The sequence below is a fragment of the Xenopus laevis genome, chromosome 4L, assembly GCF_017654675.1.
Source record: "Xenopus laevis strain J_2021 chromosome 4L, Xenopus_laevis_v10.1, whole genome shotgun sequence".
NCBI lineage: Eukaryota > Metazoa > Chordata > Amphibia > Anura > Pipidae > Xenopus > Xenopus laevis.
The window spans coordinates 85,822,685-85,932,248 of NC_054377.1; the positions used below are offsets into that span (position 1 = coordinate 85,822,685).

At 39.0% G+C, this 109,564-nt stretch overlaps 2 protein-coding genes and 1 long non-coding RNA gene across 4 annotated transcripts; 1 reads left to right on the forward strand and 2 right to left on the reverse strand.

Moving 5' to 3' along the window:
* Positions 1–20,237: 20,237 nt before the first annotated feature.
* plk3.L (polo-like kinase 3 L homeolog) lies at positions 20,238–33,572 on the reverse strand. The gene is made up of 15 exons (XM_018258343.2): positions 33,215–33,572; positions 29,191–29,298; positions 28,518–28,634; positions 27,437–27,566; positions 27,246–27,333; positions 26,961–27,056; positions 25,590–25,788; positions 25,371–25,497; positions 25,010–25,119; positions 24,642–24,762; positions 24,294–24,377; positions 24,042–24,204; positions 22,665–22,794; positions 22,388–22,498; positions 20,238–21,765 (listed from the first exon to the last, which is right to left on the reverse strand). The coding sequence occupies exons 1-15, from the start codon at positions 33,425–33,427 to the stop codon at positions 21,571–21,573; spliced, it is 1,992 nt and encodes a 663-aa protein (XP_018113832.1). The 5' UTR covers positions 33,428–33,572; the 3' UTR covers positions 20,238–21,570.
* On the reverse strand, positions 31,557–32,979 carry LOC121403048. Its single transcript, XR_005967006.1, has 2 exons — positions 32,533–32,979; positions 31,557–32,396 (listed from the first exon to the last, which is right to left on the reverse strand). It is a non-coding gene; the product is annotated as an uncharacterized LOC121403048 (long non-coding RNA).
* A 22-nt stretch (positions 33,573–33,594) lies between the features above and the next one.
* On the forward strand, positions 33,595–95,724 carry LOC108714274 (leucine-rich repeat, immunoglobulin-like domain and transmembrane domain-containing protein 1). Of its 2 annotated transcripts, none has more exons than XM_018258346.2 (3): positions 33,595–33,678; positions 88,876–88,996; positions 93,371–95,724. In XM_018258346.2, the coding sequence occupies exons 2-3, from the start codon at positions 88,990–88,992 to the stop codon at positions 94,618–94,620; spliced, it is 1,257 nt and encodes a 418-aa protein (XP_018113835.1). In that variant the 5' UTR covers positions 33,595–33,678; positions 88,876–88,989; the 3' UTR covers positions 94,621–95,724. The 2 variants fall into 2 exon arrangements, with proteins under 2 accessions (XP_018113835.1, XP_018113834.1); XM_018258345.2 differs by lacking the exon at positions 33,595–33,678 and adding an exon at positions 82,642–82,810.
* The last annotated feature ends 13,840 nt before the right edge of the window (positions 95,725–109,564 follow it).

The following is a 109,564-nucleotide window of genomic DNA, read 5'->3' on the forward strand; positions in this document are numbered from 1 at the left end:
TTTAGTTTTTAGGATTTATCAGTTTGTTAACTGAACACACCTAAATATCCATGCTGTCTAGTCAAAACATTTTGTGACCTTCAGGGACTTAAATGGTTAATAGCATATGCTTTCTTTCGCTGTTACTAGGAGAAGGCTGCAATAAATACAGAAACGATTGCAACAGAACAAATAGCAGACATATATAACCTCTTTTCAAAGTGGCTGCCAGTGATTCAATTCTTTTTTTCTGCCTGACTGCACCCTTCAGACTGCCTGTTTATCCCACATAGTACACATACGTAGGTAAGGCCTGCCACATTACAAGGAAAAGTATATACTCACATCTCTACAGTACTATACTTTCAATGTCACATTACAAGGTGATATCCAACGAACAGTGAGCCTAAGACCTAAGTCCTGGTTTTGTTTGACATGCACACACTGTTCTGCACTGATAAACATTCTTGCCCGCTTGTATCCAGGAACTTCATGATTCCCATAGCCTTTATGAGATTTTTATTGTGGAGAGAAAATTAAGGAATCAGTGATAATGCATCCCATCTTCATCTCCTTTATTGTCATATCTTCAGTAAAAGTTAAAAGTGGGTTCATAAATGAAAATCTTCCCAGCCTTGCTGTGCATAAGCAGAGGGACCCCGGTGGACCCCGGCCCTCATAGGCCCAGTCCCAGTCCTTGCTCGGAAGCTTGCCCCCGGCACGGTGAAAAAGGTAAGTGTGGGGGGCTGGGGGGATGTTGTGGCTCAGGGAGGGAGGCCAGAGGGCGCTTTGCATCTTGGGTGAGGGCTTGGGGGCCCCAAGTCCAAAGCTGTCCAGGTGCAGACACTTAACTTTTACCATTTGCATCTAACAGTATCTATGGAATATTGACAACTATTGTAGCAATTATAACAGCTGGTTATTCATCTATGAGTTAACTTTTTGTCTGAGACAATTTGTAATTGATATACATTTTTTTTTATAGTTTTTGAGTTATTTAGCTATTTATTCAGCAGCTCTCCAGTCTGGCCTTTCAGCAATCTGGTTGCTAGTGCCCATAGCAACCGTGTATTGATTTGAATATGAGACTGGACTATAAATAGTAGAGGTCCTGTATAGAAAGATGATTGTTATCTACAAAGACCCCTAGATCCTTCTCATTTAAGGAAACTCCCAACACACTGCCATTTAGGGGTCCGTTTACTAAAGTGCGTTAAAAATATTCGCACAATATATAGACAGAATTTTCGCCAAATATGTTATCGCCAGTTTACTAACCTGCGGTAAATATAAATTTGCGAATTTTCTTGCGCAAGAATAATTGTTCGCCAGTTATCGCATTTGCTGAAAATAACGCTACGTACACATTAACGCATGGTTTACTAAACAGCGAAATGTGCTAAAGACAAAATTAACGCCAGAATATTCGCAAACTTTTACCGCCACATATGAAGTGGCGTAAAAGTATTTTTTCCGCCAGAAAATTCTCAAGGGGCAGGAAATATCCCATAATAATGTTTTTTTTTTACCCATCATTCTTTGCTGACAGGAGGGAGATCTGTAGCTATTGCTGACAGGATGTTTTGGCTTCTGCTTCTATCTGGTACAACAGCAGCAGTTTCAGCTCAGAGGCGTATTATTGGCAGTGGCATCACAGTCCAAGGATTCGTCAGCCTCTACACTTTGGTTTCATTGGGATTGGCTACATTAAACTGTGCATTTCTATGAAGCAAAGAGATTGACTGGTATCATTTCCTATGATTCTATTGGCAGAAGAGTTTATATGATGCATAAATGTTTGATTGGTGTTACTCTGGTGATGTTGTTGGATGGTATAATCATCAGTCAATAAAGTTTATAAGTTTTGAAGATGCATTTCTGGCCATAAATGTCACAGTAAAAATTGCCATAATAACCGCCATAAAACAAGACTATTTTATAGCATAAATATTCGCAAAAACGTAATTTTTCGCCAGAAAATTCGCAACTCGCTAAAATTACCGCTAACGTAAGCTGGTTCCTTAACGTAGTTACCGCAAGTGATCACAATGACTTCTGAGCGCATCGCTGTTTAGTAAACTTAGTCGCTGCGAATATTCTGGCGTAAAAATATTCTCAGCGATAACATGCGGAAACTTAAAGTCAGATTTACCGCACTTTAGTAAACGGACCCCTCAGTGTTTAACTTGCATTTATATTATTTTTCCCAAAGTGCATAACTTTGCATTTATCAACATTGAACCTCATTTTCCAGTTTGCTGCCCAGTTTTCCAGTTTAGACAAATCACTCTGCAAAGTGGCAGCATCCTGCATGGAACCTATAGTTCTGCACAATTTAGTATCATCTGCAAAAATAGAAACAGTACTTTCAATGCCCACCTCCAGGTCATTAATAATCAAGTTGAAAAGCAAGGGACCTAGTACAGAGCCCTGCGGTACTCCACTAACAACATTGGTCCAATTAGAAAATGTTCCATTTACCACCACTCTTTGTAGTCTATCTTTTAGCCAGTTCTCTATCCAGGTACAAATACTATGTTCCAGGCCAACATTCCTTAATTTAACCGGTAAACCTTTTGTGTGGCACGGTATCAAATGCTTTAGTCTAAGTAAATCACATCCACTGCCATCCCAGAATCGAGGTCTCTACTTACCTTCTCATAAAAAGAAATTAAGTTAGTCTGGCAAGATCTATTACCCATAAAACCATGCTGGCACAAACTCATAGTATTATGATTTGCTATGAAGTCCAGTATCTTATCCTTTATTCACTTTCGAAAATGTAACTTAAAGGTGAACCACCCCTTTAATGAAACTCAGGGATTCTGCTCAGCAGGGACAAAGATAAGAAATGTATCAACTAAATGTATCAATTTAGAATAATTAAAGGATCAGTGACCCCCTCTCAGAATGCCTTTAGAAAGACACAAGACGGTGAAAAATATTATGCTTCAATGTTAGAAAAACAGACACAAATAGAAAGTAACTGGAAAAAGTCTTTATTTCTGGTGAAATATCTGAAAACAGCTGAACTGAAAAAACGTGTTGGAAGGTGAACAACTCCTTTAAGAAATCAAAGATCATAGATTCATACCTTTAAGAACACTCATATTTAACCTATAGATCTACTGCAATTCATGTTGTTTATGCACCAATTCCATATTACCACCTCTCCTAGTGTGATATTACTCTTTCTATCCATATAAATCTTAGTTGGTTAGCCTGATGTAGTTTGCCCCTAATTAATAAGCAATTTCACTATATTGCATTAGGAAAAAGTTAACTTTTCAATATTTTGGGGCCCTTAATTGAATTATCAAAAAAGCTGGAACATTATGATTCATAATTACACCACCTAAAACCCGCTGATGTGTCATATACATCAATGGAACGAGTATCCTCAGCACAACTTCTCCATTTGCTTGAAAATTACTTGTGACTTAACATGTTCATGATTAACCCATTTGAGATTTTTATAAATATGCACACAAGATATTTTGTTTTATCATAAAATATAAGAAGCCCTTTAACCTCAATTATAATTTTCGTAATGATTTTCAAATACGATAGGGTTGAGTGCTGTCTAAATAAAGAAAATAAGGGCTTTTCTTGAAAATAATAGCAGTAAGACACTCTTTTTACCCCACCACCTTAAAAACACACAAGTTTCAAAATAGCTATGCATTACAAGTTTTTGAATGTTTTATGTAATTTTTGCCTTGTATTATATACCTATAAAAACAAAAATAATGTGCCTCTAAAATTTACCCTTTTTGCTTTGATTTAACATTTCCCCAAACCTTACTAATACCACTTATTTAAATCACATGCCTAAAAAGGGAGATGTGGAAACCACTGGGGATGCACAATTTTAGTGGTCAGATGAGTTAATGACAATAAATGGACCTTTGAGACCTAGTTTAGAAGAAGGCATCCATAATATTGAATATTCTTTGTGGGTAGCCAAAATCCAATAAAACTTTGAGGTGAACCTCTGCACCTTCCACCAAAAAAGTATTGTGAGGAAGGGAGGAGTTCACCAAATTGTACTTAGTAGCTATTTGTATGTCAGACATATGGGCACGGTTATAAATAGTAGCAGGAACATCAGAAGAAAGGATGTCTTAGGGAAATGAAATAGAAGATGTCCATAGACAAAGAAAGTGAGACTTTTCCATGGAAGGATGGGAAAATTATTATGGCAAAGTTCTTATAAAGGAAGACGGTCAGACCAAACATCTTGCGAGACAGAAATGTGACACTTGATTCTCAAGTATTTGAAGAGAGGTCTCCAAAGTGGGAACTTCTGTCAGAGATCATTTCCAAAGACAACTCATAGGTGGAAAATGTGAGAGAAGTTAGTAGGAGAAGGAAGTCTGCATAGAGTGATAAACTGAGTTATCTCGCTGACAGTGTGGCCCTTTGCAGAAAAAGGTGGTAGGAATAATAGGACTCTTCTGCTCCACTGGGTGATCTTCATGGGTAAGGTTTCTTGAGAAAGCGTCTGCCTTATTAATATTAGGACATAAGAAAAATAATTGAATAAAACATTGAGCCATAAAAAGGAGAGTGTCAAAGGTGTCTGTGTCTATACTTTTTAAAGCACACGTGTATTCCAGATTCTTACTATCTATATAAATCATAATAGTTTGGCATGACCTTTCCAACAAGTGATGCTACGACATCAAGACCACCTTAATAGTGAGCTAGTCATGGTTGACAATGCCATAGTTCTGCTTTGATAAAGTTCTGCTCTGGAGAAGTAACCCCAAGGGTGCAATTTTGCATCATTCCCTTACCTATTGTAGTAGTCAGCTTCAGTGAAGAAGGGTAAAAGAGAGGATGAGAAGGGTAAAAGAGTGGAGGATAAGCAAAATAATTTTAAAGTGATTAAGAAGTCCTCTAAGGCTGGAGGAGAGCAACAGCAGACAGGCTCAGATTTGGTGGTGACTAAGATGTGATCAGCTGAAGGGGCATTGGCAGTAAGTGGCAGGTAAGTGAGATCTGGGTAGGGTGATGTAATGTGCAATTGAGTGACCTATGAGGGCTAGGATAGTGGCTATAAGTAAGATAAAGCCAAAAAATCATTGGATGATTCTAATGCAGATAGGGAGAGTATGACAGATATCTGGAAGCATCAATTCCAAACCATTGTTCATATTATATACAGGTTATATGGGGAATGGAAAATGGAGGAATTCTGCATTGCATGGTAAAAGATTCAAGAAAAGCTGGGAGCAGGAGACAATTTATGATTTGTTGGGATTGGTATAATACTGGCAAGATGTGTTCTCCATAACCAGTAATATAACCACGGCCACACAGGCACAGGTGCAAGATTTGTACTGGGACCCACAAAATGTTGTTTACCCTCATAATGTAGGCAAAGTCCTAAAGTTCTTCCTCTGCACTGACATGTATATGATTTGTATGGGTTTCACAGCAAGAGAATGAAGCAGAGCAGAAATTGTACCACAGACCTCTGCAATATCAAGGCACTTAAACAAGTGGAAAATTCTCACTACAATCCTTCTTGACTTTGTGTTCTGAAAAGCAGGAATAAACACTGATACAAATAGCTATTACGTCCTCTAAATGAATGGACACATCTCTCATCACAAGGTCATCGTCTATTAGACAGTCCTACCAGAAGGCTGTCACCAAAAAGGCATTGGTACTGTATAAGAGGAATGTTGCTTTTCACATGGTCCATTCCAATATTAAGCTCAAATTAGTCATGATGAACCATAGTATATCACTTGCTTCAAGAGGAACACAATCCAAATATAATATACTTGACTATCTGCATTAAACTTCTGTAAGATAGAAATATATTATTTAGGTGATGTTTTCTACATAACAAGGGGAATTATTGTATTTACAGATTCAACAGGAAATTTAATAACTAATCTAAGGTAAATTATTTGGGTGGCTACCTATTAAAATATACAGCCATTTAAATAATTTCTGTCAGGTTCAATTGCGTTATTGGTTCACATAGACTAGGTTTTGACTAGGCAATTTTGCTTATATTGAATAGCTAGCAACTAAAACAAAAAGAAAACTTGAACAGTCTGATGCCACTAAGTTGTCACTTTCATTCTGCCAATGATTTACATATTCCTGTGGAATCATTAAGCAATGCAATGTGGTGGGAAATTTAGAGACAAGTCTGATAATGGTAGAGAATTTCAGATACAGTATTAACAGGCAGAGAGAGCCACTGCCAGACAATTAAGCTACGCTGCAAGGTAAGGCAAATCTTTGCTTTATCCTTTTTGCCAGAAGACAGTCAAGTTACTGGTAATGGAAATGCAGAGTTAATTAGGAATACTAGTTAATTGGGAATACTTCAAAATTATTTTTATTTTTTTAGTAAGCATGCAGTCCAGCTCTTTGCTAGCTGCAAATTGGATAGAACAGTCTATTAAAGGAGAATTAAAGCTCAACAAAGAAACAGGGTATAAATGCTGCACATTATGCTCTGGAGTTCTGTACCAGCCCATGGCAACCACAGCCCTTTAGCAGTGAAAATATGTGACCCTCAAGATGCCCCCTCATCTTCTTTGTTTGTTGCTTCACACACATTCTCTGGGTTGCGGTCAGTTATCTGAACTTGGGAACTGACAATAAAAAACTGAGGAAATGACAATATATACAGAATAAAAAAGTTACAGAATAAGGCTGATTAGTAATTCATATAAGGGCAAATTCACTAACCGGCGAAAATTTGCCAGTGCTGGCTTGACGCACATCGCAACACTTCGCCAGGAGTAAAATTGCCTGGACAACGCTAATTCCCGAATGTAATAATCAGCCCTGTACCATAAGCTTATACAGGGTTGGACCGGTTGAGAAAAAACCCGGTGGGCTCCCGGCTCTTATGGGCCCCGCCAGCCTAGATCCGCACCCAGATCTGCCATTTTCAGACTCCTTCCTGCCGCACTAGCCCAAAAGAACAAGTAGTGCACCTCGCGCATGCACATGCATGTGCTGGTGTGGCACGGCGACAGTGCAGCAGGAGGGTCCAGAGGGGGGCCTTACATGACCATAGAACCTTATTTTCTGCTTGATGATTTGCAACAACCCCTAAGCTTAGCTTCTCAACAGCTGCTCAGAGCCCACTGAGAATGTGCGAGTCACTGGCAAAATCCAGGATGGTTAGTGCCTGTGACAACTTTGAAGCTCTGGATCATTACTGGTATAGAGATGCTGAAACTTTAGACTAGTGCATTAAGCACAGTATATAATAATATGGCACTTCTAGCCAAATTTGTTTCTAGGGTTTAGTTCTCCTTTGCGGAACAAGTATATTAAATATGCATGAAAGAAGAAATACAAAGTGGAAAAACATAGATGAACAACCTGTTATCCTCCACTTGCAGTTGAAGTAAAACTTCTCTGGAATCTCGAATTGAGTTTTTTAATTTCAATTGAGTTTTTATAATTCAAATCAAATTTGATTTGAGTTTTTGGGTCGTTTAAATTAGTTTGAGTTTACAAAATTCTATTTCATTAACGTTCAACTAGTCGAATTTCGAATTTATGGGAGTTTAAGGAAGTTTGAAGAATTCGAAATTCGACCCTTGATAAATGTGCCTCTATGTGTGCCACAGGCCTTATATTCAGCAGTAGGAAATACATTCTTCCTAAAAAGTGTGTATGGTTATAATTTGGTTATAATTGGTGATGAATGCAAAATTCAGTTCCTGAATTAATATTATAAATATGAATGTTGTTACAAAAATGAATTATTTATGTATATATTTCATATGCTGCTTCAGGAAAGCCTGCATATGCATGCTGCTTTGGCCACTAATATGCACTGAATTCATGAGTTTCTTTGTTTAGTTAGCTCATATAATGAAACGTCTGTAGTATCTGTGATTGTTTAAATGGTTATGTGTACCAAACCAGAATAGTTTTATGCTACATATGCTGATATTAAGTACAATTACATCTAATTAATTATTTTCATTTTCTTCTGTAACCCAGGCAGGCTATTCATCATTCACATAGTGCTTAACCTTCGAAACAAATGGTTGGTGTATGGTAGTTTAGCAGCGTTTAATATAAATTGACTTGCATTTTCAGCTCTTTTTCAGTAAAGTCTCTCAGGGACTTTCAGTAATTACAAGACATACAGCTTAGATGTTTAGAATCAAAGTCAATTATGAATATAGTATTTAGACTGAAAAGTAATTCCAGCCGCACTTAGTGTGACTTATTGTAGTTAACTAGCTTATTAATATCTTTCTATGACTAACACTCAGGAGTCTGAGAATACACTTCAATAAATTAAGTTTAGTAATAATGAACAATTTAACTACTTTGAGTGAGGATTAAAATACATTTCAGCAAACTAATGATTTGATTCTGTAAGAGGGAAATTCTGGATGACCATTAACCATTAACATGGTAGAGGAAAACCATGGATAAATGTAATGAACATTTTTCCAAAATCTACAGGTATAGCATTCGTTATCCAGAAACCCTTTATCCAGAATGCTCCAAATTATGGAAAGGCCATCCAAATAATCCAAATTTTTAAAAATGACTTCCTTTTTCTCTGTAATAATAAAACAGTGCCTTGTACTAAGATATCATTTTATCCTTATTGGAAGCAAAACCAGCGTATTGGGATTATTTAATGTTTACATGATTTTCTAGAAGAATAAGGTATGAAGATCCAAATTAAGGAAAGATTCGTTATCCAGAAAACCCCAGCCAGGTCCCAAGCATTCTGGATAACAGGTCCCATACCTGTACTGACATCTTAATTAACGTTTCAGTATATATCTAAAACAATTATTCACCCTTCTCTAATTATAAGCACATGTTTTGTCTATTTTCATTCAACCTGCTGGTGTTGATCACTGGCTGTGCTATTCAGTAGGACTTGGGCCAGCAAACAATTGGGAGCAGAGCAGGTAGGTATGAATGTTTACATTTTACACACACCTCTCTACAGTTCCAAATGTATGGGGCCGATTCACTAAGGGTCGAATTTCGAAGTTAAAAATACTTCGAAATTCGACCCTCGGATTGAAAACCTTCGACTTCGAATATCGAAGTCGAAGGATTTAGCGCTAATCCTGCGATCGATCGATCGAAGGATTTTCCGTTCGATCGAACGATTAAATCCTTCGAATCGAACGATTCGAAGGATTTTAATCCAACGATCGAAGGAAAATCCTTCGATCAAAAAATCACAGGCAAGCCTATGGGGACCTTCCCCATAGGCTAACATTGACTTCGGTAGCTTTTAGCTGCCGAAGTAGGGGGTCGAAGTTTTTTTTAAAGGGGAAGTACTTCGACTATCGAATGGTCGAATAGTCGAACGATTTTTCGTTCGATTCGTTCGATTTCGTTCGAATTCGAACGAATTTAACCAATTCGATGGTCGAAGTACCCAAAAAATACTTCGAAATTCGAAGTATTTTTCATTCGAATCCTTCACTCGAGCTTAGTGAATCAGCCCCTAAATGTACACCTGCTACGTTTCCAAGCCCTTTTGAGCAGCAGAAGACAAGGAAATTGTCAGCTAGAGGCTGAGCAAAAACAATGACTTTTTTGGTGCATTTAATGGCGGAGACAACTAAGGTGTCACAGATGCAGAAGACTAAGAACAATCCATCTTGTACTCACACTGAATTTACCATATCTAGATTATAAAGAGGGTAAAGACACTGGGGGTGATTTGTAAGGAAAAAAATACATATTTTCCCCCTGCCATATTTTTCACCATTCAGAGGTCAGCCTCAATTTTAATGGCAGTTGGACAATTGGGAGCACATAAAGCAACATCTGAATAGCATGCTTGTCAGTATTAACAAAAATACTGGTGCTGCTCTTTGCTCACTGCTGAACGGACTTCACAGATTGAGTCTTGTGATCCTCTGTCCTTATACATAAGAACTACGCCACAGCAGTCATTCAAAGCCTTGTTATTAACACATATGTCAACATGAGCTACCAGCATCAATTTGTTCTCTGCCTTGTTTTACTATTATTTGGCTTATTTCTAGAGCAATTATTTCTCAAATTCTTTTAAAGTTGATTTTTTTTGCCTTCTTATTGCATAGCAAAATGCATACAAAACCCCTTTCTTATTTACAAGACTATTACTTCTTAACACCCAGCATAAATCTCATCACCGGTTACTAGTGTGTCCCCTTGCATGTATTTCTGCTACAACAAAGTTCCTTAGCTTGACTTCTATTGGTGCCTGATGCAATTGCAGTCAAAGTGTCAAAATAATTGCAATAATGCTCTCACTTCAAGCAAATAAAATAAGTAATGCTAACTTTAATTAACCAGTCAAGTCCACACCAAAGACACATTAAGATCACACTTATCAACCTTCACCAAATCCACTGTGTGCATGTCCCCAACAATTGCCAGTAAATTTGTGTCCTGAACGTTCCCTTCCTCCCTGCCGAGTTTTGCCCTCCAACCTGCCCATATATGTCCTGTCCCCAGTCTCCGCTCCCACCTAGGGTTGCCAGTAAAAATGCTGGATGTCAATAGGACAGAAAGATAAACATTTAGTAAGCCCAGTATTTTGGCAGCCCTGCTCCCACCATATCCTTCACCACTAAATCGCCCCCAGTGCACTCTTGCATTGCATCAACGTTTCAGGGGGTTTTCATCCTCAATTCATCAGGATGTTCTGATGAAGGGAGTGTGAAAATCCTTCCAAAACATTGATGCGATGCATGGGTGGTAAAAAATAAACGGGGTAAGTACCCCACCTGCAAAAGAACTAGACCAGGAGGTAGGAACTATAACATAGCCAATCAAAATGAATGGACTGATGCATTTTTTTTTAGGAAAGAAGAGCATCAGCCCAAGCTACACAAAAGAGGGTGTCTGACAAATTGCGTGTAAATAACCATAAACTAATGGTGGCCATACACGGGCCGATAAAAGCTGCCGACAGACCAAGTCGGCAGCTTATTGGCCCGTGTATGGGGGCCCCCGACGGGCTTCCCCGATCGAGATCTGGCCGAAAGTCGGCCAGATCTCGATCGGATGGGGTTAAAAATCCCGTCGGATCGCGGCCGCATCTGTTCGTTGATGCGGTCCCGCGATCCGACCGCCCGTTTGGCGAACGCTAGGATCCGATCGTTGGGCCCTAGGGCCCACGATCGGATCAGCCCGATATTGCCCACCTCAAGGTGGGCATATCGGAGGGAGATCCGCTCGTTTGGCGACATCGCCAAACGAGCGGATCTATCCGTGTATGGCCACCTTAAGGGTATTATTTCCACACAATTACTCCGGCAAAATTGTATGCCTTTGATGCTTAATTAATGTAATAACATGCCATGTATAATACAGATGTGAAAATTATGTAAATTGTATTATATTGGCTATAAGTGATTATTAATTAAATAATATTGCTAACCACCATCATTTTACTTCACATAACCCAAACTATCTTTAATTTTTTTCTCTGTAATGATCTGTGACAGAAGATTCATCTCACAAGAGGACCACAGTAACTAAGTACAGGAACCTGCTATGGGGGCATTCCAGGGACTGCCAACCTACTGTTCATTACCTGACTCCCCACCCCCACCCCCTTAGAGGCACTGTATTCAGAGCATAGCACAGGCAAACTTTTCACAAAGTGCAAAAAATTGGGCTCTCTGTTCACAGACTTGTAAATGAGGCTTCGTGCCTCTAATTTCACTTGCCCCAACTGGTTGAGTGTGTCATTATAGGCCGCATTTACAAAGGGCAGGTCAGGGTGCAAAGTGTGAGAAACCTGCCCCCGGAGTTGTAATATAAAGTAGGGCCCAGAGTGAAAGTGTACCTTGAAGGTAACTAGTGTGTATTTGGGAAGATCTAGGGCCTCAATGCCTACTTCAGCTTGGTTTAGCATTACAACTGGTGGACCCATAGAATCAGTTATTGCCCAGAATGCATTGAGAATGTCACTTACCTTCATATTATAAAATCCATTTCTTCTATTCCTATGTGAGTACAGATGGGCAGTATTGCCTCCCCCAGACCAGGAAGTAGGAACGATAACATAGCCAATTAAAATTAATCATGACCTATAAGATCATCTGACTTCCTCCTCACCACTGTAATACATTTGCCATATCAGTACAGGAACCAAAATGAATAACATGGGAAGGGAAACCCTGCACTGAAACTAAAAGAAATGGAATTTAATATGAAGGTTCTTCTGCTTTTCTTCTATGTCGGTACAGATAGGATCTACCTAAGCCAACAAAAAGGGTGGGAATAAAATAACATATAATAATAATGCTAAAAAGGCCATTAATAACTGCCAGCATCACAGCCATAAAACAGGGAAGCTGACATTGGTATAGCCCCTAATAATGAGAGACAAATGCACAACAAGCCATAAGTACAGGAATCATGCGTCAGGACATGGTAAGCGAATGATTTCATCACAGACTTGAGGAACTACAACAAAATGGTTGCCAAACATAAAACCCCATCTGGGAAGAATGTTCTGCCAAGAACTAGACTCAGATGCCTTCTAGAAATCAAACAGAACCCTGCCACTGGCAAGCTCACTAGTGTAACTAACATAGCAACCAACAGAAGGCAAGATTATCCACACCGGAATCTGGCAACTGCTACCACTAATGCTGGAGCTACGTATCCAACCCTAAGCACTAGTCTGTGGCAACCTAGAATATAAAGCTTGGCAGTCACCAGGATCTAGTCCCACAGCTCCCACCAGTGTTGACAGCAGTCAAACCTCAACACCAACCGGAGAATAAGATTATCCAAACACAGTGCTGATGCGGCACAAAATGAAGAGATAAAAACGAAATGCACTGGAACCAGTATCCTAACCAGTGTAGGCCTGGTGCTGGAACAGCCAAAAAAAAAAAAAAGAAATGTGTTTACAGCACAAGGGACAGCTACTGTACCAATCAACAGTAACTTAAAAAGCAAATGAGCCAGAGTCAACAACTGCACACAACTAGATAGGAATGGACTCACACAGAGAGAACTTAGATCTCATAGAATGAACCACAGAACAGGAAACCTGCCTAAGGGCTCTTACTCACGCGCGTTTTTACCTGCGCTCCCCTACGTTCCGTTTTTCGGCGTTCAGCCGCAGGGGACGTACTCAGGGGCGCGTAGGCGCCGAACGCAGGAAAAATGCAGCATGTTGCGTCTCAACCTGCGTTCGGCGCCTACATGCGCCTGTTTGAGTACAGCCCCATTTGAAATAATGAAATGCGTCTATTCCTGCGCTCCCCTGCGGCTGAACACCGAAAAACTGAACGCAGGGGAGCGCAGGTAAAAACGCGCGTGAGTAAGAGCCCTAAGAAAGGAAGGAGGTACACTAGTTCTTGAGGCTTGAGCAGTGCAAACCCCCAGCCAATTCTGGAAGCATCTCGTGCAATTAATAGCACACATATCATTGTCTGCACAGACTCATAAAAAGGAAACTTCATAGATCAAATCACAATGCAAAGGGGACCAGAGGAGCACACACACCTTACCAGATAGCAGTGACTAGTCAGTGCTATGGAAATTCCAGCAAAAGCCCTGATAGCTTTCAGCTGAGGAACATAATTAGCCTGCAGACTTACCAGTGCACTGAACATTTCAAACACACAGTGGATACTGAGGAATCAGATTCCAGCTTTTGTATAACTAGCGAGGGTTGTCATCTCACCCCTTAAATACAAGCCACATATTGAATCCAAATCCTGCATGGTTAATTGGAAATTCAATTAGATGCATGCTGCAGACTGAATGGATTTATATGTCCGTGTCGGACTTGGGTGCCTGGGGCCCACCAGGAAACCTGATCTCAAAGGCCCGCATCCCCATGGTACCAAAGTTTTTGGTGAAATGAAACAGGTCAGATTCACTCATCACTACAGTTAAACTTGGTTTTAGGAGGTAAAAAAACATGTTCTTTTCTGCTTATCCCAACACCAGTAACAGATTGCACATTGAAACTGGTTTTTTAAGTAACATTTTTTATTTTTTGAATATAAAAGATGACCCAATTTCATGTATAAATAACCCCAGAACTCATAAAAAGATGGTACAGTGGCAAGTTCATGTATAAATACCCCCAGAACACATAGCAGAATGGCACAGATATTTTACATGATTTACTGTCTGCACTGCTTGCAGGTGAAAATTCGCCAGCGTCAAAAATAAAATGTCGCCGGCGTCCAAAAAACAGGCGCTGACGTCAAAAACGTATGCCTGCGTCAAAAACGGACGCTGGCATCAAAATTGAGACGCCAGCGCAGTTTCGCTAATTTTTCGGCGAAGCGAAACGGCGCAAATTTGCCCATCACTAGAGGCAACCCTACTTGCTTCCCTTTCTCCTGCGCTGAAATCAGGGAACTGAAGGAGGCAGGTAGATTCAGAGGGTCCCCTTATAGCTAGTAATATCTAGGGTATGAATATATATCTGTTTCCTTATAGCTAGTACCCTATGGGGTATATACCTGTCCACTTACAGCTGGTACATTCTGTTGTATATTTATCTGTCCCCTTATACCTGATAACCTCTGGGGTATGTATATGTCCCCTTTATAGCTGGTAACCTCTGGGGTATATACCAGTTCCTTCTATAGTTGCTAAATGTTGGGGTATATATCAGTCTCCTCCTAGTGGTGTCTACACCATACCTCCCAACAGTCCTGTTTTTAGAGGGACAGTCCCTCTTTTGACAGCTCAACCCACAGTCCCTCATTTGTACTGGAAAGTCCCGATTTTCTCTGCACTGAACAGGCAGAAAAAGAAACAATGACTCTAACTTAATTGACTTTTGGCAGAGAGCCCAGAACATCCATAGCTGGAGATTAGATACTTTTGTAACAATTTTGAGATAAGCAAATAAGTAATTGTAACAATATAAGATAACAGGTCACTTGGGAGAAGTTAGACTCGAGACTAGAGGAGCTGCTCTCTTTTTCCTAGCGCCTGGGGCCGAGGTTCTCACCTTTTGAGTCACCCGGGGGAAGCCGGTGGGCTTCAGGGCCTTATATTGCCTCTGGCGAAATTACCCGCCATGCTGCCATTCGCAATAAGACACCGAGCGCCCATCTTCAACATGTCGCGATGGATCACTGCGATTGTGCACATGTGCTCTTGCACGTTGGTTAAAATATCAAAAGGAGGGTGAGTAATTATACCAATTTTTTCAGAAGTCCTCCCCTAAGAAAGGAATCACAAAGGACGAAGAGGCTATGTGAGAGGTGCCTCCATGAAGCAGCAGGCCCCTCCCCCGAACTACTCAGCCTAAAGGATTGGATGCAAACTACGATCAAACGAGTGACATGGTCAATCAAGTTACCTTCTTCTACTGCGGACACCAGCTACAGGCCCCACAGGAAAAGGCAGCCCTCACATTACTCCAGTGTATCTGAAGGGGAACTTTCAATCAGAAAAGGAAGAATAAGACACATGCTCCTTTAATCTCGATATCTTAGACCCTCTAATAAAAGCAATGAGAATCTCCCTGAAACTGGATACATCCGAGACACCCCGAAACATGATGGAATTTTGCAACTTTTTTCGTCACTGATTTAAACACAGGGTAATTAAAGACACCATCTTAGAATAATGGAAAATTCCCGATAAAAAAAATAGGGTTTTACAGAAGAATCAAAAAAATGTATCCATTTGATGAAGATGACTTCAAATTCTGGCAGACTGCCCCCAAAGTGGATGCAGGGGACAAGGGACTTTAAATCCGAAAAGAAATTAGCATGAGGGTGTGCAAGCCCCTCTGTCTTGCCTTGGAGGAAGGTTAAAGGAATTCAAGACAGTGTGGGCTCAACACATCGGACACATGGGTACTGTAGATTCTAAGTGAAGGCTACACACTAGACCTTCAGACTTACCCGACAAGTTTCTTCATGTCTTCAGAAAAACCAAGGTCACTTGTGGCTAGGGTTGCCACCTGACCAGTATTTCACTGGCCTGGCCAGTAAAAATGATGGTTGATCCCAACGTTATTAATAGGGAAAAATTATAAATATATAGGCTGGTATTTTTTTTTGGAAAAGGTGGCAACCCTTCATGTGGCAGTGGCAATATTAAAGAAAATCCTAGCAGACCTTCTAAAAAGAAGGATCATCTTAGACGTTTCCCAAAAAGAACACTTCAGAGTCATACTAAACCTCAGACATCTAAACAAGTTTCTCAGAACAAAGAACTTCAAGATGAAAACTCTGAGATTCATAAGTCAATTCATAAGCCCTGGAGGGTGCCTATACTAATGAAGGCACCCTCAAGAAAACTCCTCCTACAACACCTAACAATTGTCCTGAACACCCTGGAGGAATGGGGATGGCTGATCAACTGGGAGAAATCCAAACAAGAGCCTGCTCAAGAAATACTTGGCTAAAAAAATGGCTAAAGAGACAAAACCTGAAAGTCCCAGTATCCATAGCTTCTCCAAACTGGGAGACTTTAACAACAATATGGGGAGCCCACTTCAAACACCTTCAGATACAGGGGAAGTGGACATACTCAGAAAGCAGAAAATCCTCCAATTAGAGGGAACTGAAAGCTATCCTTCAGGCAATACTTCACTTTCAAAGGCCTCTCGAGAACAAGTACATCCTGATGAAGTCAGACAACCTCACTGCAGTAACCTAGATAAACAATCAGTGAGGAACCAGATCAAGACCTTGGTCAACCTTGACCACAACTATTTTCAAATGTGCTCAGAAGTAGTGAAAAACATCATAGCTTCTTACATTCCAGGCCCCTCAAACTCTCTAGCAGACCACCTCAGCATGAAATTTCCAGCAATGGGGGAATGGGCGTTTAACCAAGAGGTTTATAACCAAATCTGTGAAAGATGGGGTCACATGTCAATAGACTTGATAGCGATATTCCAGAACAAGAAAAGTCAAGTATTCTGTTCCTGGAAGAAGGATCTCAGAGCAACTTTCTGGGATGCTTTCACCTTCCAATGGAATTTTCATCAAGCATACATATTCCCTCTAATATCCATAGCAAGAACCATTAAGAAAATCAAAGAGGACAAAGCTCATGTAATCCTTGGTGGCCATGGAGACCGTGGTTCCCCCTCCTCTTCCAGATTTCTCAGAAAGAACCGTTCAGACTCCCTGTAACTCCAAACCTGTTACACCAGGAATCCTTCCTACACCCAGACCCAGGAAGTTGGGCCCTGACTGCCTGGAACCTGAAAGGCTAAAACTGCAGGAAAAAATGTCTCTCTGACGGAGCAATAAAGACCTTAATAGAATACAGAAAAATGTCCACCTCTACCAAATACAGTAAGATCTGGAAGAAATTCTCTCACTGGGGCCATGAAAACTTTGGAACCGATTTTACCATTTCTGAAGTAAATATAGTGGAATTTCTTCAATGAGGACTAGAGATAAACCAGTACCTCCACCCTAAAAGGTCAGGTGTCGGCAATCTCCGCTTACATGGATAAACAGTGTTCATCCTCCCCTCTGTTGGATGCTCTGACTAAAGCACACTTAGAACCTATAGAGGACATCCCTCTCAAGACTCAAGATAAAAACCACATTCCTCCAGCCATACCTTCAGCAACAAGAGTGGGAGAACTACATGCACTCTTAGCTAGGGAAAACAAAGATTTTTTTCATTCATGATGAGGTCATCCTAAAAACCCAGGACAATTTTATTACAAAATTTCATGTCCCAGGACATTGTGCTCCCGACCGAAAAAGAAAATAGGCACTTTACTACATCAAGGTGATGGAGTCTTAACTACTTAAACTGGCCATAGACTCAAAGATCCACTCGTTTGACGACATTGCCAAATGAGCTCATCTTTCCCAGATATGCCGCCAACGGCATGGCTATATCAGGGCAATCCGAATGTTCGAATGATCGGATTACAATACGCCAAGGGGCTCAGATGGGTCGGTCGGGTTAAAAATCAAACCTTCCCGATCGATATCGTGGCCAGATATCCATTGGGAAGACCCGTCGGAAGCCCTCATACACGGGCAGATAAGCTGTCAAATTGGTTTACACGACAGATATCGGCAAGTGTATGGCCACCTTTATCTACAAAGAGTGACAAGCTTCAGACAATCTGACAGCCTCCTCCTGCTACACGGAAGCCCAAGAAGAGGCAGTGGGCCTCCAAACAAGTAATTTCTCAATGGATCAGAGAGTGCATACAAATGGCTCAAGGTGCCCATACACAGAGATCCGCTCATTTGGCAATGTTGTCAAATGAGCAGATCTCTCCCCGATATGCCCACCTTGAGGTGGGCAATATCGGGCTGATCCGATCGTGGGCCCTAGGGCCCAACGATTGTATCCTAATGAATACCAGTGGGCGGTCGGATCGCGGGCCGCATCAACGAATAGATGCAGCCGCGATCCGACGGGATTTTTTCGTCCCATCCGAACGAGATCTGGCCCCCCCGTCGGGGGGCCCCATACACAGGCCAATAAGCTGCCGACACGGTCTGTCAGCAGCTTTTATCGGCCCGTGTATGGCCACCTTTACTCCTCTCAGACAGTACCTGGACAGTCTTCTCTTAAAGCACACTCCACCAGAGGTATAGTGGCATCTTGGGCCCTCCATGCCTAAGTATTAGCAGACATATGTGGAGTAGCTATCTGGGGGAAATAGCTTTAATTCTAATCATGTGCCTTCTTACTTCAGGGGGTTTAACCCTTTAATTGCACACTGCTATGTTCCAGTCAGGAAACTAAAGTCACAGTATGTACAAGATTCTCTTTTCTTCCCAATAAGAGTCCATTTACATAAAGTGCATCTTGTGATATTAGGTAAATTTTTCTCCATTACCTGGGAATCATCCTAGTGTGCCCACACAGAAGTAAAAAATAAAAGGACAAAAAAAACATGCAGTTTCTAAAGAAAAAGTCAGTAGGAACAGTTTGCAGAAACAATTTGAGAAAAAAAAAAAAAAATTAGCTGTTAAAGCTTTTTTCCCCCAGCAATTGTTTAATTGTTCAGCCTTTAACACGTGAGAAGAGGTGATCTTGTCAACATACTGTAGTTATATTAAAAAACAAAAACAAAGCAAAGGCACACAACCTATACTTGTTGCACATGTATTTAGCACATTAAAAGTTTATTAGATTATCTGGCAAGCTTTACCGAAACATTATCAGTAAAATAAAGGGTGAATGTAACTGTTCAGGAACACCTAAAGAATTGATTAGGTATAGGTACTTGTCTTGGCATTTCAGTTAAGCTCAATTATGGTCATATGGACATTTTGTAAATATGGAGCACAGTCATGCCTACATCAGTATGGAAATGAAGCTGTTTAGCAGAACCTTATTTTTTTTTTAAGTTACTGGAGCTTTAAAGTTAAAAAAAAAACAAAAAAAAAAACCCTTAGTACTATGTAGACAGTAGCATTTGGATACAGACAGAAAGTTGTTCTTAATTGGCAGCTCTATAGTTTGTACTCATGAATTCAGATAACCACTGAAATTCTAATTTACCATAGCAACCAGGCAGTGGTTTAATTATTGAAATAGCTGTTTAGGGATAATTAATTAAAATGTTGCCAATTTCATTAAGTCTTGCTTTACTAGGCTCTTGAGCACATTATTTGTAAGATGACTTGAAGAAAGTAAGGAAACAGAAAATTATCAATGTTGTGCCGTTTCAGTTTATTTCCAATACTTTATATATAAAAAAAACAAAAAAAAAACAAAAAAAAACAAAAAAAACAATTTAATTCACTTCCAGGTTCACATAATTGACAAAAATAAATAGCTTTATAAATAAAAATAGAATATAAATAAATCATAATAAAGAACAAACAAGCTTAACACCCTGCATATTATTTACAGGGACAAAAGCACAGAATTCCAAGACAGGAATTTTCAAGTAAAAGCCTTAATTAGCAGGCTTTCAAGGGGGTGAGGGGGAAGACTTCAGCATTCCATTGCTTTAATTTGAATCTTCTTAGAAACCTGCAAATCTGGAAACAGACCCAGTTATGCAGCATTTACGAGGAATAAAATGGAAAGTTTAAAGTGCTTAAAAAAAAGGAACTCAGCACCATAATATATAAAAAAAAAAAAAACCCACAAAGCACAGTGACATTCAGAGAACCCATATGCATTACAGGGTCTTTGGTAGGAATGTGGGAGGAAAAAAAAAAATGTCACCCAGCTATGCAACCTACTTTCCTTCAGTTACAATTTAGCGAGGACCCATTTTAATACAAAAAACCCAAAAAACTGTTGCTTAATATATAGGTAATGTGAAAATAAATAAAAACACCTTTGGTATTTAGTGTGATTGTTGAGTTAATAGGGGAGGTGGAAAAGTGTTAAATGTGAATTTAACGCTTGCTTCCTCGGCGCTGCAACATTCTAGGCCTGGTACATATGGCAGGATAAATGCTCAGAACCAGGGTAAGGAATTCATCTTTGATGACAAATGCAAGCAAGGTGTAGCATATCCTTACTGTGCATGCAATAGTAAAAGGTGTTGCTCATCATCATTATAGAAAATGCCAACATGCCAGTTGTCATGACTAATGAGAAGAAATGATTAGCAGAAGATACACCAGCCTTCATATGGGCAAAACATATTTGCCTCTAAAGTATATGGAGAAGTGCCAGACTAAAATGACCTAATATTACATAAGAATTGGGTAGGTCTGCTGATTGAAGTGATCCACAACTGTAGTGTTTTCTCTACTCTTACACAAAGTGTTGCATATTGCTGGTCTGCTTTGTGTTCCGTCAAAAACAGTCAATAATTTGATCAATATATTGCAAATATGATGTAATATCGTGCACAAAGTAGGTATTATGGTCATGTCAACATCTAAGATTTTTTTTGAAACAGCTGGTGGCTAAAGAAACTGTGTTGCGCTCTAAATTTTGGAATTCAAGGCAGCAGCTGGTTCTTTTGTATGGACAAAGCAATTGAAGTGGGGGAGGGACACAATAAAGCCACATTATACCAGTGTTAACAACATGGTTTGAGACATTTAAATACCCTGTTCTGGAGATCCACACTTTGGCCATTCAAAAATATATTTAGCTGCCTCCCCCCCACCCCTTTTTAAGCTTGAGAATCCTTGAAGATGTTCATCAAATAAGGTGTGAACCACTGGATGCTGCCATTCAAAAAAATACCCATCTGTACATTAAGATAACTAGCACTTTAGCTTGGCAGGATATACCCAAAGTTCACTATGACAAAGCAAAAACTCATCATACTATCTTATAATTTCACAGGCCAATATGAGGGGAAATAGTCATGCTGGACTATAGAAATTTAGATACAGCCGAAATATAGCTTTAGGACCCTCTGCAGTGAGAAGAGCCTGTATTAGAAGAAACTGAATTCCTCACGATCACATTAGACAACTTCAGTCATTTTAAGTTTCTTAGAAGGCTCCATCAAGACTCTTAAGTTGACATTGGACTTTGAATAAGTCTGAAAACTCCTGCAGGAAATGGTATTTGCAGAGTCACATGGTCAGGCAATAAGAAGAAAACTGACGGGCCAAGCACAAAGCCTCCACCCATGTCCATTAGGATAAACTCATCACATTGCACTTTAAACAGGTATAAGTACAAGTAATGCAACAGTTCTCCAATCTAGGACTCTGCCTTTTGCTGGAGCAGTTTCACAGTGTATTTTAAGCGATGGTACATCTCAGAATTACAGCCAGTTTGTGCTAGGGTACTCAGGAGGAATGTCTGAGAATTCCGATCTCTGTTGATGTATGTAAGCAGGTAAGCATCTTGAGGCTTGCAGAGGATAATTTTAGTGTGGTCGTTGTAAAAGTTCACCTGCAAGAGAAAGGGGAGGAAAAAAAAATGTAAAGTTAAAACAAGTGCCAATATAAACTGTGGCCATTAGGATCACTAAAATATGAACTGCAGCAATTTCTCATGCCAAATTAAATTTTGGTGGTAAGAAACTATTTTCTCCTTAAAAAGGAGTCATACAATTTGTTTTGTTTTTTTAGGGAAATGGATGAGCTCATTAATCGTTTAATAAAAAGTACTCAATAGTGTTAGTTACTGCTCTGAACAATGCAGAACTGTTTACACTGAATTGGATTTCATTTTCCCAGTTCTTTAGAGCAACTTTGGGAAGAGAAAAGTTATTACTGAAATTGCCCTTCACAGCAAAGTCCCTTGTATAATGAAGTCATGTCAATATAGGTAGAGTCCTGACACTCTGCCCTCCTGCATTCACATTATATTCGAAGAGGCAATGGGGAGCTAGTGTGCATACTAGAACCTCTGTCAAAATGGCTACATTGCAACATTTAAAAAAACCTGAAGTGCAACAGGTCAGAGGCTGCCTTACAAAGCAGTACTAGAAACATTTCCCCCCCCCTCTTCACACTTTGTCCTTATAATTAACTTCTTTGGATAAGAAACTTATTGTAGACCGTTACCTTACCTGTAGTGTACCATTGCTGAAAAGCATTAGCAGCGCATGTTCTGTTTTCACCCATTGCAGAAGTAATAATGGGGCCTGGCTTCCTTCTTCATGGCATGGAAGGTCCCCTCCCTACAAATAGTTATCATTAGCGCCAAAACATAGGACAACTTGGCCCAAACAAGCAAGACAGCACGATTTAAATGAAGCATCAAAGTATAGTTTGCATTCAAAAATGTGGTCGTTACAAAGAGTTTAGTTGTATTAGGAGCTGCATCTCTTGATAGTTCATGCTCACCTTCATTAGATTTTTTTCCATGTATGTGGCAAAGTACTGTAAAATGCTCATCTGACCCTGTAACTGCTCTGGAACTGCAGATGTTGGGAATACAAAATGGCGGCTGTTTGTGAGGTTGTAGTGCACATGTCTATTGTAGGGTGGAAAAAAAATAAATAAACACATTAAGTAATAGGAGTGCTAAATGAAACCAAACAACATTAGGTTAAAATATTAAAGTGATATACAATATAAATTGAGCATCAAAGGCTGCAGCTTTTCACAGCAATATAAAACAGATTTTAAATATTTCAGAACTATGAATTTCAGTTGAATAACAAATGCAAAGCACTAAAATGGACACACAATTGGTTCTTACAAAAGTATGATTGTCTATACATGCTCCTAACCACTTACAATGGGTTGTTTTACACTACTCTGATGAACAGTGTACATGTACAACAGAACCTTGAAAATATCACCATCTGGCTGCCTTGTGTACCATTCATGCACAAGATATATACCAGTTCCATACATCAGACATTACTTCATGCATGCCCCAGATTGCTACCAAATACAATGGTAATTACTATATTTTCACAAAATTAAACATATATCCAGCCATACTGAACCTCAAGATGGCTCCCCCTACTCATGTGACCATTTCCTTTCACTATAGGAAATCTGATCTTCTAATACAAAATATGAACAAATCAAACATAAAAGTTATAATGCAGGTTAAAGGGCTAGTCAACCCCAAAATAAAAATTTGCCTAATAAAAGAAAATCTTGTAAGCAACTTTGCAATATAAATTCATTACAAATGTTATGTGGTTTTTAAGTTATTTGTACTATGTAATGCTATTGAAAGCAGTGTGTTTCTGTCCCTTTCTATTCTCTGCCATGATGTCTTAGACTATGGATACTACACAAGACAAGGCAGCTGATTAACAGATCTGTCTTTGCTGGGGAACCAAGACATTTGCAACATTGTTTAAAAAGTAACAACTGGGAGTAAAGCAAATGCTGCTTTCAATATTGTTTTTACAAATGAAAGTTTGTAATGAATGTATATTGTAAAGTTGCTTAGAATTGTGGGGTTTTTTTTAGGCAAGTTTTTATTTTGGGGTTGACTTACCCTTTTAGATAATAATTAACTACATAGATCAAAATCAGTGTAAAGTTGTTGCTTAAATGATTTAATTCAAAACAGATTTTCCATGCTACATACTTGGACCCAGAAACAAGATACCAAACAATCTCAGACAAGTGTTCTCAATAAATACAACTGGCATACCATTCATGTATCAAAGAGTAATCTGAACAGATCTTAAAACTGTAGCAAAGCAAAAAATATCTTTGCTGCTACCATCAGCAAGATAAAAAGCAATATCATACCTGCGATGAGTGGGAAGCACCATGTGGGTTCCACTGTTAAAGAGAACTCCTATACTGCGGTTGGACAGTTGATAGCCAAAGCCATATTTGTTAGAGTAATCAACCCATTTGCTAACCCAGACAAAATGCTCAGGTTTTGCCAGGCTGGAAGGATTCCCCTCCACTGGAAGAAAAAAAAAAAATCTGATTATAATTGCTCATGTAAAGTTATAGAAAGATTGGTTTGTATTGCAATATAACTGAACTTTTTACCTGCTGGCATAGAGGACAGACAATCCTTTAAAACTGCAAGGGCAGTCTCCATCACCCCAGAAGCAGTCATGCAGTCTTCAAATGCTGTAAAGAGCAAAAAACAGTATTTGAATACTTTATCCATATAGACAATTTCTTGTCCGCAAGATAAACCCTTATAGCACATAGCAATGACAATTAGGAGGACCTTAGATAGTCGTGAGCCAAATGTGTTTGTCAGAGTAGCTGGAGAAAGATTTTTGAAGGAACAGTAACAAAAAAAAAAAAAAAAAAAAAAAAAGTGTTTTAAAGAAATGATATTTTCATTACTTTAAGACACTTTCATTTTTTGAAGTTACATTTGCTTACCATCACTACTGCTGACCAAGCTGCCACGAATAGAACGAGATATAGATTTCCCAGAAGCTTCTTCTGTCAAAGTGTCCACAGGACTGGAGTTTGCAGTTACAGCATTAGTTACTGGGGCAACCTAAGTACAAATGCAGAAACACTTGTAAGGGTGGGACTTTCCATACTATTTATCATAAACAGGACAAACCATACTTTTGATGCTTACAGTAAAGATCTTATAATTTTGAGAGTCAGGAGAGCCACGGCCATCTCCCTTCCAGATTCGGAATTAGAGTGGATATATAAACAGGTAGGAAATTCTGCAAATTGTTAAGCCTTTCCCCAACCTAGAACCAAGGGACTTTATTACCCCATACATAGCATACCTCATTTCCATCCACAGTCTTGTAACTCAGCTGCCTGCAAATGGACGTTTTTACCAGTCCTGTGACCAGCTTAGAGATATCATCTTTCTCCTCAGTAGGACTTTTCTTTGCTGCAAAAATAAAGAAACACAGAATAAAAGTTATAGCCCACCGCTAACACTATATAATCATAGAACTAAAATCTAGAAATTTGAAACAGGATGACAATTTTTTTCTAGAAGTAATCCGGCCTTTCATCTCAATGTTATAAGTGCAAGCATGCCCTAGTTTACCGAAAACAAATACACCATAAAAGGACAAAGCCAGTTCAGACTGCGAAACACGGTCTAGTTTTTTTTAAATGGGGTGGGGTAATACATACTTTTTGATTTGTTTTTGCCAAACAAGCTTTTGGCAACTTTAGTGAAGAGGCTCTTTGCAGGATTGGGTGGATGAAGGTCAGGGACCATCACACAGCTGCTTGGGGGAAGCTTATCTGGAGTGTAACCCTATAGAAAAAATTAAATATTACAACTTGTCAATTAAGGCTACTAGCTTTATAACTGTAACATTTAACCAAGCCACGGCTATGAGATAATACCTTTGTAAAGAATTCATGCTCTAGAATCTGGTCAAGTGTAAGACGCTCTGCAGGGGTGCGCTTTAGGATTCCCATGAGAAGGTTCTTTGCAGCAGAAGACAGACCGGCTGGTAAGGTGTATTTCACCTGTTTGATACAGCGGTAGGTCTCCTTTAGATCAGAGGTCTCAAATGGTGGCGTTCCGCAGAGCAACGTATACCTAATAATAAAAGTACAGTAGTCATGAAACATTCGGCACATTTGGGTTATTGTTTTAAATACCACACGTTTGTTTAAAATCAAAACTGGAAGCTTTGCAATCTCAATTCCTGGTCCAAAATAAGTCTGTTCCTGAACATCTGCAGGTCAGCTTTGGTACCTGCACTGCAACTAAAGGAAGCATAATACATGCCACTAAATATGCAATAGTTGTACAAGACTCCACCTACAAAGGCATGCATTGCTAAGCAAAATAAAGCATACTGCTGCAGGTTTCCTGTGTGACAGTTAGTTTTCCATAACTTGCTTGTCATGTAAAATGTTCAAGCTTTCAAATGGTTCACATGACAAGCAACCATAAAACAAAGATAACACTGCTTATCCCGAGGCTAGGTACCATTTTTAAGTGGATACAAATTGTGGGGACAAAAAGCTAAAACTAACAATTAACATACACTGAAAGCAGCATATGCAGTTTCCGGCATGAGATGGTTTCAAGGATTTGTATTCCCCCCGAGGTAGATCTCTATGCAGCAGAGTGAAACGCCTGTGTGCCAGAGCCCTAACAGCCGAGTGTGGCTTTTGAGTAATAATCGCCTGTATCTAGCATTTTGATAATTCAAGCTAATGAATGGATAATTTAGTACATTTTCTCTCCCATCCCTATATGCCACTAAATCCCAAATTCTGAGGAGGTATAGGCAATTGGTAGATTTGTGGAGTTTGGCTATCCATTTGTGCGGCCGGTATAATTTGCCATTAGACCACATGCGAGCCACTTAATTGGTTGCACAATCACTTGGGAGATTTTCACCAGAGAAGCATAGGTGATAGCCCTTTTTTTTTTTTTAATTTATTTTTAATAAGGGTCAACAGTGGGTCATTTAAGCATTTGGGCCCAGGTGTTTCTGGCCCTATCACAAAACATCACATGTGTTGTTCTCCTTAGGTCACAGTTATAGAAAACTACTACTTTTTCCTATCAAGTCCTACTTAACAGATGTGCATCAAAATGAAAATTAAAGCCCAATATGGGGAATGCAAGGCTGCAGTTGGGGGGGGGGCTTATGCTGGTGCCAGAAGCATATTAAACCTAATAAGTCCATTACTCTGCTAAATGCCTACAGTAAGCTTATTATAAAAAGGGAACAGTGAAGGATTGTAATAACTTACATGACGCATCCTAGAGACCATATGTCAGATTCAGGTCCATGCCCCTGCCTGTAGAGCACTTCAGGTGCCAAGTAGTTTGGTGTTCCACATATAGTCCTAAATATGATGCATTATAATAAAAAAAAAAAAAAAAAAAAAAAAAAAAAAGGTATGGGTTAGATATAAACTCTTATGTACCTAGACAGTTTGTTCTCTACACACTTTTACATTGTCTGCATAGCATGCATTCTTCATTCAAAAACACTGGCAAAGTTCACAAGCTGACTTATCGTTCACAGTACTCACTTCTTTCTCTGGTCAGGGGGCTCCAAACGGGCAGCTAATCCAAAGTCTCCAACTTTTAGTTCCATGCTTTCATTGATGAAGAAATTACCTGTATGAAAACAGTACTTTTAGTCAGGTATTTCAACGATCACAAAATATGCATATCATATCTATCTCTTGGCACGCATGGCATTTTAAAAAGGTTTGCATACCTAGTTTCAAGTCTCTGTGCAGGATGCCTTTAAGGTGCAAATACTTCAATCCAGAAATGATCTGCTTCAAAAAATACCGCACTTCTGGTTCTAGTAGTGTGTGTCGGGCTTTCCAGATGTGAGCGAGAGACTAAACCGGAGGAAGTCATTTTGGAAAAAAAATATAATAAATATTAATAATTAAAAGTATGAACTGATGTTAAACACAAAAACAATAAGCATAACATAGAATAGGCAGTACCATATCAAAATCAGCATGACCTATAGGTAACAATGTACATTCATATTTTAAAGTGATTTTTTTAGTGTCAGTATCACTAACTGGAAGACAAATTGTATTACATATTTTGTGCATGAAGGTCACACATGACACTTTTCAGCAAAAGTTCTGCCCCACTGTCAACCCATATGATTGAAGCATATACAAAGAACAAGATATGCATCAAAATGCGTAGAAGGAATCTGGTTTATTTTGCACAGGAATGCTACATATTCAAAGCTTTTGTAGGCAATATTGCTTATTTTGCTTCAACACCATTTGTATACACTGAAGAATGTTAAAGAGCACAAAGATTCAGACACTCTCAGAATTACTACAAGAGTCTGAGGACAGTTCAAAAATGTCTTATTGGCGCCATTAGATTGCTGAAAAACTCACTAATATACAAGGTGATAACAGAAGCATTTTGCAAAATGAAGTTCCCATAGCACTAGAATTTTGTTGCATGGGGGAGACCAAACCTTATCCCTACAACACCACTAAAAACAGTGGAGTCATAATGAAAGTCGGCAGGAAATGACAGAGAGGCTAAAGAGCATTTGACTAAAGCAAATTTAGCAACGTCAAGCAGCAGTTCTTGATTACTGGATGACTACAGACTTTCTCCATCCACCAGAGGAAAGGGAAATAAATTAAACTTATGTAGTCACAAAATGAACTGCACCTTTGTCAGGAAGTTGCTGCCTAACCCAACCAGATACTGCTAATTATAGAGCATGAAAGACCAGGAAAAAAAAAATCCTTCCAATTTTGCATTACACAATTCAGAACACACCAAAACTGAAGAGCTTACACACTCACTTTTCGGCTGCAAACTTCAAGGAAAATGTAGATATTCTCGGAATCTTCAAAGTGATGTGAGAATTTGACTATATGTTTGTGGTGTAGCTCTCTGTGAAGGTCTATTTCATTTACAATCTGAAAAAAAATAAATAAAAATACACTTCTCAGTATGAAAATAAAGGCTATTTTGAGCATGCGAGTTTATAAATCTAAAGGGGTTTATTTTCACTGAAGAAAACCCTTCCTTCTCAGAGGGTGTAGTTATTTCACTTTATTAAATCTCAAGTTCTGCCATTTCTGCAAGATATTTTATACAACAATTAAACCAATGAGCCGATAGCCCCCCCAAGATGCAGTACCACATTTCACCTGACCCTTTAACCAAAATAGAGTCCTGCAGCGGGCTGGGTACCCTGCAGAATGTGGGTAGGATTTTCAGGTGCGGGTATCATCCAAGTATCTTATATTGTCTATATTTTATTCCTTTAAAATTTTACAAAACTTTCTGTCCCAGCCCACTTTTGATGTCACTTTCGGGTTTGCAGCAACATCACTTCCTGTTTGCAGGTTGGGTTGCGGAAAAGGCAGTTACGGGTCCAGGCCGTGTAGCGGATCATAGTGGGTAAATATGCGGGGTGCAGTTCGGGAAATTTGTTCCATGCAGGACTAACCCAAAACTCTTTTTACTCACCTTCTCTCTCTGGTGAGGTTTTGCAACACGGCTGTGTGGAATGACTTTGACTGCATATGTTTTGCTAGTTGAAACCTCTATCATTTCATAACAGCGTGCAAACCCACCCTGGAAAACAAAATCAATGCAGTTTAGAAAAAAAAAAAAAAAAACAGCCCAGGCAGGCTGCTGCAGAAAGCATCCTCTCTAAACAGTGCTAGTATAGCCATTTACCCCTTTCACTTTCAGAGCAGAAAGCAGTCGCTGCAACTCCCCCATAACATCAGTGTCAAGTTGCCACATTCAGACTAAACCAAAAGGAATATCATGCTCTTGAATAGTTTGCAACAGTTGCCATTTTCAGTTGGATAGATTGCATCTGCCACATTATCAGTATGATGTCCTTTTCTAAACAGGGGCCACATACTCTAGGAAGAGGCTGTTACTTTGGAGTGACCTACTATAGTGCCTAAAGACTGATGAGACAGCTAGATTCTGCCAAGACACAGACAGGAAAAAAAAAAAAAAAAAAAAAAAAAAAGGATTTAACATTTTTTTTGCCTTTTTAACCAATGATATGGACTTTGTGTGCTTTGCATATGCCAATTAGTGATAATATGAACTCCCCATTATTTTAAAGTGCATGTATTGTTGTCTAATTACTTGTATTTTTATTAGTCATTTCAATAGCCTGGCCAGCCACTTAATTGTTTTGAATATTTGGTTATATAATAAAGCAGAGAACTCAACAGTATACGTTTTTATCGTAAGACACATGTTTATTTCCACTGGAACTGCTGACTGTGGGGAGAGAAAAAAAAAAAAAAAACTCTGGCAAGGGGCCCATGGCCATAGCAATGGTCAAGCAATAAGATCTCACTGCCTGTATCTAAACATCCATACTGTGCCAACTCCTAATAGCATTTTGATGCAACAATTTTAAATGCCTGTGCAAGTCACTAACTCCCACACGGGGAGATAGCCACGCGTTTGCGGTCGCGGCGACAAAGCGCCGCGCCAGTCGCCGCGACCGGCGCAGGCGACAGTTTTGTATGGGCGCCTATGTAAAAACGCCTGTGCTAACCACACGAGGCGATGCGCTTTTCAACAGTCGCCTGAAAAAGCCTGGCGAGGCATTTTCAGGCGACTGTTGAAAAGCGCATCGCCTCGTGTGGTTAGCACAGGCGTTTTTACATAGGCGCCCATACAAAACTGTCGCCTGCGCCGGTCGCGGCGCTTTGTCGCCGCGACCGCAAACGCGTGGCTATCTCCCCGTGTGGACTAGCCCTAAGAGCACATGCAGCTGAAATGACCAGCCGAATATTCTTGACTGCAGGAACTAAATCATCATTCTATCACTCATTAAAAGGGGCTGTTCACCTTCAAATTAACTGTAAGGTTAATGTAGAGTGATATTGTGATAAAATCTGCAATTAGGTTTATTTATTTTTACCATTCGTGGTTTGTGTCATTTAGCTTTTTATTCAACCAATCTGCTTGCTAGGGTCCAAATTACGCTAGCAACCATGTACCGATTTGAAAAAGAGACTAATATGAATATGAGAGGGAATGAATAGAAAGATGAATACTAAAAAGTAGCAATAACAAATGTGTAGCCTTACAGAGCATTTGTTTTTTAGATGGGTCAGTGACCCCCATTTGAAAGCTGGAAAAAGTCAAATAGAGGTATAGAATTAGCCATTCTAGAACATACTAAAAGTTAAATTAAGGGTGAATAGCCCTTTTAAACACATCTTGACTGGATAAGGGAGTATTCAGTATATAAAAAGAAACTTGTTTATAGAAACGAGTTACACATACAAAAGCTTCAAGACTAAGTATAGTCACACCTGTAAGTTTGTACGGCTATAACCAAATGGTCATTAACACCGCTGAATCATTTTGTTTAGTGTATCCAAGAGACAAGGCCAGATTACACAGCATTTGATAATTACATTATAAAACACATACACACCCGCCCAAACTATTGTAATCCATATATTGGGCCAGTCAGTCAGCAATGATACAGGGGGGGTAGGATGGCAAAGTCGTGAAAACAAAGATGAAAATTTCAAGTCCATAAAAACCAAGGCTTACTCAGTGTCTGTTTTGCAGTTTTTTTTTCCTTTTATAAATAAATTTAGACAGACTAAGTCTGTAGTGAGACTGTAGATTTCATTCATTAGTAAACTACAACACTGAGAGGCAGAGAGAAATGACTTTTCCTAGCACCAAGACATATTGGGCTGCTGCAGGGTAAAGCATGGTGTATAAAATATAAATATGAAGTTCATTCTGATCTGATGTTAATTGGTGATCAAGCTCTCCCAAAATAGATTGGCCTGTAAACAGCTGAATGCATCTGTAGCATGAAACCCTCTCTTACAATTTAATACAGATGCCAATACATTATTTTGTATTTGCAGACTTCTGAACGACAGACTTCCACATAAGCATAATTCTGTTAACCCTTGTGCTATACAATGTAATAGTGCGCCATCACAAATTAACTCTTACATTCCCTAGTGTACTTTGAACAAGCACTATGGGCTGGATAAAATCTAATCCGAACACTAGCATATTTTGCATACCTTTCTAGAAGTACACAGTTGGTAATATAGACCGTAAGCTTTCATGTACAGATCCAAGTATGAAATCTTGAAAACTAGTTCACTGCTACTGGTTAGTCCCTATATACATTCAATATGGCACAATTGAATCACAAATTACAGACTAGCCGAGAATTGTGGTTTTGTGAATACACCTCTACACATTGGAATTCAACGTTCACCTGAAAATCAGGGTGAGTCTATAGCTTCACAGTGAGGAAGCAAGAGAAAAAAAACATGACTCAGGAGTCTCGATTGGCACTTAGACAAATAAAGGGATACCAAGGCCAGGCCTGCCTCAGCTTGCAGCATAGAGACAACATACTGCATCTACACACTAACCCACAAATCTGGGCACACAACTCCACTGCTGAAATGACAACGCAGAAGCTGCCCCCATTATCAAGGGCTCTATGTATAAGTTACTTTCTCCTAATTAAACAGATTTGTTCAGCTGACTTAGAGGCGAGCCATACAAACAACTGCCCATTCACTGTACACAAGGCTGGGCTGACCTGTGGCCCTCCTGAAGTTGGTAAACTACAACCCTGAGAATCTTGTAAAGTTTCCGAACAGGCCACACAAGCGCTCTTCTACTTGCAATCTGTCTGAGTGTACCTGCAAATCAAACAGAAATTTTCTTGCAACAGAACCAGAATTTTCTGGTTTAAACACATTTTTATGGTGTTTTACATAAACAAACAAGATTATAGCAGTCCAGCAATGGACGGATATAAAATTAAATAATTCTTACTTTTATAGAGTAAGGGACAAAAACGGAGGGGAAATTGTGGATCCTTTGGGGGGAATGGTGTAACTTTCAAGATTGTGTAAAATCAGCAAATAAAAATGTTCCAATTTCCACAGAATCCTGTAAGAGGTTGGTAAAATGACTTTTGTGGGTATTATAGTAAATAAAAGAGCAGAATTACAGGGAAATCTGACGGAGAAAGATATGGCCAGAGGGTTTTGCAAACACAAATTTGAATTCCGGTGTTTAAGAGACTGTTTATCTATGCGAATAGCAGAACATGTGGAGCCGGGTACATAAACCCTATTTAAAGCCAATAAAAAAAACAGAAACACCGAATAGAATTTGGCACTAAAGGGATACATGGGGCAACTGATGTGCGATGAAAGCTAAAAAGGTGAAGAAAACAAAGACAGCTTGTGTGTATTCCCATCACGTCTCCTACACACACACACACAACATGGGAAACTGCAGCCGCCGACCCCCTTGAGCACAAGCGAACAGGCAAACTGCCCCCTCGAGATTTCAACAGCTGGAAGCGATAGTCCTACGGAGGCTAAAAGTGGACAATCCTTTGGGTCATATAAATCCCCTGTACTGACTTGCGAGTCTTTCTAGTAAAAGTAGCCGCCCCAGGCTTTCCAGACACAGACGCCCAATAGAAAGAACTGAATGGCCGGGTTACCTTTCCAAGGAGCCTGCCCTTAGCGTACGCCTTGCCGGTCAGCGGGTCTGTAATGAGCTTACACGGCTGCTGCTGCTGCGGAGAGCGCTGAGGATCAGGCTTGGGTGAGCGGGGAACAGCGGGTCCGTGCTGGTGAGTAGTCCGGTAGAGATCGGCGCCCGGCGCCGCGTTGCATTGGTGAGGGTGGGACTGAATGTAACAAGCGGATTCCATGGCTGGCAAACAGGGATACCGTAAAGGGAATAAAGCTAATGCTGAGTTGAGTTGAGTTGAACCATTCAGTGCGTCAGGGTGCTCGCCTGATTCACTGCCAATCCCCCTCTCACATCCAGTTCTAGAAGAAATGTCCGTGCCTTCACAGCAGCCCGGCGTTTTTATGAATGGGGACGTATGACGTCACGCGCATGCGCTCTAACCGAGTATCTGCCAGAATGGATCGATGCACCTCGGAGCAGGAGAGAATGGTAAGAGCCACGTGTGTATTTACACAGCAGGGGGTTGTGATTTATGTGGCGTTTCCCATATGTTTCTTTCAAGCGTAATCTGAGCTGTCGAAGTGCCAACTGTCTCTGCAGGGGAGGAATGTAATGACCCGAGAGTCCGGCTGTCCAAAACCCCCTGGGACAATGGCTAACAGGGCATTTTGTCTGCTTCTACCATTAAGTGTAGACAAATGGAACATCCGAGTGGGGTACCCAGGGCCTACAAGAAAGCCCAGCCACAAGGGTCTGACACCCATAAAACGATCAACCCAGCCATACATATCACTACTCAGCTCGCCATACTTGCCACCACGGCACAAGGCATTAGCACCCCTAAATGGATTCTATAGTAAAGTTTAATCTCCAGGTCGCCACTCCCAGTGAATGGACTTGCTAAGATTTTTCCCACCCAAGGGAATCGCTAAAGCAGCACCTTCACCAATTTACATATATTTCCAGGAATAAATAGGAGTGGACTTTAAATGAAAGTTAAGCAATAAAAAGTAATAATAACAATACAACTGTATCCTCGCAGAGCAATACTTTTTAGCTGCCAGGAACAAAGTCCTCCTTTTGAAAAGGCAATTGAAAGGCAAATAATGAAAAACTAGAAAAAGAAGACCAATGTAAAAGCTTCTAAAAAAAGGGACATTTATATATCATAAGAAATTTATAAGGCATGATGTGTAAGTAAAGGTGGCCATACACGGGCCGATAAAAGCTGCCGACAGACCGACGGGCTTCCCCGATCGAGATCTGTCCAAAAGTCGGCCAGATCTCGATCGGATGGGACTAAAAATCCAGTCGGAATGCGGGCCCATCTGTTCGTTGATGCGGTCCCGCGATCCGACCACACGTTTGGTTCGCTAGGATCCGATCGTTGGGCCCTAGGGCCCACGATCGGATCAGCCCGATATTGCCCACCTCAAGGTGGGCATATCGGAGGGAGATCCGCACGTTTGGCGACATCGCCAAACGAGCGGATCTCTCCATGTATGGCCACCTTAACACTTTTAGAAATGTCCAATGGGCAGCCTCCAGCTGTTATTTAATTAACTACAACTTCCAGCCTCACCCAGTATCTGTCAGGGGTTGCTCATAGTAGTTTCTAGATTGAAAGTAGAAGTAGACTGCAACTCCAGGGCCTCCATTCCCCAAAGAAAACTGTAACTTCCATAAGGGAAGTAAAACTTGTATTTTACAAAGGGTCTTACAAAAATTGAATGAATGCAGTCAGAGAAGAATAAATCTACAATTTAATGGAATTTTTTTGTAGCCAGTTGACGGTAATTCTCTGTGATTTACTCTAACTTACATACAAGTCATAGACAACTGACTAAAATGGTTGTTTAATTTGATTCACCATTGGAATGAAAATGCATGCTATTCTGATATTTATATTTGCACAATTTATCACCCTAATAAATTCCATCAAATAATTTAAAAGACCCAATGGAATAAGAATATTTTTAACACAAACAATACCAAGAGAGCTGCTAGTTCCAATATCATTGGAAACATTAGGCTTGTTTAATACATATATCTTTATTTTACTATAAGCTTTGTGCTGCATTCTTTTGATGATTTCCTTTGTCCTATTCTACTAGTTATGGACTGCACCCATACTCTGGAAATTGCCATATGTGAGTGCCAACAGACTGTATATATGTCTAAAACCACTTTGATATCTAGGAGATATATGGGAAGTATTTATAGGAATTAATATAAAAAGTTGTCCAAATACAGTGGGGTATATTTATCAAAAAGTGAAGTTAGAGACTGCCACAGTCCTCTAGAGTGAAATTCCGCCACAATCCATTCATTTCTATGGGAATTTGAAAGGCGTATTTATCAAAGGATGAACTTTCAATTTCACCCATTGATAAATACTCTTAAAAATCCCATAGAAATTAACGGAGAGTGGCGGAATTTCACTCTAGAGGACTGTGGCGATCTCTAACTTCACTTTTTAAAAAATAAATCCCAGTGTCCCAATAAGGCTATCCAAGTCCCACAGGAGAAAATCATTACATAAATATCTTCCCTTCCTTCCTATGGACCTCACAATAAGGTTCTTCTTGTTTGAAGCATCCACATTATATAATAAATAGGGTCCTCTGTTTATAGGTTATACAAAAACATTCTCTCTCAGATGTTATATTTGTTTCTTGTATCAGTAACATTAATAAATAATTAATCTCTTAAAATTATATTGGAAGATGCTATACCTGGACCTCCTACATAATATACAGGTATGGGACCTGTTATCCAGAATACTCGGGACCTGGGGTTTTCTGGATAATGGATCTTTTTGTAATTTGGATCTTCATACCTTAAGTCTACTAGAATAATGTATACATTAAATAAACCCAGTAGGCTGGTTTTGCATCCAAAAAGGATTCATTATACCTTAGTTTGGATCAAGCACAAGCTACTGTTTTATTTGATGATAATGGTGTTTATGGGAGACAGCTTTTTCGTAAGTCAGAACTTTCTGGATAATGGGTTTCCAGATAAAGGATCCCCTACCTGTACTCTATATACCAGGGGTCCCCAACCTTTTTTCACCCATGAGCCACATTCAAATGTAAATAGAGTTGGGGAGCAACACAAGCATGAAAAAAGTTCCTGAGTGTATATGATTGGCTATTCAGTTGCCCTATGTCGACTGGCAGCCTACAGGAGGCAGTACATGTTTTTATGCAACTAAAACTTGCCACCAAGCCAGGAATTGAAAATTAAACACCAGCTTAGAGGCAACTGGTAGCAACATTCAAGGGGTTGGAGAGCAACATGTTGCTCACAAGCCACTGGTTGGGGACCACTGCTATATACCATGCTCTTTAGAAATTGCTTTACATGCTTCATAGTTCCTACTCTTGGATAGCAAAACAAATTGGACTATCCAGAGCTCAAAGGAATCCACAAGGGCCAAAACTTGGGCCCATGGAGATATGTAAATTTTAAATTCTACAAATATAATTTTTACTTTTTCTTGTGGATTCCCTTGAGTGCCGGATAGCCCCATTAGCTACCCTTGTTTCAGATTGCCCCTCCCTGAAGCTGAGGGTCTAGGGCTGGAGCACCTGGACCACTTATTACACTCGTTAAGTTATCAACATTGGCACTGTAGCACCATTTCTCCTCTTTTCCTACTCTTGTATACCATGTTCAACCTTCACCATTCAGGGTATTATCAGACAGTTACAGTGAACCTCTACAGCCAAAATGTATGAGGTCCTTTCCATAGCAGCTTTACTTTCATACTGTTAAGTTCTATATTTCACTGAAGAGCGTTGTTGCTTTTACTAAAAGTATTATGCACAGTGGTAGTGGTGTTTCATTTATATCTTATATGTATGTCATTTCTATCTCCTACAATCAATATACTTTAGAAACTCAGCATATTTTTTTACTAATAATATTTTATATTATAAATACATTTTCCTGCCGGCTCCCCTGCTCCCCCATGCCCCACCACGGCCAGTTAGTCTGTGCCCTCTGCAGTTACACTACCAGCCTCTTTATACAAGAAATTACATTTTTATTTACCATAACATGTCTTTCTAACACACCACTTTTGTCATGTTACAGGAAGTTCCAAAAGGAATGTTCCTTGTTTATTCCCCTAGGACACATTCAAATTGCACATCAAATGACTTTATAATCCAATGTACTATAACCTAACAGGAAAAAAAATAAAATCTTGGCAACAGAACAAGAATCTGATTGTATAACTGACCTAAAGGGGAAATGTTGTCCAGGTGGACAGATAGAGAACAAACGTGCCGAGAGAAATAAAGATAAATGGGGGGGAAACCCATGCAAACATTTTCCTTTGTGGTAAGGGTGATGGCATATGGGACATTTAGTTGCCCACACTAATCTCTTCTAGCACGGGTGATAAAACATTCCAAAAATACTTTTGCATTAGTGTCAGTGTAAATCTCCACAAAAAAGCCTTTAAAACATTTGAGATTTAGACTAACAATGCAAAGATATTTTTGTACATTTAGTCACCAGCACTGGAGGAGATTTAGTGAGGGCAACAAATCTTACCATCATACTAACAGTGTTTCCCTTTGATATAGGTTTTGTTTACCTATCTGATATAGGTTTTGCAAAGTGGCAGAAGTATTTTGAGACCCATCTGCTAGTGGAAGAAGATTTTATAGTTTGCCATAGAGAATACTGTATGTAATGCAACTTTATGCGGAAAAAGTAACTATATTTATGTTAAAGGCACATTAGTCATTTTAAACACACCATGAACTGCCAACAGCCCACACTCTATATAAATAACAGATAATAATAATTTTAGTCACTTAAGAAAGAAAAGTCTGACTTTTTAACTACAGGTATGGGATGCGTTCCAGAAAACTCCAAATTACAGGAAGGCCATCTCCTTTTAGACTTAATTTGAATCAATAATTCATATTGAAAATTATTTCCTTTTTTGCTGTATTAATAAAACGGCACCACCTGAGGTGGCTTTCACAATGCTGCTCCCCCCCTCGCGCCTGCACTTACATATACATCTCTAGAGGGGGTGCGATTCACTTCATTTTGCGCCCAGGGAATTTCCTTCTCCTTTAAAAAACACCATTTATTATTATTTGTATTTACATAATGGGGTTTTATTAATTACCACAAAGTTCTATAATTTGAATGGTATCAGAGGCCTTATAACAAGTGTCATTATGTAACATATAAACTATAGCAGCTGTTCCAGTTTTTCTATTATATTGTTTATTTGCTTCTGGGCATTAGCAAACTTTGTAACAGGTGAGTTTATTTGGTCAACATTTTATTTTAAGAAATCTATCATAGAATAAGGGACTACTGTGCAATACGAGCATTTTTTAATACATCTTCTAGGCAAAAGTAGCTCCCCTATACAATATATTGGATCTAATTGTCAATGAATATCTGACACCCATCTCCTGCATGAAGAGAGAATGAAAAGAAACAGATGCTGAGAGAGGGATAGTGAAGATAAACTTGATTATTTCAGGAACGGTATAATTAATTGATTATATTTAGAAATCTTTCTGTTTCAGTATGATGAAGCTTATATTCCATTTTAATTTTTCTATAGTTCCCCTTTAATGATTGTAATGATCTTCCAAGGAAAATTCCCGCAAAATTGAATAAATCTTAAAACAATATTCCCGTATGATATAGTGGTTATCTCCAGCTCCAACCATGCACAATTTTCTTGGGAAGGGTGGAAAGATTTATGTGCAAAAAATCATAAATGGTGGGATAAAAGAAAAAACATGCCACAAAAGCAAAGGTATAGAAAGAATGTGAATGTAATTTATTTTAAAATAGCTGCAAAAACACAGTGGAAGATTATTACATCAACTCTTCTTTACTAAGTTGCTACCTTTTTTGGAAAAAAATACCGGCCTTCCCATTTTTTTTTATCTTTCTTCTCTGTTGATAACATTGGCATTATCATTCTTCCGGTTCAGGCCAGTGAAATACCGGTCAGGTGGCAACCCTGTTCATAACTAGCTGGCTATAATATAACATAAAGTATGAGGGCAAAATATCTGTATTGGCACACTTTCCTGTGACAATCACAGATGCAGAACCATTAAATATACATCCCATAATTTTAATATAAAATGACTGGTAGCAAGTCAGAGGCTATTTTTATTTCTGCTGATTGTTGTGGGACTTAAACCCCCTGATGTGTGATAGTTAGTGATGGGCGAATTTATTCACCAGGTGCGAATTTCCGCGCTTCACTGCCGGCTAATAAATTCACAAAACTGCCGCGAAAATTCGCCCCCACACCCATTGACTTTAATTGACTTTAATGCAATTGGAAAAAAATGGCATGCGTCAAATTAACGCCAGCGTCAAAATTGTCGCCACGTTTCACAAATCTTTCGCCCAAAAAATCGCCCATCACTAGTCGTAGTCTTAACACTTTTTATGTTATGAATAAAAAACCTGTTTCTGATGTTAATTGGTACTAGCAGTAATTGTGGAGTCATACCACAAAAGGTAAAAAACTGCAACTGCATTAAAAAGCACAGGTGGCTGCTGTGGAATGGCCGTCTAACGTGTTTCAGGAACACCCCTTAATCATAGGCCTATATTAAGGGGTGTTCCCGAAATGTGTTAGGAGTCCATTCCACAGCAGCCACCTGTGCTTTTTAATGTATTAATAAATAGTGATTTTTATTTTACTTAACGAGGAAGTGTGCCCTACATTTTTTCTTTTTTTTTGTCTTGTATGTAAGTGTGTATGTATAACTTTATTTGTAATAGCGACAAGAATTCACCGGCACACAGGTAATGCAAGCAGGTTAAACCTTGCTTAAGATTTATTGCAACATGCAACGTTTCGGGGTTTCATGTTTGACAAAGTGGGTAACCCACCAAACGTTGCATGCTGCAATAAATCTTAAGCAAGGTTTAACCTGCTTGCATTACCTGTGTGCCGGTGAATTCTTGTCGCTATTGGATTGTGAGGTTGCCTTTTCCTCCATTTCGCTGTGCACCAGGGGATCCTTTTTTGTGAAGGCCAGGGTGTGCGATAGTGATGTGTGGGTTGAGAATTTCTCGACCCCTGACCCTAACCTGCCCGCTCCCTACCCGCACCCGACCCGGGCCGCTGCTCCCCTTTATTTATAGACCAGCGCCCGACCCGCCCAGCAGTGACATCACAAAAGGGGCAGGGTAAGGCGGCAGTACTAGGTCGCGGGAAGGGAGAGCAGGAGAAGAGCTCGACCAGCACCCGCCCGCGACCTGCGCATTTTGTCCAGGGGTCTGGTAAACCCACGGGCCTCGGGTCGGCCCGCACATAACTAGTGTGCGAGTGCTTTTGGACTGTTCTAACTTTATTTGTAAAACACTGTTAAGGAGCCGCAGCACCGTACAATGCATAAAAGTACAATTTAAATAAAAGTACAATATATATATAAAGGTACACACACAGGGAGGACAAGTCAGACAATAAATAAATATCATAGAATTTACAGTGGGTAGGAACCTGTTATATTTGGCTGAAATTACTGTTACCATTGCTGCCAGTTAGAAGTGTTTAGATGATAAGTTAGCTAGCTAGCTCATAACATCAGTTTATAGCATTCATTTAAAGGTGGCAGATTACACACTCTAAATTCCCTATACGTCACACCCTTCCATAAAATGAGTCAGCTTTGTGGAACTGCCATTTATTCTTGAGGTGGTATTTGACCTACACTGCAGCATTACTTTATAGGCAGGTATACATGTAATCTTCCCAGCACAGCCGCAAAAAAACAGCTGCTCCATTGTCAGTTAGGGACATCATGTCTTTTGGAAAAGGGTAAGTAAGACTAAAAGCTGAGGTCCTATGATTACTTTCATATCTGAACAGACATGAATAGTTCTCAGTGATACTGTAGGGGGAAGGTAGGAATAAATACTGTGGAGTTAAATACTGATCTCCTTTGCCTATTCATCAGCCAGAAGGATACAGGTAGCATGGAGAGGGGGCATTGTTTTATATGCAACTGCAATGACTGCAAATAAACATCACCATCATCATGCTTGACAAACACTGCATCACACTCCACACTAAACACTTAAATTAGTCCTGTGTGCAATTGGATTTTGTCGTTTTCTTGAACATCACCCCCATAAAGTAGAAATTAGAGATGCATTGTTGTGACTTGGGTTTAACAGTGGGTGCGCAATTCCAGTTAAAACCGCACTTACTTTCTTGGCCCGCTCGTCCTTTAGGTGCACGTCTTTGAGCCTGTTCACAACAGCTCTCCCGTAGTGTACAAATGTATATCCATTGACAGCACTCCAATTTCTTTTAAAACCGCCTTTAATGATTGCAGTTATTTGCATAGCAGAACAGCAACAGGATGCAATGTTTCGAGTGGCACTCCACTCTTTGTCAAGCAAAGGCATTAAAGGCGGTTCTAAAAGAAATTTGAGTGCTGTCAATGGATATACATTTAACAGTGGCTACCACAGAACAAATTTAGAAATATAATTTTGGTAAACTGGACAAATACAAATTCTTTAAACAATACCCCCACACACACATTTGTAGTGGAAGTACATTTTATGGTCTACATTCCATTGGTTGGGTTTTTTTGCCTCCTCTTTCTATTTCAGGCAATTAAGGAGGCAATATACTCCATTGTTCTACATGAGGTCAAGGAGTCGGGCTTGTTTTAAACATACTAAAGTATTTAATTTAAACAATATCCATGAATTTTTCTGTGAAAAACAGTGCAAGTTGTCACATGAAGTGTTGCATATAAAAATGTCAATTTAATTCAAATGGAAAGGAGTTGTTATGCTGTAAGGTGATAGTTTTGGTCCTATGCATATGACTGGCTACAGTTCATTAATGAGAGGCCCAATCAACAAGCAATTTCTGCATGTTTGAGTGTGTGATGGACATTAAAGTTGTTTTTTACTGGCAATGAGCTCAATATTTTTAGCAAAATTGTTGTTCTGGTTAACATAAATTGCATATTTAAGCAAAAAAAAAGATTGTGATGTGAACAGAGCTGCTGGTGAAACTGCACTTTAGTTTGGAATGTGGGTATCAAATGTCTGGCCCAGGCAGTAAGCAATATATTTTAGTTACAATGAACAAAGAAAGCAGGGGGAACCACAGAGATAAGTGAGGTGAGCGGATTCCTCTGTTCACGGATTGCATTCCACTGTTAAGACTCAACTGTTCTCCTTTGGAGATAAGCCTGCATAAACAGTCATTAGGCATCAGAAAGGAATGGCAGTCAATTGAAATCAAAGTGTTCAAGTGGAAATGTATAGTTGGTGTGGAAACTTTGGCTAACAATATTCTAAATGTAAACTTTGGCAGGTATTGTATAGTGACCATGCTGGGGAAGGTGAAGATGATAAAGTACATTAGGTTCACAAGATGCCCCATTCACTGGATAGTTGTTGAGGTGAGGGAAATGGCACACAGTGTGTAGTCAATAGTTTATCACCTACACAATTTCCAGCTCAGCAGGCAGGTGGTAAAATGTTTGAAATTGCCTGTTGCCAGTCCACTGAAAAACACCCTGTATAAACAAACCCCTCACTTCCCTGGGCTAAAGCCTTTGTTAGAGGGCTAAAGCCTTTGATAGAGGTCTTCTCGGTGGACTGATGGTTTGTTCTGATTTTTGCTATATTTAGTGCAAACATTGATATTTATTAATTAAAGTAATAGGCAACATAAGTATTTTTAGAACAAGCCATATTCATTGAACTTAAAAGAGGTTAAAGTTCCCCTTTGGTACGCTATAAATTATATTGAATATTAAAGACTCCGCAATTAATTGCCTGTTTAAAGGGATACTGTCATGGGAAATTTCTTTTTTTTCAAAATGAATCAGTTAATAGTGCTGCTCCAGCAGAATTCTGCACTGAAATCCATTTCTCAAAAGAGCAAACAGATTTTTTTATATTCAATTTTGAAATCTGACATGGGGCTAGACATTTTGTCAATTCCCCAGCTGCCCCAAGTCATGTGACTTGTGCTCTGATAAACTTCAATCACTCTTTACTGCTGTGCTGCAAGTTGGAGTGATATCACCCCCCTCCCTTTTTCCCCCCAGCAGCCAAACAAAAGAACAATGGGAAGGTAACCAGATAGCAGCTCACTAACACAAGATAACAGCTGCCTTGTAGATCTAAGAACAACACTCAATAGTAAAAACCCATGTCCCACAGAGACACATTCAGTTACATTGAGAAGGAAAAACAGCAGCCTGCCAGAAAGCATTTCTCTCCTGAAGTGCAGGCACAAGTCACATGACATGGGGCAGCTGGGTAATTGACAAAAATGTCTAGCCCCAGGTCAGATTTCAAAATTGAATATAAAAAAATCTGTTTGCTCTTTTGATAAATGGATTTCAGTGCAGAATTCTGCTGGAGCAGCACTATTAACTGATTAATTTTGAATTTTTTTTTTCCCATGACAGTATCCCTTTAAGTATCAATGTTAAAAGCTCTCAGAAGGGACTTTTGTAAGTATCTGAATGATTGCAGGGCACCTTTATAGACATTGTTCTGGCTAGGCCTTCCCTTTGTTCCCAGAGGCTATTCACTATACTAACAAAGTTGCCTCAATAGTCATGAAGAATATTTGTGTTACCAGAGTTAGAGTTTCCTTACTCTTAAGGTGGCCATACACAAGCTGATTTCAGCTAGGGATTTGGGTCCTGACCATTTCAGCAGCTTATCTGCCCCTATATGGGGGCCCTCTTATGGGCCCACCCAACTGATATCTTGGCAAAAAACATCCAGATGTTAATCAGGCAGGTTTGGTTTTCCCGTTGGATGAAGTGCCTCATTATGGCTTAGTTGATGCTGTTCTCACTCCAATGGCTCCTATTCCTGCTGTTGTAATCCGATCGTTTGACTCTAGGGCCAATGATCAAATTAAGCCCAATATCTCCTACCTTACGCTGGCATATTGGAGGAAATATAGTGTATGGCCACCTTTAGTTCCTAAAACTAGTGTGAGCACCAGGGTAGTTGTTCCTGCATTCCTCCCACTTACAGTGCAAAAATTGTTAGTCTTTAACACCAAAAAATTAAAGGAACCTCTTACTTCACTAATACAACTGGGGTAGTCTCAATTGATAAAGGGCCTGTTAGGCTCGAAACGTTGCCTTTTTGCATATGGGCTAAATAAATTTTAAATTTTGAACACAACTACAACCGGATTCGGTGTGCTGCTGGCTTTTTTTCTTAATACAACTGGGGTAGCCTTACAGGGCTGTAGCAGATATTAGATTTTAGATACATCTTTCATAATGTATGTATTATGTATTTTGCTAATAAATAAAGGGTCAAATGTAATTTATGGCTCTACATTTAAATCATTCAAAACCTAAGGGCAGGGGTGCCCAAACTTTTTGCAACTAGGGCCAGATTTGGTGAGGTGAAAATGTGTGGGGGCCGACCATTCAGCCCAACATTCTTTGAACCATTAACATTAAATTACAGGAATCGAGTAATTGTAGCAGTAATATTTGGGCACATTAGTGAAATGATCTGCCACTTGGTCTATACTGCTGCCTGTGTGCTGAAGGTGTTAGTAATAGACACGTACTGGCATGTAGTGACGCCATACTTCTTTAGTTTACTGTACTGGCAGTACGTCTATAGACACCTTCAGCCCTAAAGAAGTGAAAACAGCACATCTCTACGTGCCAGTACGTGTCTATTGCTAACACCTTCAGCACACAGGCAGCAGTATAGACCAAGTGGCAGATCATTTCACTAATGTGCCTTAATATTACTGCTATGAGATTCCTGATCGCACTGTGTTGGGGGGCCTCATTATTATTAATTTCATGATGGAGGCTGAGGGCCGGTGTAAATTTGAAAAAGGGCCTGCAATTGGCCCCCGGGCTGCATTTTGGACATGCCTGCCTAAGGGCAATCAATATCAATTACAAGGTTAGCTTTGGGGTATTTCCATATGTTTTGTCACATGCCCATGAGCACAAAATCCCACGTAAGACAGAATGCCTTAGGGTTCATTCTTGACTCTGAAGAGTGCAAGAGCACTCCCCTTAATGCTTATTCCTGAAGAAATTGTGTCCCACTGTTCAATACAGAGAACAGCGTCAGGACATATGTTACCGTCCTTAGGGCTGGTGGTAAGGACAGGGCCCTGATGCGGGCTGCATATCCTGCTGCTCCATACCTTGTGCCTCTGAATGGGTCACAAGGTACGGGGTGGGGTGGGGGATGCCTAGGTTCCTACCCACCTGCCCATATTGAATGGAGAGCTGTCTAACAGAGGCAGCATTCCATTCAAAGTCTTTTTTTGCACTTGGCACACTGCGTGGGGCATTGTGAATAACCCCTCTTGTGTGCAAATGCCCTAACACTACTGACCATTAATTACACTTTTCTCAGATTCATTCAACACTATGAGATAAAAGAAAATTAAATGTAACCGTCATAATGATTGTTGCAGTGGGGACACAATGATGTATTCTATTGTATGGCTTAGTCAGGAATATTGACCGAACATTAATGTATTTGGCAATGAGTTTTAAATCAAAGGGTTTTTAATATATGAATAAATATATTTTGACAGTGCAGTTGTATAAATTAATGTCTCCATTTGAATGATGTAATTTTTTTCATGGTCAGATATTTGCTGAGAAATATTCAGTACTTTCATCCAGAAATGTCATGGCCCATGTGCCCATTTGCTGCTAACTAGCATATTGTACGTACATTAGAGAACTTGCCTGAGAACACATATGCCCGGGAAAGCATTTGCAGGAGATTAGTTGCCCACATTAGCACAGATATATAATGAGTAACTAATCTTTTATTGTGCCATAGCCCTAAAAGGACAGTGTGCCACTAACTTAAAGGAAAAACGGTTTATTATAGGTTATTTGGTAGGAAATGTTTCAGAACAACCCAAGCTCTAGTGCCAGGTGAACCTCAGGTATATTTGTTCATTACTATAATGTTATCTGCGGATTATATATTTTATCAGTGACTGGCCTGGGAAGAGTGACAGCAGGCCTACATTTTATACTCCTAGATATTACATTATACCGAGAAAGGTGTATTTCCAAGATAAGAACAACTAACAGAAGACAAATGAGCGTTCTGCTTAGTTCCCTTTTCTAATGACAGACAATATTGCAGTGCAACATATGGCTGTTCATTCTGGCAGGATTTCAAAATGGATATTGCTTTTACTATAATTTACAGAACAGTGTGTTTTGCTATTTGACCTCACCAACACTATCAGAAATTAAGCCTTACTTATCAGAATCAAAAACAAAGAGGAAAACAGGGAAACACAGCCATTGTAACACTGACACCATTACTGATATTTAAAATTTAAAGTTCCATTGTTTGAGTATGGCTACTGAAATATAAAAAGATTGGATTTTAATCAAACTGGCAATTATAGATTAGACAGTAATCAAGAAATATAAGTAGAGCCAGGCACTCGCAGGTTAACTGCAGAAAGTGTTTTTTATTTGCACGACATGTTTCGGGCAAAGCCCTTTATCAAGTGATATCTCCAATACATCCATACATACAATATAAAGAAAACGCCACGCCCCTTTGTTTAATTGAGTAGGAGGGGCAACTGCTACGGGGAGTAGTTAGCCTAGCCCCCATTAACCCAATGTTATCGTGGCGTAGGAATGTGATACAGATACAACATTAAACATTAGTGGCATATGGTGAAGCAAAGTGAAAAGTCCAATTCTTAGTGTCCATAAGTCTTTATATACATCTCCCAGGTATTGCCGTCTCCAGCCTACCAAAAGGGACAATTGCTGCGTTGATCCATCTTATAGCACAATTCATTGCATCAAAACATTTATCAAACCTTTTAGCATATTATCTGCCCGATAGACTATCATTATATTTATATCTTACCGCACTGTCGGTTTCAAAAAATCTTACCGCACTGTCGGTTTCAAAAAATCTTTAAAGGGCAGCCAAATATTCTTATCATCGCAGCATTTTTTAGAACAGGAGGGACCAAGCAAACCCGCTCAAAAAAAGAATCCAAGAGCACCATTGCCCAGGGAAGAATACCCAAGCCGAAGCAAGCAACGGAGGTAATTGACTTGGTCATTAACATATCTTCATATACTCTCTCCCCTGCTGAACAATCAGTATTAAACAAAGGTTTAGGTTACATCCCCACCTATACTAGTGATTTTTTTGATTGGGAGATTGATTTCCAAAAATTTTTACGATCACTAAAATTAAAAATGTGTTTTGGGGATTCAAGTCAGAGTACTGGGCCACAAAGGGGCTTAAAGAAAAAGAGCGCCTTTATGCCCTCTATACAAAACGACTCGCTTATAGCATTTGAAAAAGTCGTGACCACAGCAGTAAAGGAAATATGGGAGAAACCTTTAAAATTTAATAACAATCTTACAAAAATTGAACAAAAAGCGCTGGCATCCCTTAAAAATAATGATACAATTATTGTTAAAAAAGCAGATAAGGGAGGGGCTGTCGTAGTAATGAATAAAGATACGTATAACATGGAAGCCAGGAGACAACTACAGGTACCTGGCCATTACAAAATAATTGGTAAAGACCCTGTATTTGATATTCAAAAAGAAATAAAGGTCTTGGTAAATGATGCATATATGAATAATGTGATACCTTCTGACACAAAAGATTTTTTATGTGTAGAACACCCACGCACCCCCGTGTTATACCTCTTGCCGAAGATCCACAAATCGTTAGTGAATCCACCAGGGCGCCCGATCGTATCTGGAAATGGCTCGGTTTTAGAGCCTTTGGCAAAGTATGTGGACCAATACTTACAACCATTGGTGAAAGATATACCATGTTGTCTACTGGACACTAACGATTTGTTGAACAAATTAATCAGTCTGGATAACTTAGGAGATGATGTTACCCTCTGTAGTATAGACATAGTAAGTCTCTACACTTCTATTCCTCAAGACGAGGGTATTTCATGTGTAGAAGAAGCCCTGCTGAACACAAATCTCCCAAACTCCTTGATATATTTTTTGGTCGATTGCCTGACTCTTGTACTTAAGAGAAACTATTTTAGATTTGAGAACGAATATTATTGGCAGTGCCAGGGCACGTCAATGGGGGCAGCGGTTGCCCCCTCGTTCGCAAACCTGTTTGTACATAAACTAGAGCTAGATTTCTTTTTGAAACATCGATACAACAACCACATTTTGCTTTACCTTCGCTTTGTGGATGACATTCTTGTAATTTGGAGGGGTGATGTGGCTTTATTTAATGAAATGGTGGATGAAGCAAACAGAGGGCACCCCACTATCAAATTCACTACAGAAACAGCTAAGGATTCATTACATTTCCTAGATGTGAAACTTACTGTTGAAAATGGGTCTATAGTCACCAATCTGTACAGAAAAGCCACCGACAGAAATAATCTCCTAAGTCATACTAGTTTTCATAACCGCAAATGTATTTCAGGCATCCCAAAAGGGCAGTTTCTAAGGGCACGAAGAATAGCCTCGGACGACGATAAATATTGGGAGGCAGCAGAGTCCCTAACTGATAGGTTTTTGGGTAAAGGCTACAATAAAAACACCCTGCAAAAAATAGCCACAGAAGTAGGAGAGATCTCGAGAAATTCCCTACTAGTGAGCTCAAAAAGTACTACTAAGAACACCAGGACACCATTTGTAAGCCTGTACCACCATAAAAGTAACCAGGTTGAAAAAGTAGTAAAAAGGTTTTGGCCTATCCTACAGGGGGATAAATTGTTGTCTAAATATTGTACAGAACCACCATTATTTTGCTACAAGAAGGGCCGCACCTTAAGGGACCACCTGTGTGCAGCTGAACCCAAAAAGAAAACCAGACAAAATGTGTTGTTTCAAGGACCAGTGAGAAATGGTACCTTTCCATGTTTAGGGTGTGTATGTTGCCCGTCTGTGATTAAGGGAGAGTCATTTTGTCACCCCATGAAAGGACATAAAATCAAATTGAAATGCTATGCCACTTGTGAAACAAGTGGAGTAATATACTTGTTGAAATGCCCGTGTGGCAAAGTTTATGTCGGACAAACGATACGATCTGTAAAAGAAAGAATCAAAGAACATAAATCAGATATTAGAAATTATAGAACAAACAGTCCGACAGACACATCTGTATCTAGACATTTCTTTAATAATAATCACAATCAATCACAACTTAAATGGTTGGTCCTTGAGGTGGTATCCAAACCACAGAGAGGAGGCGATTTGAAGAAATTACTCCTCCAACGCGAAGCGGTATGGATTAGGAAATTGAGTAGCATGGAACCTATGGGGTTAAATGAATATTGGAGCATCGCACCATTTCTGTGATTTCTCATTCATGTTCCTCTTTTCCGCAGATAATAAGAATATTTGGCTGCCCTTTAAAGATTTTTTGAAACCGACAGTGCGGTAAGATTTTTTGAAACCGACAGTGCGGTAAGATATAAATATAATGATAGTCTATCGGGCAGATAATATGCTAAAAGGTTTGATAAATGTTTTGATGCAATGAATTGTGCTATAAGATGGATCAACGCAGCAATTGTCCCTTTTGGTAGGCTGGAGACGGCAATACCTGGGAGATGTATATAAAGACTTATGGACACTAAGAATTGGACTTTTCACTTTGCTTCACCATATGCCACTAATGTTTAATGTTGTATCTGTATCACATTCCTACGCCACGATAACATTGGGTTAATGGGGGCTAGGCTAACTACTCCCCGTAGCAGTTGCCCCTCCTACTCAATTAAACAAAGGGGCGTGGCGTTTTCTTTATATTGTATGTATGGATGTATTGGAGATATCACTTGATAAAGGGCTTTGCCCGAAACATGTCGTGCAAATAAAAAACACTTTCTGCAGTTAACCTGCGAGTGCCTGGCTCTACTTATATTTCTTGATTATTGACGCCTTTCTTTGGACAAGGGCAGAGCTGGAGGGCACGGAAGGCATTTATTGGAACCAGTGAATCACTTTTGAGATTAGACAGTAAGACAGAAAAAGAGAGATCATCACAGATGAAATCACCACCAAGTATGACTGCCAACTTGCCATCATACAGCAGACACATTTATAACTATATTATATCCCCATACTACACGGCTAATTAGCAATGAATTGAGGTGCAGACTGAACTGCTTTGTATGCAGCAACACAGTATAGATTTTAACTAATTGCTAATATAAATCTAGCTTGTCAGTTTTTATGTGTCCAGTTTTACATGGGTAAAGTTGCAACTGTAGCTTTCTAAAGTAGTTTTACCAGATAAAGAAAAAATTGAGCACATATCTTTTCCTTGATGGAATTTTTCTTACCAATTACGTCTTTCCTTCAAACATACTAAATAAAAAGCTTGCCAGGTTTTAGTTGAACATTATTTAAAAAAACACAAGTGTGATTAAGAACACTATTGCATTTCTTTACCAGACTGTTACTGTTAAATAATAATAATGAGTATTATTATCAGCCTCTAATTGTATGCCTAGCTTTTAATCACAAAACATACAAGGCATTGTGGAATTGGAACCTTAGGAAAGCCCTGTACCGATACACTATGGTAATCGTTTGAGTAGTCAGGGAAAGCAGACGAGAGAATTATAAGAGACAGACTGAAACTGCTTTCAGTTGCTATTACATTTACAAATAACTGACAATGTCTAATTAACACATATTTGCAAAGTTGCTTAGAATTAGATTTTCTTTCATTAATCAAAAAAAGAGTTTTCAAGTGGATGTCCCATTTAAAATGTGAGTTTTTTCCTCTTTTAAATCAGAAGCAGTGAAAGACCCAGCACTGTTCATTGTTTCAGATATAGATAATTACAGTGCAGTAAGATAATAGGAACAGTAACACAAGCACCTCAAGTCATTTGAATGGTATTTAATTATCATTCATGGGAAGTTAGTTAATGTATTGCCAAAGGGGCAAGATGTTGCAGTTTCCGTCTGATAGCTGTGGCTATGTACTGTTCTGGAATTGTTTAACTGCTCGGTTGTGTTGCCAGATATTTCTAACTGCAAGCACGCAGACACAAATGAATGCCTACGTTTGCATAGTTCAAATGCATATAAATCCCCATATTGTTGTATTCAGACAATAGTACAATCATCAAGTCAGTGAGGACTGATTTGAATCCTTGGGAGACACTTGCGCTTCCAATGGACCGATAAATGTATTGAGAAAGTGGGTGGGGTAAATAAATGCAATTGTGGCCATGTAATGATGGTTCAGGGTGTGTATTAGCCATTGAACCTTCACATAAAAATACCTAGCCTAAGGTGTTATCTGTAGAAACTATAAAAGTGTGCAAAGGACTATGCATTAGTCATTGTTCAACGAGTAAAGCTGGAGATACACAGGACAATAAAAGTTGCTGTCTCTGTCCCTCCAGACTGAGTCAGCAGTTTATTGGTTAAATATAAATAAAATTGCTTACATTTACCATATATCAAAAAGTCACCCTAGGCCCAGTTGTATGATTCAAAACTTGGCCCCTTGGCCATTGGTCAGATCAAACAAACATAAAAGAAGGGGAGCGTGATGAAGTGCTCCATCACCCTTGAAAAAGTCGGGACACGATGAAACACATTGGGAACAGATTTAACAGACTTTATTGATGAACAATCATTTTCTTCTAAATTCTTCTAAATTGTAAGTGCAATATATCTTTGTTTGAGTAAAGGTGCTGATACAATTTTACACGATGAAAGAGTGCCCATTCTTTTATGTTTATTTGTAGACTTTGCCTGCTTGGGACCAGCAGATTAAGGAGGCAGCATCCCATGTGGAACATTTGTTGGAGTTGTTGGATCATTTCCTTTTAACCCTTGGAGTATTGAACATTTGTATTTGACCTTCAGAGCATTTAGACTGGGCCTTAAACCAGTTTTCTCTTATATACATCAATGATCAGATCAGTCCAATTTGGTGTAGTGTGGCCAAATCTGGCAGAAATCTGTTTGTTTGGCAAACGAATCTTGCTGTTTAGGACCACCTTTAGGGATTCATGGTGATAAACAATTGTTTTTTTTTTCAGGCAACTAGGTAGAATATGGAAACATATTTATGTTTATGAATTAGTAGACATGGTGCATTGGCAGATCAAACCTGCCCAATTCCCAAACTGATCAATGGATGTTGACCAGTATCAACAGGTCACAAATAATCATACAATAATCATACAAAATGATTGGTATGGTCATCATTAGTTCTCAGACAAAATTAACTCAAGCATACCTTTTTTCCATCATACTAGACTACTAGAACACAGTGTTTCGTTACGATCACTCTTTGGGAGTGGTTTTCTAACCGGTATGGCTGCTTCTGTTCATTCCTATGGTAGTATAGTGTTACTTCTGGCCCAACCAGTGGTATTCATTAAAAAAAAAAACAGAAAAACAAATTATGTAAACTAGATCACCACTAAAGAATGAAAAGCCTGCTGGGAGCTTACTTCCATGTCACAAATTAAAGAGATGTTCTAATTCCACAGGCAACTTTTCCTAATGAAAGTTGCAGTGTTAAAATATGCAATAACCTTGTATGTGAGTACTGCAATAATTGTTTATACCCACTCTCATAACTCTCTTTTAATTGGCCTTCCCCACCAGAGACTGTCACCTCTCCAGTCTATAATGAACACTGCAGCGAGGCTCATACACCTCAGCAACCACTCCTCCTCTGCCATGCTACTCTGTCAATCCCTGCACTGGCTTCCACTACCTTTCAGAATTAAATTTCAATTAATGACCCGGACATTCAAAGCACTTCATAACTCTGCCCCACCCTACATCTGTGACCTCATCTCTATATACTCACACAACCGCTTACTGCACTCCTCTACTGACCTGCTACTCAACTCTTCTCTCATTACCTCCTCACATGCTCGCATTCAAGACTTTGCAAGGGCTGTACCCCTCCTGCACCCCACCTTTTGTACCGCTATTGCTTGTGATGAATGTAACTCCATATGTTCAATTCATGTGATTTAGTTGTGTAAACACATTTACTTTACAGCACTTTACTTTACTTTATTTGCTGGCGCTATATAAATACATGTTAATAATAATAATACTCATATAAATTCTGTTTACATAAATATGTGTTTAATTGATGGAAAATGTCATTCTGTGCTGGTCCAGTCTTTATAAATGCTGGAATCAGTGGAGTCCCTTACTGCATATGAATAAATACCACAAGGTATGAAATGTGTAGAGCAATAATTCATGGGGTTTGTATACTTTTAACATATTGGCATAAATAAACGTGGTGATTTATAGTAGGATATAGGGTAAATTGCAAGATATATTTTTTTTAAGTAACAGAACCAGTAACCTAACTAGAGGGGGGCAGGTCCTGGCGCGGGACGTGCAGCCGCCCCCCCCCCCTCCGTACGCCATGTTCTGCTGCTGGAGTCAGTGGCGCGCAAGCTGCCGGGGGTCCCTGAGGGGGTGCACCCCCTGCTCCCCCGGTAGTTACGCCACTGAACAGAACAAAAAACAATCTCCTAGTGAAATGTTATTTCCTAACAATGAAAGTAATTAGGCAAATGACCATTAATTCATTGTAGTACACAAGAGAATTCATATTTACATTTCTTTCAGGAGTACTAACATCCTGGAATCCACTAAACCACATTCTGTGTCTTCAGCTATGTATTATGAGAACTGGAATAAAAGGCATTCAGGAAAGAACTGTTTAAGGAAGGAACAGCTAAGGCTTTGGTGCCTTTCATCAATGTGTGAACTGAAATGGCCACCAGTAACTATTTCCCTGTATGACAATGGAGACCATTTAACACAACTGTGCCAGATGCATACAGAGTGACTGGACAGGGAGACATCAGACATGCATGTATTTGTTACATATGCATTCATCATCTATGCTAAAAAATAGAGTATGTTTTCTACTATTTTTAAGCATTATTTTTTACTATTGTGGATTTAAAAAGAAATCAAAATACACCACAGGCAAAAGTGCAAGTCACCATGTGCAGGATTTTCTTGACAAATGTACTGAAATTACACCAAATGTTTAGTTTATTTGTACACAGCACTTTCCTGCCAGAAGGGTCTACAATAAAGCATTTTCCATTTAGATGACTGGGAGGACTGTGCCCCAAGTACCACTAGTGGGTAGCTGATGCCATGTTACCACCACCTACTTGAAACTGGTGTTAGTCATTGTATCCCACGGTAAGATTATTTAAAGTCTATAAAATGTGTGCTGCAAAAAGCAGTTAAAATTTACTACTAAACATGCAACAGAGCAATTTTAATATAATCCTCTTGATTTTATATAATTAATAATAATAATAAATAAATAAACTAAACAAAAATAAATTATATATAATATTTTATATAATTGGCTTTCAATATACTTCTCTTGATTTCACAAACCATTCTAAAGAGATGAGGTTTACAAAATCAATATAACACTGGGATGCTCTAAAGCCCGATTCTTCCATCCAATTATTTGGATATTTTAAGCTGCCAGAACAATTTCATGGAAAATTGTTTTATCCAAAGGCTTTCACTTGTTCAAACCTGTAAGCGTTGGCTACTACCCATGACACTCACAGCAGGAACTTGGTGGGCAGCAGGCAACAGTGAAAAGAAATTAAGCTGCAACCCAGGAAAAGCTTTGTTGGGGAACATTTTTGTTGGAATAGCTGTGTATGATGCATTCAGAATACTTTCAGGCTAGAAGCCTAATTATTCATCCATAAGAGAGAGCTAGGTAAATAATTTGCGAACTTCATGTGATATGCTTAAATGTAATTTAATGGTGTGGAGTCAAGAGGGTTAGAATCTTCATAAAACACAAAATTGTATTTGCAGGAATGGCGTTTGCCTTACTATCTAATACTACTTTTTTGTATAAATAGTTATAGCCTTTTAAAGAAGCATGGCATACACAATAAAATGTATTTTACTTTCTCCTTCTAGTAAAGATACTTTTAATTTTATTGCCTCAGCTGGCATGATACAAAGTGCCTAACAAAGAAAAACACCTTTTATCAACAGAAGGGAAATAGTTTTTATGCTGCATATTGTTCTAACGATTGATTTTTTTCCTATGCTTCAGAATTGCTGTTAGTTTTTCAATTTTTATAAGGGTCAATGAGCATATGCTAAACATTTATATATAAGGAACACTTTATATAACCATCTTGTTAAATAATGAAGTCTTATGGTAAAACTACATGGCCGATTAGCCCTTAAAACTTCCAAACCCAGCTACTATCACCATAAAATGTTTGCCAATGAGATTGTGCCAGTGGTACTCTCCAACCATCTGTCATAGATGATTCAGTGTGGTTACTGCATTGCTTATAGGTAGATAGCTTTATATGTTATGTATATATTTTAAACAATGTGCATGTGCACGAATGCCCAATAAACTTCTATAGAAGGCTCTGAGTTTCCTTAAAATTGTGCATATGCACAATAACCATCTAGCATTACCCTTTCTTTATCAATCCAGCATGGCACACATCCCTGAACTGCATAGAAGATGAAGCACATTATGTTGTTTGCAACATGTTTACCCTCCTTATCCCTAGACAGATAAATCAAGGGAGTTGGATATATCTCAGTTGCTCAAAACTTTGATACCCAGTGAAAGCCGACCTTGTAGTTTGTGAGTGTTGCTTACGTCAAACGGCAATGGAAAAAGTTAGGTAGGGGCAGAACAGATATTTTGCTAACTGCTTTGCTAGGTACATGTGAGACACTCTGGAAAGCTTTGCAAAAAGGCATTGTTAGTTTGGCTAAACTTTATTACTGGATAGTATTAGATAAAGCAGAAACCCTGAATGGCAATAACTTTTCAAAACTGTTTGTTTAGAGCAGGGGTCCCCAACCTTTTTTTACCCGTGAGCCACATTCAAATGTAAAAAAAGTTAAGGAGCAACACAAGCATGAAAAAAGTTCTTGTTGGTGCCAAATAAGGTCTGTGATTGGCTATTTGGTAGCCCCATGTGGACTGGTAGTCTACAGGAGGGTCTGTTTGACAGTACACCTGGTTTTTATGCAATTAAAACTTGCCTCCAAGTTGGGAAATCAAAAATAAGCACCTGCTTTGAGGCCACTGGGAGCAACATCCAAGGGGTTGGTGAGCAACTTGTTGCTCGCGAGCTACTGGTTGGGGATCACTGGTTTAGAGTATTAATTAGAATAGTTTCCAATCCCAGTGATGTGCCGGATTCTAAAAAGTGTTGGAACCACATGAGCCACCAGAAGTTTCTGACCTGGTTTGAAACATTGATGGAGACCAGGCTTGGACTGGGATTCAATATAGGCATTGGCATTTCAAATACACAGATGCCCAAACAGCCCCCACTAGCCTAATAAATAGTGACTTTCTACAGCATCAGACAGCAGTCCCTCTGTCATTTGCCAGAATCCACATATTGTTAGTTCGAGACTGATGGGGAGAGTCAGGTGTGCAACCACATTATTATGTGTAAGTAAAATAGGCCCTTTGTGTTCTGTGTTTTGTATGCAATTATATAAACTTTAAAGGCATATATAAAAAGTAATTCACATTACTGCTTTAAATGAAACGTCAGTGTAATTTGCAGTGAGTATTTTCATTCAAATTTGATGCAAATGTTGCACATATCTGTGAAATAATATGCAAATCCCTCCAATGTGATATATCTATAGTTTTTTTTCTTCTACTTTTAGGCCTTTTACTTTGTTTAAAATAACATTTTTAATTCAAGCCTTTAGATTTGTGCTTTTATTTCTCTCACAGTAAAAAGTAACTGTGTGGTGTTGCCTATGGGCAAAGTTGCCCTGAGCCTACTAACCAACGATGTGGCAAAAGAGTATAATTACTAGGTTCAAATGGGTTTTCATATAATATTTTATACTGACTGAGAACAGAAATTGCTTTCTGACACTGGGAATATTCTGCTTCTGTAGATATAGTTTCAGTTTTAAAATTTTGGGCCATTTCCAGCAACATAAATTTACTGATACAATGTTCAAAATACAGGTTGTCCCTTTGAAATTAGAAATATTTGGCAGCTAGAAATTGTAAATACTTGCCAAGATTCTGGTTTATATGCAAGTGTGTGTTGAATAGCACTGTTCTATATTATAAATGTATGTGGCTGCATTGATTAGCACTGTGTACAGGGCATGACGCACAGTGTATTTTATACAATTACCAATTTAAAGGAGAATGCTGACCTGGGCCATAACCTATATCTTGGCAGTAATATATACATGTGACATCACAGGATATACCAACCAGGAAGTGACTCAGACCACCAGAAGCTGCTCTTGTAGAAAAAGTCAGGCTGTCTGGAATCACAGTGCTGTGGGTTGTGTGGCTATGGGGATGTCTCTTATTGTGATTCTGTTCACCAGATGCTGATTGCTTTTAGCACATCATAACTATTTGCATTCATAAAGGGACCTTCTCCCAGGATGGATAACAAATAACATCTGCTCTGTCAGACCAATCACTTACAGACAGAGCAGATACTTAGACACAGCAATTTAACCCTTCTGTAATCCTTCTTTTACAGTATTCCACTCTAATAAATATAAATATGGAGTCATATTGTGCTACATTTTTTCTAGGAACGTAACACACACTCTCAATAGCCATACCAAATTGTATCATTTTAATTTAAAGTGTGTTCACCTCTGGTTGATTATTTCTATATTCTGAAGTGTAAAAAATGCTTTTTCATGTTAATAATTTGCTTCCAGTAATAAAAAAAACAACAATTCATTCCAACTGCTGGACTAAGATACAATAAAGCATATTCATTGTGCCAGTGCCATACTGTCTCTGCTCTGGACTGTACACTTATGATGCCTATGTGAGAAACTGGCTTTTTTAGTTCGGTAAGGGAACCCCACAATGTATTTTTTATCATGTTTGATAGGGTTTATCAAACAGTGGCCAGGCAAATTTCACTCCTACAGTCACACATAGCTGTTTCTGCCAAATTGCTTGCTATAGTCCACTCTAGTGTCTGCACTAACAGCCACTGCGTCTCCTTGTGTGCAGAAACACAGACTGGATTTTGGTGCAGAAATGTATACTTTAATCTCTTTACTTTTGAGTTGAAGGTACTAAGTGCCCGTCGCTAGCGAAAGTTCTGTAGAAATCCAATCCGCAGGGACATCGCCAATTTACTAACAGGCGTATACGACAATTCAATAGCAAACAGGACTGTAGCTAGCGTACATTGGCACTCTATCGACAGGTGCCTTTTCACTCAGGTGAATGGTCGTTGATCCGCAAATTCAAGTGCAGATTTTACTGAAGGTTACCTTACCTCTTTCACCAGAGTTGACTTTTTTTAAGCGGGATTGCCTTCAAAAGTCCTACCTTAAACAGAACATATGGAACATTCATTTTACAGTGGGCTCGTGTGTAGGGCATAATATTAACTCTTTTGTCTTTATTAAGGTTCCTTGGACATTTGTAATAAAAAGTGTTAACTTCAAGCATTTGCACCAACATTTCTAATAAAGACGTCCATACAACTTTAATGTACCCACCCTATTCAAATTGACCTAAGCTAAGCTAAGATCACTAGCGAATTTTCGCTAGGAACAAACAAACGCTAGCGAATCTTTGCTATGAAATGCTCCAAATGGCAAGTAATGCTAGCGAAAAATCGTCAGCGTTCGGCGCTTAGAACGCAACTTTGCATATTAGTGAATTAGCGTAGTGGTAGCGAATTTGCGCTTGCCAAAGTGATGCGAGGTGTGCGAAGTGGTCGCTGGCGACAATTCACCCTTAATGAATCTACCCCATTGTATTTTGACTGTAGTTGTAGAACTCAGTAGTAGTAATCACCAATATTATGTATGCATTCAACCTGCTTGTACTCCATAGACAGGAAACACTGAAGCGTTTGCATATTAAGGCTGTGTCTGTGTGTAAATGTATAGTGTAAACCAGCGCGTTTGCGTTGATGTTATAAACATAGTAGAAGGTGTCAGGAGGATCATTTGTTCCTAGCAGGTGATCTACATGGGCATGTGCTGATTTAAATAAAATATGTTTGTATATTTGTTGAGCTCATGATTGTATTGGGGCAAATTTATAATTACTAACCAGAATGATAAATAGGCCACCTGACCAATCCAATCATTTAGGCATGCGTGTAATGACTAGATCTGGGCATAACATGACGACTTTGACTACAAATGTTCGCAACCAAAATGGCCAAGGATCTGCCTTTTTTGGATATCATGACAAACAGCAGATCTGCTCAACTGAAGTCAGCTTAAAGCTTTTTTATAGCATACTTCACAGGGGGGAACCAGTGTGCTCATAAGTCTGTTCCTAGTTTGTACATAAGAAAGGTTTCACAGTATGAGTTGCATTCTCTGTAATTCGGTTGATTTTTTTGACAATTTGAATAAATTAACATTAATGTTGGAAAGATATATAACATTGTTGCCAGAAGGTTGTGGAAAGTAGCTATTATTACCATTATACTAGTATATACAAGCCACTTAAGAAGTGGTCATGCTGATGCACTTTGTCTGTCACTTGATTCTGCCAACCCTCCTCTTACTATTCCAGCACGGCAGCACAAGGGGCTCTCTGTTCAGCACATAACCTATTGCCTTAGGCTTGTCATTAGACACAAGTTAGACACAAAACTAGTAAGAACCAGACATTTTCAGCTTAACTGGTACCAGTTTGCTACCCTATTTTTTGCCTCAGACAAGGCACTTAATTTAACTCATGGCAGGGTTCCCTCCTGGTTCTGAGCCTTTTTCACCATCTGTTCTTTTGTTATTATATGTGAATATCAGAGAAAATGCTTTTTAAATGGAAATATATTTTTCAACGCTATATCTTCTTTAATAACACACAGAAACCTTGATATTATGCAAAAGAAATGTTGTGACCTTTATTAAACAATTTTGGTTTTCTTATACTCAAGACTGGTGCTGTTTATTTTATCACTTGACTAAAACAAAAGGACTCACTTAGGTAAATTCCTCATCTACCACAGAAAATGTCTTTTGCAAACACTCCAGAAAAGTACAAAAAATCCCAGAGTATGTGTAAACGCACAGATTTCTATATTCTGGCAGTAGGTGCCACAACCCACCAGTGAATTTGAAGAATTATATCACACTTGCACATTTATGGAAATGCTTGCAAATACATGCATTGCTTTTGTGGGCTTCTTTACTAACAGAAGCAAAAAGTAATTCTCTTGCCTTTAATATGAGCACTATACATCTGGCACAAGAACTTGTTATGCACACAAACAACAGAAAGATACACTCGACCCAGTGTGTAGTCAAGGGCAAAAGCTATAATACTGTACTTTGTATTTTCTCTGGCAGTGCAAAATGCAAATTCAGCTCCTCGTGTGTGGTCATTTTTGGCATGAAATCTGCAAGGCCAGTCAATACACACACTGAACTAAGAATTGGATTTCCTTGTGCTTTGAACCTTATTGATAATTGTTACTATTATGGCTCAGGCATGCTAGGTGCTACAACATGATGGCTAACTGCTAGGAAACTAACTTAGGAAAAATACACTCTGTATGACAAAAAGGCACCTGTGTTTCTACTTTGCACTTTAAGGTGGCTTGATAAATGAGACATCGTCCTATATGGGTTGATAGCACCAAATGTACTGACTACATACTTGAGCTCTCATGGTCTCCACTGAATATCCAACTTAGGGCCCAGTTTTGCTCATGAAATGAGTACACATATTGGTGTATCGGTAATTAATTCATAATGTCAAGAATATCTAGGGCAGCAAATACATATCCACCCTGAATCTCACCCTTTCTGACCTTCAAGCAGGACTTTCAGGTGTGTCCAGGAGTGTCCAGGAGAGCAAATGTCCTTGCTCCACAATTCTCACAATACTGGCCAGCCCCATAGTTTGGGAAGTGGGAACCACTCCTCTAAATGCATGAACTAGAAGAAATTTCAAGAGGTGCTTGTACAGAAGTACTTGTCATGGTCATTTTGAGTTTTAAAGAAAAAAATCCTACACTTGATTACAGTGTGAGTGTCTCAAACACGACAATTACCTTTCTCTAAAAAATAAGTGCAAGTTGTTGTACACATATGTTTTAAACCTTGCTTTTATACTATACAGCAGGTCATAACATTTGTAACATTTCTTCCATTTCACAGAAAAACTTGTTTTTCCCAGTAATTTAAAACAGTCAAAGGTCAACCAAAGCTCTTGGTTTTTCACATGTGCCTTTAAGCATATGGAGTTGTTCTACATGTTCTCAACACAAGTTTAATGTAAAAGACTTGCCTACAGAGGAGACCCCAATGACAACGTGTACACTTAAATATGTGTACTTGAATTGTAAATAGTAGCAAGGACAGCCAAAGTATCATGCTGGGCTCTAGCAGACAAATAATACAGCACACAAAATAAATATCTATAAAGTTCTACTTCTTCAATTCACCCAGAAAGACTATATTTTTTATTTATGATGCTTTTTGATTAGGAAAGCTAATTTGCTGTGTCATATTCTTTTTCATTAAAACAAATGTTTAGATAATGTGTCGCTGTATTACCATCCTGCCACCTGGTGGAAAGACAGTTCAACTGCATAGTACAATATTTAAAGTGCATAGCAAATGACAGGGAGTAATCAGCCTGACTTATATTTGGTTTTGATAAAGGCCTTGGATTTGAGACAAACCATGGATTGAGCAATTTATTTTATACTTCCAGACATCAGTAGCATAACCACAAATGCGGTACCTCTAAGTGATTATTCTTCAAGGATTGGTTTTGCCCTATTAAGGATATAGTGGGGTATTATTAGGGTATTAAGAGTATAGAACCTTACATTATCATGTTGAATCTCTTGTATATATATATATATATATATATATATATATATATATATATATATAGATATATATATATATATATAGATATATATATATATATATATATTAGACACCAGTTAGTTGCAGGTAAAATGTAGTCCCTTTGTAAAATGTATAATGAAGCAATAGAATTCTTAATGAAACAGATGAAAATTGAGCATAGGACTGGCCAGATATGGGATGACTTTGATGTAGTTGGCCAGCTTAAATATATTGCAATATATGGACAAACAATCCCTGTTTTGTTTAAAGGGTAAGGCATTTTTCAGTAGCAGTATGCACAAAATGTCTCTGTCTTAAATATATTGATAATGGGTTGAGTGCAGAGGTCTCTTGTATTTGTCTATATGTATTTTGTGGTCACAGCCTCATTGCACCCCCGCCTAATGGTTTTAAAAAATAGTGGTGAGCACAACTTTCCCCTGTTTGATGTACGTACATGACATAGTCTACTAGTTACCAAACTCCATAGTATAACTTACAAGTTTCATGCTTCAAACCAGTATGAAACCATAAAAAGGAACTTATTTGTGGCATATGAAGATTGTTCAAATTGTCAACTGTCATTAGTGTTTTGTCTGCACAATTTTATAAGAAAAACACAAATAGCAACATTTTAACCTATGAATATTAAAAAATAATATTCATAGGATAATGCTGCCTGCTCCCGCAAAAAAAAGGTCAAAATCAGGCAAAAGGAAATAGAGAAAAGGGCATACTGAACAACCAAACTGGTCTGCAGATTGCTACATACTTATAACAAATAGTCAGTGGGAGTGAGTCCATTGTAGCCTTGTGGATGGCCCTAAAGCTCTTCAGCCTGTTGGAGTGGAATGCACGGGGTTACATTCGTCGCAGGAACAAGAAGGTTAAGCATGTTGAAGTTGCTTGCAGAATGTTGTTTTTTTTAAAAAAAAAAAAATAACCAAAAAGAATTTTGTTCCCTTTTCACACAGGGCCAAAATTATCCCTCCAAGATATTTCTAATCTTTTCAAAATGTTTCAGCCAAATTAACTTATTAACTGTATGACAGCTAATGAAAATTCTTTATCATCTGTGTGTCATGTGAGATATAATCTCTGTTATCTTGGTCAAACTTGTAAACCTTTTACCAGGTCAAAGCAAAGATAACAAAACCAAAATTAGATTAAATTTATGATCAATGCTGGTTTTAGGGTAGGACAGAGAAGGCTTGGGTCCCAGTATCAATAATGGTCCCTTGTGGGTGAACAGGTAAAATTATCAAAGACCAGGTATACTGTTAGAACTGTAGTCTGGGAAGACGCTGCGCTATTTCTTAGAAGACTTGAAAAAGAAGAATTGATAGAATAAATCTCTTTTAAAAACAACATCAAATTTGCAGAAGCCTCATTCAAGTTTTGTGAATAAAAAGGGTCAGCGTAATTACCAGTATAGCTTTAAAATCCTGCTGGTGAAAAAAAACAGTGTATCACCTGCATGATTTTAAGGCTATACTATATAAACACTATTTGTTCTTGTTTATTAAACATCTGCTACAGTTCAGTGAGTTTTAAGTAGGGCTCTTACACACAGTGTTTCTTCCTGCGGTGGATCACTCCTAAGTTCAAACGCAGGGAAATGCAAGAGGAAACACAGTCCATACTGTTAATACTGGCAAAAGGTAACAAAAAGAATTATCATTGGTGTATGCTATAAACCACCTCGTATAAGTGTCGAGTATGAAGCCCAGCTACTCTTGCAGATACAAACGGCTTCACAGCTGGGTCAAGTTGTTGCTATGGGTGACTTCAATTATCCAGACATTGACTGGGGTAATGGGGTTGCTAAAACAGAAAAAGCTAGTAGGTTTGTAAATATGCTGAATGACAACTTTTTATTCCAGCTCGTTCAAGAACCTACTAGGAATAACTCTCTTTTGGACCTTGTAATGACTAACAATACTGAACTCATCTCTAACATTTGTGTGGGTGAGCATTTAGGGAATAGTGATCATAACATGGTCTCCTATGAGATTCTGTTGCAGAAGCAATTCTATAAGGGAGTAACTAAAACACTAAATTTCAGACGTGCAAACTTTGACAGTATAAGGGCATCTCTGCAACATATTAAGTGGGAAATGCTTTTCACAGGGTTAAACACGGAACAAAAATGGGAAGTCTTTAAAATGCTGCTTAATAAATATACTTGTCAGTATATTCCACTTGTAAGCAAGGAACGTTGTTGCAAAGCAAAACCTTTTTGGTTCAATAGAAGCGTTGGTGTTGAGGTGGGTAAGAAAAGACGTGCTTTTAAGGCTTTCAAGTTAGCTGGTACAGCCGAAACATTTATAAGGTACAAGGAGGCCAATAAATCATGCAAAGAAGCTATAAGGCAAGCTAAAATTGATATAGAAAAGGATATTGCAGCAAGCAGTAAAAAAAATCCAAAATTATTTTTTAAATATGTTAATAGTAAAAAAATGAAGCAGGAAGGGGTGGGACCCTTACTATCAGAGGGGGGTCAGCTGGTTGATGAAAACAAAATAAAAGCGCAAATTCTGAACTCATATTTTTCATCTGTCTACACAAATGAGGAACCAGTAAGTGAAGGTTTCCTTCTTAACAGTCCCAATTCTAGTAATACAATTAATGATGCATGGTTCACACATGAAGAAATTCAAAAGAGACTTGAACATGTTAAGATTAACAAAGGTCCAGGGCCAGATGGTATTCATCCCAGGGTAATTAGCGAGCTTAGCTCTGTGATTGCCAAACCTCTTTACTTAATTTTTCAGGATTCATTGAGATCTGGCATAGTGCCGAGAGACTGGCGAATTGCTAATGTGGTGCCTCTATTCAAAAAAGGATCCCGTTCTCAGCCTCAAAACTATAGGCCAGTTAGTCTGACGTCAGTGGTAGGAAAGCTTTTCGAAGGGTTAATAAAGGATAAGATACTGGACTTCATAGCAAATCATAATACTATGAGTTTGTGCCAGCATGGTTTTATGCATAATAGATCTTGCCAGACTAACTTAATTTCTTTCTATGAGAATGTAAGTAGAGACCTCGATTCTGGGATGGCAGTGGATGTGATTTACTTAGACTTTGCTAAAGCATTTGATACAGTGCCACACAAAAGGTTACTGGTTAAATTAAGGAATGTTGGCCTGGAACATAGTATTTGTACCTGGATAGAGAACTGGCTAAAAGATAGACTACAAAGAGTGGTGGTAAATGGAACATTTTCTAATTGGACCAGTGTTGTTAGTGGAGTACCGCAGGGCTCTGTAATAGGTCCCTTGCTTTTCAACTTGTTTATTAATGACCTGGAGGTGGGCATTGAAAGTACTGTTTCTATTTTTGCAGATGATACTAAATTGTGCAGAACTATAGGTTCCATGCAGGATGCTGCCACTTTGCAAAGTGATTTGTCTAAACTGGAAAACTGGGCAGCAAACTGGAAAATGAGGTTCAATGTTGATAAATGCAAGGTTATGCACTTTGGCAAAAATAATATAAATGCATGTTATACACTAAATGGCAATGTGTTGGGAGTTTCCTTAAATGAAAAGGATCTAGGGGTCTTTGTAGATAACACGTTGTCTAATTCTGGGCAGTGTCATTCTGTGGCTACTAAAGCAAATAAAGTTCTGTCTTGCATAAAAAAGGGCATTTACTCAAGGGATGAAAACATAATTATGCCTCTTTATAGGTCCCTGGTAAGGCCTCATCTGGAGTATGCAGTTCAGTTTTGGACTCCAGTCCTTAAGAGGGATATAAATGAGCTGGAGAGAGTGCAGAGACGTGCAACTAAATTGGTTAGAGGGACGGAAGACTTAAATTATGAGGTTAGACTGTCAAGGTTGGGGTTGTTTTCTCTGGAAAAAAGGCGCTTGCGAGGGGACATGATTACACTTTACAAGTACATTAGAGGACATTATAGACAAATGGCAGGGGACCTTTTTACCCATAAAGTGGATCACCGTACCAGAGGCCACCCCTTTAGACTAGAAGAAAAGAACTTTCATTTGAAGCAACGTAGAGGGTTCTTCACAGTCAGGACAGTGAGGTTGTGGAATGCACTGCCGGGTGATGTTGTGATGGCTGATTCAGTTAATGCCTTTAAGAATGGCTTGGATGATTTTTTGGACAGACATAATATCAAAGGCTATTGTGATACTAAACTCTATAGTTAGTATAGGTATGGGTATATAGAATTTTAATTAAAAGTAGGGAGGGGTGTGTGTATGGATGCTGGGTTTTCATTTGGAGGGGTTGAACTTGATGGACTTTGTCTTTTTTCAACCCAATTTAACTATGTAACTATGTAACTATGTAACATACTTGCAGATTGCTCTGTACTCATTTAGGCGCATGCAAAGCCTAAACACAGGTGAAATACATCTAGTTGGAAAGCAGGAGAGCTTCAACACAGCGTGAGGTGCCCGAGTATAAGAGCCCTTACAATGATAAATCCTCTCTTATAAATCATTATGTGTATCTGACTCTGAATCTTTACTATTTACTCAATTAACTGTCAGTTCCAGGCACTGCCTTTTACAACATTGGCTATATCTTTATAACTCCTCTATAAATGCATTCCTAGATTGAATAGTCTGAAGATTCTGTTGGCACATTGAATGACATTCCTGAAACAGGATGAATTCCCTAAAATATGTTTCTACGGAAAAGTACTTTCAACAGAGAGAAAGATTTAAGGCAGGATGGGATGCTGTATAATTAAACACTTTATGGCTTTAAAGTTATTTGTAGATGTAATTGCAATTCAAAGCAGCGATAGAGAGTTTATTTTACCTGCACTCAGGGCTAGAGTTGCCACCTTTTTAGAGTAAAATTACCGGCCAGCAGGGGCAGCAACAAAGGGGGCGAACTGTGACGTTGGAGGGGATGATGATGTCACAGGCATTGAAGGTTCAGGGAAGGAGAAAGGGGAACAGGAAAGATACGTTTGGCACGAATTCTGGGCGGATCCAAGGTTTTAGGCTACAGATTGGGGTGGGCCAGGGGCTGAACTTCAGGGACCACCCTATATTGCCGGTAAATTTGTAATACCAGCCCCGGCATTCGTGAGTGTTTTACTGGCATGGCCAGGGCTGGATTAACATAGCGGGCAGCCCAATATCCACTGCCATTCCTTGCCCCTTTCCCCTCTTTATTCATGCAAATTTTAATCATTGGGACTGGATCAATGGGGATTGGCGCACAGGAAATTTAAAAAAACGATTGTATCTCCTGCACATCCCTAGTGTTCTTGAACAAATGTGGTGTGGTTGGGCAGCATGCCGCCTAGGCTGGTCACTCAACAGAATTAGGCTGGGTCTTGGTGGCCTTTCCACAAATCCTGGCCTGGGCATGGCTCTGATTCCCGAAACAATGCTTATGAAGCAACTGATAAAATGCCCTGTAGGAGAACTGACTTCTGCTACTTTGTTTCAAGAGTCAGAACAAGAGGAAAGAAAGGGATTTAAAAATGCTTTTAGTTGCAATAGCATTTACAAATAACTTTAAGAAAATGAACTCCTTTAAGTGATATGGCAACTTTACTGTATCTTAATGATCAACTGTTGGTTTACATTAGACCCGACAGAATTAGGTGTGTAAGGCTAGTAGGGATGCTATTGTTATATTAACTTTAGTTTTGTGCTGTTACTTTGGGACAAAGCTTTAAGAACAAAGCAATCAGTTCCTCAATGCAAAGCTTGTCTACAGACTCCAGTTTGTTTCTGAAGCACAGGATAAAGTGAAACACAGAATAAATTAAAACACTGAAGTCTGTATTTACAGCCAATGATAGGAAGCTGAGAACCACGGTAAATGACTGATCCATACAAAAAGAGTAAGGAAAATAAGGATCCTCCAGTGATAAGCCCCTCAAATAGTGTGCTGTTGTGCATTTAAAACCAGGTTATACAATCCACAAATTCAAAGCTACCCATCAGCCATTATCTCTCGGTTGTCTTTGGCACTAACTGGCCTTGAAGTGAAATGTTAAGTACTACACATGCAGAGAAGTGCAGTATATGACGCTGCATGTGTGCTGCATGGCTGGACTGACGCTGATACAGCTCAGAGGGCTGTGGAGGGAACCATAGTCAAGCGGGAAAACGTGTTTTTTTCAAAACGCATCAGTTAATAGTCCAGCAGAATTCTGCACTAAAATCCGTTTCTCAAAAGAGCATACGCATCTTTTTATATTTAATTTAGAAATTTGGTATGGGGCTAGACTTATTGTCAGTTTCCCAGGTGCCCTCAAGTCATGTGACTTGTGCTCTGATAAATTTCAATCACTCTTTACTGCTGCACTGCCAGTTGGAATGATATCGTCCCCCTCCCTTCCCTCCACAACAGCCCATGAGCATCTATCAACAGAACAATGGGTAGCTAACCAGATAGTAGCTACTCATGGTCATGGGGGGGGCAATTTCTTGTAAAAAAAAACTACTATTGCTGGTAGATCTCTTACAAATCCAGTACAGATTGCTGATGAATTCGTTAAATATTATTCACACTTTTACAATTTGAAAAATTATCTAACTAACCCCCAGCCCTCACAAAAAAACATTGATCTTTATATATATATACAATCTTGGTAAAATGTTATTGGAAATGGAGTAAATATCTGCAGGGACTGAGGATGATCTGGTTCTTGAATAGGTACTTGAAGCTTTTGGTTTTTTCATACCTCCCTTTTTTTTTTCTTTTTTTTTATATTTATGTATATTCAATTTAAATGCAATAGGCTCAAATTTTGTTACACTCATGAGAAATTTGTGATATGTATGTGTTTAATACAAATAAAATATAAATTAAAAAAAAAGCTAGAAGATTCTCTACAGGGAAACCACCAACTGTGACTGTGTGACTGTGATCAGCAAATTGCTTGCAAAATATTATGCAAGCATTGTAGTGAAGTACATTACACACTGTATAGCCATAATAACTGTGCATCGTTGTTTGCCAAATATACATGTGTGGACTAAAATACTGAGGTGGCCATGAGTATTAACAATCTATTTTAGTACCACAAGGCGGCAGTACTCCCTTTAGCTCTCATTCTAATTAGATGGAAAATAACTCACAAGAAATACATTTTGGGATTTTGGTTTTTTTTTGGTTCATTTTCTATAAAGGTTTTTTAATTCCATACAGGCAGGAATGTAAAACCATAAATGGGGTGTAATCTGTAAAGGATAGTAATAGTGGTGATATTTATAGTAGCTTGTATAACATGCAACAGAATAGAGGCAAGCACACTGACATTTCTGTGGGAAATGACATCCCTTCTATTAAAATATTTCATGTTATACTGAACAAACAGTGTGTGCACCCTACAACAACTGCAGCAAGAGTTACAAGTCAGTGAGTGAGGATACATTTATTATGAAAGTTTAGCTTGTATAGTCATATGAATCAAATTCTGTAAGCCTGTGTGAAAAAAGAAATATGGTCTTATAGTTCAGACATTTCACAGAAAGTACAAAATATCAGTGAAATTTACCAACAATGCAGTGTTTCCCTCAGTATTCCAGTGTACCTGTGCTCATGCAAAACTCACATGTGCCACAGTTCAACACCTTATCTGTGAATAGTGAATACCGGTTCAAAACTTGCACCCATTTTTTGGTAAATGATTTGCAAGTTACGGTGACATTAAGCAGCATTGTACTGGCATACCTAAGACCCACCAGAAGACCTAAGTCAAGGCCCCCCACTACTGCCACCACACTACTCCCCCACCACTGATGTCACACAATCCATATTCACAAGCCCAGCAACCCCAACTTTGCACGTCTCAGCGCTGGCATGGGGTGTGGGAGGTCCAGTGCAAAGGTATGGCCCTATAAAGAATGTGTTTCATGGACCCATACGCCTTTAGTTTCATTCTATGTCTACTTTTGTACATATTGCTGCCCCTTGTGTTAGTATGTGAACCCTATAATCCTTCATTCTGTCATAAATGTGATTGCCTCTGCATGGATGAGGTAATGCTATTCCAGAATTATGTACTCCAGCTATCCTGTGACAGTTACCAATCGTTTACATGGCCATCCCCAATACAACATGCCACAGGCACCCATAATATGTGTTTCATTGTTATGTCAGAGGATGCTGGATACTAGTAGCTGTTGTACTATAGATGAACAACATCACTCCTGGGTCTGCTGCCATCTGAGGCAACAGACTCAATTCCACCCACCCACTTACCTGAGGGATGGGAATCATTGGTTTAGAAAGTGCAAATGTGCTCTCTACATTATAAGAGCCAAAATCCTAGATAGAACATCTTTACAATTTAAGATTACACTACTTAAAGGGGTGATTCAACTTTGATATACCTTTTGGTATGTTATATAATGTCCAGTTCTAAGCAAGTTTGCAACTGGTCTTCATTATTTATTTTCTATAGTTTTTGAATTATTTGCCTGCTTGAACTCTTTTCAGCTTTCAAATGGAGGTCACTGACACCATCTAAAAACCAAATGCTCTGTAAGGCTACACATTTATTGTGATTGCTACTTTGTACTTCTCATCTTTCTATTCAGGACCTCTCCTATTCATATTCCAGTCTCTTATTCAAATCAATGCATGGTTGCTAAGGTAATTTGGACCCTGGCAACCAGATTGCTGAAATTTCAAACTGGAGAGCTGCTGAACGAAAAGCGAAATAACTCATAAACCACAAATAAAAAAAAAATGAAAACCAATTGCAAATTCTATCACTCTCTACATCATACCAAAAGTTAACTCAAAAATACAAAGTACAAAATATTTTTGTACGACGCAGACACTAATATTCTAAAACTGGCTATACAATGGCAGATTAAGCTGCTGATTCGCCACCCCCTTCACACCACATCGGCAGCTTATCTGCCCCTGTAGAAGCCCGTTCTGACCAGGCCCTTACTGGCAATCTGTGGGTTTTGGCAAATGCCAGAGGGGCTGCTGTAAATTGCCATCCCACCACTATTTGGTGGGCTGATGGGGGACTCTTTGGATCTCTGGGTAGTTGAAATGCCGGGGCCTATTTTGAATCCCAGTCCAGACCTGGTTCTGACTGCCTCCCAGATATCTGACTCAAAATCATCCAGATATATATCAGGCAGATTTAAAAATCCTTTCCTGACTAGCCTGCATAGGTCTCTGCTATAATCTGATCATTTGACCCTGAGGCCAATCCCCAAAATGTCCTCAAGCAGGCCTGTGGGTTCTGGCAAATACAAGAAGGGCTGCAGTACAATGCCATAGACAGTCACTATTTATTGGGTTGATGGGGGCTGTTTGAACCTCTATGCCAGAGCCTATTTTGAATCCGACTCCAGGGCCACCCTCAAGCACATATATTGTGGATTGTAGTTTTCAGCTTCACATACTTTGCAACTATAATTGGAACAATGGTGGGTCAGCTGACAGCCCAGTTGTATACCGACACACTGATACTAGAGATTGAAACAACTGCCCCTGGATTTCCCACCTTCAGGCTTCAGGACATGGGCTTTTATCCTAGTATTTCTCATCTTCTAAAAAAAACTCTCTTTCATGTCTTTGTTAAATTCTTTGATGTAGTTTTCAGTTACTTACTTTTCTCTAAGCTATACATTGTTCTTATAGTCGCATAAACTTCACAGGCAATGTATTTTTTTTAACTTTTTATTTAACATTATGACAGACAAGTATTAATTCCACTTTGTTTGTTGCATATCATATTATTAGCAGAAAATTACATTTTCTTTCTATCCTGCTGTAGTAGGCTGTAGTATTTAGAAAGAATGAAAGGAAAAATAAGGGGGAGGATAGTTAGAAGGAAGAGTGGGGGGGTATAGGGCTCTCACCTGTCCTGTTGTACATTCATGGTCTGTATAATTCTTATACATAATGTGACTGTCGCGATTAGGGTTGCCACCTGGCCGGTAAAAATTATGCTCGATGCCAATGTTATTAATAGGAAAAAAACGGTCAGAATATAGGAATGCCGGAATTTTTTTCCAGAAAAGGTGGCAACCCTAGTCGTGATTAATGTCCCAAGTAAAGCTGACCATAGACGCAAAGATCCGATCGTACGAATCATCGTGCGATCGGACTTCCCCATCTCCCGACCTGCCACTAACCATTCCGATCAAATAAAGTAGAAAAGAACAGATCAGCTGATGTTCTGCCCCTGACAGCAATCGTACGAAAGTTATGTACGACCAAAGCTAGTGACAGTCTCCCACTGAAAATCGTACGATCGGCAATACACGCAGAGATATTATCGGCAGCCAACAGAAATCTTTTAACCTGTCCGATCGACAAACGACCGATCTCCGCCGGACGAAAAATGTCAGGACTCTGATACAAGGCCCGAAAATCGTATGAATCCTCGATTCCTACAATCAGATCTTTGCATCTATGGCCAGCTTTAGAGATTTTGGCTTTATCTTATATTTAGCTATTTTAAGGCTTATCTCCTATTTGCATTGGGTGGTCTTGAGTCTCAAATCAGACTACCCATGGGGTCCAGGTTTCTTCATATTTGTCCATATTGCGGTGTATCATTGCAGTAAGTTTTTCCATTGAGGACACCCACCAAATTTTCCTTTTTACTTCTAGAAGTGTAGTGGTGGCAAGGCAAAAGGCAACGTATTTTTTAAAACTGAAATCTATTCTTGAAATTTACATAAGGCTACTATAAAATGAATCACAGTCACATGAAAATCATGTATCTTGAGTTCTAACCCTTTAGCACGGGTTTCTAAGGGTATTCAGTGTGACAAGCCCCCTAAGAAGGTCCACACTGTTACAAAGGTTGTATTGATTTCCATCTGCCCTAATTAAACTTGGAATTGAACCTCTGGTGTTTTTTTGTCTCTTGGCCAGGTTCTGCTGCCTGCGCTGACCTCTGGCAGATTGTAAGCTCAGCTGGAGTAGACAGTATAATGTCTCTAAGATGCATTAAAATATGTCAGTAATATAAATTAAGAACAATAACAATAAATACAATTAATTGCTATTGAAATCAGAGTTTGTGTTTCTGTTTTGTTAAAACTGTATATGTAGGAGTCTCTAGCTTGTAAAAAAAAACATTTTCTGAATTCAGAGCCAGGAGTACAGAGAATGTAAACAGCCAGACAGATACTGCTTTATAATAGCAATTGCATTTACAAATAACTTTCATACCATTTAAAAATTTGAGTTAATGTATATTGAAAAGTTGTTTAGATTTACGTCAGACTTCTTTAATAGTGAGTGACCCCATTAAAATTGAATGAGAATAATTAACTTATCCCCTCAGCCTGGTACCAGCCTTTTTATCTGAAAACAAATTTACAACGCACCAGCTTAATTATTTGCCAAATCAGCCATGCTACTGAACATGCCCGGACTGGCAATCTATGTGTTCTGGCAAATGCCAGAGGGGCTGCTGTAAAATACCATAGACTCACTATTTAGTGGGCTGGTGGGGGGCTGTTTGGGCCACTGTGTGGCCTGTTAGGGCCTCTGGGTACCTGAAATGTCAGGGCCTATTTTGATTCTCAGTCCAGACCTGCTACTGAATCTTAAAGTGTAACTTTGGCAAGACTGCTATTGTGAATTACAAAGGACTAAAAGGAGTATGTTCAGGAACAAAAATGACTCTATTTGTAAAGAAGCGTTGGCCTCTAGTGTTATGCTATTGAAAGTGTACATTGGTTAGTTTGTTCTGTCTACTATTAGGGTCAGTCCAAACGAGCAGATACGGGGAGATTAATCGCCCCAGCGACAAATCTCCTCTTCTTCGGGCGACAATCTCCCCGAACTGCCTTCCCCCTGCCGGCTAAAAGGAAAATAGCCTGCGGCAATGCACACGCGGTGCTTCGTTTTCCAAAGTCGCCGGAAGTTTCCTTGTGAGGCAAATTTTCATTTTAGCCTGCGGAGGGCAGGGGCAAGGCAGTTCGGGGAGATTGTCGGCCAAAGAAGAGGTGATTTGTTGCTGGGACGACTAATCTCCCTGAATCTGCTCGTGTGGACTGACCCTTAATGTTTTGTATATTTGTGTTTATATCATTTTTTTTATCTTTGGCTCATTCCTCTTTGCTTGTCCCCCAGCAGCTTGGCGGTTGTGCTAAGTTTTTTCTCATCATTCTGTTTACTAAAACTGAAGATAAATATCTCCAGAGATCTCTGGAGATGTTGCTCGTGGCAACCAATTCGATTTAATCAGGCACTTACAAGTTAAAAAACAAAAGCACCAGAGGTTTATATATACATATACAGTATATACAAAATATTAATAGACAGAACAGACTTTCACCAATGTGCACTTTCAATAGCATAACACTAGAGCCCAATGCTTCTTTATAAATAGAGCCATTTTTTGAGTAGATTACAGTCTTCAACTTTAGTGATGTGCAGACAAACAAAACCAGCAGCATTAGTGATAGTCTTGAACAGGTGGTACAGAATGACATCAAGTAATCCTGGCATTTGAACAAAGGTAGACATTTCTGCATTGCTAAAGGCCTGTAGCGATGCCATTTGAGAACCCTTAACTGTCATGGAGCAGTAATGTAATTTAACAGTACAATGCAGAACTGAAATGTGGCTCTGTCTTTGTTGTTTCCCTTCTGTTCTAGACTTTGCTTCTCTTTTCCATTTCTTTGCATTTGTCTCCTTCCCATTTTAAAATGCTCCCCACCTGCGTTGTTTTACTCTCCCATATACTTTGATCTTTCGATTTGTTTCTCTACTTGTCAGTATTTCTCTCTTTTATATCTTTCCCTTTTCTCCTCTTCCCTTTCTTTTTTTCCCTTTTTGGGACACTCAGAGACTCTCAATAACCTGTTCATATTCCTTGCTCACACACACAATAGCCATAAAGGAGTTACAGGGATCCTGCTGTACATCCATCATTCATGTGGTTCATGTGGTCTACAAAAACAAGCTTAAAAGTATTTGTGTAGTAACCCCCTACCTTTAATCTGAAAAAAAAATCATTATTTTAGGCACAAGAATGGGGCCAAATAATAATAGGGAGCACTTCATTTTAATAAAAAAAAAAGGGCAGGTGCACCACTTGATCATTGGCGTATTTTATATTGAATGTAGTTTGGTCTTAAACATTAGATGTAAAAGTTGTTATACTGGCCATGCATGCACATATATTTAATATGAAGAGCAACCCCAGCCTAATGGATTTGTTAATTCCACACAGTAGTAGAGTGCTCCACCTGTTGTTCAATTAACCTTTTCAGGTGTCAGGTGCTAAACAGCATATAAAACCCCTGCTCAGAGTCAGAATAATCTGCAACAAAATCCAAAGGCACTATAGCACAATGTTCGTTTTAGTGAATGCAAAAAGTGATTTTATTGGCTCATTGTAGACTTCAAACCATGGCAACTTTTCGGGCCACACAGGTCCCTTTGTCAATGGAAAATAATAGGCATAGTATTAGAAGGCACATCTGGCAGCATAGGTACTACCCTGTTCCAACCACAATTAAGCATTATATATATATATATATATATATATATATATATATATATATATATATATATATATATATATAAATATATGGGCATTGAGAGAAAATTCACACCAATTAATTTGCGGCAGCACTACAATCAACCTGCAGTAGAATTTCCTTCCCATACTCCCAACCACCATGTTCAATATATACATTGGCAGTACTGTGGCAGAAAGCATACCTCCCAACATTTTGGAAGTAAAAAGAGGGACAAAAATTTTATCCGCACGTAGAACAGCGAATGTTTTTGACCACGCCCATTTCTGTGAACACACCCCCTAATTACCATGTTCATTTTACATAATTTGGCAGGTTATGAAAGTTTGAAAATATTTCTCCTGATCTAAACAGTTTTTTTGTGTCTCAAAATTGTTACAAAGTATCTTATTTGCACCTGTTAGCTGTTCTGTGCTCTCTGCCAAAAGCCAATTAAGTTACAAACTTTGTTCTTTTTCTGGATGTTCAGTGCAGAGAAAATAGGGACTTTCCAGTACAAATGAGGGACTGCAGGTTGAGCTGTCAAAAGAGGGACTGTCCCTCCGAAAAAGGGACAGTTGGGAGGTATGGAAAGAAGGACAAATCCTTCATAAAATGAAGAATATATGAATTTTATCTGACCTGCAGGTTCAATGGGTACAAGCAGAAAAAGGCAGTGGGCTGCCTCAGTCAGAGCTTTGTGTTAGTAGCTTGTCTCCTATTAAAATTAAACACCCCTTTTTATTAAGGGATATGCATAGGCCCAATTGCAGGAGCCCAATGGGTCACAAAATTGCAGCCCTTAGAATCCCCTAAGGGTGCCCTTTATTTAATGACTGCACTTTGTGCCATTTTTGTAATGTTTACTGTCATTTTAGCCTCAAGTTTGTACTATTCTTCAACACAAATATCCTTTATGCAGGTAAAGGTAATTCTGTCAGTAAGAAACTTTACAACCTATATTCTTTTTTTTTTAAAATGCTTGTGATATTTGCTTATCCGTGTATAATGGATATAGATTAAAACATGATCTAGTTGCTGAGGTCAGTGATGCGGACAAAAAAAAACTTTATTTTTTTATGGGGAGGGGGGGTGTGTGCTTATCTTTTCTATCTATATTTAATTCTGACGTGCAAGCAAATGCCTTATAGCTAGAGTCAGACAGCCCAGCCAACACAGTCAGCTCTGTATTAGGGAAGGGCTATTTGCTCATTGCCCTGCACAATGTGCAGCCAGAGACTCTGGGGCAAATTCACTAAGATGCGAAGCGCCGAACGCTAGCATTAATTCGCTAGCATTTGGCATTTTCGCTTCTGCGCAAATTCACTAACGAACGCTGGCATTGTATCGCTAGTGTTACTTCGCAACCTTACGCCAGGCGAATTTTCGCTAGCGACGAAACTACGCAAATTCACTAACTTGTGCAGTGTACTGAACGCTACCTTTTACGCTAGACTTCCTTCGCCACCTCAGACCTGGCGAAGCGCAATAGAGTAGATAGGGATTGTTTAAAAAAAAGTCAATTTTTTTCTAAGTCCCAAAAAACGCTGGCGTGTTTTCTACATGATGGCTGATAGGCTGAAAAAGATCGAAAATTTTTTGGGGCTCTCCTTCCTCCCCCCTACATTTCCTGACTCATGGCAACTTACCTAGACAGTGGGCACATGTGTAGGGCAAAATAAAAATTTTATTTGCTGATTTGAAGGTTTTCTAGGCATTTGTAGTGCAGATACGTGTTCCTCCATTGAAATTTGAATTTCGCACCATATGCAAATTAGCCTTCGCTAGCGTAACTCCGCTTTATAAAGCGAATCAACGCTAGCGCAACTCCGCAACCTTACGCTACCCCTGTGCGCAACTTCGGATTTTAGTGAATTTGCGGAGCCCTGGCGAAACTACGCCTGGCAAAGTGCGGCAAAGTGCGGCGAAGTTGCGCCTGGCGCAACTTCGCATCTTAGTGAATTTGCCCCTCTGTGAGATATCTTCAGGTAACCTCAAGTAAACAAAATAGAAAATGGTGAAATGGCACCTCTTGGTACAGAATTCCACTATTTTATCTTACTTTACCAATACATATTTTTGATGATTAATGTAAAGAAGAAGTAAGCATTCATTTGGAAAACAGAGATAAGTATATATACTGATATAATTATACATTCTTCGGTGGAAATTATGTTTTTTTATTTGAACTCAATTGAACTTTTGCTTATTAAGCATATCAAGGTTATATTTATTAGGTTTAGTATGTTTCCGAAGTCGCCCAAAGTTGCATCACAAGGAAACTTCAGGCAACTTTGGCAATCCAAAGTGATTCGTATTCTTGCCGGCGGGAAGGCATTTCGGGGAGATTAATAAAGGGTGTGAGGTATATGGGTGTCCTGTGAAATGTCCCTATCTTGCATGTCATTCAAACTACACAAACTAGGGCAAATAAGGTGATAAGAAGGTCTGTTCTTACTCTCTGCTTATGTGGATTAATTATCCTGCATTGGGATGGCTGGCATAATATGGCCTTTTTCCAGATCTACAAGAAGAGCTGGTTGCTGACAACGAACAGAACCTGCAGGTCAACATTCCTCCAGCAACTACTGTTAGCATTACAACACTCCCCAGAGTCAGGAGTTAAAGAAGAAAGAGATATGCTGGTGAAGAAAAACACAACTTGTTCAACATAAATAAGGCGTGGGTGTGTTATGCACGCTTCATATCCCGTATCATTTGAATTATAAACTGTAATTTCTTAAAACGAAAACAAACAAAATTTGAAAAATATTAAGCACAGTGTTCATAGGATATGTGCTATTATTATGCTTACTCATTACTGTTAATAGACAAAGAGATGAAAGAAAGAAAAAAAGAAAGATGAAATATAGTAAATAAGCAGGCATGATTTAGTCATCTGACCCTTGCTAGCAGTTGCAGCCATGCTCCCATCTCCCAGGGATGCAAATTAAAGTAATTCTTATCTTCTGTAACTCATTATATCCAAACAAAACAAAATACCTATGGCACAACGGATGCAGTTGAATCAGTGATAGGTGTTTATTAGCTCAAAAAACAAGTGGCAATGTTTCGGGCCTCTACAGGGCCCTTTGTCAACTCATTAGACACTATGACCCACCACACTGTCTGGAGAAGCATGGTCTGGGTTGGTGCTGAAAGGAAAGAAGTAAGGAACGGCTGCCTCTAAGTTGTGCACACATTTGTACAATATGTACATAAATTCCACCACACACACCAAATTGTGTTGCCACAAGGAAAGTGTGGATAAAAGATAATTTTTGCACACATAGCCAACCCCTCCCTCCCACACACATCTTGCTTGTACTTCCTTTAGGAGTCCATGCCAGACTCATTTCTCAGGCCATACTCACCCAACCAGTGCACATCCATTCAATCCCTGGAGATTCCCAGCTGTGTCAGTCCGGTGATATGTAATTAATTATTTAAATAAATATGTATACGATTCGTTGACTTTGTGCCTCTGGTGCCTTTTTCAAAATTAGATAAACCATCTGCTATAATTACAGATCATAATTCTGTACCCTGGCACATGCTTGGCTACAAAGAGTGTATTTAATTAAATTGTACATGCACATCTGAACTAAACGTAAGAACATCAGAACTAAACTGAATAGTTTTCAGAGAGGAGATCAGCCTATAAGAGAACTGCATGGTACTTAATATGATCTGGCCAAAGTTCTAATGATACAATGATGGGGAAATACCTTCTGTTGCTCTCCTTGATTTTGGTCAATCCTCTGCACACCACAGCCCTTTCAAATGTTCTTCAAAGACTACTAGGGGCAGATGTAAGAAGGGTCTCGATACTCGATACTCGACTAGGAACTAAAATCGTTCGACTTCGAATATCGAAGTCGAACGATTTAGCGCAAATCCTGCGATTGAACGATCGAAGGATTATTCGTTCGATCGAACGATTAAATCCTTCAAATCGAACGATTCGAAGGATTTTAATACAACGATCGAAGGAATATCCTTCGATCAAAAAATCACAGGCAAGCCTATGGGGACCTTCCCCATAGGCTAACATTGACTTCGGTAGCTTTTAGCTGCCGAAGTAGGGGGTCGAAGTTTTTCTTAAAGAGACAGTACTTCGACTATCGAATGGTCGAATAGTCGAACGATTTTTAGTTCGAATCGTTCGATTCGAAGTCAAAGTAGTAGTCGAAGGTCGAAGTAGCCCATTCGATGGTCGAAGTAGCCCAAAAAACACTTCGAAATTCGAAGTTTTTTTAATTCGAATCCTTCACTCGAGCTTTGTAAATCTGCCCCCTAATGTTAGTATGTTCTTCAATAGCCTCTTGCAGTCAAATTCTTATAGCATTGAAATTTAGGGATGCACCAAATCCAGGATTCGGTTCTGGATTCGGGCAGAATTCTGACTTTTTCAGCAGGATTCGGCTGAATCTTTCTGCCAGGCGAACCAAATCCTAATTTGCATTAGGGATGCACTGAATCCACTATTTGCGGCCGAAAGATTTGGCCGAATACCGAACCAAATCCGAATCCTAATTTGCTTATGCAAAATAGGGGTGGGAACGGGAAAACATTTTTTACTTTACCTTGTTTTATGCATAAATTCACGCGATTTCCCTCCCTGCCCTTAATTTGCATATGCAAATTAGGATTTGGTTCGGCCAGGCAGAAGGATTCAGCTGAATCCGAATCCTGCTGAAAAAGGCCGAATCCTGGCCGAATCCCGGACAGAATCCTAGATTCGGTGCATCCCTAATTTGCATATGCAAATTAGGGGCGGGAGGGAAATCGCCTGACATTTCAGTTCATCCCCTTTCATGAAGGATTCAGGGGTTCGGCCAAATCCAAAATAGTGGATTCAGTGCATCCCTAATTGAAATGCTGTAAGATTCAATCCACAACCAAAACATCTTACTCAAAGGTATTCTGTCATGATTTTTATGGTATTACTATCTTATAGGTCTTGTCCCCACCATCAGCATCTGAATCACTACAAGAACCTGAGTCCTCATCAACATAAAGAATAACATTATGCTTAACATGCAAATTTAATTACTTGCACGATCCTTCGGATCTCAGGTTTTCATGACATCTTTGCTATCCTCTCATGTTCATGCTGCAGCATCACTCACTTTGCTGGGCCTACTCCTCAGATGTCACCTGACAGTCTGCCCTCCTCTTTTTTCATTGCAACCACAGACTTGTTAACTTTGTCTTTTCTTTAATGCAGCCTTCCTTGCCACAGCAGCAGGCTTTGCATGATAATGGACCTTCTCCTGAGTCCTCTGCCTAATTGTCTATGTCTTATTTCAAGGCAACAAACAATAGTAGTGTGCTAATTACTAGTATTTTTATGTGTATGCTTTGCACCTCAGGTCCCATGCTAGGCTGCACTGTTTTGAATATGCATCATTCAGACTATAGAGTTTGGGGCGAAGTAATGTGTCTAGGACAGCACCAAAGATTAATCTAGTGATGCTCTGCAGGCCTATGCAGGGACATTTCGATTTGTCAGTAAGTGACTGTTTCATTGCAACAGCACCATATGTAATATACTTTTATGGCCAAGATGGGTTCCCATCTGTGGTGCATAGTCCTTGTTGCCCTAACTTGGACTGCCATTTCTTAAAATATAGAGTTGCATCCCAGATGGTCAGCCTCAGTGTACTAATCTCTGCCATACTGAGACATCTATCTCTGCTAGTACTGTGTCTACCATTGTCCCAGGTAGTCCTCAGATCACTGGGGGTCCTTCCTCTCTAGGATGCCTTTTTTCAGTTTGACGTGTCAGTGGCTTGCAGCTCCTGATTATTATGTATGAAGAGGCTTACAAAATGGAACCCACTTCCAGCAGTATAACGTCCTAGCCCCAAAGCAAAGATGACATTTTAGGGTGCCCTCTCTTCCCTTACATAAACTTGGGGACAGGACCAACAACTATGTGCACCCCAATACTAGTGCTTACGAGGCCCCTTTTCCTCCCCTGCCCCCTTGCAGTCATGCGGTCTGTTACCTCTGTAGTTAGTCAATAGAGATGCAGTGGCTAGCTCTATATTCACAGCCCCCTCTTTACTATGTAATGGCTTTCTTTCTCCCTTCATTCACATGCTTAACTACACGTGGAACAGAGCCCTTTGTCGACTGGTGGTGTTCTCTTGGCCCTGTATTCCTGGTTGCTAGATGGCTATAATTAAAGGATAATTTGATCTCATTTCATACATTTCTAGTGGCCCAGTAAGGTGCCAGTTGGTGCGGCAATGTTACCTCCACTCTGCCCCTGTGCACCTGGCACCTGGCATTGCAAGGATGCCTGCAGTTGGAGACCACAGTGGCAGAACTACCAGGGGTGCAGTGGGTGCGATCGCACCAGGACTCAACCCCCCTCAGGCCTGCCAATGGTTTGCTCGAAAGCAAATACGACAAAAAAATAGTAGTTTGGAGAGTGGTTATATGATCTAAGGTTTTAGGGTGAGCCTTCGAAAACAGCCCAACACTGGTGAAGGGAACCCTGGAGTTGCTGCCTTGGCAGGAGGCAACTGTAGCATCAGGGCTCCGCTGCATCAATAGGAGTACCCTATTTGGAACAGATGGCAGGAAGGACTAAGTGACACCAAGGGCAACTATACAGAAGTGCATGGAGCGCAATTCAACACAAGATAAATGTGGTATTAGGTGCAATTCACTGCAAGGAAAAGCGCAAGTTGCCTACTGCACTTGCGGACATAACAAGGTGTCTGTGGTAAGGTTCTTACCTTGCCTTATTACAGAAGCAGTGAAAGAACTAGGGAAATGTTTTTACATTTCTGTGTCTCTGTTTTGCACCAGCCACCTTACTCACCACCAAATTCTAATTCTGCCACAGGGCTGGGTGATCTTTCTAGATGTTTTCTCACATTGCTCCACTCCCTGATCTGTAGCACGATGACCACTGATTTTCTACTGGGCTTCTTTCATTCCAGAGAGGATCAATGCCTGCAACAAAGCACAAACCATTTTAGTCTGGTAATCTCAGAGTTGTTGTGGGTTTAAAGACACTGTCCCTCCTCTTGTTGCTAAGCCCGCCTCCCATTACCTTGCTCTACTGTCTGGGGAGGGCGAAGGCCACAAGTACAGCCTTCCACAACTCTGAGCCAAGGCTCACTCCCCCTCCTCCTCCTCTGTCACACCCAGCCCATGTCCCTTATCCCTGCTCACTTTTAGATGCCTTCCCTGGATTTCTTGACATCTCCACGACCTGGGAGAGAAGAGCTGAAGACAGTCCCTTTTCTAGGGGGCAAGGTAAGAAATGTGATGAACACTAGGACTGATGTTTAGAGGTATTAGACTTAGCAACTGACTCTGGGAACAACAAAAGGCAAACAGTGTTGAGTGCAGGCAGACGGAAGCCTGTGGCTGGCTGGATGAAGTATATTACTTGCTAAATAAATTAGCTTTAATTACTCTAATGTATCTGGAAAATAGTATTCAGGTGAAACAGTGTGTAGAGAGAAAGATGCACAACATCCTCACAGAATCAAGTACTTGATTTTATTTTGAAAGCCAAGAAAGCAGAGTTTCTCCCAAGTGCTTTGTATCTGTAACCTGAAAAGTTCTGTATCTATGAATCCCACTGGTACCTAAGTGGGCAATGTGTGAGTGCAACTTAACACTACAGCAACTAGATATTTGTTTTCATGTTTCTCACTACATCCCTGCACTGCAAATTTCTCAGTGGTTGCTATGGGTTACTGCACAGTTACTCCTATTGTAGTAAATGATCCCAAGAACTGATGCAAAATTGTCTTTACAACCAAGAAAGGACGGCACTCTGGAAAAAAAGCAGGTTTATTGCAAGGTCCTGCGGATAACAACCGCCTCACGTGTTTTGGGAATAAATCCCTTAATCATAGGCTTAATTGTCTTTAACTAGATTTTTAGAAAATCATGTGCATTATCCCGTTATATAAAATTCTTCTTAGTCCACCAGTTACAGAACATTGTGCGGTGATTCCTGCTATGCATTTGGCCACTTTGTGTTAATCAGTGTAACTCTGCAGTGCTCAGCTTCAAGGATTTGTGTTGTTGGTGGCAAAGATTCATATGGAAACAAATAGCATATAATCTGTGTCATACGGTATCTCTTTTGCTTTTATATTGTAAGCTCTTTTGATGCCCTCTTTATCTCTTGTGTAGTCTGCATTTTTTTATGTACTCTTTTATGTTTCATGTATACACCCATTATTGTACAGTGCTGTCAGTCAGGTATTTGACAAACAGTGCAGCAGGTAAGCAGTTTCTGGTACTTCCATGCAGATTCACTGCAGATTCTAGTATCTAGCACTTAGCATGAAAACATACACACATTTTGTGCCACAGTAAAAAAATAGTAGACAAAAATTTTACACGCAATAAAAAATCTATCTTGTATACGTTTTTAATAAGAGCATACCTAATTTGTTAAAAAACTGACATAGCAGTGAAAGGCAACATTAACCGAAAACATACAATAAAGCTGATAGTTTATCCACAGCTGTGATCACCCCAGCCAGTAAATTCTGGATGCCGGAAGTGGCCATTCCCTGGGAGCATCGCACTCAGTGTAGAGCTGTTTATTTGGGCTCCATGGAGATATCCTTCTCTTAGTAACCCATATTTAACCCCTAATAAGATAACATTCCAAGGATGGGCAGTTCTCCTTAACATAACATAGTTTTAAAATATAATGCCAAAATACATGCTTTCTACTTTGTGCAATTTCCTCTTCTTCTAAAAGCATTGTAAGATAACTTTCTAAACTGTTAAAAGTTGATTTGATATCTCAGAAGTATAAAAAAAATACAGCAATTAAAGTATTAGTTGTTTTGTTACAAATTTAAGTAAAACATGGGAAGCATGCTCTGTAGGGACTGGAGATTCTGCTGCTGCTCATGAATCAAATTGCAGCCAGTAATCTGGCTTACTGAGTTGCTCCTGGCAAACGTGAGAGGAGGAATTGAATTCAATTTCTACATTTTTAGAAATTCATGAAAAAAAATATTCATCTTTCACTGTTCTTGTTTCTATTTATGTTCTTCCAATACTATCCAAAGTAAGACTTTCCAGTCCACTCTATACTATGCCCTTATCAATTTCCTTTCTTATATTGCAGTCTTCCAAAGAGAGACATATTTCCTATTGTTTTGATCATTCTTCCTCTACTTTGTTCAGCATGAAAAAAATAAATTGACCTTGGTTCCTACCTTTTTGTCATGGAACGGAAATGATGGCTTCCTTCTCCCTTTGCTATAACTGTCCATCATAATAAAGGAAATGACTACAGCAGTCTTTTAAGCAGTTTATTGCAGTGTCCCTTCTTGCTAACAATTTGTGATGCTACATTTCATTAGAATGAAATTCACTAACTTTATATTTCAGTATCTTGTACTATTGCTTTTTCTGAATCTATGTTTGTTTCTTATTTTGATAAGATTTGATTTGATTTGACCGAACCAAGAAATGATTCTATGGAATACGTATAAAGCAAAAAGTGCTGAGATTTGGCTAAATCTCAAACTAAAACCTAGATTCAGTGGATCCCTAGATATGAGCAAGTGCCAGTGTAACTTTATTCACTTGTAAGTTGTTCTGTTTGCCAAGTAAGCTGCATGAGTCAGACTGTGTCTGTGAACATTGTAGCAGCCAGTCCCAATAAGGCTGCCCACAACATTCCTAGTGACACCTAGAATACTTGTCTCCCTATAGTCAGTCTGTCTGACTGACACTTTAATTAAAACCAGTTTTGCAACATTGGTAGTACTGTATTAGAAACAGCCATTGACAGACATGCTGAGAGCATACCTTTCCTAAATAAGTCTTTTGTTGCTTCTGACATAACTAACCCTCAGTAAATTCAACAAGAAAACAATAGACTCAACTGAAATATTATTTATTGATGCAATCAAAGGATTATGAAACACGCTAGCTGTGCCGTAATCCTGGCTCCTACGAGACAAGTTTTCCCCAGTGCATCAGTTGGCTGGATTTTAGAACACATTGCAAGTTATTTTTTTATTAATTGGGTGATCAGCTGTGGTATGATTGCACCACAGGGGTCCCCAACTTTTTTAACCCATGAGCCACATTCAAATGTAAAAGAGTTGGGGAGTAACACAAGTATGACAAAAGTTCCCGGGGATGCCAAATAATGGCTGCGATTGGCTATTTGGTAGCCCCCTGATAGCCTACATGAGACTCTGTTTGGCATTACACCTGGTTTTTATGTAAACAATAACTTGCCTCCAAGCCTGAAATTCAAAACTAAGCACCTGCTTTGAGGCCACTGAGAGAAACATCCAAGGGGTTAGTGAGCAACATGTTGCTCATGAGCCACTGGTTGGGGATCACTGCACAGCCAAAATAATTATATGGGGAAACATACACAGCTGTATTTCTACCTATCTCTACCTACCTGTCTTTGCTTTATGTTCTGTCTCTGTCTGTCTGTCTGTCTGCCTGTTTCCCCTCTATAATTCAGGAAAGATGCCATAGACCTCTCAGGCAACACTGGTCATATGGTTTCTTTTCTTTCACAGGGATTGGTTGGGTTTGCTGATGGTGGGGTTTGTGGATGTAGTAAATTATGCACTGGCAGTGTCGGACTGGCCCACCGGGATACCAGGAAAACTCCCAGTGGGCCCAGGTGTCAGTGGGCCTCTTGCTTCTAACCATTTGGCATATATCATGGTCATTCCCTAATTCTTTTTCGGAAAAAAGAGGCTTAATAATAGAGCAATAGAGTATAGTAAGTAGATAAAAAAACTTGGAGTTTAAAGAGGTTGAGTGAGTAGAGGCTGAGTGAGTAGAGGTTGAGTGAGTAGAGGAGGAATAATAGTTTGGAAAGTGGGCCCACGGTCTAAGGTTTATGGTGGGCCCCTGGCATCCCAGTCCGAGACTGTGCACTGGGATCCAAAATTGCCTTTATTTAGCAATTACATTTAGCAGATACATAGTGGTACCAACCTGAAGTTTTGATACAGGAAGCTGTAGACAAAATATAATTCAATGCAAACTTTTTGATATTCCTGTAATAACAAATGCAGGACATGATGCTTCCTGTATCACCCAGCATACATCTGTCCTATGCCTGACAAGCTGCCCTTTGCCTGTAACATGTATTACAGAATCATCCACTGGACAACCATCCCATGTGGTTCTCACAGGGCAGTCCTTAACTTTGACAGAACATAAAAGGGTAGTAATGTAACACTGGACATACACCTGTACCTAGGGTTGCCACCTTTTCTGGAAAAAAATACTGGCGTGGTACATGGTACATGGGTATACTATTATATGGTATTATAACTATGGCAGTGCATACAGGTCCTCCATGTAATACTGTGCCTGTAAGTGGTGGAGTTGTGACAGACTATGGTGCCATCTCAGTCAACAATCTATCTTACCCAAGCTTGTAATCCACCCACAATGCTGCAAGCTGTCTCCTTAGACCTCCTTAGGGAGCCATCTGAGGCAGCTTGTTGTTGCTGCCACCCCCCTCCCCCATACATTCACCTTTTTTTCACTGGAGGGGTTCCGGGGGGGGGTCCATGAGGGTGGTGGAGAGTGCCAGGACGTTAGCGAAGAGAGCATAATTGTGCTCTCTGCGCTAAAAGAGCAGAATTTCCATTTTTTGCCGCCCTTTGTACCTAGTGGGGCGCTGCCACTTTAGGCGAGTTTCTTAACTTGCCTCATTGCTGCAGCACCCCTGGATCTGTGCCTCCAAAGATGCCCCAATAGCTCCCCATCTTCTTTTCTGCTGATTCGCTGCACATGTTCTGTGCTGTTGTCAGTTTCTGAGCTAAGGGACCTACTCACAATATACTATATATATATAGAATATAAATATCATGTAACAAGGCTGATTAGTAATTAATTCAGATTCAATTACATGGCAGATCTAAAACCAGCTCAATTTGCACCATAATTTAATATTTAGCCATTAAGCATCAGGTTATGTATTAGACAAACCTTGTTTTCATTTACGTTCACATTCATAACGCACTATACAGCTTGTACACTCTCTAACACCTCTAACTTATAGCTGAGGCACATATGATGTTATATAGTTTTATTATATATATATGATCAGTACACTCTGTTGGAAGTGATAATGTGTCCTTTTATTTTACATAATGTAACATTCTATCCTATATATAAAACAATTCTTGAGAAAGGTCCTAATGAGGACCAAAACATTGGACTTAAATACAATGTATCAAAAATAAAAGGTCAAAGATTGTTTTAAGGGTGTGTTGGTTTAAAGATTTGTGTATACCTGTATATATATATACTGTATGGTAGGAAAGATGTTTGGGTATTATTCTAAATTGCACCAGTGCAATTATCCATAGCAAGTCAGATCTTTTAAACTGGCAGTAGGCTGTTTACTGAATGTACCAGTGTGTTATAGTGCCTTTTATAAAGGAGTTACAGTATATTGGTAATTGCAAAGCTATATCTTCACATTCAATGTATAATCTATACAATTGTGTATTATATTCAGAAATAGAAATATAGGGGAGTTCCTTTGTGGGTTTATTATCATTTCTTTTTTGCTACCTTAGAAATAAGTTGTTTATTGTAATTTTTCTTATCTGCTCTTATATTCATTTTTAATACATTTTCCTGCAATGGGAAATGGAAGGAAGTCTGATACTCAATAGGCACTTTAAAAATGCAAAAAATGTGGACTTTTACTGCCAAGCAGTTTTGTGGGGTTGTAGCTGTGTAGCACTAGCAATGGGAAGGAGGGACCTGTAATTCACTCTGCTACCTTTCAAACTCCCATAGGATCTGGAGTTATGAGTTCTATATACCCACACATAGCAAGAATTCTTTTCTTACCTTTGGTCACACATTGAGCCACACCCTACATTCTGTATAATGATCAACTGGCTAACAGACATTTTCATTACAAATTTCGAAAGTGCTGCAGAGGTAATGCTGTAACCTTGTTGACTACTAGTTTTTATGGGGTAAATAAGAGAAATATACTTTATAATATCTAATTTTATATAAGGCAAAATACATTTTATTTAAAAGTATTGCTTAGCTTAACTTTTTTCCTAAATGTTTGGTAACTGGTCCTCTCAGAAAAAAACAGCAAAAATGCCCCTCCCTAATGGAAGCCGACTCTACCAGTAGGTGAGTAACACACAGGGAAGCAGAAATCTATAACCAGTACAGGAGATATTAAATACACATAGAAATGTTTAAATAATTATGTAAAGCAAGTACATATTTGTGTTTCTCAGTACCTGTCTTCTTTTAAGTATCAAATAAACACACAATAAAAGTTACTTGTTTGTTTCTGTTCTCACATCTTTCAGGAACAACAATGACACACATAACAATCAGCTGGAGGCCTTTTTTTCAGTGCAACCATTACTAGCAACCTGGATATATTCTATACTAGAGCTACTGGTGCGCTCTAACTTCACGATATGTCTGGTAAGTATTTGTACAAGATACATTTTTTAAAGGAGAACTAAAGCCAAAAAAATAAATATGGCTAAAAATGCCCTATTTTATATACTGAAGTTTCAGGTCCTCAATAGTAGCAATGATCCAGGATTTCAAACTTGTCACAGGGGGTCACCATCTTGGAAAGTGTCTGCGACACTCATATGCTCAGCGGGCTCTGAGCAGTTGGTGAGAAGCTAAGCTTAGGGGTTGTTGCAAATTATCAAGCAGAAGATGAGGTTTGTCTGTAACTAAGAGGCTGATTAATACATTTTCATGCCAGTTGCACTTGTTTCTGAGCTGCCATGTAGTAATTATCTCTATAATCAGCCTTATATTGTGACATTTCTATTCTATGTGTACTGTATATTGTGAGTGGGTCCCTAAGCTCAGTAAGTGACAGCAGCACAGAGCATGTGCAGTGAATCAGTAGAAAAGAAGATGGGGAGCTACTGCGGCATATTTGAAGACACATATCTTTACTGCTAAAAACCACAGAAGAATGTTTAGTTGAATCTTGCTGAAGTGTATTGGAGTCAATGTGAAGGTGACATTTCATTGTGTTTTTAACTCTGCATGTACATCACCCTACCTTGTTACAGTAGCTCCTTTTTAATATTCTACAACTGTTCTTCAAAGGAAAAATGGGCTCCCATATTTACAACTGGATAGCATCTTAGATAGACAGCAGCATTGGCTGGGGAGTGCTTCTATCCATTGTTTGATGTGTAAGGCAAGAGACAGATCATAGGTCTGCAGTTTTTTTGCTGCACAACAGACTGCATGGTGACATTCTAGCGCAGTCACTGGGTACTAGCTGAGGAAGTTTGACTGTCCCTAGTTTCAAATTCACATGAAAGGTTTGAAGATTCCTTCCTGAATGAGGTCAGTCTGGAAGCATTTTTGCATGGGAAGACCACAGAACATTGTATCAACAATGTAATAGTCTGCATATAAAAATCCCGCGCCAGTCGTCTTTAATATAATGGGTCCAGTGACCTCCAGTCCTGGCACATGCCCAATAATAGCTTGTATCCTTGGACTTTCTGTATCAAAGAGTGAGTGGGACCCTGTAGGGCACTTTTATGGGGGAATGTAATATTGGTCGCTAATCAAAAAAATCATTCACTAGGCCCCCCAAGTGAATGTATTTACTTACCTGAAACCCCAGGCCGGTGCTCCTATCAGCAGAAAACTATTTCTCTCTTGACCCCATCCCATCACTCTTTCTGAAATATATTTTATACAAATATATACTATATAACATATTCAAATCATCACTATAAAGTATTACATTTCTGTACACCTTCAAGCATGTCCTTGGCACACCAATACTTAAAGGGATACTGTCATGGGAAAAAAAAATTTTTCAAAACGCATCAGTTAATAGTGCTGCTCCAGCAGAATTCTGCACTGAATCAATTTCTCAAAAGAGCAAACAGATTTTTTTATATTCAATTTTGAAATCTGACATGGGGCTAGACATTTTGTCAATTTCCCAGCTGCCCCTGGTCATGTGAGTTGTGCCTGCACTTCAGGAGAGAAATGCTTTCTGGCAGGCTGCTGTTTTTCCTTCTCAATGTAACTGAATGTGTCTCAGTGGGACATGGGTTTTTACTATTGATTGCTGTTCTTAGATCTACCAGGCAGCCGTTATCTTGTGTTAGGGAGCTGTTATCTGGTTACCTTCCCATTGTTCTTTTGTTTGGCTGCTGGGGGGGAAAAGGGAGGGGGTGATATCACTCCAACTTGCAGTACAGCAGTAAAGAGTGATTGAAGTTTATCAGAGCACAAGTCACATGACTTGGGGCAGCTGGGAAATTGACAATATGTCTAGCCCCATGTCAGATTTCAAAACTGAATATAAAAAAATCTGTTTGCTCTTTTGAGAAATGGATTTCAGTGCAGAATTCTGCTGGAACAGCACTATTAACTAATTCATTTTGAAAAATTTTTTTTTTCCCATGACAGTATCCCTTTAAGAAACCTTCCTCCAATCCAACTTTTCTCAATTAATATAGATCAATTTCACTCCTGGCCTCCTGAACTTCCAGCCCACCAACCATCTTCTTGAGCAATTTCAGTCAGGTGTCTGTATGGGTTACTCTACTAAAACAACTTTAACTAAAGTTATCAATGTTATCCATTCTGCCAAGGGCAAGGGACATTATTCCAAAATAATACTCCTTAAAGGAACCGTTCAGCGTAAAAATAAAAACTGGGTAAATAGGCTGTGCAAAATAAAAAATGTTTCTAATATAGTTAGCAAAAAAATTAATGTATAAAGGCTGGAGTGACTGGATGTCTTAACAGAACAGAACAGAACACTACTTCCTGCAATACTTCATCCCTCTAACTCTGCTAATTAGTCAGCAACTTGAAGGGGGGCCACATGGGATACAACTGTTCAGTGAGTTTGCAATTAGATTAGATTAGATTCAACTTTATTGTCATTACACAAGTACAAGTACAAGGCAACGAAATGCAGTTTAGGTCTAACCAGTAGTGCAATAAGCAGTAAGTGCAGGATAAGGTATAAATTATAATTGGTATGTACAAGAATGTTTACAAATAATAATATTTACAAGGTGATAATATTAATATTAATTCTCAGCATTCAGCTCAGATTCAAAAGCAACAGAAAATACCCATGTGGCCTCCCCTCAAGTCACTAATTGGTTACTGCCTGGTAACCTGGAAACCAAGAGAGCTGCAAAGCAGGAAGTAGTGTTCTGGCTATTATGTTACACACCCAGTCACTCCAGCCTTTTATACATTACATTTTTGGCTAACTATATTAGAAACATCTTTTATTTTGCATATGCTATTTATCCAATACTTATTTTTATACTGAACAATTCCTTTAATCGCTCTGCAACATTTGATACAGTTGACCATTCTCTCTTTTTAAAATACTTCTGAATGTTTTGTATGTGATTCTTTTTTTAGCATGGCTCTCATGCTATCTCTCTATGAGCACCTTCAGTGTTCATCTCACCTGGTGAAAAACCTCAAATCGATTCAATTTGATTAGAATTTGCAGATCGATCCTATTCACCTGTTTTTTGTTTTTTTTTAAAAAATCTATTTTTTTTTTGTTTTGGTTTTTTTTGTTTTTTTGTTTTTTTAAATAATTTTTTTTAATAAATTGGTGTTTTTTTTCGAGTTTCAAGTTGATGGGAGTTTTTAGAAAAAACCCATAAACTCAAAATTTGACCCTTAATAAATCTGCCCCTTAGGGGTATATTTATCAAAGAGTGAAGTTAGAGATCACCACAGCCCTCTAGAATGAAATTTCGCCACTCTCCATTCAATTCTATGGGATTCTTAAAAGAGTATTTATCAATGGGTGAAAGTTCATCTTTTGATAAATACGCCTTTCAAAATGCCTTAGAAATGAATTGAGAGTGGAGGAATTTCACTGTAGAGGACTGTGGTGATCTGCAACGTCACTCATTGATAAATATACCCCATAATCTTTATGCTGATGACACACAGATTCTCTTTTGGTGCCTTGATAGCCTGCTATTTGAGCAAAAATCACACAATGCCTTAATGCAGTTGCATCTTGGATGGCTACCTTAAACTTAATAAGTCCAAGACTGAACTGCTTATATTCCCACCCCTCCCTCCATTTAAAATAACAACCAACAATGTCACCTTATATCCAGCTTCCAAAGGCAGGTGTCCAGTAGTCTCTTTAGCCCCGTTCTTCAATTTCTCAGTCTACAATGGATTCCTGACCAGAACATACCTGACCCTTCCTCTGTTCCTCAACTCCTAAAGTATTTATCCGGCCCTTAAATTCTACAGGACGGACTACTGCAACATATTACTAGTTGGTCTCCCAGAATTAGTTGAAGACAAAGCTTCTGACAGCAAGGCCCACAAACAAACAACAACTGAAAGCCGCTGCAGTAAAAGCCTGGCAGAGCATTAAAAAGGAGGAAACCCAGAATCTGGTGATGTCCATGAGTTCAAGACTTCAGGCTGTCATTGCCAGCAAAGGCTTTTCGTCCCAAGTATTAGAAATGAACATTTTATTTTCAGTTATTTAATTTTTCCAATTACTTTTGAGCCCCTGAAATGAAGTAAATGTGTTAAAAAAGGCTTTAGTTCCTCACATTTCTATGCAATCGTTTTGAATTAAAGCTGAAAGTCTGCAGTTCAACTGCGTCTGAGTTGTTTAATTTAAAATTCATTGTGGTAATGTACAGAACCAAAATTAGAAAAAAGTTGTCTCTGTCCAAAGATTTATGGACCTAACTGTAGTACCAATCGTTCCTTAGATCTCAGATTACTGTCCACCACATTAAATTGCATACAATGTAAAATTGATATATGTTTATTCTTTTATTTAAGATCACCAATGTGCAAGAATTGGGCTTCTTTGGCTGATAGTGTTGGGAACACTTGCTAAAGGAATTGCAGACAGCTCATGTAACTGCATTAACCTGAAAAGTTTATCTGACTGGCCTGCCCTGGATTCTGAGCCGTGTTGCCTGAACCTCAGCCTTTCTGTGGACACAATTGACTGGAATAATTTTACTACAATATCCAGCTTGCGGGTTCTTGACCTATCTTACTCTGGTATTAAAAAGATCACGGATTTAGAAGAAGGGAGAAAGTTAACAAACATTGAGAAGCTGTATATAGATCACAACCATCTCAAAGAGCTACCTGGTGGATTTTTGAGTAATGCCCCCAACCTGAGGGTTTTAAATCTTGGATATAATCAGCTTGGCCATCTTCCAACAAACTTCTTGCGCGTTTCTAACAACATAGAGGAGATAGATCTCAGCTACAACAACTTAACTTCAATCTCACCCTTCATTATTCGATCTTCCCTCTCTGAGCTAGGTTTCCAGAATAACAGCCTGGAATGTACCTGTGCCCTTTATGACCTCCTTGAACCAACGTTCCATGGCAACAATGTCAGTAGGGTTCTAGAAGAACTGATTTGTTCCTCTCCAAGAGATGTTATTGGATTACAAATTATAAATGTTCGAAGAAATAACATCTGCAGGTCCCACAGCCTAACTGTTGTGATAATATGCATCCCTCTCATACTTGTTTTAGGACTCATGTGTTGGTATGTGTGCTGTCGTAGACAGAAAGGCAGTTACTCTAAAACAAGGAGAGAATGTAGTCTGGCTACAGTTGATCGCAATGGAGCTGGTAACATGGGAGATTATCACCATTATGAGCCTCGCCAGCAATTCATTAAGGACAGAAGAGAAATTGATGTCAACCAGCTGAATGATCCAATACTATTAAAGCCCTCTGCTGCATTACTTGGCAGCAGCAGAGATCTTTATGAAGAAGTGGAGATAAAACTGGGTACCTCTTCAGAACCATTAGTGGAAGGAGAAGGTCATATTAACAGGGACAGTCATGGATTAATGCTGGCTGTTGAGGGGGAAGATGATATAGATAGAAAAGCAGGAGATGAACTTGAAGTTGAAACTGTAAGTGTAACAGAAGTTATGAAGGACTCAACAGATCGTGAAAAGTTTTATCTGAACCAGTCTACAGACTACTATAGCCTTGTTCCAGGAATTGAGTTGGAAGACTCAGATCATTGTGAATATGAAAGCGTTGACCTCTCTTAAAGGGACCTTTTAATATTACTGATATGGGAGCTAGCTCTTGTGACAATTAGTAAAAAAGTAAAATGCCTTGAGTTCTAAAAGTACACAAAAAGCATCTGGCATTCTGTATTCCTGCGACTACTACTAGACAGAGGGGAAATAATGAAGATTTTTTTATTATTATCAAAATGTAAAAGTATTATTATGTATTTCCATGATGTTTGCGAGGATATTTATTTTGGAATATTTCTTTATGGTCAAAGCTAAACAGACCCAAGGGGACATTTTGCTTAGATTTATTTCAATGTGCAATTTCACTTCTGTTGTAAGGAAATCTACCAGGAGAAGCTCCGTTTAAGCAAAGATGCCCAAAAGTTCTTAACTGTAAGGGTTTCTTTAGCAGCAGGTTATGATGTAAGAAAAAGCAAATGTTTTAACAAAAGAACCTATACTTGGAAATGCCTTATATACTTATGACATTATAAGCACAAATTAAGCAAAGATTACACTTCAAAAGAAGCTACCAGCTATCCCTTGAGCCACAATCTGCATTACAATAAATGATAAAGTGCACATACCACACAAAGATATGGAAGCATATTTTGAACTGGATAAGATATAAGTTAAAAATGATAGTTAAATATAGCGGTGATTGTGTGTCACATGCAACACAGCAAACATTTCATTGGGAAGATGATATGACCATACATATGCTCCAAATAATTTAAGGACCAATATCAATAGGAAATGAGAAAACACTCAATGCAGTTACACAACATTCGTTTCCTTTGCACTTTCAAAAATTTACACCGTATCAAGAAAGAATGACATTTGTAGCCATTAAACCATTTAAGTAGATTGCAAAATGTACAACACTGGTTTAAACTATCACCCTGCTAACCCCTTAAATTATAATTTATGGTTTAGTGGCAACATGCAACTTTACATTATCAAAGGGCTTTGAAACGGAAAGGAAAAATATTTTCCATATTCAATTTGTCCTTTTTTTTTTATTTCTGAATCAACCACAGGTAGGGGTATTTTTGATTGTAAGTTTGTACCTATATCTCTGTTTCTTTTCAGCAGTGCTAGATGCACTAATAAACAGAGGAGAATGTTTTGTTATTGGTGGTGTTTGTTTTATTCTGCTTGTTTATCAACTACATCAAATGGGAACAAGTGTGTGTATGTTACATGCAAATAGAATAAGGTCATTCCAATACATCTTTCTTGCTGGGTACAATACGGTATTGCCATACTGATGAAATTGCCTGACTGTGTAGATTCTTCATGAGTAATCACCAGTGTGGCAAAGGCTGTGGCCTAGTTAGATTAAGGTAGGGCAAAGTGTGCAAAGTCCTGTACATTAACAATAGTGGGAGCACTTACCGACCCTTGCATAGCTCCAGCGTGCTACATGTAAACCACAATCCCACACAGCTGATTCTAACAAAACATCTTGAAATCACGGAGCACCAAGGAAGCCAGCGTCCATTCGTTAAAAGGATAGTAGTTTATTGAACATAGTTTAAAATCCAAATCAGCATGCCACAGACATATTGTGGGCTGCATTCTTTACGCGTTTCGTGGCTTCCCGCTTCTGATGAAGTGGCGGGAAGCCACGAAACGCGTAAATATGTCTGTGGCATGCTGAATTATCCTTTTAATCAATGTACACTGTCTTGCTTGGTACTCCGTGATTTAAAAGTGTGCAAAGTACAGCATATCATAAGCAGCCTTCCAGTAGCTCTTTCTTCAGTAGGTAGGGCTATCACTGTTGAAACATCACACTGTATTATCCCTCTTGTATCTAGAATGCAGACTTGCAAATGATTATTGATTACTGTTGGAAATGCATGAATATAGGAAATGGGATTAAAGGAACAGTAACATCAAAAAAATTAAAGTGGTTAAAAATAAAAATATAATGCAGTGTTGCCCTGCACTGGTAAAATTGATGTGTTTGCTTCAGAAACACTACTATTGTTTATATAAATAAGCTGCTGTGTAGCAATGGGGGTAGCCATTCGAAGGAGAAAAGGCTCCGGTTACACAGCAGATAAGCTCTGTAGAACATAATGGTGTTATCTGTCATCCACTATTTAACCTGTGCCATATAGCCTATTTTCAATTTCTTCCATTGCTACACAGCAGCTTGTTTATATATGAACTATAGTAGTGTTTCTGAAGCAAACAGATCACTTTTACCAGTGCAGGGCAACACTACATGATATTTACATTACTTTAAAACACTTTCATTTGTTGGTGTTACTGCCCCTTTAAGTAAACAAGGGTAACTGTAAAACTGTAAAATTCTCCTCTTATGTTTCCTCTGTGATTTGTTTTGTCACCTGTACTTGATCAATAGTAAGAATCTTTTCTACCATTGGTTGCATTTTTGCAGTTTTTGTCTTGTAATTCTCACTAAACTGAATATGTCTGCATCACTATTCTTGGCTTTTCCCCATCACAGTTCATTGACTTCCCAAATTCATCATCTAGCTGTGACCCCCTATCTCTGAGCTTTTTTCGTTTCTGTGTTTGTATCCATATAGCTTGATCTAATCCAGCCTATAAATGTATACCCCTAAGGATCAATATGAATAGGAACGAGAAGAAGTGGTGTAGGAGACAAAGAAGTATTTTGGAAAGGACAACTATATAACTATAGACAGACATGTCATGGTGACAGAAAATACACCAATTTACAGTGCTGCTCCAGCATTATCCTGCACTGAAATACATTTTTTAAAAGAGAAAACAGATTTCTTTATATTTACTTTTGAAATCTGATGTTGGGTTAGAAATGTCATTAGTTGTCCAGGTGCCAACAGTCATGTGACTTGTGCTCTGATAAACTCATTACTGCTGCACCGCAAGTTGGAGTGATATCAATTCCCTCCCTTTTCCCCAAGCACCAATCAAGAGAACAATGGGAGGGTAAGCAGATAACAGCTCCCTGTGGCACCTGCATTGCAAAAATTGCTACCATGTCCCACCTAGTGGTAAACATGAGAACAGCACTCAATATTAAAACACCTAAGACCAACCCTGACTCCTACAATTACATTAGTAGGAGAAACTTATCTAAAAAGAGTTCCATTGTGCAGTGCTGGTTCTTTCCGGAAGCACAGGATAAGGTACAATGACCTGACATTTGTTGGTTCAAGAGTAACATTTTATATGGTAGACTGAATTATTCATAAAGTAAACAGTGTAATTTAGAAATAAAAAGTACGCAATTAAAAATCATGACAGAATTATTTTAAGCAACTGATGCTAGTAAGCTGTGGTACAATGTGTTTATACTGTGCTGGCCGGTAAAAACTATGATTAATGCCAATGTTATTAATAGGGAAATGCAAAATGTATAGGAAGACCAGTATTTTTCCAGAAAAGATGGCAACCTTAACTGTGGATGTCCATGGTTACAGAGCCCATTGATAAAATGCCATTTCTACTTAATAGGCCTCTTAAAAAGTCATTGTTGTGATGTTCCTACCATGGTTATGAGGAGCAAAGTAAGGAGTAACCTACAAAACCATGGTTTAGTCTGATCCAGAAATACTGTATGTCCTTCAGTCTAACCTCAGAGCTTGGTAGTCCACTTTTATTAAACTTGTTCATTAATGTATTGTAAGTAATGTATCAGTGTTTACAGATGACACAAACCTATCCAGGCCAATTAATTCCATCCAGGATGTGGCATCCTTGCAACACGATCTTGACAAACTGGCAATCTGGGCAGCTAAGTGGCAAATGAGATTCAACGTTGATAAATGTAAAGTCATGCACCTGGGATGTAAAAATATCCAAGCAACTTATACCCTTAATGGGACTGCACTAGGCAAATCCATTATGGAAAAGGACCTTGGAGTCCTTGTAGATGATAAACTTGGCTGTAGCAAGCAATGCCAGTCAGCAGCATCAAGGGCAAATAAGGTCTTGAGCTGTATTAAAAGGGGCATAGAGTCAAGGGAGGAGGGGGTCATTCTTCCACTGTATAGAGCACTTGTAAGGCCCCATCTAGAATATGCCGTACAGTTTTGGTCTCCATCACTCAAACAGGACATTATTGTATTAGAGAGGGTACAGAGAAGGGCAACTAAGCTGGTAAAAGGTATGGAAAATCTTAGCTATAAGGAAAGACTGGCCAAATTGGGGATGTTCACGCTGGAGAAGGGGAGCTTATATGATAACTATGTATAAATATATAAGGGGATCATATAATAATCTCTCTAATGCTTTATTGACCAGTCGGTCTTTCCAGCTGACACGAGGTCACCCATTCCGATTAGAAGAAAAGAGTTTCCGCCTAAATATTCGGAAGGGGTTTTTTACAGTGAGAGCTGTGAAGATGTGGAATTCTCTCCCTGAATCAGTTGTACAGGCTGATACATTAGATAGCTTTAAGAAAGGGTTGGATTGCTTTTTAGCAAGTGAGGGAATACAGGGTTATGGGAGATAGCTCATAGTACAAGTTGATCCAGGGACTAGTCCGATTGCCATTTTGGAGTCCGGAAGGAATTTTTTCTCCCTCTGAGGCAAATTGGAGAGGCTTCAGATGGGGTATTTTGCCTTCCTCTGGATCAACTGGCAGTTAGGCAGGTTAAAAAAAAGTTAAAAGGTTGAACCTTTTTCAACCTAACTTACTATGTTACTATGTTACTAACTGAAGGGATAATCATGCAGTTGCAGGGTGGTGTTGAACAAAGCACCAGTTGGTAGAAAACACCTTTTTTTTAATAAGTGAGGGGAGGGTGACATTATTGACTGACTGTGTGTGAGTATTTTGCTGACTTTCTGCATGATTTTATTGTGTAATGTGGGATTACAATGTGAATGTGGACTCTCTTGTTGAAACTGAATGCAACAAGTTATACTAGCTAGGAGCTAGTGTTTGGAAAGCATACTCTGCTACCTGTCCTCTGAATTTAGCAAGTCAGAGGGATGTCTGGGTTCCACAGAGCCAGTTCCCAGTTTTCTGAATGATACCTAAGGTAGGGAGCATCCCAGATGATGTCCACTTACTGCTTACCTCCTTTCCCTGCATGCAGTGTTGCTGACTGAGGTGTAGCTTTTTACACTCTTTTGTGCAAAGAGTGCACTTAGCCCCACATTTTATAAATTAAGATGACAGTGTCATAATGACACTCCCTTGAATCAGATGGGTAAATTAGTGTACACCAATGCATTATATTTATATTGTTGGGATTTGTTACCCACAAATATTTTATCTGCTTCCAATTGTAGATTGTAAAATAGTTGTATTGGACCCTGGCAGTGACTTTAGGCAGTAATAACTCTAGAAACAAAGTCATTGTTTTTAGAGCTGGAGTCAAGCCAGAGAGGGAAATAGTTGTTCTGGGTTGAACCTTTTTGCTCACAAACACCGGGGCTCACTTAAAGTGGGAGTAGCTGCTTCCCTTTTCCTGAATGTCTCAGGCAAAATCCTGTAACCCCTTTTACCCTGGAATGGACACCAGTGAATATTTCAGGATGTTGTGTCAACACTGCTGCAGGTGGAAGTCATTTGTAATTCCTCACTAAGTTTTGTATTGAATCCTACTGAATGAGCATTTGTTTTGTGTTACAATACGGCTGTGAGGCTAAATAATATTGATGGCTTGTAGCATTTTGCTTTTGCATACTCTGCCTTCCAGCCTCCCTTTCCGGGTGTATTGAATGATTTATTTGAGGATGTATTTTTCCACCACAGTGATACACCAAATCATTCAGCTTGTTTAGTTCTATATGAACTAGGGTTTCTTTTTCTCTGTGTTTTTTTGTTTAAATGTGACCCGAAATGAAGTACGGGGCCAAACACGGCTGTGGGTCCTAGTTAACTTCTAGTTACGACACTGATAATATTCTTGTTTCACTCGGAACGTATGACCTAATTATTGAAGTGCATCAAGACTACATAAACAATACACTTGAACAATCAAATGCTCAAATGTCTCCACAAAAGTTATATTGTTATAATTTAAATAGTGTCAATCTGTTGTGCAGTAATGTTCATCAATGATTTGTCATTTATCTATTTCCCTGTCGCATTGGTCCTTACAATAAGAGTTCCCTACTAACCAGGGTGCTATCTGCAAGAAGTTTATATATTTAAAGTGGACCTGTCACCCAGACACAAAAATCTGTATAATAAATTCCTTTTCTAATTAAACATGAAATCCAATTTCTATTTTTCATTAAAGTATTCATAGCTGTTGTGAACTCATTTAAAAATCTCAGCTGTCAATCAAATATTGTCTGCCCCTCCTCTATGCCAGTGGCATAGAGGCGGGGCAGACAATTGCTTTCACTTTCCATTCAGCACTTACTAGATGTCACTGCTCTCCACATATTCCCCTGTTCTCTTTACCATTTAATTGTGTAGCCAGTACATGGGGATGGACATCAAGCCCCCTATTCTGGTGCACAAACAAGATTCTGAGATGATACAAGGCTTGTCTTAATAACAGTGTGCACAAAATGGCTGCTGCCTGTTTGCTATCATTTTGAATTCCCAGACTGAAGGAAACAAGAGTCAAATAATTTATATAGTGTATTTTAAGTTCATTTTGCTTGACTAATGTGATAAAATAGGATTTTTAATAATTTTTTTGGGTGACGGGTCCCCTTTAATTATAACATTACTATTGTAGCTTTTAAAAGAGTACTGTCACCATAAAATTACATCTTCATTTAAAAAAAGCAGTGTAAGCTAAGAATTACAGATGTCAAACAGCTGAATTGACTACACATTTTCTACTGAAATGTATTATAGTCTGTAGGCACAAAACCATCTGATATTAACTGAATTCTGTACCTGAAAAAACAAATATTAAAAAAAAAACTGTTCATAGTCAGTCACACCTAACGATTCCATTCCTACTCACTCAATATTTTCCTGGACAAAAACATTCTTTTGCAGTGACCAATCATTTCTAGGTTCACCCATAGAACAGGTCAAAAACAATGTGGCACCATAACTATCAAGAGTATCAGATCTGGAAGCTATGTGTCACACATATCTCCACTTACATAAAAGCAATATTTTCCAAGTACACAGTTATTGTTCAGGGTCAAACATACAAAAAGGAAAAAATTGATCAGCGCGCATTCCCTGGTCCCCTATCACAAATTCATTTAATATCTAAGCTAATGCATGTATTTTGCAAAACAGGGGTTTTTAGTTACATAATTATGATCATAAAATTGATAAGCCGCCATACTACGTCAAAGTAAACCCCAGATCAGCTGCACTTCCATTGTATTTTTATTTGCCCTTGGAGTGCTCCCACATATCCCCCTTTATTGTTCAAGGTCTCCTTCTTATGTTGCTATTTAAGCTCAAAGCACACGCAGTGAATTCTCCATTTGAATATGCCACATTTGCAATTAGCATGCGATTTGAAACAGCATCTTTGGTGTTTCTCCTGGTGATTCACATTATTTTCAGTCAGGAGACAAAACGAATGACTTGTTGCCGAAAGTCGCTTTTTAAAAATCGTGGGCGACAAATATCCCAAAATCTCCCCGTTGGCCATTGCCCTAAGCTGACATTTCAGAACCTAGATCTATCAGTATACAGCTAGCATAACAAGTATTGCTTTTGTAATTGGATTACTTCAATTCTTATCTCTCCCAGTCTATACTCTTTACCAGACTGGTAAATATAACACTATAATCGAATTTTGAAGGAGAAATATAGGATCACTAATTTAATTGTGCTGTGATAAAAAACAGAAAACTTGTGTTTATTATTTTGCCCTGAATGAAAGTAAAGGCATTCAAACATATGATTATCACAAAAATTACTTCTCCATGCAAGCAAAAAAGTAACTATACTATTGTAAAATTATTGTAACCCTTATTTCCACCCAGGACTAGCTTTCTCTCACATAGTGTAGAGCAGGGGTCCCCAACCTTTTGTTACCCATGAGCCACAATAAAATGTAAAAAGAGTTGTGTAGCAACACAAGCATGCAAAAATCCCTCTGGATGACAAATAAGGGCTGTGATTGGCTATTTGGTAGCCCCTATGTGAACTACAGGAGGCTCTGTTTGGGAGTGCACCTGGGTTTTATGCAACTAAGACTTGTTTCTAAGTCAGTAATTGAAAAGTAAGCACCTGCTTTGAGATCATTGAGAGAGCTTGGCCCTCAACAAGTGGATCTCTCTTGATATGCCAACCTTCAGATGGGCAATATCAGGCTGATCCAATTGTGGGCCCTAGGACCCAAAGATCGGATCACAACGAGGCGAAGATGAACCGATGCGGTCCTCGATCTGACGGAATTTTTAAGCCTGGCCAATCTACAACTGGCCTACTTAAAGGGCCCTATACACTGGGAGATAAACTACCGATTTAACCTGTCTTCAGATAGTGGTAGACATGAAAATAGCACCCTAGCAGGAAAAGCAGACTAGGGAGCACTTTTAGCAATGCCAACATATCCTTCAGCAGAGGTGACTGGTAGCTGCTATCTGGTTAGCTACCCATTGTTCTCTTGATAGACTGCTGATGGGTTGCTGGGGGGGGCGGGGAATGGAAGGGGGTCTAGCCCGATGCCAAAGTTCAAAATTAATTATAAAAACAATTGTTTGCTCTTTAAAAAAAAGGATCCTGCTGGAGCAGCACTATTACACACTTTTTTCCTACGACAGTATCTCTTTAAGCACAGAGCCAGGACAACAACAAAAGTTTATAAAAGTATATCGCATCATCAGGGAAGTGATGATTAAGGCTGGGTCATATGCCAAAATGGTACTCTGACTATGGTTGTAGCCCACACTCTGAAAAATGAAGAAGAGTGAAATTTAGTTCTCACACAGCTGAACTGCTCAACACTATGGGAAGCTGTGGGGATAATCTGCACATTAAGCAGATGGAGGCAAATGGGCAACTGTAACAGAATGCAGGTGTTTAAGCATCTGGCATCAAAAAAAGAAGCAGCTCCTGTTTTACCCAGACCCTTCTCAATGCCTCACATTCAGAGCTGCCAAGAACGGGTCGAGAGTGCTCCCCCCTCCCAAATAAAAACAAGATCTCCTTGTTCCCACTGACTTCAGTTCAAGTAAAAATGCCAAGCACAGATATTGCTAAACAAAGCAGCTGCCACTATAGAGCGGTTTAGGTGCCCCTTGTACAGTGGGCTCTCTAATAGCCTTATATATAGACTTAGTTTGGGTCAGGTAACTAAATATTAAGCAAGAATAATTCAGAAGTTTTAGCTTTTGCCTCATACAAAATGTGTTGTTCATGCAGTAGCTTTACATTTTTAAGATTTATTTTTTAATAGCACAACACAATTTGTTTTTGAAATAAAGATTTTATTTCAGGCAATCTTTGCTTACATAAAATGCTAGGCTACAAATATAACAGATACCATGGAATACATAAAGGCACTATTAGATGCTCAGTGCAGTCATTGCTAAACTTGGAACAGGGCCTGAACAAGGGGTAAGCAGCATTAGGCACTTGCCTAGGTGGCAACCATTTTGAGGAAAGGGCTGGAGGTAAATTACGTGGGAGGCAAATCTCCTTGCCTCAGCTCTGCTTTGTAAAATACTATTTGGAGGGATGTTAAAAAGGACAAAGGACTCAATAATGAGCCAGATGTTTTATTTTTCAGTTCAATTGCAATTTATGAGGACAATGGAGGGGACCTGTGCTTCAGTCTCTAATTTAGACTGATGGGAAATGGTAGGAGCTGGAGCTGAAGGAATCAACAATAGACAAAGCAATAATCTGCAGATTTAGTATCAAGACATGGTGCAGGTGGCAGAAACTCCTGAAATAATTACATAAGTAAAAGAGAGAAAATGGTCAAAGCAGATGTATTGAGGGCCCTAGAATTATCATGTATGCAAAGGCTGTCAAAATGTCTCTCCTCATGTTGTTGTGGACTCCTACTAGATTTGTTATGTTACTGATCTGGACCAAAAATGGGTCTATAACCAGCAGGGTTGCCATCCAGCCACTGTTTTACCAGACTAGTTGGTAAATCACAGACTAAGGTCACGGTCAATACTAGAATCTAATTGCCAGGTTTCCCCGCAACTTGCCTATTTAAATCCTGGACCCTTCCTAATCCCATGTAACACCCCTGTTTCCAACAACATAACACCACTCATCTGCCCACTCTACTGCCCAAGACCTCACCACCCATTCCCTGTGATGTCTCCATTGGAGCCCAGTATTAAACAAAAGGCAATCCTTTTAACCAAAAAGGTCTAGGAAACAGTGCTCTAAACTGTGCACGCAATGCCAGTGAATCAAACAACAGATGATTTATTACTTACCATACCCATCCATCTCTCTGCTTACACAGTTATTTTAAACAATGAATCACGTCATTTATGTGCACGTGACAATGATAAATTAAAATGAATCTGCAGCATGGTTGTGCTGCACTGGAGGCAGGGGCGTGACAACAAAATATGTGGTCTTTGAACCACACTTAAACTTACTTTGTGTCCTAATGTTTTGAATGTTCTTTGCTTTTCTTTTTTCATCTTCTGCTTCTCTCAATAGCCCTGTTGTGTTTTGCTCCTTATCCTTTTAAATGGTCAGTTTCTCTCTGTGCTTCTGCTTTATCATTTTCTTGTTTTTCTCGTCTTTTCTTCTGTTGTCTGCACTTCTTTCTTTCCCCCTTTCTTCTTTTGTTTTCCTACATATTCTTCTTTCTCTTCTTTTCAAGCCCCATTTTCATGAACTTCCTGCTACCCATATGTTTTCTCTCCTTTGCCCAGTTAAAAAAAAACTGGCCTTAAAATCTCAGAATTTTGTTTGTGCACCAGAATGGGGGACCTGATGTCCATCCCCATGCGCTGGCTACAAAAATTAAATGGTAAAGAGAATGGGGGAATGTGAGGAGAGCAGTGACATCTAGGAAGTGCTGAATGGAAAGTGAAAGTAATTGTATGCCTGCCTCTATGCCCAGGACATAGAGGTGGGGCAGACAATATTTGATTGACAGCTGAAATGTTTAAATAAGATTACAACAGCTATGAACGCTTTAATAAAAAAATTTAAATTGGATTTCATGTTTAATTTGAAAATGACTTTTATTATACAGATTTTTATGTCTGGGTGACAGGTCCTTCACGTTTAATTTAACTCTTAGTATGTTATAGAATGGCTAATTCTAAGTAACTTTTCAATTGGCCTTCATTTTTTCTGTTTTACAATTTTTAATTGATTTGCTCTCCTCTTCTGACTCTTTCCAGCTTTCAAATAGCCCCATCTAAAAAAGAAATGATATGTAAGGTTACAAATGTATTGTAATTGCTACATTTTAATACTCATCTTTCTAGCCAGGCCCTTTCCTAATCATATATCAGTCTATCTTTCAAATCAATGCATGGTTGCTTTTGCATCCTAGCAATTTGCATCCTAGCAACAAGATTTCTGAAATGGCAAACTGGAGAGCAGCTGTATAAAAACATAAATAACCAAAAACCACAAATAATAAAAAATGAGAACTAATTGCAAATTTTCGCAGAATATCTCACTCTCTACATCATACTAAAAGTTAATGTAAAGGTGAACCACCCCTTTAAAGTCTGGACTGGGAGAAACAAATATGGCAGCTTCTACTAAGTTAATAATGGATGGAGGGCACACCAAAAACGTTCAAAAATTAGCAAGAGGTGCAAAAACAAATGTTACCCCTACCAAAGGTAACCAATGTTTAATACTACAGATCAAAATGTTTGCACACTCAAAACAAAAAAACAATTGGACACTTAAGGTAGTTTGAAAAATAATAAGTTTTACTACTTTATTCAGAAAAACATTTTACATTAGATATGCCATACAAACATGGCCCAACTTATACCATGTTAAAAATAGCATAGAAAATCAATCCACCCATTAGTCTCATGTAGGCAAGCAAGCAAATCCAGCAATGGGAGCGGATACACCTACATCAGAAAAATGAGATATGGCCCGAATCGTTTCCGCACTATAGTCTTCAGGGATTCTGATGGGGCTCTCTTGAACTAATGAGTTAAAATGGTTTCTTGAACAATAGTAAAATTATATTTTTTCAAACCACCCTTATGTCCAATTGTTTTTTTGTTTTGAGTGTGCAAACATTTTGACTTAAGCTTCTACTAAGTATTTTGGGAAAATCCTTAAAGGGATCCTGTCATCGGAAAACATGTTTTTTTCAAAATGCATCAGTTAATAGTGCTACTCCAGCAGAATTATGCACTGAAATCCATTTCTCAAAGGAGCAAACAGATTTTTTTATATTCAATTTTGAAGTCTGACATGGGGCTAGACATTTTGTCAATTTCCCAGCTGCCCCAAGTCATGTGACTTGTGCCTGCACTTTAGGAGAGAAAATGCTTTCTGGCAGGCTGCTGTTTTCCTTCTCAATGTAAACTGAATGTGTCTCAGTGGGACATGGGTTTTTTACTATTGAGTGTTGTTCTTAGATCTACCAGGCAGCTGTTATCTTGTGTTAGGGAGCTGTTATCTGGTTACCTTCCCATTGTTCTTTTGTTTGGCTGCTGGGGGGGAAGGAAGGGGGTGATATCACTTCCAACTTGCAGTACAGCAGTAAAGAGTGATTGAAGTTTATCAGAGCACAAGTCACATACTTGGGGCAGCTGGGAAATTGACAATATGTCTAGCCCCATGTCAGATTTCAAAATTGAATCTAAAAAAAACTGTTTGCTCTTTTGAGAAATGGATTTCAGTGCAGAATTCTGCTGGAGCAGCACTATTAACTGATGCGTTTTGAAAAAAAAATGTTTTCCCATGACAGTATCCCTTTAATGTGCTATGCTGATTCCTGTTTCCATCTCTTTCACACATGCACATAGACTGTCACTGCCTCTTGCATTCATACATACAAACAAACTGGCACACAAGCTGTGAATGTGTCTCTCAAACACAAACATGGTATAAAGCAGAGATGTCAGCCTCCTTGGGGTGATTTCCAGGAAATTTTGGTCAAGTCTATACATACACTAACCATGGCCAATTTTGCACCAACCACACACAATTACAACGCTACTTATGTGACCCCCGCTCTATAAGCCCAGTGTATAAATATATAATATAAAAATATATGTCAGTTTACAGCTTTGAATAAAGCAGTTCTGACTAGATTGTGTTTTAGTGCCACCTAGTGCTAACGTTTTTCACCTGCAGTTGGCTTTTGTCGATTCATTGATATTTTTATTTTAGTCATTTCTTACTTGTATATAAATCATAGCAGACATTAGATTAAGGGGTGGTGTTTCAGGGTTAAGCTGTTTAACATGGAATTCCATAAATACTGAACACACAAAGGCAATGCTGCCTTTCCAACATTTTTCAAAAATATTTTTCTCTTGTCCAGGGCTAAGCATGATTAGCGTTTCCACCCAAAGTTTTTAGTTACATTAAAAACTCTGAACTGAGATGTTATAGGGGATCGGGACTCATATAAGTAAGAATGCCATAATGGAGCATTCACTTTCGACTGTAGCCTCAAGGCAGACTACTAGTAAATACATTCCAGCCCAACGGGTGGTTATTCATCCTGGTGCCAGAACAAAGCTAGTATTTTTTTGTTTGTTTGTTTGCCATGGGGTATATCCATATATATCCCCTTATTTCATTCTGGAGAGCATGTGACTTGCATAAACCATAAGTAGTGCCTTCCAAACAGTGGTGGAACAAAAACCAAGCCATCTCCCCTCTCCCCCACTGATGTTAAGAAATTGACCTGGAAAATCCACTTTTCAATATTTCCAACAGTGTGAGGCCCTTAAAATGTATATTTCCCCCACAACGCATGCACCCACACATTGCATCAGTGTTAATTCTGGGCATGCTTCCATAATTTCTGTATCTGCCTGAGGTACCAGAAGGAGCCAGCAAAGGGACAGATATATATCTGATTGATCTATATAGATAGATGATAGAGAGAGAGAGAGAGAGAGAGAGAGAGAGAGAGAGAGAGAGAGAGAGAGAGAGAGAGAGAGAGAGAGAGAGAGAGATAAAAGACAGGCAGATAGATAGAATGATAGAATGATAGATAGACAGACAGACAGACAGACAGACAGACAGATAGATAGATAGATAGATAGATAGATAGATAGATTGATAGAATGATAGATAGATAGATAGATAGATAGATAGATAGATAGATAGATAGATAGATAGATAGATAGATAGATAATAAAATAGTAATTCATGAAGACCCCAGATATACATGAATGAGCACTAAGGGGTGGGAGTCTGGGAGAGTTGCCACACATTTTGTGTTACTGATGTTTTTATTATTTCATGTGTGATCCCTGATTTCCCTAACTCCCACGAAGAGTCCAATTCAGATGTGTGCATGTTTGCGTGGGAGTTTCTAAAAGAGGAATAATATCATTAAATAAACTACAACCAACTTCCTCCTAGTAAAAGCTTAATCTGTCTCCTCTGAATTCCAGAACACTCAGGAGGCCTTAGAAAGATTTACTACAATCATGTACAGTGGCAGGGACCAGCCATAAACTTAAGCAATTAACTAAATATAGCATAAGAATTCCTGGGAAAATACAGTATGTAGAGACATGGTTCACTTCATATTGCTTAAAAGGTAATAAGTCTGTGCACAAAACACAAGTAATACACAAATACAAAAACAGTGGAAGGTTAAATTGTTTTGGCCCAGGGTCATCATTGTGACCCTTACGAATCTGATTTTTCTCTTGAAACATAACATTTATGTTAAGGACATTTAATTGTATTTCCACTTACTGGTAATACAGAAAATCAAATCTTTGATTCCTTATTAAACATGTGATCTTTCTATTTCCATTGCAGGTTGAAATAAATAGCTATCTTTCCTTACATTTTTGGGACTATAAAAATATTTGTATTGACAACCAGAACTTTGGCAGTTTTTGATTGTAAGCGGCTTCATTTTTGTGGGCAGTGCACGAAAACAACAGAATATCTCAAGGTAATGAG

Coding starts and splice junctions, on each gene's coding strand:
- plk3.L (XM_018258343.2), bottom strand. CDS start 33,427: ATGGAATCCGCTTGTTACATTCAGTCCCACCCTCACCAATGCAACGCG. Junction 27,334..27,436: donor GCACAGAGACTTGAAACTAG/GTATGCAAACCT, acceptor GTTTTCATACAG/GTAATTTCTTCATCAATGAA. Junction 25,120..25,370: donor TGGCAAAAACAAATCAAAAA/GTATGTATTACC, acceptor TTATTTTTGCAG/CAAAGAAAAGTCCTACTGAG.